The sequence below is a fragment of the Osmerus eperlanus genome, chromosome 9 (genome assembly GCF_963692335.1).
Source record: "Osmerus eperlanus chromosome 9, fOsmEpe2.1, whole genome shotgun sequence".
Taxonomy (NCBI): domain Eukaryota; kingdom Metazoa; phylum Chordata; class Actinopteri; order Osmeriformes; family Osmeridae; genus Osmerus; species Osmerus eperlanus.
Genome location: NC_085026.1, coordinates 3,480,574 through 3,594,362, shown reverse-complemented (window position 1 = coordinate 3,594,362; position 113,789 = coordinate 3,480,574). Strand labels below are relative to the sequence as shown.

At 41.8% G+C, this 113,789-nt stretch overlaps 3 protein-coding genes across 3 annotated transcripts; 1 reads left to right on the top strand and 2 right to left on the bottom strand.

The window, feature by feature from the left end:
* Nucleotides 1-6,698: 6,698 nt before the first annotated feature.
* tpo (thyroid peroxidase) lies at nucleotides 6,699-66,414 on the bottom strand. The gene is made up of 12 exons (XM_062470275.1): nucleotides 66,362-66,414; nucleotides 64,959-65,046; nucleotides 64,704-64,864; nucleotides 64,324-64,456; nucleotides 55,968-56,097; nucleotides 43,875-44,081; nucleotides 42,826-43,347; nucleotides 36,615-36,873; nucleotides 18,447-18,617; nucleotides 11,380-11,617; nucleotides 7,837-8,045; nucleotides 6,699-7,519 (listed from the first exon to the last, which is right to left on the bottom strand). Exons 2-12 carry the CDS (start codon nucleotides 64,991-64,993, stop codon nucleotides 7,338-7,340), a joined length of 2,247 nt encoding a protein of 748 aa, XP_062326259.1. The 5' UTR covers nucleotides 64,994-65,046; nucleotides 66,362-66,414; the 3' UTR covers nucleotides 6,699-7,337.
* Nucleotides 66,415-73,533: 7,119 nt separating this feature from the next.
* Nucleotides 73,534-76,693, top strand: LOC134026690 (programmed cell death protein 10). Its single transcript, XM_062469584.1, has 8 exons — nucleotides 73,534-73,690; nucleotides 74,214-74,435; nucleotides 74,557-74,610; nucleotides 74,894-75,011; nucleotides 75,111-75,237; nucleotides 75,391-75,469; nucleotides 75,553-75,635; nucleotides 75,881-76,693. The coding sequence occupies exons 2-8, from the start codon at nucleotides 74,346-74,348 to the stop codon at nucleotides 75,960-75,962; spliced, it is 633 nt and encodes a 210-aa protein (XP_062325568.1). The 5' UTR covers nucleotides 73,534-73,690; nucleotides 74,214-74,345; the 3' UTR covers nucleotides 75,963-76,693.
* Nucleotides 76,694-77,072: 379 nt separating this feature from the next.
* Nucleotides 77,073-89,834, bottom strand: LOC134026689 (glycosyltransferase family 92 protein C35A5.5-like). Its single transcript, XM_062469583.1, has 6 exons — nucleotides 89,587-89,834; nucleotides 79,402-79,492; nucleotides 78,596-79,222; nucleotides 78,176-78,503; nucleotides 77,904-78,091; nucleotides 77,073-77,702 (listed from the first exon to the last, which is right to left on the bottom strand). Exons 2-6 carry the CDS (start codon nucleotides 79,437-79,439, stop codon nucleotides 77,486-77,488), a joined length of 1,398 nt encoding a protein of 465 aa, XP_062325567.1. The 5' UTR covers nucleotides 79,440-79,492; nucleotides 89,587-89,834; the 3' UTR covers nucleotides 77,073-77,485.
* Nucleotides 89,835-113,789: the final 23,955 nt, after the last annotated feature.

Below are 113,789 nucleotides of genomic sequence, written 5' to 3'. Positions count from 1 at the left end.
CTGTACCTTTAGGTGTGTTCGACATGGACTGACTTCATGCAGCGGTGCAGCCGGTTGCAGGCGGCTGACTTGAAACATTGAATTCTGGTTAGACTTTTTGTCAGACTTGAGACTGCGCCGAGGCTTCGTCACTGTGACGTAGCCATCAAAGTACCGTGAGATCGATTCGAGAACTGCCGGCTGTGTAGCCGAGCGCATTTTTCTCAAGAGCAACTGCAAGGGTTCTAATGACGACACAGCTATTTCATGATTGGCCAGACTCACAGAGGACAACTCAGAGCCATAGAAAAAGAGAGTTGCGACACGCTTTGATCTCGCCGACACGTGATCACGTGGTTCATGTAGCTCGCTGTAGTTCCAAAAAACCCCACTGCTGTCAACCGGTTTGAATGGTTTTCAATGAAGCTGGCCAACGGAAGTCGCTTTCTCAGGCAAATGATGAATGAAACAGGCTCGGTTTAAGAAATCCGATATTCTGGCTATCTTCAGCAGACTCGTATCTACAAAAGGCAGTCCTCCCTGACGTGTTTGGTGTAGAATGGACTGAAATACAACATTGTGAACATTCACTGCCAGTGAAACACAGGAAAAAAGTTAGAGCTTTTTTGTCACGTGGTTCCGGTAGCTCCCTGTAGTTAAACAAAACCCCCACTGCTGTCAACCTGTTTGAATGGTTTTCGGCGGGACAGACGGCAGCGCCATCTCGATTCACGGACATTTTCGGTATATTAACACATAATGTCAATTGGTTACTGGTGTGTTGTATCATGTATGTCTGATACTTTAGTGAAATACAGGGTACAACGCTATGCTAGCTACCATACTGTACAAACGGTACTGTACCATACTGTACATACCAAACAGTAGCCTAATGAGGACTATATTGTTCCACTTAACGTTTAACCTTAGACGGTTGAAGTAAATGGGTCTTGTTAAACGTTTTTTTATTCATCAGCCCACTTACAATTTAGCCTACCACATTAACAACACTTACATTTGTAGTACTTGATGCAAGTTGAATCTAACCATTATCACCAGCAACTGCTCAATTTAAGACAAGAAAGGAGTTTGGTAAATAGAACAGAATAAACAAGGCAACCAACTTCATTCAATAAAACATTTTATTGTACAATATGTCCTGTGTTCTTCCACTCCTTGTTTGTAGTGATCCGGTGATCTTCTGGCTATGATACACGTACAGTTAGCTAGAGTAAGTGTTGCTTACGTAGACCTACAGTCTAGCTCCAACTGCATTTAGAATCTAACAAGCTTACGATAAACTTTAACTAAAGCTGGCTATATAAAATACTACTAATAACAATTGATATGTGGTGGTCAAAATATGAAAAAAATCAGGATTTTCGTGAATTTACCAGCTAACTTGCTTCTGACCACTTAATTAGCAATTGATTGTTGCTAGCTCTACTAACTACGCTAATAAGAGCTATATATAGAAGACCTACTTTGTATGCCAACGAACGCCAATAATTAGAACTAATTTGACAGACTATAGCCAACTGACTTCTGGTTATGATACACATGCTCTCTAGCTAGCTTCAGTAAAAGTGTTGCTTATGTTAGATACTAGCTAGACCTACAGTCTAGCTCTAACTGCGTTTCGAATTAAACAAGCTATAATCTTACGATAAACTTTATCTAAAGCTAGCTATATGAAATACTACTAATAACAATTGATATGTGGTGGTAAACATATGAAAAAATTAAGGATTTTCATCAATTTACCAGCTAACTTGCTTCGGAGACACTGAAAATGAATGGGGTTGAACGGTGGAAAATGCAATGTTTGGAACTACAGGTCGCATGTGACACGCTTTACTTCCGCATTCCTCGATAACAATGGGAGTCTATGGAAGTGTCGCAACTCTCTTTTTCTATGGCTCTGGGACAACTTTGACGCGTGTTTTGTAATTATTCTGACACCTTCAGTTTCGCCAACGCTCAAATCCGGACCAAACTGAGATCGATTCGAGAACTGCCGGCTGTGTAGCCGAGCGCATTTTTCTCAAGAGCAACTGCAAGGGTTCTAATGACGACACAGCTATTTCATGATTGGCCAGACTCACAGAGGACAACAACTTTGACGCGTGTTTTGTAATTATTCTGACACCTTCAGTTTCGCCAACGCTCAAATCCGGACCAAACTGTTTAATTGAACTAAAAATGTGTCGAAGAAAGGGTTTTAGTCCGCCTCTTCACTAACGGAAAGACCAAGTTTAATTATAAATAAAGTAAAGTAAGCAAACAGCGCTTGATCGGCCATGACTGACGTCAACGCAGCAAACCACGAGAAGCTGGAATGTCCGACTTTACAGAGCCGTTTTCAACTCCTCCCCGACTGCAAGCGGCTACTCTCGCCGGTCGTTTCCTGCAGCCGCAATCCTTGTCGAATGCACCTATTGTAAAGCAGGATTTGCTATGAAGCTGATGCTGAAAAGAGGTGCTGTTCCGACCTTAGGTTGATCACAACGGCAAGCTGTATGATGTTGTCGCTAACAGTCAATGCTAACGTATCCTGCCTGTATCTAGCATCGGTAGAAGTGATGATTTAGTTTAGTTTATTGGCAATGGGGCTAACGTTATTTCTTGTTCCTGACTGTGTTTCATTCAAATAAATAACCCGTGTTGTCATGTAAATCTACAATTCAAGATACATGTTTGTCCAGATCAATTTTTCAGCAAGATAGCTAGAGCTAACTGAAGCTGAGTTGAATCACGATAGTTTGCTTGGTAAGCTGTAGCTAGTGCTAACGTTACCCACTTAAGTCGATCCTGTTTGCTTGCACAGGGATCTTTTACGCTAGAGCTACGTTATACTAGTAGACAAACATCTGCCATGCCCGTCGAGTCAATTGTAGCTAGACTCTAGCTCATCTGCTTTTTATTAACGCTGATTTGCAAGGAATGCAAGAACAGCTAGATAGCGAAAACGCCTAGAGTAGGAATGTAAACTAGTTTAGCTTGCTAGCATTTACATTTAGTCATTTAGCAGACGCTCTTATCCAGAGCGTCTTACAGTAATTACAGGGACATTCCCCCGAGGCAAGTAGGGTGAAGTGCCTTGCCCAAGGACACAACGTCATTTGGCAGAGCATAGGTAATGTGTGATGATTTAGTTTATTGGCAATGGGGCTAACGCGTTATTTCATGTTCCTGACTGTGTTTCATTCGAATAAATAACCCGTACATGTAAATCTACAATTCACGGTGCATGTATGTCCAGATCTTTGGCAGGTTATTTTTTATCTAGCTAACTGAAGCTGAGTTGAATCACGATAATGGTTGCTAAGCTGTAACGTTCTACCCACCTAAGTCGATCCAGTTTGCTTCGACAACAGAAGTGGAAACAACTAACGTAATAATTTCAAATGATATCTAGTTAATCTGTTGAAAACAGTTTTGTGTAGACACAATAGATTTATTTGTACGTTTTTATTTCAAGTCTCCACCTTCGTTGTTTCAGTGAGTGTTGGCCGTGTTGCGTCTTTGCTCCGCAACTTCACTTGTTGTAAACCAACCAATCAGTGCGCAGCTTATGTATATATTCATGAGCATACCATAAAAGGAGAAAACCTACCGTTTTTCCCGGGAAAATTTCAGAGGATGTATCAGGGGGCATAGAACAGCACCATTTTCAACAGGGCCATTTTCAGCCCAACCAATGTTACATACCCTATTCAGAGACCTTAAGGAACAGTGTGAAATACCCCAAAAACCCAGTCAATCAGACCTTTAAATGTCATGCAATCGTCTTATAGGCGGTAACATATGTACTCTTACTTTAGTATAATTTCTGACTAATAGTAACACTTCTGGTCCCATGTTATGAAGCTAAAACCTTTATCATGTTATTGCAGGTCAACCTGCATATGAGATGATGGAGACTGACCCAGACTGGACACCCTCATTCTGGGACACACAGAAATCACTCGCACAAACACTGCACGCTCTGCAAGGCGAAGGAAGAGGAAGCAAAGAAAAAACACACTGCAGCCAGCTGAAGCCGGTGAGCAACACACTGTGGATGAGACACACAAGGCTGAAGGAGGCGGCGCAACACTTTAAAAAGTTGTGAAATTTGGCATGTTGAAACTGCATAGCATTAGTAACTACCATACAAAACATGGGCCACGTGAGACAATAGGTGGCGCTACAAGCCACGCCCCAATATGTCAATTTTCAAAGTGATGCTATTTGCAGGCCTTAAGTCCCAAAATTCTGAAATTTAGTACATATGCCTTACTCCTCATGAGGAACAAAAAAGCCTCAAGAACCTATAACGGCCGCCATATTGGATTCTTCTCTACAATAAAGATTTAGGAAAAACATTTTTTTGCTACTCTACTCCTCCTACAATTTTTGTCCAATCTTACCCAGAATTTGCATGTATCATCGTCAGAGCAACCCTCACTCAAATCCTCAATGGAATTTTGATTATCAAAACCGTAGGGCTGTCCCCGACTAAGATTTTCTTTGGTCGACCAAGACTCGACTAAAACGTCTGAAAATCGACTAATCGAAATTTGAAATGCTTTTTTTTTTCACAAAAAAAAAAAACGTACAAACATTTTCCCGATCTGACTCAATGGCTGCTGGACATTGCAGATTCAGCCGCTAATAGCCTACTAATAATAAGACTTGTATCACCAGTCCTGTTGTAACCGAATGTCGATGGTATTTAGTATCTCTTACAATGTACTACAAATTACAAATAATGTTTGTTTAACATGCAAATCATCAGAGCGCGCTTATCACTGCCTGAAAACTTTCAGCATGCAAACTTACGTAGAAGCTGAGTGGGGAACGGTGCAACAGAGAAAGATTGTGTTGTCTTGGCCGGAGAAGATAATGTCATTCGATTTGGATGTGATTCTTATAATAGGCATATTCATTTTTCAACCCAGCGCGTTAGCATGAGCGAAGTAGGGCTAGGCCAACTTACGTTTTTCAGATGGTAGGCTACATCATATTCAACGTCGAACTATGAAAAATAAACCGTTGTTGGCAGAGTTTTCATTCAACGTTTTTCGAGTCACCCGGTACTTTGTAAATGTACTTTAATGAAATGCTGCCATACCACAGATTTCTTTGCCATTTTGACTAGTAACACCGACAAAGTAGGCTATGGCAGAGTTCGGCAGCCAATTGTGCTCGTGCCGTGTGCAAAAAACCAAACCAAAACAAAGTGCAGATTAACGAAAGGGAAAACAGTAACACCTTTTCTTTTAAATTATATATTTTTAGAGTTGCTTTATTTGTCTTAAATAATATAATCTACAATTTCTGTAGAACATTTAGTTAATTCAGCAATGATGACACAAGCGGGAATCAGATCTCACACTGCCATACGGCAGCTTGACTAAAAAAATCTTAGTCGACCAAGAGCATATCGACCAGAAAATCGACTAGTTGACTGAGTGGGGACAGCCCTACAAAACCGTTTGTCCGGTACAGCCAATCACAATCGGCAACAAAGCAACCAAACAGGAAGTTGGGTCATATTTCATAAAATCTTTCAGAAATCAACACCAAACTTGGTATGTTGACTCGGAACCCTCTTCTGAGGATGTCCAAACTATTTGGTGTCATGTGATCACCGAGAGTGGCTGCAGGAAGCAAACATTTGTTTTGGCCAATAACTGTTCATTTATTTGCCTTTATTAAGTGATTCCTTTGTCTCATGATATCTTGGGAGATCCTGTGTGTGAAACATGATAACGTGTGATACCAGCCAATTCGATGCGGCCGCCATTTTGAAATAATGAAAAAAACGTTTTTTCTCTACTCCTCCTACAACTATTGTCCAATCTTCACCAACTTTGGCATCTTCAGACCAAGCCTCACAAAATTTTTCACGTTTTTTTGATTTTCGAAACCGTTTTTCCGGTACAGCTAATCGAAATGTGCAGCTAAGCCGCCAAACAGGAAGTTGGGTCGTATCTCAGCAAATCTTTGATGGATTCACACCAAACTTGCTGCATGTACCCTCTTCAGAGGATGTCTAAAATGTTTTCATGGACATTTGACCTTCTTGGCCACCTCATTGCTGCTTGCAGCTATATTTAAGTATCATTACTACTCGGAACCTTATTTAATTTAGACACAAGATTAACAACAACATTGGTTTTTGGTTGGGATCTCAGTTTCAGGGTGTTGCAGTTTTCAACAAGCAGGTTTCAAGGTCAATTAAAACATTTTGAACACCTTTTTGAAGACCATTATGATTGCAATTTAAGACCTAATTTATGTCCTTACTGGCAAACAAAGTATGAAAGATATAAAGTAAAAGTAAAGTAAAAAAGTCCCAGAATTCATGGGTGAAAATCTGATATCAATTTGGGGGGCACAATTACAAAAAAACCGTTTCTGAAACCGTCAACTTTCACAGCTCAGTCAGTCAACCCAGAGTAACGGTTTGAATTCAGAATAGGTTAACCCTGCTTCCTGAAATACCCCCATTACGTAGTGCAGGGGTCCCCAGGCCGAATACGGGCTGCCAACGCATTTGGACTGGCCCTCTGAACAATGCCAGAGACTTTTTTTATAAAAAAAAAATATATATATGTTTACACTGATTTATATGCATCAGTAAGTAAATGTTTTGATTTCAATAGCAATGAATATGAAAAAAAGTCATTACGATATTCATAATGCTCTTTTAATACAATATATATCCCTTGATATGTACGGATGTACGTGCATAACAAAATAATAAACTAATCTAGCATAATAAATACATTTAAAATCATAATAACATCTCCACAATAATACTGGTAGTCACTCCGGCCCATGTAATTTACTGTTACAGACCGACCGGGCCCCACATTAAAGAAAGGAAAAATTATCTGGCCCTCACAGAAAAAAGTTTGGGGACCCCTGATGTAGTGAATGGCACGTTGATTACAAAGAATGTATACAATCACAACAATCACAACAAACAAAATACAGATACAAAGTTGAATAATTAAAAATAATAGTTTATGGTACAACCCTTGATTATTTTGCTTCATTGAGATGTTATTCCACTAATACAGATATTATTGTTGTCACACTGTGTCTGGTAAAAGACAATCCCTTGGCACCGACCTCTGTAATGCTAATTGAGTAAGTGCAGCAGATAATCAAGGACAAAAAGTGCACAGGTCTCTAAACTATGAGTGTAATGTTTTCGATCAAAGTGTCTGCTAAATGTCTAAATGTTGATGAGATTTAATTTGATTATTTTTCTATGGTGAAGAATTCCTTTTGTAATCCTAAAGGTATTTTAAACAAGCTAACTTTTAGACACAAACATATACACTGGAGGCAATAAAACATGATTACTTGCCTGAGCATTGAGGTGGTTGGCCACTCCAACCGTTTTCTGTGCAGACAATTTCTACATTACCCTTTAAAGTATAACCATGGTAACAAGAATACAAAGCTACTAATTTGTTTGGAGTGGATGAAAGTATGTAATCGCCATGCTCTATCTTTCCTGGTATGCCACAGTGTACATGTGCTGAAATAAAACAAAATTACATACAGACCATATATATCTGAATATATTAATTGTGTATTTATTCACGTAGTTGGAGGGAGCTTCAATAGTTAAACAGTTCCAGTAGTTCCTAGTATTATAAAATCTCAGTCAACAATTATTACAATTGCTGTCAAATGTCAGACGTAAACTTAACTTAAATACAATATTTTGATTACAGTATTATTGGAGAAGATCAAACAAAATTATAGGTTCCTAAAAGTTGTATTTGTTGCTTACAACACATTGTGAGCAGCTTTAAAAATAGAAAATACATTATGAAAGGAGACTTGTCTTACCTTTACTAGGAACCTCTCTCCAGGCCTCCAAATTTGATGATGGAATGTCATTACATGAGAGAAAATTGTCTGGGTATTTCCTCATTCTAAAGGCATCAAGAGGAACCTCCCACACATCACTGTTATCACAGATTACTCTTGAGAGAGAGTGCTTTTGAAGCTCTGCCCTCTGACGCTCTGTAAACACATCTTCATTTTCCCACCAGAACCTGAAAAATATAAACAATTCATATCAGTCAGTCATGCTAGCTAATACAAATGGCCAATCACATACATTTTTGCTCTGGACCAGCAGATCCCATTCTGGTGAGGTGCGGCTTATATAAAATGCGGCTCATTTTCAGAAAAATATGGTACCTATATTAGCCTACTCAAATCCCAGATAGTATAACTGGTTCACGAACAGAGCAATTGCATCAACTTCAATTTGTTTTCATCTAACCCTCAAGTAAAGTGCCCTTCAAGAGGTTTCCCAATAGCTTTGTCAACATTCAGAGCACATCTTTAGTGTGTTCAGTTTACATTTCTGGCTGTCTGGTAAGTGGGGTATCCCATCCCCCCTCCTAAAGACCGCACCGATAATTTATTCATGTAATCAATTACATGAATGTTACGTTCCTCCAGAAGCTGCATGAAACAACACAGAAATTACATAGAACTAAATAAGACCTACACATTTTTACAGTGCACGTAGAAACATTAGCAACAGGATAATATAGACTGGACAACACACAGTGCAGTGCCAACCAGTAGCTTACACAATTCTAGTGATGAGCCACTTGCTTCAAAACCGGTTTGGAGCGTCTAACGGGCAGTCTGTATGCGGGGAAAAGCATAACAAATATGTGGTTTTTGTAGCCGAGATGGGGGCGGATTGAGCAGTTCGCTGATGGCCCTATTCACAGAGTGCTTCCTTAGCGTTTGCACTGGGGCAAATGTAGCCTGACAGGACAGTTGTAAATTCCAGTGGTAAATCAAAAACTATGAGTACATCTAAGGGTGTGTTCACACTTAGTTTGATTTGATGAAAACTAACTTTGATGCGACTGCTCTGTTAGCGAACCAGGACTGAATGTAGGCTATAGCCCCCCAAAAATGTGGGTTCCGGACCAAGTGATCCAAGACTCAAGAGAACCGAACTACAAGTCTGAACACGACGGTCATAAGCTCCACCAGCGATGAGCAGTAGCCGAATTAGAAATTAGTTTAGTTTAGAGTTTTTGCATTTTGTGTGGATGTAAACACACAAGCCACAGTACAATGTATTGTTCAGGGAGCAAACATTTGAGAGCAGGATAAACGGGAGAGAAAGCAGAGATAGTAGCTTCTAGCTTAGAAGTTCCCAACTAATACACTTCTCTCATTTTTGCAATACTTGGACCATGCACTGTCATTAAATAAAGAACAATAATTGTTTTGCCAGGATAACTGGATCTATCAGACCCTTGAATGTTTCTGATGTCCCTGTGTTTAAATATATGCTATTGGCAGGCTGACCCGCTAACCATAAACTCCCTGGGTCACTACACTACTTTTGACTGGAGACAACGAAGTGATCATTGTCAGCCGACAATATGTTGATAATGTCGGGCTACGCATTTATAGACCAACTGATTGAAGAGCTAGACAACAAACGCTCTAATGAAATAATCACCGATTAACAACACAGAAATAAATGACAGATTGACGAAGGCATGTTAATTTTAAGACCGTGCCTTTGCTCCATGCAACAAGCGCCATCTACCGATCATTACATGTCAGTAACAATGCCCCTGTCTGTAGACTCATGGGTCAATTAAACCCCTAACAGCGCTATAAGTAGGGAAAAGTGGCTCCGCACTTCTAATGTTAAACATAGGGGAATAGTTTTGGTTGTTTGACCAATAATTAAACCCCCTATGCCAGCCTGTATTATTGTTTCAGTCCACCCCTGGTAGGGGTGGAACAGTACATGTATTCGTACCGAACCGTACGTCACGGTTCGGTGCATGAAATTACACGGAGAATACACGGTATAAAAATAAATAAAACTTGCGTGCAAATTAATTAATGCAGAACTACTGTTAGATACTCGTGTTCATTAGGGACATCTAATCTGTAGCTCTGAAGCTCTGATTGGCGCCACCGTGAGTCAGAGATAGGCTAGCTAGCAGCACTAAGGACGAGTACGCCGAGTGGTGGCGACCCACGAGAGATAGAGGACCCGCCGGCCTTTTTAAGATTGCACGTTTGGGAAAACTTCGGTTTCCCATTCAGTTACAGTAGTACAGGCGAGAGAGTGGTGGATAAGACAAGCACTGTGTGTCTGCGTTGTTCAGCAGTTGTGGGCAGTGACGTGCAGTCTGGGTAGGCACTGCCTACCCTGCCAAAATTCAAACGTAAACATTTTTATGAAATCATTTTATTTAATAAACAATAATACAAAAAACTATTTGTATTTTTACTGTTTATTCTTGTGATTTATATATGCAATATGTGTGTTATTCCAATTGTTTAGACGTTACGATGATGAATGGAGCAGTTACGCATAATCAAATACAAAACATTTTTTAGAATGAGCAGTGCTTTTACTGTCCGTTCACTGCGGACGACAAGCGAAAAACTCACTTGCGCACTTCGATCCTGTATTCTTCAACATGTACACTACCAGTCAAAAGTTTGCCGGCGTTTGTGCTTTTAGGCTGGTTGCCATGGAGACCCTTACAAAAAAGAAGTATACTTCAAGTTTATTTTGTAAGTATACTTAGTATAAAAGTATACTATTATCATGGTACTTAAGAGTATACTAGCAGTGTTCTAAAAGTGTACTTATTTATATACAATTTTTGTACTAAGTAAACTGAATTGGCCCACTTTTTAGGTCATTTAGTACACTTTAAAGTACACTTATAGTGTATTTGAGGTTTACTTTTGAATACTGTAAAGTAGCCTGTGTAGTGCACTTTCAGTTCATAAAGTATATTTCCTAAAGTATTTCAAAGTATACTTTGGAATACTCTCAAGTAACCTGTGTAGTGCACTTTCAGTTCATGAAGTATACTTCCTAAAGTACCTCAAAGTATACTTTGCAATACTTTCAAGTGCACTTTCAATTAATGTAAGTACGTCAAGAAGTAAACTTAATAAATGTCAATTTACTCTGATTTACTAATATATTTAAATGTTTAGGGGCCCTTCACACGCCGCTCATAGAGGAACCTGGTTAGTTTTGCTTTTCCCTCTGTTGTACCGTGACTTCAGCGTACCGTTCCACCCCTAACCCCTGGTCACCTGGAAACTATTTTGTTTCTTTGGAGTATAAATTACTACTTAGATTTTGTAGTGGATCAGTGGTATAATTAAAAGGATAACAATAACCTATTAGCAACTTGGCTTCACAATATATACTTGTTCTAGTAATATCTCCTTCTTGTATTTACGTAACAGCTGTACATCGTCATTCATTACTACCATAATGCCAATGTGTGGAAAGAAGAACTGAATAACGACAATATGTTATATTTAGTTTTTTTATGTGTTAGTTTTATTTCCGAAATAGCCTACCTGTCCCCATCACGAAGCATCTTCATCTGCTTTGCAATTAAACATGAAAATAGTGGGCCAGTCCTAGAACCAGGTAATAAATCTTCGACGAGTCCTCCTAGCCACACGTCAATGTTGTCAGGGTGTCCATAAAGTTGCATTATCTTCTTTACAACACTTGTATCCCGTATAGCTTTTCTCAGATGGTCTAGAGTCTTTATTCTGCTAAGACCGCAGAATATCCTCCACTCATTATAACCTAGTGAAGAGAATTATACACAGTGGTGTGTGTTCTTAATAAGCAAGTGTGTGTCAAGACAGTATACAGGTGCCAAATGGTGTCTGAGTGATATAATAATGGTGTTCAAATGCAACCACCCGTTTTACAGAACCTGCTACTTCTGGGGGAGTTCAAAAGGCATTAATCACCTGTCCATGACACCTCAAACATTTGGAATGAAAAGTTATTCTGACCACGGACTCCTGACCAATTCTCTCATACTGAATTACAAATAGTACATGATGTCGCTCTTATTTAATAATACTAACTCAAAATATATTATTGTAATGTTACCTTGATTTTATGAGAGAAAATAGAAATGGGTTGCTGACTGAGCACCTACCTTGATCATTTACATTACCACTACCCTAGTTTGGCAGACCTTTGGCATTCTAGTTGTCAATTTGTTGAATTAATCTGAAGCACATCTAAAAAATTGGATTGGCTTGATGGGCACTTATTGCGCATAATATGGTAGAGATCCGGTGACTGTGCTGGCCACTCCATAGACAGAATACCAGCTGACTGTTTTTTCCCTAAATAGTTCTTGCATAGTTTGGACCTGTGCTTTGGGTCATTGTCCTGTTGTAAGAAGAAATTGGCTCCAAACAAACGCCGTCCACATGGTATGGCATGGCATTGCAAATTGGAACGATAGCCTTCCTTCGTCGAGATCCCTTTTACCTTGTACAAATCTCCCACTTTACCACCACCAAAGCACCCCCAGACTATCAAATTGCCTCCACCATGCTTTACAGATGGCTTTTTTTTTGCCTAGAATGCTAGCATCGCAGAGTTGCCTCTTCATAGTAGACGGTGAGACTGGTATTTTGTGGGTACTATTTAATGACACCGCCAGTTGAGGACCTGTTTCTCAAACTAGACACTCATGTACTTCTCCTCTTCCTCAGTTGTGCGCCTGGCTCTAACCAGATTTGAAAGAGGAATGGGACAGCCAGTTTGCTCTGTTCTGGGAAGGGAGTAGTAGACAGCAGTGTTCGAGATCTTCAGTTTCTTGGTAATTTCTCGCATTGAATAGCCTTTTTCTCAGAACAAGAATAGACTGATGAGTTTCAGAAGAAAGTTTATTTGTTTATGGCCATTTTGAGCCTGTAATTGAACCCCCATATGCTGATGCGCCAGATACTCAACTAGTCTAAAGAAGGCCAGTTTCATTGTTTCTTTAATCAGCAAAAAATTTTCAGATGTGCTAACATAATCCCAAAAGGTTTTTGTAATGATCAATTAGCCTTTTAAAATTATAAACATGGATTAGCTAACACAAAGTGCCATTGAAACACAGGAGTGATGGTTACTGAAATGGGCCTCTGGACACCTATGTAGATATTCCATCAACAATCTGACGTTTCCAGCTACAATAGTCATTTACAACCTTAACAATGTCTACTCTGTATTCCCAATAAATGTAATGTTAATTTCCATCCATCCATCCATCATCTGCCGCTTTTCCGGGGGTCGGGTCGCGGGGGCAGCAACCTAAGCAGGGAGGCCCAGACTTCCCTCTCCCCGGCCACTTCCACCAGCTCTTCCTGGGGGACCCCGAGGCGTTCCCAGGCCAGGCGAGAGACATAGTCCCTCCAGCGTGTCCTGGGTCTTCCCCGGGGCCTCTTCCCAGTGGGACGTGCCCAGAACACCTCACCAGGGAGGCGTCCAGGAGGCATCCTTATCAGATGCCCGAGCCACCTCAACTGGCCCCTCTCAACGCGGAGGAGCAGTGGTTCTACTCTGAGAAGAGTCTGCAGAGTCAATGCATATATTTGAATGCATTGACAGTCCATACATTGAACATTTAACCCCACTGTTAATATTACAGGAGAAAAAGTGGTGGACTTAATAAAATAGCATGTTCAATGTTATATTAAATATAAAGACAAACTACGAACAGGTAAGGCATATTTTGTTTAGGCTATACGCCTGTGATTATAGCCTCGACGTCACCTTGGTTTTAATCATATTCGACATGATACAAAGTAAATATCAATTGGTGCCTATTTCAACTTGTAGTAGCAGTTTCCCCCAACAGAATGCTTTTCATCAAAGGATGATGATTAAGATGATTAAGATGACGAAGAGACATTGACTGCTGCTGCAGAAATGGATGCAGAGAATTATGTATGGTAGCTACTGGTAGTTCTCTCCCCATGTACTTTTATTTACAGGCTTGAGTGAAATTGTCAGTTACACTGACATTATGAGAATAATTAATATAAAAAACAATTTGCACATTCTGACCCTGTTGAACAGAGCATGGATGCTGCATACAGTGAGATGTTCATTTAATGGCAGGTGAATTCTGCATGTGGAACTGTGAAATTAAATGTTATCTCATGTAGTCCCAGTTACAAGTAAATGAGTTGTACAAACTGCACCTCATGAAGAAAGTGCCAAAAACTGACCAAGAGATGGTGTAGGCTTACTTAGGGTAGACGAGTAAACACTAATCTTGAAAAAGATTTACTAGAACACCAGTTACAAGAGGATGCATGGTCACAGGTGATGTTAATTGTAGGAACAATAGCCTGTATGAATATTAATTGTTGAATTTGCTGAATTTCTATTTTGATCAAGAGATGGTGTAGCCTGGCTCTGCCCTTCTACGTACTTCCGCTCAATTTAGATTTTGCTTCTGTACTAGGTCTGGGCATGAGGTACGTAAGTCAGATGTCTCCGGTTAATTTTCTACCTGTCCAATCAGCGAACAGAGGGAGTGGCTGAGAACGATGACGATGATGTTGTGCACTAGTTTGTGTTGTAGTTCCGTAATGACGGCGGAGAAAGATGCGAGCGAAGCCATTCAGTCCGTTGTGGCAACACTGCCGAATATCCAGAAGTTAAAGCCGGAGCAAAAACAATCTTTGATCCCCACGGGGTTCGTTTGATTTTCCAGCTAGCTCCGTTAGTCTTGAAGGAGTTGGCTAAGGCGAACGCTAGCGATTGGTTATGGCAGATCAGAGTGGCTCTGGGCAGATCCAATTGTTTTAAACTTCAACAGAGTACCCGCCTTCAAGGAAGTTAACGCTTGTCAATGGAGCGAGCCCAGACTCTGTACAAATGAAATGTACGAGAGTCTGGTTAGGACCAGGCTAGAGATGGTGTACTTAGGGCAGAAGAATAAAGGCTGATCTTGTAAGGCTATCAACCTGCCCCCACCTCTCATATGATAAAATCTGGAGTTACTGGATGGAGTCTCAACTTGATGACTCTCACACATTGTGTAACTTACTGTAGCATTGCTAGTCATATGTTGATAAGGGTCAAGATTGTGGTGTGATTAGTTGTTCTTGGGTATAAAAGGAATTGTGAAGCATTGTTCTGTGGATTCTTGATCTCCTGAGACCTCATCAGCTCTGGCTTGTCCTACTCCTTCCTCACCTCTTGCTTTCTATCTCTGGTTTACAATAATCATGGTAGAGTAGGTAAGAGTTAACCTTTATTGATTTCATTCATTTGCAATATGATTAAATTATTATTTTATTTAACCTTACTTTGACCATTCTTGCTCTGATTTAACCCATAGTCAAATTACTGTAATTCCATTGGTATTGGCATTATTTGGTTAATATTAATACACTGTTCAGTTTCCCATCTTTCTTCAAACCATAGGCGAATTAGTTTTGGTTGTTTGGCCAATATTGACCCAATATATACCAATTGTTGGATTTCTATTTGTAGGCAATGAAGAAGACCAAATACAATTTCAAATATAGCTGCAAGCAGAGGTGCAGGTTCCTCCGCAAAATGGCAAAATATTATAAACATGTACACGAGAAGATCGAGAGTTGGACAACAAGAAAGCAAAACTACTTCATGTTTGGCCAACAACAATAGGCTGAATGGGGATTTGAACTCATGAGCATAAGGTTAATAGTCAGTCTCTCTATCCTCTCTGCTACACACCAACTGCTGAGATCGAATGAATAGAAAGGGCAGAGTATTAGCTTTGGTCAGCTTTGGGACAAAAGTTAAGAAACGGTTAACATTTCAAGGTGAAATTGCATGAAGCTAATTAAATTTAGTTCAAGATCAGTCGGCTGAACCAGGAAAGGATATCCCATGTCTGCCAACGCTATCAGGCTCAGAAAGTGGGAGGGGATAGGTAGAAACGCAGAGTTTGTCATGGAAAACCTGCTAGCAAGCAGGTTAGGTTCACAGAGTAAGTTACCATGGACACTAGGGATGTGCATCTCCATCACTGAGGACGATGCGATACACATCTCGATGCACTGGCAACGATCCCATACATTAAAGATACATAAAAGCAACTACTAATGCGATACGATTCGATTCACCCCTATTGCGATGCAGTGCGATTCGACACGATGTGATTCAATGAGATGCGATGCAAAAGAATATGATGCTATGCAATTTAATATGGTACATAATGATTTATTTTTCAGACAGCAAATCATCAATTAACTAAACAAGTGAAAGGTTTACTTCACATATTAAGCAGTCTCTGACAAAAGATAAAATAACATCAGGCCTGGACCTTGCCTTAAACCAGTCCTTCTTTCCTGTTGTGTTCTCTGAATGTAAAAAAGGGTAAACTATTACTGGCAGTCACAAGCTGCTGTAAACAGTCATAACATAAATTGCAACATAAATTGAACTCATACGTCCTACTTTAAGGTTTTTCTCAATGACTCAGCTATCTCTTGTCTTACTTTGTTGTACACAACAGGGATTTGTTTCTCGGAGAATAGCTTCCTATTCTTGCTAGGGGTACCGGTGGAGCTAGCCACTGACTGTAGCCATAGCTGAATCCGAGGGGGAGGCAGACGTCTCCACACAAATACCATGTAGCCTCTTCAGGTGACTACCTAAATTAGCCTTGCTCCCTGTGTACTTTATAGCAGCACGACATATCTTGACAATTGCATGGGTCTTGTCAAATTGCCCATCTTTCTTGTAAAATCCGAAGTGTTGCCAAACCTTGGATTTATTGCAATTGGTAGGAACGTGTAATTCACCTTGATAACACTCGCCCGAACACGCCTCCAACTCGCGCGAAACTTGGCCGAGAGACTTGACGAGAATCGTCCACTGACATCAGTGGAGATGAGAGCGCGAGAGGAGGAATCTATCTAAATATAAAATTATTGGTCATGAATCATTGGTCACATTTCTAAATACTAAATGGTGTTCGCCTACACACAATTCTATATAAATACATCGGATTATACCGATGCAAAAATGTTAGAAACGATGCATCGCGATTCATCCCACATTGTATCCGGTGCACACTTTTTTGATCCGGGCCATAGCATTGTGAGCTTTTATGCCGATGCATCGATGCGAACCGGTGAATCTTCCCATCCCTAATGGGCACTGACCAAAAGTTTTCGTTAACTCTCTTTCTGGAACGGAAAAGCCGAAGTATGCCTCTTTTCAGGGTTAAACAACTAAAAGTTTTCACTAAACCCGCTACCTGGAATACCCCCCCAGTAGTGTGATAATCATTAATAAACATAGTGGCTGTTTATCAATCCGAAGAACGTTAAGAACGTCTTGCAAGACCGCGAGGACGGAGAATGAATTGAGATGCGGGTTTTCTTGGCTATTGCGCAATACCCTGGACTCGCTAGCTAGGTTATCGAAAAGTCGGCGCAAATTTCCAAATTAGCCGTTTCATCAATAAAATAAGCACATTTTCAGCAACTACACTGCCCATTTTTTGTCACTTTTTAATTCAGACGCTGATTTTCGATTACCGTTTAGCTGAAATATGAATAGTAAAAACTTGGTTATGAAGTTTGTCCGCCTCTCCTGACATCTTGCAATGACTTCTGGGAAATCATATGCGTTCTCGCTGGCCAAATCACCATCCTATGCATCCTTGATAAAAGTGGTGGATCAAGAACACTTCCGGGTATTTTTGGCGTTCTTGGTTACTTGTGTTCTTTGGATTGGAACCATACTTGGCAATGAAAGATGACGTAAAAAGAGTTCGCAACAACGGAGAAAAACGTGGATTGATAAACAGCCAGTGTTGTGTATCAGGGTTAGGGTAACAGTAGTGTAATAGCTGCCCCTTTGTTACTTGTGGGGACTGGACATAGTGTTGGAATAAGGCTGAAGGTATCTGTTTAGGTATGCTTTTAGGAGTTGGCATGGAAGATGTTCTGGAGTAGTAGTCCATCTGTTTCCTTTGTACTATCAAGAATATTTTCTATTTTTATATCTTTGTTATCCCTTTTTTCTCATGCAGAACATTTTTATCAGATTACATACACAAATACCTTTCATCCAACACCCTCTCGAATTTACTACAATGCAGCCTACAATGAAGAATGTGAGTATCTCAAAGAAATGTACTTTGTGGTGTGAATGGAAACTAAAACTGAATTCATCATATTGTTTCGGATAAGTATCAAGTACGATTATTTCATTGTACATGTTCTCAGGTATGTGCATATTAATGGAAATAATGTCTGCCAACAAAGACCATATGTAGTGTTGAAACAAAAAGAGGATGAGCGCAATGCGTTGAGTGACAGAACGCCATAATAAATAGACCTAATTGTAAATCTTACAAATTTGGGACTAGAAATGATCTGGTTTAGTTTACCAATTATTTTATTACTTCCATTTATATTGCCATTTTGCTCTCCTGTTCGCCCATCTTCTCCCATCTTTCATCGTTTTCCTTTAAACACCCACTACCACATCACAGTACAATACTCACCAGTCTTGTCCAGGGGATGTATTGTGTTTCCTCATGTTATTGAACAAGGGCTTTCTACCTTATTGGCCAACATGGCATGGATATTTCATCCCTGTGTCTCACCTGGTAGTGCATGATCTCTGCCACGCTGTAGGTTGAGTGAGGCCAGGTCCAACTTCTCTGGTATGTTTATCACCACAAGTCGTTCTGTCACCTCGTCTGTCAGTAGCTTGTCTGTGTTCATTATCACAGCAGCCGTCCCCAACAGACCTCGTAACACCGGCTCTATTCCACCTTTTGGACAAGAGAAATGGCAGTTATTTTCACATTAACTCTTATATATTGTTTGATTGAACCAATCAAACAATATATTTGGGAAGGCTTTCATAAAGCATAATTAAACTTTGTACAATTAGACTTGTTGGCTTACTAACCATCTCAGTATACCAAGGACTCAGTTATCCTTTGTCATAGTTTAATTGAATGGTGTATTGCTTTGTCTTTCCCACATTATTTTCTTCTAGATTACAAACCAATGAATTATATTTCGTACCCACCTAGTATGCAAGTTTTTTTTTTTTTTAATAAATGTTTTCACCCCTCAAGACATGTTGCGTAAGTTTGTGAGGCCCTGACAGTTGCTTAACAACACAGACAGCCATGTGCCAGTGGAATGTCAATTTCTAATTTTAGAGGTTCCTGCTACTTTCCTGCCATTTGTGTTCCAGCAATCCTGTTCCCGCCAATCGCCTTTCGTGAGACTGGATTTCCTCCATTGGCTTATTTTGTGAAACCACTGTCTATCGACAGTCAATGATCTACTCGAGCTGAGGGAAAGCACTGAAGTTCAAATACAAATTGGGTGTGCTGTTTCTCATTTTTAAATTTATTTTATAATATTATCTATTGTAGATTCAACATTAAATGGTTGAGATAAAATAAAATAATTCGAATTACATATTCGTGCACGGGACTCCTTGCGGCATCTACTGATAGAAAAGCGAATCGCAGCATTGAAAGATCAGGGGAAAAATGCAAAATGCGCAGCCGGCAGCCATTGACGGAAACAGGAGGAAAATAGCTTTAAACTAGCTTTTTCCAGTGTGATTTTGAAAATAAAAATATATACTGGGTGATATAACACACAGGATAAGTCAACAAAGCAGGATCCTGGAATTTGATTGGGTGCGAAGATATATATTTTTTTCTCTTCACGGTGGTGAAGTGACCGGCGCTCTGCTCTTCTAATGATTAACACAAAAACAATCACCCCCTGTGAGGTCTAGAATCTTTCAAGAGGGATTTCTCTGCTAGAGCATTCCAGATTTACCAACATTCAGATACACTTATCTTCAACTATCTCCAGATTTCAGTGTATGACTGTGTAAATTGTAAGTGCAGCTTACAATCTGCACTTTCACTATCTGTAAAAAAATTGAGAAATGACCTTGGCCGACAATGGCCCCTTTTCAGCAGAGCATGTCACATATTATGACTTAATATTCCCCATCTGCTGACATTTTTTATAATTTACTCATTGTATTTCATTAATAAAGAAACTCATTTGTAAATATAGCTACAAGCAACAATGAGGAGGCCAAGTAGGTCAAATGACCCAGAAAACATTTTAGATATCCTCAGAAGAGGGTTCCGGGTACATGCAGCAAGTTTGGCGTGAATCCATCAAAGATTTGCTGAGATATGACCCAACTTCCTGTTAGGTTACTTTGTTGCCGATTTTGATTGGCTGTACCGGACAAACGGTTTTGAAAATCAAAACTCCTTTGAAAATTTGAGTGAGGGTTGCTCTGACGATGATCTGTGCCAATTCTGGGGAAGATTGGACAAAAATGTTAGGACTAGCGAAAAAAACGTTTTTCTTTCAAATTCAAAATGGCAAAATTGACGCCATTGAGTGTGTTGAACCAGACCCCCACCCCTCTGCATGAGGCAATGGCCTCGGTGGATATAGGTGGTATTGCATTTATGATTTGCTTCCCGACTCGTCCAGTCGTTTTTATTCTATTAACTCCAGTCAACATATCCAAAACTATCTCCCCCAATAATTTTTGTTTGATTCTCAAACCTGGCTCATTCTAGTACCTTTTTCATAGAATCATTTTTCCTGATTTTTGATAAGTTTGAAACCAATCTGAAATGGGGAAACTAGCACCCCATTTATTTGCTTACGTCAAGAAACGTTGCCTGGGCATGTGCTCGCGGATACGAACAGGGCACAAGCACAAAAGGGAACATTAGCCGATCTTTGTTTTACCTGAGCTGAATGAGCACAAGGAGAAAGGGCTTGATAATCTACAGTTTGCCTGCCTTGCTGTGGCCAGTTTAAAAATGGTTGCACACATACATGACGGTTGTTTATTGGGGGCCGAGCAGCGAAGCTGCGAAGCCACCTTAAGTGTTTGTACCTTTTCTTATTATTGGGTGTGCTCACGCCTTCGGCATTCACCAAATGTTCTTAAGAACTTATTTGTTTCTTAATCCCACTTACGCAGTTTTCATGAAGATTCTGGCATTCATCTATGTTTTTTTATTTGGGATTTGTTCTTAGGTAAGAACATAATTACTGCTTAAGAATAGGGTGCACGCGCAATTAGCTTGACTACTTAAATCTGACCCCGAGGCCGCTCAAATAAGTTGGATTTAAAGTCCCAAACCAGACTTGAATTAGCTTAACAAGTCAAGCGGGGCTAAAGCGGTTCCATGAAGGCCAATTTGAGCTCACGCAGTCCTACTAATTCAAGTCAGATTTAAGTAGTCAAGCTAATTGCGCGTGCACCCTATTCTTAAGCAGCCCGAGAGGTAAAACATGGATCATACAATCCACCACGGCAAAAGCAATGCACACGGCCACGTGACTTCTTCCAGAAAGAACGTTCCCTTTAAGCCTTGTACTATGACAGCTCCCTCATCCACCGCTTCATCAAAATGAAACGACACGCCATGATTGAAGTGAACGATAGGCTACGTAGGTCGAGGTCCTTTTTTAGACTTTTAGTTACTTTGTTGATTAAAAAACAGAAACCCTCTAAACACATGTAAATTTACTTTTTTGACATTGTTTTAAATAAATAGCATACTATTAATCAATACATTACCCAGTAGCCTAACTTTTTAACATGGTTGTGTTGGGAAAATGGAGGATATAGATGTAGCCTATGGATTTAGGCTTGTTTTGCAATTGTAGACTACTGTTAACAACTATATAGCTATGATAATTATACTCGCATAATTTAGATTGAGATAGGCCTATGCCTGATGCCTAAACATTTGAAATCACAAACTAGGCTAGCCATAGGCTACGTTTAACGTGCCGTGTATCAAATCATTGTTCATCATCGTTTAATGCATTAGGCTAAATGTTGTAGCCTATGTAGGCTATTTAAGTTGATTTTCTAATGTTGAACATATTGAACTGATGAGAGTAAGAAAATGAGAATAAATCATTGTTTTCCCGTTGGGTCAGTGTTACAGGAAGGTCTGGTTAAGCACCAAGTCACGCTAAGCCTGACAGTTAGCCTGCCCCGGACCAGACTAGTTTCGCAGCCTAAGTTGCCATAGTAACCGAGTTTGAACTACGTTGAGTTAGCTTTATGGAACCGAATGAACTAGAAATGAGTCCAACTAACTGACATAAGTCTGGCTTATTCGGTAAACTCGCTTTATGGAACAGGCCTCAGGATTATCTTAACTAACAAACAATAACATAACACACATTTAACTGAACACAACAACTGAAATCTCCCGCACCGCTTTTCTAACCGAACTATTTTCCACAACGCTTTCCCTTTTTTGGCATGCCACACTGCATGCTGGGTACCCAAGGACGCTGACAATACAATAGGTGTGTTCGACTTCATGCGGCGCTGACAGACGGCTGCAGCTGGCTGACTTGAAGCAGTGAATGCTAGTTAGATTTTTGTCCTACTTGAGACGGCGCCTAGGCTCGGTCACAGTGACGTATGCCATCAAAGTACCGTGAGATCGATTCGAAAACTGCCGGCTGTGTAGCCAAACACATTTTCTCGAGAGCAACTGCACGGGTTATAATGACGACACAGCTATATCATGATTGGCCAGACTCACACACGACTTTGACGCATGTTTTTTATTCTGAGTTTCATCAGTTTCGCCAATGCTCAAATTCGGACCAGAACGGTACAATTTAATTTAATATTTGCCTTTATTGACAGACTGCAATAGCTTACTATTGTTGAAGAAAGTGTTTTAGTCCGCCTCTTCATGAACGGAAAGATAAAGTTTCGTTGAGTTCTGGTTGTAATATCAATCTGCAGATTGGAGAGAGTTTAACATAACCCAATACATAGAACTAGAGAGGGTACAATTTCTGTGGACACTGTGGGGTGTGCTTGCGTCGGTTGCAGATGGGTATATTTCCAGGCTGTGAAAATCAACACCCTATATTTTTGGACGCCCTTCGACTGGTTAGCTCCTGCGATTCCCACACAGCAGAAGTCTAGTAGTTAGATAGCTCTACAATTTACCAGGGCTAGGTCTGAATCTAGGAGCAAAACGGAGCACAGTTGCCAGCAGGGTAAGTAGGGCTCGTGGGACTGCTCACCAAAAGAACGAAGGGGAACCCACTTGTCTAGCGGATTAAGACATGTTCGTAGGTACATAGCGAAAAGTAGCCTCAATTTTCCTAGAATTTTAGCTACGGTACTAATGCTGAGGCCTCGCTGGTATCGCTGTCTGTCTTACTAGAACTGTGTCGTTGCTTACGTGTGCTGACGTTGTGACGTTAGGCTAGCACTGAGGTCCCTTGGTGCACACAAGGCACTTTTTCTTTTTTCTCCTAAATTGAATCCATCTTTTAATGATAGTCAGGTCAATTATAGTTTCGGTCACAAATATGTATGTTGGCTATAGTTGTATTAAAAGCTGTGTTATGGTTGTTTGAGTTAAAGAACTTGCTAAATTAATTACATGTCTGTTAAATGTCAAATCCAACTATAAATGTATAGCCTAAAGTCTAATCAGATTTTTTTTTTTTACCTAGAGGTTTAAAAGGCTACCTCTGCCTAAACTGACATGCACCACCTCAGAGCACTGCATTTCAACATCCATTTACATATTTACTCTCTATTTTTTATTCTACTCTTAATGCATGACTATTAGTCAGGTTCATTATATTCAGATTTTAACCTTTGTGGGATTTTTTGGGGGCTTAGCTAAACTATACATTTTTGGGAAGGTTATTGTATAAGGAGTGAGAAAATCAATGTTTGCATTTGCCCAGATGTCTGTGGCGGCCATATTGAATTAAAACAAAATGGCCACCGTAAAACTTTAATTTATAATATCTCGGCTTCTGAAAAAGCTGGAATGTTGATTTTAACTGCTAAACTGTTAAACATTGTGCTTTACTAGAAAAATGTATTTAGTGCCATACATGGTCCACATGCAAATAAGGTGAACTGGCATACACACACATTGAGACACCAACACTACTACAGTGTTTTCTTTACATTCCTACAAGTATGGACCTCAACAGTAAGAAAATTACCATCACACTACATAGGTAAAATGAAAAATTGAACATTACAGACAAAACACAAATACAAAAAAGCATAAGGCCCAGTGCTAGAATCAGCCCTTTAATTATGATCATGCAGGATCCGAGCTATAGGTAGCTGTATTTGCAGCCTCTTTTTGTGCTCTCTCCTCCACAGCAACAGTTGGAGGGGGGGGGCAGGGATTCCCTTCATCTCTGCCAGGGGCGCGGCTGACCCACGAGCAGGTGAACTGTGTCTGCAGCATGGCGCTTCGGGTGGCTGAAGTCTCTGACTCGGACCGTCTCAGACTCCCTCCTATCTGAGTGAAATGGTTGTGAGGCTGCGGCCTTGTCGCGGAGGTCATTTTGACTGGTGTCTTTACATCTATCACTGATAACGTGAAAAAACTAGAACCAGCCTTAAAACCCGACGTGTAATATGCATGTCATTGTGGAATAACTCCCCCAAATTCGCTGAAATATTACCGATGACATGATGAGCTAGCTGCTGCAACAGCTAAGGATCCTGCTGCCGGTGTTTCAACCCCAGCTCCGATGTTAGCCGATGCTAGCTGGCAGTCCTCCTGCTGTGGATCTTGTCTTTGACTGGATGAAGATTCAGCAGCCTTAAGTATCCAGTCAATTTAGAGATTTGTTTCAGGATATCTTGGTCACGTTGTTCTTTTAACCTTTGTATTTGGCGTTTTTGTGCTCCACTCTACTTTCTTTCGGTCATTCTGCCTCTATGCCATCCAGCAATAGCAGTGAGTAATGACAATGATTGACATGATTTGGCCAGCAGCAGCTGATTGGACAGATGTGACCCAAATCACGTCTACCCAATCACCTGCTTATTTAAATTAAATAAAAAGTTTCTTATGGGCCAATAAGGGTCTTTATTTTGTTCGCGCTGAAGTACATTTAAATAATAAACAACAGTCCGGCCAATACAGGGCCCCTACACACGTGGGGCCCGTAGGCTTCAGCCTACGATGCAGGTAAAAAATGACCCTGTGTGGTTGTTTTCTTGCAATATCTTTGTAATGAAAAGTTATCATTTCATATTCCAGCTGTTCTTCTTCTTCAAAAAAAAATTATATCACTCATTAAAACATTTAATATTTATTGTGGGAATGATTACAAAGACATGCGTATTGCAAGCCTACTAGAATGGATGCTGAGAGTGACCCACACACAAAGTAGTTCCTGTTGAAAGATTTTATTTGCAGTGATGTTTCCAGCCAAATGGCTCTTCCTCAGACTTTCTATATCAGTAGAAAGTGTCATCCCTTAATAACAATGGGCCTCATTCTCGAACGCAGTTAAGAAGAATTTTAGAAGGAATTTCTTCTGAATTGGATTTAGGAAAAAATTTGGCATTCATGAAAGTTTTCTCATCTGGGATTTGTTCTGAACTTCAGAAGACTTTCCAAACTCTAAATAGCAGTCGTAAATCGGCCAGAGTTGTCTCAAATGCGGTTCCTTAAAAAACCACAAGGATCGATCAAAGGAATCGCATTTAAGAAAACTCCGTGTTAGAAATGTTAATGAAGTTGTGAGAAATCGTTGGTGATTGCGTTCACATCAACTCTACAGATTATGGCAAGCGGTTTTATCATTTAACCAATGAATTCTTGATATCCAAAATTCGAATTCTTGATATCCAAAATGCAATTCTTGATATCAAGAATTCGAATTTTGGATATCAAGAATTCATTGGTTAAATGATAAAACGGCTTGCCATAACAGACATCCTCGGATAATAATAATTTACCTTGCTTAGTGTGCACACTGTTAGATCCAGTGGAGAATAATTCCACTGCTCATCTTACTGGTAGGTGATGTTGCACCGATGCATCTGTGCACCGGTTGCTTTTTGCTTGGACATAACTTGCGTTCCTGTTGCTTTCCTAATTGTGTCGATTCTGACTGCACACGTCACTGCTGTTGCGTGCCCTTATAAGGAGCTGTCGGGGCGTGTATGTATGCAAATTCAGGAGCACGAGGACGCGCTTTCAACTTAAGAAAACTTCCCGGGGAGCACAGCTCAGAAAACTTCTGCTGCGTAGGAACACATTTTCAAGCGTTCATGAATTTGGCGGATGTCTTTTTCTTACGTTGTTTTTCCGAAGCCCGTAAGAAACATTTCTGAAGAAACTTCAGAAAATGTTTGAGAATGAGGCCCATTGTTTTACAGAGCATATAACACATGTATAGTACGTATTATTATCTTAATTTGACCTCAGAAAATGTTATACATTTCAACAACATATTTATACATATATGACTACAGCTAACTAAGCTAGCTAATATTACTGTATAGTGTGTGTCATATATGACTTTTGCTCCTCAGACTTCTGATATACTGGGATAGTTGTTGTGGAACACACAACATATTATATCAGCTGTGTCATCCATCAAGAACATTGTTTTACAGAGCATCTGGTGCATGTATAGTAAGTAGCCTATTATCTGAATTTTTACTTCAGAATGTTATATTTCAACAACATTTACATTTATGACTGCTGCTAACAGGTCTCTAACATTACTGTATAGTACCAGTGTCAGTGTTGTAAATGACGATTGTTTGAAAGAGTATTTTCATTAATAATTATTATGTTGAGAGCATGTGTTATCATGTATCATCAAATTACCCTTTGTAGTTAGATAACAACGCTAGCTATCTTGATAATATTTTATGTCTTTGCAGGTGCCAAGCACGAGGGACAAGTCACAAGGTAAAGAACGGGTATGTCAAGCTGAGGACTCCATTAACTGGAAGCATTTTCTGCCAGTCTGATGATAAAAAGAAGAGAGTCCTGGTCCAACACCCTAGATTAGAGTCCTATCGTCTCATTCTTCAGGTAGTTCAAGAGAGGGCCAGTTTAAATGATGGGGACTATGTCCAAGTACAAAGGCAACTGCAGAACTGCACACCAGAAACAATGTACACAGAGAAGGCAGTCTGGCATCGCTCCTGTCACTCAAGTGCAACTAAAAAGGTGGAAATATAACGTGCAAAAGACCACAATGCACATGCTTTAGCTACAGGACACTACACTGCCAAAAAGCGTGGACAGAAAAGAAGCACAGAAACGGCTGAGCCAGACCCCTCAACATCTGGTTCTTCATTGCCATTCACATGATCCTTTACAAATCCACTGGATAAGGAAGAGTGCTTCTTCTGCCAAAAGGACAATGGCCAGCCACTGTAACAATGGAAGAGGACATGTTTACTACCACAATGACAGCTGGCAAGGAGGAGGAGAACAGCATGAAGACAATTTACAAAGCAGCTCAGGTAATAAGGAAAAGTATTGCAACCTTTACCAAGACCAAGGAGAGAAATGTAATGAAGGTATCTAGTGACATTGGCGATGTTCCAGCTGAACTACACACCTTAATACATTGGATAATGGTTGGGCCTGCAGAAAAGCTGCAAACTGAAAAGAGAACCAGAGTTGTTGACCGAGCAACGCTGACGGTGATCCAGAATATCATGTATGGGTTCAAATCCTGTGCACAGGTAAAGTACATGCCGAGCAGTGAATCAGCATAATTCAGGTCACCCCAAGCACGAGAGAACCCACAGGTTCTGGGACTAGCACTGACTGTCCACCATGACACACGCAACAAGAAGCTAATGAATCTTCTCAATGCTCATGGCTACTCTGTTTCACATGGCCGTGCCCTTCTCATGGAAACTGCTTTCGCCAATGCTGTTGTAGAAAACATCAAAGCGCACCAAGGCCTCTATGTACCACCATTCCTGAAGAAGGGAACCTTCGTGTTTTTTGCAGTAGATAACACAGACTTTGCAGAGGACACTCCTGATAGAAAAGGAACCACTCACGGAATGATCACTGCAGTGTACCAGAAGGTTGATCCTTCTAAAGAACCTGTTGCAGAACCTCTGAACCTTATTCTTATTTTTATATATATTTTTATATATATATATTATTTTATATTTAAATTGTTGTATTCTTAGATTGTTTAGTTCTTAGAAATAGTTAAACTTTTGTACTTTTACTTAATTTAGTTCTTAGAAATAGTTAAACTTTTGTACTTTTACTTAATTTAAGATTCGTATATGTTTAGTGATTTGCACCTCCCAGCCACAGTAAATTCCGTATTTGTATAACATACATGGCGAATAAACAGAATTCTGATTCTGATCATAGGTGATGCAAAGAGTCTATCAGTCACTCCCTACCATGTAAAGATGCTTCACTGTGACAAGCCAAAACCACAGCTTACCAAGAGGTCAGAACAGTTTGCCATCATCCAGGGGATCTCAGAATCCTATCAGCTGACACAGCTAGGATGGGTTTTTGCATCTTTTTATCAAGAATGAAAGCAGAAGAAACTTCCAGCAACATTCCAGGTTGGGCAGCATACAACTCACTGCAGTCTGAAAGCCTTCCCTTGACACAGGTTGGAGCTTTGCCACTATTCCCAGAGGTGGCACACGAGTGGTCAACTTTGCTGACTCTGATCATGCAAGCAAATCAGCTGAGGAAGTTGGCTGTTGGGGAAGATCACCCCACGGTCATTACCTTTGACATGGCCCTCTATGAGAAAGTGCTGAAGCTCCTAGATGCCAGACCTGACTTGAAACAAATGGTTGTTCCCAGTCTGGGTGAGTTGCATGTTGTCATGGAGCCCTCAGAGCTCTTGGTGCCTCCATGGAGAACTCGGGAATAGATGATGCCTGGGTGGAAGATGATGTGTATGGTCCTGCCACAACAAGGAAAATCCTGAAATGCACACACTATAAGCAAGCTCTCCATGCCCATATCTACTCATATGTAGCACTCTCTGAAATGGCTCTGGAAGAGTTCTTCAAGGACAACTCACAACTGAAAGATGTGTGCCTGAAGGCTACAGAGGGAGTAGAAGCTGCCTGCTCTGAAGGGAAAGACACGAAGGCTGAATCCATGAAGCAAGCAAACAGCACCCTCTTGGAAGCCTTGGCTACTGCTGAGGTCATCACAGCATTCCAGAAATGGAAGGAACAGAAATCCCAGAATGCAATGTTCAAGGCCATGATGAATTACCTACATTGTGTGGAAACAATCCTGTCCTTTATAGCGGCAACTCGGAATGCTGACCTGGAACTCCATTTACAAGCTGGAGAAGCACTGAGCAAGCTGTTCTTTGCCATGGACCGCATCAAGTACAAGCGACTCTGGCCAAGATACATCGCAGACATGCATGACTTGAGGACAAATCACCCTCAGACATGGGAGGAACTACGAGCAGGCAATATATCAGTCACCAAGAGTGTCATTCCCTTTGTGTCTGTTGGGGCAGACCATGCATGCGAACACCTGAACAAGCTAATGAAGATTAGCTCTGGGATCATTGGCATCTCCAACAATGCCAATGCCAGACAGAGATTTTTCATGGTCACACCAGAACTTTCTCGTCTGTCGAAAGAGTTCAAGAGTTTGACATGGAAGCTGACAGAATCACAGAGCATCATGAGCTTGGGCCAAGTGCAGTCAAGAGGGCACATACTCAGCCATGGAAACCCCTTTACCACTAAAGGTGACAACCTGCACAATGTGATCACGCAAGCCTACATCCCAGATGAGTATGTACAACAGATCTTGAATGCTGATGTCACTGGCCAGAAGTTATATGAAGACTATGTGTCAGAGCGTATCAATGGAGATGTCAGCCTCTGGGCCCCTGTGAAGAAAGAGAACAACAAGATGTTCCTGTCTGGGAACAAGAAGATTATAGTGAAACTCAGAGACAATACTGTGGATCTGAAGGAGACCAAGGACCTTTTTGCAAGGCTGATGGTACTTGCCAGGTCAAACCGAGACATCAACCAGAAAGAAGCCATAGGAAACTATGAATTCACCCTGACACCAAGGGCACTGTTCGCTCCTGATGGAACAATTCTGCCATGCCATGACAAGTCCAAGTTAATCCATCTAATCCATCCATCTAATCCATCTTGAGAATCTGACAAAAGAAGACATGCCCCATGAAGACCAGCAGCCGCCTCAAGTTGGAAGTTCTACTCACCAAGATGCAATGGATACAGGACTCACAGACCTCACATCTTCTGATCAGCCGAATCGGAAGATAGCACTGGTGGACGGTATGGTGCTTGTGCAGAAGCTGAGCAAAAAAACAGCGACTGTATTGACAGTCAAGGATCTGAGTGGCTGCTTCAATGACAGACTGATGCAACTAACACAAGATTATGATGAAATCATCCTTGTGTTTGACACATATAGGGCAGATTCTCTGAAGAGTGCAACTAGAGACAAACGAAGACAAGGAAAAGCTTCTATTCAGTATGAAGTCAGATGGCACAAACATCAAACACATCCCAATGAGCAGGTTCCTCTCCCATGACAAGACTAAGAGTGATTTGACTGAATATCTTGCTGCCAAAACTCTGGAGTACAACAAGGGATCCTCCAAGCTGATCATCACATCTGCTTCTGGGCTCACTAGGAGCAACAAAGACCTTGTCTTTGAAGAAAACAACCACGAAGAAGCAGACACACTGCTGATCCACCAGGCTGTGCTGGCTTCACAGCGAAACCCACATGATGCACAATTGGTGTTTTTCTCACCAGATACAGATGTTTTAGTGCTAGTCACAGCAAACTATGATCTCATGTTGAAGAACACGTCCATTTCTATGGCCTCTGGTGTTGTGCAGATTGAACCACTGTTTCGAGCTCTAGGTAAAGAAAGAGCAAAGGCTTTGCCAGCCTTCCATGCATTCACTGGGGCTGACAACACAGGAAGGTTCTCCCGCATAGGCAAGGCAACCTGGCTGCAGGTCTACCTCAAAGCAGATGAAGATATTGTCAAAGCTCTGCAGATACTTTTGGATGAAGCAGATGTGACAGAAGGAATGCTGTCAGCCCTGGAATCCTTTACATGTGCCGCTTACACACCCAAGGGGATCAACATCAAGGCAATCCCTCAACTGCGATGGCATATCTTCTGCAAACATAGGGCAGAAAGTGACAAGCTCCCTCCAACACTTGGAGTTCTGAAGCAGCACATCTTGAGAGTCCATGTTCAAACAACAGTATGGGCACAGGCAGCCATTGCTCTGCAGGATCCACAACTGGATCCTCTGCAAAACGGATATTTCAAACACTCGGATGGCATGCTCAAACCAGTGACCACAGAGGTCCTCCCAGCCCCAAGGCCATCCTTGAGTTGGTTCAATGCAAATGTAAATCTGACTGCTCTTCTGGGAGGTACTCCTGCAGAGCTAAGGACTTACATGTGTCAGTGCAGCAGCCAGTGCCAGAACGATGATGCCAAGCCGTGATGTATGAAAGCGATGATGTATAGAAACTGTCTTATTAAAAAGGTTGCTTAATCATACTGTGGTCTAAATGTGCATGTCGATAGTTCGAGAACATCCATGTTTTACAAGGATGTTCTCCGAGTTATCTGACCAACTGCTTGTGATAACTGACAACTACACCGGGTCATTTTTGACCCACTTATGCATCTATGGGTTAATGTGGTAAAGTGTTGTAGCTTTGTAACTTGCACCATTGGATTCCTTGACCCTGAAAATGTGGGTTTAGCAGTTAAAATCAACATTCAAGCTTTTTCAGAAGCCGAGATATTATAAATTAAAGTTTTACGGTGGCCATTTTGTTTTTATTCAATATGGCCGCCACAGACATCTGGGCAAATGCAAACATTGATTTTCTGACTCCTTATACAATAACCTTTCCAAAAATGTATAGTTTAGCTAATCCCCCCAAAAATCCCACAAAAATATATCGTGAACCTGACTAATACATAGTTCTTAGAATTTCCCTTTCATTAACACTATAACACAAATGTTAACAGTGGTACTGTGGTGTTCAACCTTAGCGCTAGGTGGCGCTGTGCACAATTAATCCATTTTAGAGGATAAGTGAATGTAGTAGAGGAAGAATAAGGTGGCCCGGGAAGATACAAGTATGCAGACACTACCAATTCATGTAGGTGAAAATAAAGTAAAAGAATAAAACAATACAGAGTCGTTATTGTTACGACACAACATATTGGCGACGAGGATGCCGACTCTGAACCTGAGTCAGCCTACACATTTTCTACAAAATGTCGGGGGGCCGCCGATACCATTCAAGCTGTGGATACGCACTTTTGAGAATTATCTCCGGGCGATGCCTGATGAGGGATTGCCTGAGGCAAGAAAGCGCGCGCTGCTAATCCATAGTTTGGGCACGAAGGCCAGAGACTTTTCTACACACTGACGGTTGCTGATGAGAAGTACAATACGGCATTGGCTGCCATTCATACTTTCTTTACGCCGCAAGTGAACGTCATAACTGAAAGATACCGCTTCAGACAACGTGGCCAGCGCCCAGGCTGTTACGGCCACAGCCATGGCCTGATCCCTGTCCCTTTTACACCCCCTGCTGGTTCTCCTGTACCATCCTGCCTGTATCATCCTGCCTAGATCCTACACACCTGCCGCCCATTAACTCATCATCTTGCAATACTTCAACCCGGCTTTCCAACCACTCCTCGTCAGATTGTTGTCACAGCTACTGTGGTAGTATGCGCTTTTGACCCTCAAGCATTGCTTGATTTACTTGCCTTATATAAAACCTGTTTTATATTCTTTGAGCCCAGGATCGTCATCCGTTTACCCAGTACCTGTCTGCCTGCCGACCCGCTGGTTCACAACACAAGACTACAACTCAAGACTACACCCCAATAAATCACCTCATTCTATCTGTGCTGCGTTTGGGTCCACTCTGTACTACACCGTAACACAGGCGAGACTACGGACCAGTTTGTGGCTTCTTTAAAAGAGCTGGCTACAACATGTCAGTTTTGGACAATGGAAGCGGAGATGATTCGGGACCAAGTTGTTGAAAAGACGTCTTCACCATGCATTAGGGAGCGCCTACTGCTGGAGGTATGGCTGACTTTGCTCAAAGCTGTGACGATAGCGCGCCAGATTGAAACTGCTGTGGCGGAGGCCAAAGTCATGTGTGATGAAGCAGTAGACAACACCGTGCACGCAGTTCAACCACAGGAACAGCAGCGATACGACACGCATTTCAACCATTTCTCACGCTCTCACGCCACACATTGTATTTCTTACGCTGAAAAGGTAACGCCAAACAAGTAGCCAATAGTCATTTGAATCAGGTGTGTTGGAACAGGGAAATATCTAAAACATGCAGGGGGTACTTGAGGACCAGGGTTGAAAACCACTGAGCTAAAGCATGTAAGAGTGAAAATGCAGCTCTAGAGAAGGTTTTCTGTATTTTGTATGGCAACATGTACAGTGGGGTCAGTGTATACAAGTAACCTACTGCAAAATGAAATTTGCTGTTACAATCTAAGTGCACCACATTTTATTTGAAAATTAGTTGACATACATTGCATGCTTATTAAAAGCACAGACAGGATGGGCAGGGCAGAGGAGAGGATGGGCAGGACAAAGAAGACTTATAATCTGATGTGGAATACCATGCACCTCTAGTCGTCCGAGTGTCTGCTCCCATGTTTTTTTTCCATACGATAAGGTAAACTATGCAAGATGCCTTCTTACTGGCTGGAGATGAACAGTCTGAAGGACACATTTTACATATACCTACTGGTACAATCTGGGGATTTTGTTGCTCAGAGACAACAGGAGTATGGTTTTGCAAACACAGCCAACAGAGACTCCAAAACTAAAACTGGCTGCAAAGCGCTGCGTTTAGCTGCGAAGCGCCTGAAAGCACCGCCTTTTTTCTTTCGCCGCCCATGTTATCAAATTGGACCGGCCACACAGGCTGCAAAGGGCAGCTGGTCAATTTTTTTCGCAAGACGCTTCAGAAATCGACTGCAGGATGATAAAATACACCATATTAGTTGATATATTTTAATAAAAAAACATGTTAAGATTTTACTACATTAACTGTAGACTACGGTGAACATCTGTAAAGTTGTAGACTTTGTAGAAAAAATATGCATTTAACTTTTAAAATAAATAAATGTCCTTCCGGGGGAGCATGCCCCCGGACCCCCCAGAGGGTCGGGGGTTCGCCGTATCCTTCTCACCTTTTTTACCCCTGACCTGTTTGCATGCCTGTAACTTATGGTCTGCACCTCTCTTACCCCCTTTCCACCAAAGTGAACCGGGAGCTAGTTCGGAGCTGGTGCTAGAGCCGGTTCAATTTGCGAGCCTTCTAAGAACCGGTTTGCTTTTCCACGGGCTAGAGAGCCACCACAGAGCCACGTCATTACGTCACTGTATACGTCTCATCTTTCCCAGCAACGCCAAACACAAAGCAGAGCCCGTCTAAAGGCTGTTTATCAATCCGAAGAACGCGAGGTTGAGATGCGTGTTTTCTTGGCTATTGCGCAATACCCTGGACTCGCAGCAGTATGACAACACTGGCATTATCAGCGCAACATTTTATAAACTTTTGCTTTATAGTGCTTGTGTATTACATTTGTGTTAAATATAGGCTCAATAGCTCATAACATGTTTGTCATTTCACTCATTTGATAGGATTATGATAAAATACAGCAACTAGTGTCTGCACTGCACTGCTAGCTAGGTTATCGAAAAGTCGGAGCACATTTACAAATTAGCAGCTTTGTCAATAAATTAAGCACATTTTCAGCAACTACACTGCCCACTTCTCGTTACATTTTAATTAGTGGTAGGCCGTTATCGGCGTTAACGCGCTGCGACTCTTATCGGCGATAAAAAAAATATCGCCGTTAATCTATTGTCAAAGTTGGGTTGGGAGCTGGGTCTATACTACACAAGCTATGATGACTTTCACCTTGATATTTTAGCGCGGATGTATACCTAGCCGAATTGCACTGTAGGGGGCGAGAACGAGTCTTCGAACCTGTGTGTATGCCTTGTGTATGAAATTATCCCATCAAACGTGACGTGCTAACATGGATGCAGCTATGAAGCCGCCTGGTTTGCTTCAGGGAAAATTTATTTTTAACCCTTGTGTTATCTTCGGGTCATTCTGACCCATCAGTCATTGTGACCCACCGTCGTATTGCGACAAATTTACCGCATACAAAGACAAAGTGAAGCATTTTCTTTTAACAGCTAGGCTGTCTCAGACCCCCCACATTGAAAAGGTTAAAAGAAAATTATTTTAATTTGTTTTTGTATTGGGTAAAATTGGGTAAACACAACGATGGTTCGTTATGAACCTTTGGGTCATGTGACCCGAAGGCAGCACGAGGGTTAAGAAGCTTCCCAATGGAGACCTCGACAAGACTAAGGTTGTTTGCACCTTGTGCTATGCGGAATTAGTTTACTTTAGGAGGTCTTCCCGTCTCAAATACCACCTAAACGCAAAGCATCCCTTAGCTAATGCAGAAGATGCCGGGCCAAGCACTGATGTAGCGCAGGGGAAGAGTCGTCGTCAAACTACGATGTTTGAGTGCAACCGAGGCAAGCCCGTCAGCACAGCTCTATCAGCCAAACTAACTAATCTAATAAACAGTTAATGAACACAAGTACATCTTATTGAACATAATTTATTTTCATCACCAATTATCATAGTAGAACAGCTTTCTCAAGCAGTTTGTGATGCATTTTGGAAACAGGAGATGAGCTCCTGGTCTAATGCGCCACCTGGCTTGAGAAACCCGTTCTCAAAGACTTACTTTTAGTCATTATTTGGGTAGCACACATATTCTGAATGCCTTCGGCGGAATTCGCATGAGCCATTTTAATCTAGATTAACGCCAAGATTACAGTGAGATTAATCTAGATTTCTGGAGTGGGGGGTGGGGGCTTGGTCAGGGCAGCCTACTTCAACACCGCAGCCTAGTCTAAACTTTGTCAATCTGTTCACGAAAGCCTTGTCGACACGACTGTGAAGACGGCTAACATTTTCCATTTGAGATTTAAGAGATAATTTATTTTATGTCCGACGAGTGCCCTTACACATTTTGAACATTGACAAACTGCCATTCGTCCTATCTAATGTTGCGCTGGTAATGCCAGTGTTGTTATACCGCTGCTTAAATGAGTCCAGGGTATTGCGCAATAGCCAAGAACAGATAACGTTTATTTTCCAGCTACGGCAGCTAGCTCCGTTACAGTAGTGGTGAAGGAGTTGGCTAAGGCGAACGCTAGCGATTGGTTATGGCAGATCAGAGTGGCTCTGGGCAGATCCAATAGTTTTAAACTTCAACAGAGTACCCACCTTCAAGGAAGTTAACGCTTGTCAATGGAGTGATCCCTGACCCTCTGTACAAATGAAATGTACAAGGGTCTGGTTAGGACCAGGCTACATATTTGCTGCTGTAGGCTAAGAAAATAAAACCTTTGCAAGCTTGCATGAAGTGGGATTCGATCGCAGTAGAGCAATAACACATAATATCGTTAGTCCGCTGCTTTACAATGATATGACATCCTATATGACATAGATCAAATATTCTATGTCACATATTTATTAACTACCTTGGCATTCAGGCAACATTTTGTTTTGAGTTCATCGAAAACAACTGGTTACTGTGGGCACACCAGACAATACCCGAATGTAGGCTAATCACGTATTTGGGGTTGTCTCGAAACAACAGCGAAAAGATAGCTTTTTGTTAGCGTAGGTGGTAGTGGTCACGCTTGAAATATCAGAGGTGGTGGGTTCGATCCCGAGTTCGACTGAGTGTACATCCGATGGGGAAGCGGCCACGTCTGCTACGTATTTTTTAAATTCTTAAGTGAAATGGTAAAAAGTTTATAGGGGACAGACAGAAAGAACACCAACCTTCTTTAACTAATCTCCATGGGCTGAAGAAAGTCTTATGTAGACTCAAAGAGGAGAAGCACTCGTGTTCTTGGAAGCTTTCATTGAGTCTCCTGAGATCAGTGGAAATTGTGGCATGGCCAAAACGGAATGCGGCCGTAGCAAAGACATTGGAGGCTGAGGGGTCTGTTGTTGGATCATAACCCCTATAGGGACCAATGTAATGATCAAAAGCCTCACTGCCAATGATTTTTGGAACATAATCCCTAATGGTAATAATCTGTAAATGACAGAGGGCAATAGGAGACCTTTAGATTCATTGCATGAATAAAAAAAAAAGGACACACTGTTAACTGTTAAACAAATGACATAGCGTACAAATACAAAAGTCTGTCACCCATACACATGCACACATACAATACCTACAGTACATGCACATAATGCCATAAACCAACCAATTGCACACTGCTAATGTGCCACACCTGAAATCATGATGGCATACAAAAATGTGCGGGAACAGTAAAGCAGCCTCATCAACAAAAAGAACATCATAATGTGTACATATATGTACTGTTGTGAGGTCAACAAAACACAGTAGCAGGTTCTACAGGGCCTCTGGCTGACTTGCCATTTATGGCTTTGATGGACGGGGGGGGACAGGAGTTCTTAAAACGGTAGAGCTTGCACTGAGGGACTCTTAAGTGTCTGCCTGAAGGAAGAAGATTGTAAATTGTCATTATTTATAGTTTAATCAAAGACAGCCTGGAGTGCCGGATGCTGCCTGACTCCCAAGATTTTCATGACTCACGGTTTTGCACAAAATTGACCGGAAACAGGAGTGGTTACTTATTTACATTTTACATTTAGTCATTTAGCAGACGCTCTTATCCAGAGCGACTTACAGTAAGTACAGGGACATTCCCCCGAGGCAAGTAGGGTGAAGTGCCTTGCCCAAGGACACAACGTCAGTTGGCATGACCGGGAATCGAACTGGCAACCTTTGGATTACCAGCCCGATTCCCTCACCGCTCAGCCACCTGACTCCCTATTTATTCATTATATATTCATTTATTACTTTTTTGTATTTATTGTAACATTGTTTAAAACTGACTGGCTTGGCCAAGCTTTGTAGCATGGGAGTCACCAGCTGACAGCCAGTTTTCAGCACATTTAGAGGCATCAAACATTTCCAGGGAGGGCCCCACTCTACTGATCCGAATTAGGTCCTCGGTGGTGGATGGGTTCAAACTACCCATTAATGGGAAATTTCGTTTTTATGTAGTAGCTGTTCGCACTGGTGTTCATGTAGGGTCGCAACTGCACTCTTGGTTTTCAGCATGGCTTGCGGCAGGACAGAAGGGGACTCAGTTGGGGGGTTAATTTTGTTGATCATTGTTTAAGTTTCTATTGTTGAACTCGATTGATATGTGTAGTGTTGGATGTTAGTTTGGTTAGTTTGATTCTTCACACTGAGGGTGAAGGTTAGCTAGCTAGATCGCTAGCCAGGCTGTTACAACGCAGGAAAGATTCAGTAGGTTATCGCAGAACGCAGCCTATGAGGTTTATCTGAGTGAATTATTATTAGTTGAAATCTCAGAAAAAAATAATAAATGTTTCCCGTTACAAATAATGGTTTGAGCATTTTCGGGTTCTATCATTTCTTTTCACGTAACTAACAGCTGCAATATGTTAAAAACATAGTCTGTATGTCTATGGTTAAAACTCGCTCGCACCCATGCGCCCAAATACTTTTCCATGCTCGCACACATGGGCGCTCTGTAGAGCCCTGCCTTTGTGCTCTCAATGGACACAATATGCTTATTTTATTGGTGCAATGGTCACCCATCTGTTGATTATTATATATGTTTTCACTTTTTAATGATACAGCACAATTATACAATTTTTTAATTTATGGCAAATTATTTCGCAGACCCCCTGGCTATGGTTCGGGGACCCCACTTTGAGAACCACTTTTCTACACAATGTAGGCATGCGCGGCTTTTCCACTATAGGCTTTGTGTTTGACCTCCTTGTCTATTCTTTGTTTGTCTATGGCCGCACTGCAGTTACAATTCACTAAATCTCCCTTACTATTAAACACCGCCCTCAAATAAACGCTGCACCAAAAATGATCATTGTGTGATAAACGCTGCAGCGTTTAATCGAAGAAATACGGTACCTATTGGGACGCTTTAGGCCAGTGTTTATTAACTGGTGGGTCCCGACCCAAAACTGGGTCGCAGAGGTGTCCTGGATGGGTCGCGGAGGGATGGTGTCAACCGCGTAACGTTGACCCCATCAACAGAGACTAGGCTACCAAAACCTTTATTTTCATATCAGGTCCATGCATGTTGTAGTCATGGAAATAGAATGTTTTGTGACATATATCAAACATTTGAGCGGTAAAACGTTAGCGAGCTGTCATGGCAAAACAAAAATATGACCCAGAGTATTTGAAATATGGATGTAGCTATGTTGAGGACAAAGGCAACCCCAATGTGTGGTGTGCAGTGAATTGCTGGCACATGAAAGCATGAAACCCTCGAAACTGAAATGTCACTTGGAGACAAAACACCCGAGTGTCAAAGACAAACCAGTCGAGTATTTTGAGAGGTGACGCCAGGATTTAAGGACTTCAGCATGCTCCACACTGGTAAATACTTAAAGCAACAGACTACGGCCCGTATCCAGGCAAGCACTCATTACGCCTTGCAGATGGATGAGTCCACGGATATAGCCAACCATGCGATTTTACTTGTATATGTGAGGCACGTTTGCGAGGGAGATATACAAGAACAGTTTCTCTGCAGTAGAGATCTGCCTACCACTACAACGGCATGCAAGATTTTCAACTCTGTGGATTTGTACTTGGGTTTTGTGGGCCTGAGCTGGGACAATTGCGTTGGGATTACAACTGATGGTGCTGCCTGCATGACTGGCAGGCATTCGGGAGTGGTCAAAAGAATTCTTGAAAGGGCACGAATGCAATCTGGAACCATTGCTTTCTCCATCGGGAGGCGTTAGCCGCAAAAGACATGGTGCCAGTGCTTGATTGCACATTGAAAGATGTTGTAAAAGTGGTGAATCAAATTAAACGCAGTGCCAAGAATAGCCAGTGTTTCAAAACTCTCTGTAAAGACCTGGGTGCACAACACTTGCAGTTGTTATATCACTCAGAAGTTTGCTGGCTGTCTAGAGGAAAAATGTTGACTCGGTGTTACGAATTGAAAGAAGAAATAGCAGCTTTCCTCTCCGAGACTAACTCGCTTTATGCTGAGCTGTTTGACAGTAAGATTTGGCTGGCCCACGTTGCCTATCTTGTTGATGTGTTCGAGCACCTAAACACACTGAACTTATCTTTGCAAGGGAAGGGCCATAATAAGTTTGAGCAGTCCGATAAAGTGAATGTGTTCAAGAAGAAGATCGCACTGTGGCTAAACAGTGTCCAAAGACAGGCTGGACATGTTTCCCAACGGCCATCATGAAATACTTCAGCTGGACATTGTCGCGGACAAAAATGCCCTGAAGAGCAGCATTACGGCACACCTCGGGAAACTGCAATCGCGGTTTCATAATTACTTCCCAGAGACATCAAGTGAAGATGAACAGAGGGTGCGCGATCCCTTTGGAATCGACCTCAAAAGCGCCGCGTTGCCATGTAATGAAGAGAATCAGATGATTGAACTTTCATGCGACCAGACGCTGAAAAAGAAAGTTGGCAAAGTCAGCCTCTCTCACTTATGGTGCAGCAGTGTCACGGCTGAGTGTTCCTCCTTGGCTATCCGTGCAATTAAAATCTTACTGCCCTTCACCACTAGTTATCTCTGTGAAAGTGGATTCTCCACTCTGGTCCAGCTCAAGTCCAAGCAAAGAAACAGGTTGAACACTGAAGATGATTTACATGTAGCTCTGTCTACCATGGTGTCTGATTTTGAGTTTCTGATCAGATCTGCGCACCTTTCCTTTATAAATCACAACCAACGTGAGATTGACCGCACGTGAACGAGCCACTGACCCCGCCTTGCCTCCTCCCATAAATGAATATGCAGATGGACTATAAATGCGCTCCTGAGGTCATTTCTTTGTCTGAATTACCATATTTCTTCGAATAAACGCCGCCCTCGAATAAACGCTGCACCAAAAATGAACGTTATTTAATAAACGCCGCAGCGTTTATTCTAAGAAATACGGTGACTGTGAGATCGAGGTTCTGACAACAGAGGTGGAGGCGAGAAAATGTGTCCTGTTTGTCGGCCTGTCATCAGGTAGGCTATTAGCGACAAAAGAAAGTCGGTGGAGTGGAAAACTGTCACTATTTGCACTCTTTCTTGTTTTTAACCTGTAGCACTTTGAGATTTAGCTAAATGTAAAGTGCATTACAAATAAAATCATTATTATTATTATAGGGCCATAAATGATGTGGGTTCAGAGAACCGGACCATGGCAGAAATTAAGAAGAAATGGTCCGATGTAAAACTTTAAATGAAGAAACGTCGTAACAGCATGGCAGCTATAGGGTTAGCGTGACATGCATTTCCTGAGTGATTTTGTCGTTCGTTTGACACCCTCAAGTTTAACAGAAGTTATTAAGTGGTGGCGGATTAAACAGAAGGCTATATAGCATTTCCCGTTTTGGGTTTTGGCATTTTGATGTGATCCACATTAATGATCAAACTTTTATTGTTATGTTTTTTGAATAGTCAACGTCATAAACGTAGTAGTGGAAACTTTATTTTGTAATGTTTGGTGAGTTTCGGCACTTTTCAGTTAGAATTCGCCATGTTACAGAGCCAGACAAGACTTTGCGGACGGTCCGCACATTCTCACGTCTGCTCAAAACTTTCCGTGACGGCCCGCACATTCTCACGTCAAGTAAATCGTTATACATCACAAAGTGTGCGTGAACCAGCGTACGCAAGCTTTTTGTGCGTACGCAATGTTTATACATGAGGCCCCTGGTCTTTTCATTGTAATTCTGGTCAATGTAAAAGGCGGTAGGCCCACCTCATATTGTTTGCAGTGTTCACGTACAGTTCATACAGTGTGATGTCAAATCTAAATGGATGAAATGTTTGAGTATTTTGCCAATGATTGAATATTTTAATACAAATGCCAATGTAATTAGCCTGGTCCTAACCAGACTCTCGTACATTGCATTTGTACAGAGGGTCTGGCCTCGCTCCATTGACAAGCGTTGACTTCCTTGTAGGCGGGTACTTGTAGGCGGGTATTGTTGAAGTTTAAAACTATTGGATCTACCCAGAGCCACTCTGATCTGCCATAACCAATCGCTAGTGTTCGCCTTAGCCAATTCCTTCACCACTACTGTAACAGAGCTAGCTGCCGTAGCTGGAAAATCAAACTGTTCCCGAACCCTGTGGGGAGGAGGGCCACATCATGGCCACCAACAAAACACAGCAAAACTTGTTCTTGCTCCGGCTTTAGCTGTTGGATATTCGGCAGCGTTGCCACAACGGACCGAATGGTTTTGCTCGCATCTTTCTCCGCCGCCATTACGGAACTACAACACAAACTAGCGCACGACATCAACGTCATTGTTCTCAGCCACTCCCTCTGTTCGCTGATTCGCCGGTAAAAAATCAACCTGAAAAATCTGACTTACGTACCTCATGGCCAGACCTATGTACAGAAGCAAAAATAAAATTGAGCGGAAGTACGTAGGAGGGCATAGGTAAAACTTTGGTTATTTACATGCTGCGCATGTCATTGTATGTTCATATTAAGATAATGTGGTCTTTATTTTCTCGTTATACTGTGGGTTTAGTTCACGGTGGATTTGGAGAAGCTTCAAATAAACCTGTAGCAAGAAAGCCACTTGTGTCTGCCAGTGCTTCGAGGGAATTATAGTACACTTGTGATTTACTTGTGTAATAAATACTGTGTTTTAATTTAACCAATTAAATAACAACTTTCAGATTTTTTTGGTGCAGCGTTTAATCGAGGGCAGCGTTTATTACACAATGTTCATTTTTGGTGCAGCGTATATTCAAGGGCGGCGTTTATTTGAGGGTGGCGTTTAATCGAAGAGATACGGTATGTGTCCATTTGATTTTTATACATTTTTCATTTAGTCATAAGTTAGACATCAAGATACCAACAATGTTGTCTGACTCAGTTGCTTCACATTGCTTTCACAACATGAATTGGACAAGAATAGTACTTTATCGAGAACTGTACATTTAATAGTAAACTTGTTAAAGAAAATTACTACCTGATGCAGAGCTCCCACTATTTTGCGGGCTTCTTGGTATATATGTTCAGCACTCCAGTGGGCATTGAAACTCTTTAGAGTCTTTGCAATTCGGTTGTGTTCTCGCACCCATAGTGTGTGCAGAGCAGACAGGGTCAATATCTCATTCACTCTGCTGTCTCCAGCCTGGAAACAATCCACCCTTTCCTGTCCATGGGGGTTCTTAGGATCTTGAAAGCAAGCAGATGGGCCAGTGTGGACAAAAGGCAGGTATGATCGACCCCTTTGGTCATAAAATCTTCTATTGATGGCCAGTTGCCCCTCTGGACTAGAGAAGTTACGGATGAAACTCTGTAAATATGGGGTGCTGCCATATACAGAAGATGCGTCAATGAATGATGTGATAGAGTTCATTTGTTGGCGCTTTAACCCTTGTTTGATGCCCCCAATCACAGACTGCGTATTACCAGCGAAGCAGGCTGGCGAGGAGCGGAAAAAAGGCACACAACTTCTGTTTTCAGAAAACAAGTCATTGGGGACTTTCTGCAGCTGGGAGAAAATTATTGAAAAACATAAACTTCAGAAAACCTCATGACAAACCAGCCACATAACAGCAAAAAAAAAGTCATTATTTCTCATTGTTCAGTTTACTGTGGAAAGTGGGCATGATGGGTTCTATGTAGTCGATGTAGTGATTGTAGTAGTGAGTAGTCATGTTGTTTAATTGTAACTTGTTAAACTACATGCTCTTATGGTTCTTCCCTTTGGCACTTATTTTGGTTGTTTACAATATGTGCTTCATGTTTTGGCTACTCGCAATGTTTTTGGGGCTATCTTGTTGTTATTATCTGACCTATGCACTTTGTAAAGCTCTCTCTTGGAAGTCGCTTTGGATAAAAGCGTCTGCTAAATGAATAAATGTAAATGTAGTGAAAATAAATGAATGTTAAAATGAAAAACATAATTATAATTGTATTTTTCTATGCTTGTATATGGTTATGAAAATCACCCACATTCCTTCACAAATATAGGCATGTGACAATTGTACACTGTAATAGTTGAAGAATTACCTCAATTGGAAAGCATGGATTTATGTTCTCACATGTGATTAAACAGTCCAGTCCTCCCAGAAATGTGGCTTTGCTTGTGCTTTGAGGAGAGAAGGACATATCATGGTCTATGTACTGGCCCCAGTCCACAAGCATTTGAGAGTAGACCTCATCTTGTGCCATATGTTTGGAAGACCTCTGCATTATATTTTTGCTGACCTCATGCACCTGAAATACAATCGTAAAGTTAAACAATTAAAAAATCACAATGGTAATTCTGCATTAGTATTGATTAGGAAAGTGCTGACAGACTTTTGCAAAAAATGAAATAGAGAGTGGTTTCTTTTGTATTAGGTATCTTGGATTATACCTACATTATATCTGGATGGGTCCAATTTAGCACACACTAACCACATATTAATCGCTTTTAGCAACATATTGGCAATAACTGTTAGTAAAATAATTTACAAGACAAGATACATAGTAACTACTCTAGGACACACAGCAATATGTAGAGCCATTTTCACATTCTGCATTGGTGCATTAATACTAATCTATTTTGGTTTCAAACAAATGTATCTGAAGGTATTTGTGCATCACCCATAACAGTTTTAGAAAAATGCTTGTCCAAAAAACGGTCTCTTTGAACAACTCTTTGTGGTTCTGGGTCATCAATTGTATGGGTTATGTTGTGCCAATGGCTCACATTGACCTAGGCTACATGGTAAAATGTTACCTCAAAGCAACCATTTAACACTAGAAACGCCAAGCCATTTTACCCTACTTATAGCACCGTTGGACAGGGACGTTGTTACTGACACATAATGGTCGCTAGATGGCACTTTTTGCACGGAGCAAAGGCGCGGTCGGAAAATTTGTGTGCCTTCATCCATCTGTCACTGCAGTTGGTCTATAGCAGCCTGACATTACCAATATTTTATAAGAATATAAGATTGCGTTGTTGTCCTCAGTGAAAAGTATAAACACACAGGGACATCTTTCAATGTCCAGGTGAAGAAAATTGTTCATTATGCCTGCTAGGTGGTGCTCTTCGGTAGCAGATAATCCAGTTTTCAAAAGCGTACCAGGATGTACCAGGCTGTCTTAGCCAGCTACAGTAGCCAGAATTGTGGTGGGATTGATAGATTATTAAAGCAAGTAACCACGAGAGGGGTATCTAATGATGATCATAAGTCCTGTAGAGCAATCAATGCCATTCGATATCCAAACAATTGGAGTGGATAAGCGCCAGGCAGTTTTCCCCACATACAGCCGTTCACATGGCTCCATAGTCTTCAGACAGGGACGTTGTCACTGACAAATAATGATTACTTCTAGTAAACTTGTATTAGTCAGTTTTTCCAGAAATACATTTCAAGCTTACTAACATTTTGGGGGGCATATTTTCAGTTTGCAGATGGTACTGTTTCAATCACAATTCCAGCAAAGATCCTGCCAGTGACAAAGTTGTTGGAATCAGCTTGTTTCAAAAGGGGTTCCTTATCCAAATAAATCCAATATGAGTAAATGCTTTAAAATAGATTGGGGGGGGGGGGGATGAGGGGAAGTCATGATGTAGGTTAGGGCAAAACACAGGATTGCCCAAATTCTTCATTTTGATGGAACTGTTTCAACTATGTGAGGCTGCCACAAAGCCCATCACCATTTCCTCTTGCACTAAGGGAAATGAGGAGAACCCTGTTTATTCCGGCACCTGAGTGCGTAGCGAGGCGTCCATCACCAGATAGCTAAACACTATTAAATTAACCGGAGTAGCGCTAGGTAGCTCCAATTACGAAGAAGCGTAGTCCGTTATGAACGTTAACTTGTACGTTTGTTTATTGAAGTACAGCGTTTCCATAAATCATTTCCAAGAGTGTGAAAAAACTAAGCTTTACCAAGGCTTACACAGGCAGATCGAGCCAGATAAAAAGAAAATAACATTACCTAGCTTGCTTTACCGAGAGATGGTTACTAATGGTTACCAACAACAATGAGACTTTAAGCAGCCAATGGGAGAACAAACATTCAAATACACAAGAAAAGGCGAATGGGCTGAATACTACTTATTGCCCTTCGAGAACACTCAAACAGAATGAATGCATCTAACATTACACTCCCCGCCTGGTATTGAACACAATACCACTAAGAAAGACTAAACACCCGAGAGTTGAGAGAGAGTCTATGTCACCCTAATGGGATATGAGGACCACCACTTCAGTGATGGGCTGGAAGAAAGTCTTGGAAGTCCCACCTCTGGAAACCCTGAGCTCCAACTTCCTGATCTTGCAGTCGCTTGCAGGGTAGGTCTTCGTGACCAACGCCATGGGCCACTGGTTCCTCTTCAACTGAGTATCACGAAGAAGCACTAGGTCTCCTTCCTTGATGTTGGGATGGCTCTTTTGCCACTTGGAGCGACTCTGGAGTGTAGAGAGATACTCGCGCCTCCACCTCTCCCTAAAGGTGTTGGCCAAGTGCTGGACTCTTCTCCATTGCTGGCGGTGTAGATCGGCAACAAAGCACCCCGGAGGTTGTAGAGGACTGCAGATTTTCTGGGTAAGGATCATGGTAGGTGTAAGAAGTGATGGAGCATTTACATCTGTTGAGATGGTGGTCAGAGGTCTGGCGTTGATTACGGCGGACACCTCTGCCATGATTGTAGACTGAACTTCGTGGGTAAGATGAGAAGGTTGGATTTGGGATAGCATGGAATCCAGAATCCTCCTGGAGACCCCAATCATCCTCTCCCACACACCACCCATGTGAGAAGAATGGAGCGGATTAAAGATCCATGTACAGCCTTCTTCGTTGAGGAACCTGGAGACATTGGGCTCCTTGTCATCTTGCAGGAGTACTTTAAGTTCTGTGCAGGCTCCCTTGAAATTCGTGCCACAGTCGGATCGGATCAGCTTCACTGGACCCCGGATGGCAAGGAAACGACGAAGAGCATTTATGAAGCTTGATGTGTCCATGGCCTCGATTACGAGAACACTCAAATAGAATGAATGCATGTAACATTACACTGTTTCATTCTACACTTCACTCTTAGTATTTTGAAGTGTAAATGAGCAGCAACAAATGTATGCCCTTTAATCTATGCATAAATAACTTGAGAGGGTACAATTTCTGGGGAAATTGTGGGGTGTGCTTGCATTGGTTGCAGAAGGGTTACTGATATTTCTGTATATTTTATATAAAAATGCATACTTATTATTTATAAAGATTACATAGATTTAAAAGCATACATATAAAAGTGTGTATATGCACAACCAGAGCTGCGATTCCTGGGCCACATTGTGGACGCTAAAGGAATAAGAGTAGACCCAAGCAAAGTAAGTGCCATAAGGGAGCTACGGGCACCCACTAACGTGCAGGAATTAAAGCGTGCATTGGGCATGATTAATTACATGAGCAAGTACATTCCTGACATGGCAACCGTAGTAGGTCCCCTATATGATCTACTAAAGGGAAAGACGGCCTGGACATGGGACCAGCCACAGCAGCAAGCGTTTCAGAGGTTGAAGGAAGCTCTCATCACCTCACCTGTACTGGCCCACTATGACCCACAACGACAAACAGCTGTTTCAGCGGACGTAAGCAGCTATGGAATAGGAGGCGTTCTCCTCCAGTTGCATGAGGACAGCTGGAAGCCAATAGCATATGGTTCAAGAAGATTGTCAGACGCAGAAACCAGGTATGCGCAAATCGAAAAAGAATGCTTAGCGGGAGTGTGGGCTTGTGAAAGGTTCAAAAAATACCTGGTAGGCATGGACAAATTCAGACTCATAGCGGACCACAAACCATTGGTGCCGTTGATAAATAGCAAAGACCTGGACGCAGTATCTGTGAGGTGCCAAAGATTCTTGATGCGGCTTATGCGATTCAACGGCAAAGCTGAATATGCACCGGGCAAAACACTAGTCATAGCAGACACTTTGTCGCGCAGCCCAATTGATGAGATGGAGAGCACCACAGAGTCCATCATTGCAAGCCATGTGAATGCAGTGGTCCACAGCTGGCCTGTCTCACAGCGCAAGCAGGACATGATAAGATCAGCAACAGAGGAGGACGAACAGCTACAAAGAGTGCGAAAGCTGATCAGGGAAGGATGGCCTGAGCGAGTGAGTAGCGTCACAGACAGTATCAGAGACTATTACACACTGAAAGACTCACTATCAGAGTGCGAAGGCCTCATCACACCAGGCTGCCACATTGTGATACCCAGATCCATGAGGCAGGAGATGTTGGACCGCATACATGAGAGTCATCAAAGCCTGTCAAAATGCAGAGAACGTGCGCAGGAGACAGTGTGGTGGCCTGGAATATCAGCAGACATTAAGCACAAAGTGCAAACATGCCACTTTTGTCAGGCAAACAGTCGCACTCAGCGCAAAGAACCATTACGGCCAACACCTCTTCCAGAGAGGCCATGGCAAAAGATAGCCACTGACATCTGTGAGTATAATGGGAAACAATACTTAGTGATATCAGACTATTACTCACGCTACTTATAAAAATATTACACTCACCCACTACTACTGCAGAGCAGATAGTCAGGTTGATGAAAGCCACCTGTGCAAGATTTGGCATTCCGGAGCAAATTGTCAGCGACAATGGACCTCAATACACCAGCGAGGTCTGGAAAGACTTCTGCAGGCGGTTTGACATACTGCACACCACGTCCAGCCCGTACCATCCACAAGGAAATGGGCACGCTGAACGTGCTGTTCAAACAGCCAAACGCATACTCAAGCAGGAAGACCCCCTGCTGGCTCTGATGTGCTACCGGGCCACACCAACATCATCCACTGGAGTTAGCCCGGCGGAAATGCTCATGGGCCGCAAAATCCGGACAACACTGCCGTCCCTAGAGAAGAACCTCACTCCAAAGTGGCCAGACAGAGACCTTGTGCGCCGGGATGAGGAAGCCAAACGAAAACAGGCAGTCTACTTCAACAGGAGACACATGCATGCTGTTAATAAACGAACATCCAAAGGAGTTCAAATAGACTGTGTTCGCCAGCAGTTTCATTTGACAAAGCTGACCCCGGTGAACTGTACTATAAGCTAGCTAACTGTAGAATACTGCTGTGTGGAATCACAGGAGCTAACCAGTCAAAGGGCGGACACAAATACAGCGTGTTGATATCACAGCCTGGAAACATACCTAGCTACATTTTTGGCACCATGTGCATACATTGACAGTTTTAGGGGTGGGGAAATAGGTAGGCTAAGTAGAGCTACCACAGCCTACTAGTTTTGCATTTCAACCACGTTTCCTGCGAAATGTTCTTACATTTGGCTTCCTAGGTTAAATAAAAAGGTGGATTTATTTTTTCTTAATGTGTCTCACGTACAGCGTTGCAGTGAGCTACACTGTTTTAAAGGGGTCATTGACTGCAAAACCGAGTTTACCTTGTCCTAGTTGAATAACGACAGTTTGGTTGGTAAAATGGACATACAGTGAACCTCAAAGTCCATTGACACCATAGACTTATATACAGTAGACACAGCAAGTCTGCTCTTTCAAGATGGCGTCCCCATTCATTTCTATGAAAAGTGCTCAGTGGCGCAGTGAGGCAAGCGAGAGTGCTGAACGGACCGCACCATCTTTCGAGACCGACTCGTCCGGTCTTTAGCAGAACAGTGGCTCGCCTTGATCCTAGCTCCGAAACTCGTGCACGCTTGCAACTAACTCATACTTTGCGACATCTGGTCGCGAGCGTGTGAGCTTGTAGTCAGAACTTGTAGAATGGAGTTATGTTGTCCTCACTGCAGTGTAGCAACTGTAGCTATACAACCAGGTAACTGATGCAAAATGACGACAAGTCGTAGTGAGCGTTTACTTTCTGTTTGGATAAGAGCATCTGCTAAATGACTAAATGTAAATCTTACCTGACAGAGTGAAAACTGTAACAAAGGAATAAAGTTTGACTGTTTTAGCACAAATCTCGTAATGGAATATACCTGTAAATATATGTAAATAAAACCTAACTATGTGTAGTCTTTCCTTTTTAAACAGTATTTGAACATTAACTTATTAACATAACAATGAATTTGACATTGCCTCTAGTGCTAACAATCGATGGATTTGACGTGCATACATTCGGTCTATTTTCTTTCCACTCTACAGGAAAATGTCAGATTCTAACCCCAAAACTCCCGGGACAGCTTGTCAAATTAAAAGTCCCTTAAACATTTTGCCTTAATGGCAACACAGGGGTAAAAGTCTGATTAAGAATCAGATACATGATGCAAACAATGCTATCACTGTATACTATAGTATTCCGTTCACTTGGTTCTTAGTAATATTATATAGTGCTGTCAAATGATTAAAATATTTAATCGCGATTAATCGCATTAATGTCATAGTTAACTTGCGATTAATCGCAATTAATCGCACATTTTTATCTATTCTAAATGTCCCTTGATTTCTTTTTGTCCCATTATTTTTTCTAATTTTAATGCTTTTGTCAACATGGAAAAGTGGTATTTCAGACTGGACGTGCTGCGATGATAGCTCAGTTCACAACGACAAAACACACAGATCAATTTGGTCTTGTCAATGGAACCATTTGGCAACTTTTTTAAAGTAACCTTTCCATTCAGAATCTTATTGGCATCCATTTCGGCGTCTCGCGCTCGCTATCCACTCAAAACGTAACGTTAGCCTACTACTCTTTAGCTGGCTCGCAAGCCCAAACAAGTGTGTGCGGCGTGCCTGTTGTTTTGTTTCCGGTCTAACGTCAGTAGTCGTTGCAACAGCATGTGAAAAAAACTACAAAGTTTGCTAGGCCAAAAAGAACATTAATCGTGTGATAAAAAAATGTACGCCGTTAAAATGGGTTTGCGTTAACGCTGTTAACTGACAGCACTAATATTATATAAGCCTATTCTAGATGGAATATATGTTCCACATGCGACTCAGACTCACCACATATATGTTGTTCTTTTTGCTTCATGTTTTTAGTATGACTGCTTAAGTATTGTCGGATTAAAGAAACTGTAAACTTGAATATCTGGCTCCTTCGTTGTTCTAGCTCGGCAAAAAAAGCTAAGTTAAATAGGCATATTATGATGATGATGTGTTGCTTTACTATTGCTAGCTTACTGTTATTGTTAATGCCTTGTGGTGTTAACTGACATGATGTTGCATAACCATAACAATAGTGTGGTAATCAGAAATGATTTATTCATCTTCGTCTTTGCTCCAGAAGAACATGTCAACAATCTATAATGACGCCTTAAGGTGCCACTGAACATGCCATGAACATAATAACGTTCATTACAAAATTGTTAAATCTGCTTAAAGATAACCGAAATAAACTCTATAAACAACCGTCATGTATGTGTGCAACCATTTGTAAAACTGGCAAGGCAGGCAGGCTGGCAAGGCAGGCGAACTGTAGATTACCAAGCCCTTTCTCCTTGTGCTCATTCAGCTGAGGTAAAACAAAGATCGGCTTTTGTGCTCGTGCCCTGTTCGTATCCGCAGTTTCTTGACGTAAGCAAATACATGGGGTGCTAGTTTACCCATTTCGGATTGGTTTCAAACTTAGCAAAAATCTGGAAAAATTATTCTATGAAAAAGCTATGTATATAGTATGAGCCAGGTTCAAGAATCGAACAAAAATTATTGGGGGAGATCGTTTTGGATATGTTGACTGGAGTTAATAGAATAAAAACGATCGGACGATTCGGGTAGCAAATCAGACATGCAATACCACCTACATTTACATTTAGCAGACGCTCTTATCCAGAGCGACTTAAAGTAAGTACAGGGACATTCTCCCCGTGGCAAGTAGGGTGAAGTGCCTTGCCCAAGGACACAACGTAATTTGGCACGGCCGGCAATCGAACCAACAACCTTCTGATTAATAGCCCAACTCCCTAACCGCTCAACCATCTGACCCCCTACATCCACCGGGGCCGCTGCCTCAAGCCGAGGGGTCTGATTGACACCTCTTTCCTAGGCAACTCTCACAATTTGAAACTGCTGCTGTAAAACGGTCGGTTTCAACAAAAGCCATCTTTGTGACGTCACAATGGTGGCTCCACCTTTTTTGGCTCTAGTCTGTACCTTTGTCACGCCCCAAAATGTAGATCTCAGACACTAGTTTAGCGTATGACAACGTCAGGCTACAGAGTTTCTAGAGGGCGCATAGAACAGCACCCGGGCCATTTTCAGCCATTTTCCATATGTGAGGAATGTTTATTTTAGCGATTGAAAACAGATGTATCACAGACCGCTGTCGTATGTATTGGGAAACAGGTGCTAATGGATGCTAATGCTTCAGCCTTTTGTTTCCGAAAGTAGATGTACTAGCTTAATAATATCAGTGTATATCATATTGTACATTACATTTCACAATTGTGTTTTTTATCACAATGTTTAATGAGTAAATACTTATCACCCTGCCTCTTTGCCTGTGGTGTTTTTGCAGCTGTCTTGCTGTTTTAGGTAGTTAGCCTAGCTATCTCCCAGAAGTTAATGAGCTGTTAACCCTCGTGCTGCCTTCGGGTCACATGACCCAAAGGTTCATAACGAACCATCATTGTGTTTACCCAATTTTACCCAATACAAAAACAAATAAAAATACTTTTCTTTTAACCATCGCAATGTGGGGGGTCTGAGACAGCCCGACGGTTAAAAGAAAATGCTTCACTTTGTTTTTGTATGCGGTAAAGTTGTCGCAATACGACGGTGGGTCACAATGACTGATGGGTCAGAACGACCCGAGGAGAACACAAGGGTTAAACTAATGTTTTACTACAGGTAGTCACGCGTGTGTTCGTGACGTTAGTGAGACGCTAGAGACTGTGGCTAGCTAGTTAGCCACCGTTAGCTTCACTTTCCGCCACAAAAACTTAAATCAAGCCTAAACCGTCAAACGGAACGTGTGAGCGAATACAAGCAATGCAATCGGGACCAAGACAAACACTACTACATGGGGTGGGAAAATAATAATACTAGATAGAGTGTGTATTTTTGTACGCCCTTCAACTAGTTAGCTCCTACAATTCCCACACCGCAGAAGTGTAGTTAGCTAGCTGTACAATTTACCGGGGCTAGGTCTGAATCTAGGAGCAAATGATGATGATTTTTTTTAAATAATAAATATATATGAGAGAGAACAATGGTTGTGCTCGCCAAAAGGCGTGAGCACACCCAATAATAGATATTTATGTGAGATTACAATAGGTTGTGCTCTTGGAAAAGGCAAGCACACCTAATAAGTATGCATACTTAAATATACAGAAACATTAGTCAAATTTAAGTAAATTATTTTTCTTTTTTCAAATTCATATATTGTCAGGACACGCTCCATGTATTGCTAAAATCTAAAATGTGTTCGAAAATGATAGGCTATAGACTTACTTGATGTTAGTCTACATGTTGATGCTTCGCCTAATTTAACAACTTTTGGAAAGACAAGACAGGCAGTGTAGCCTATAATAGGCAGTGGATAATCATACTGCTTGAGAATGTGTATTTTGGTTTTATGTGGGCTATTCGGCTACTGTAAAATTGGGACTCCAGTTGTAAGTGTGGATGGTGGGCTACGCAAGGGCAGTAGCACGTATCAAAACGAAAGTTGCATTTGACAGGACACGTACTTGATTTATCTATTACAACTAGCCTGACAGAATTTAGAATAGCCTACGTTTTGTTCCCTTTACATCTATGGACTAAACAGAATTATCTCGGGTATTGCATTGTGCACAGGAATTCTTTTTTTGTTGTTGCTGGTGAACCATGCTGTTTAAGGCTGTCAAGGTGCAATCGATTTTGCCAAGTAAAGGCTTTGTTTCATTAGAACCCTGTCTCTGCCTTTGAGTCCTCTTGTCTAGTAGTAGCCCCTACTCTGTGGAATAAACTGCCCATTTTTATCAGGTCATCCCCCATCACTGAGACATTTAAGTCTTGTCTTAAAACATTTTTTTTTATTCTTTGGCTTTCGAGTCAGTTTAGGGTCACTCGTGCTTACTGTAATTGTGTTGTTTGTATGTTGTTCCTACTTATTGTTGTTTTGCCCTATTTGATGATTTCGTACAGCACTTTGGTCGGCATTGGCTGTTTTTAAATGTGCTCTATAAATAAAATGACTTGACTAGTATAGGCCGTTATATGGCCTAACTTCTCTAAAATAATAGATTGTAGCAACTGTGGATATCTTTAACTGGGATTTCAGCTACTTTTTCTAGATATTATGTAACCAAAGAATTGTTGGAGAGGCTGGTTGAAGGGATTTTCTTTCAGAATCTCAATAGAAATAATTAAACAAATAGATTATTAGTAAATTAATTAAATACACTTAAAAAATATTTCGGAGTCAAATAATAAGTGGGCAAAATTACAATTCTTTCATTAAAAAAAATATTGTACTTACCTGGAGATAGCATTAAAGTGTTACAAAATCTGAAATGCTAATATTAAATCAAACATGCATCACTGATATGATAAAATATGAACATTATGTTTGTATCCTATAAATATGAATTATATAAAACATGTAACAGATGAATACATACTTTTATTCTAGTATTATGAAAAATTATATTCTATATGTAACAGGGTCATATATATATCATATGAATTTCACCAAAATATTCCCTTTCCATTTGTTATTTCCTGCCTGTGTGTTTTGGGGTTTGTGGGTGTGAACACAGTCTGCGTTGCTACGCAGTTATGTGTGTGCATGTGCGGGTTAGAGACTTTTCCATCTGACCTGATGTAAATTGCATTGAAATGATCTCCGCCTGACAGATATTGATTAAAGTTGTAATTTGTGATTTGACAGTTATCTAATTTAATCTTGTTGTATATATTACCTGATTAATTCTGTGTAAATAATAGAGTAGTGTCTGGTTGGTCTCACTCAGCACAGGGGATTCACTTAGCCCAACAGAGTACCCTTGTTGTACAATACAGTGCCAGTAAAGACAAGAGTGACAGTAAAACCAACTAATCAAAATGCCTTGTGAGGGGACGGGGTATGCTGGATATTCTGTAGCGGACCCTGTGATGATGTGAGAGATTGGCCTCTGATTGGTGGTTAAGTTGTTTGCTAGCAGGTTACCATCATTTAAAAAACAATGGCTGATGGAGATGTTGTAGAAACGGCAACAGAAACTGATTTTGTCAATAGTGTGTTAAGTGTACCATTTTCTCAGAGAAATTTTGCTGAGAAGCTTGAAATTGTTAACAGGGGGAGATTTTTGTAACTTTGTTGTAGCTTCATGCCGTCACTATCATTCTAATGAAACCCAGTCCAGTTGTGAATCTAGCTAGGTGTAGCCTACCGAGGTGGCAGTTTGGCTGTTTTTGTTTTCGGCCAGGGTGCTTGTGCGTGTTTGGGGGGAGGGCGGATTTCGGAAATTGAAGGTCCACGGTGAGAGGGCACGGTCTGCTACCGATCGTACGTATTCTATTTAGTCAGGTGAGTCAACTGGTGGTTCACCCAAACCAGGGATAAATGTGTTTTATGTGTTCGTCACAGGTATGTTCATCATAGCTTTGGTTCGGTCACACAAGTAAGCTATACAAGTTGAGTCCAGCTTGTGTGGTTGCTATGGTAACCAGGCTGCGTTACTTGTTGGTGTGGGTTTTGCACACGTAAATAGAAAATTATGTTAATACTTGATACCCACATTCAATTTTCTTCATTTGTAATTAAATAAGTGTTTTCTGGTCATCTAATTGAATCTAATTGCTCATCCTAGAATTGTTTAATTTGTTATTTTTCATAGTGTCCTATCCCATATGTGTTTTCTGATGTGTTCAAAAGAGAGGCTTTTCCATCTGACCCAAGGGAAGTCCACTGGTGGTTCACCTAAATCAGGGATACATTTGTTTTGTGTGTCACAGGATTGAATAAAGACCCAGAGACCCAGTTTCACCTCCTGCCTAATATCTGAGCACGCCAGAACACAATGCACTACAACATCACAGGCGTGAAACACAGCGGGTTACATATAAAATAAGTATTTTAATTCATGTTTACTGACTAAATAATAATAATTCCTTTTGTCTCCTATAGAAGAAAAGATGTAACAGAAAAATTATTCATTGGATCACATATTTCTGATAAAGTATTACAGTGCGTGTATTACCAGGGGTAGTTGGAAGCCATTATAAAGTCGTCCACGGTTCCAGCCCTTGGGTTGTCTTTCTCCATCTTCATATTCTGCTGGTAGCCATCTGGCCAATGCAGTGTTGGCTGCTCCCCAGAGAGGGTTTTGTCTGGGAAAAAAAGCAAATCACATATTTAGAGGCCAAGCAGCGAAACTGCAAATGCCCCTATTGCTGCTTTGGTTTGTTTTATTATTGGGGGCCAAGCAGAGAAGCTGCGAAGCCATCTATTGTGTCTATTGTTATACATTTTTATTGGGTGTGCTTGCTTTTGACAAAGCGTCAATCATCTGCCTTTTCCGGGGGTCGGGTCGCGGGGGCAGCAACCTAAGCAGGGAGGCCCAGACTTCCCTCTCCCCGGCCACTTCCACCAGCTCTTCCTGGGGGACCCCGAGGCGTTCCCAGGCCAGCCGAGAGACATAGCCCCTCCAGCGTGTCCTGGGTCTTCCCCGGGGCCTCTTCCCAGTGGAACGTGCCCAGAACACCTCACCAGGGAGGCGTCCAGGAGGCATCCTTATCAGATGCCCGTGCCACCTCAACTGGCCCCTCTCGACGCGGAGGAGCAGCGGTTCTACTCTGAGCCCCTCCCGGATGACCGAGCTTCTCACCCTATCTCTAAGGGAGAGCCGGGACACCCTGCGGAGAAACTAATTTTGGCCGCTTGTGTTCGCGATCTCGTTCTTTCGGTCACTACCCACAGTTCGTGACCATAGGTGAGGGTAGGAACGTAGATCAACTGGTAAATACAGAGCTTCGCCTTTCGACTCAGCTCCTTCTTCACCACGACGGACCGATGCAGAGCCTGCATCACTGCGGACGTCGCACCGATCCGCCTGTCGATCTTGCGCTCCATCCTTCCCTCACTCGTGAACAAGACCCCGAGATACTTGAACTACTCCGTTTGGGACAAGATCTCCTCCCCGACCCGGAGATTGCACTCCACCCTTTTCCGGTCGATAACCATGGCCTCAGATTTGGAGGTGCTGATTCCCATCCCAGCCGCTTCGCATTCGGTTGCGAACCGCTCCAGTGAGAGCTGAAGGTTACGGCCCGATGAAGCCAACAGGACCACATCATCTGCAAAAAGCAGCGACCCGATCCTGAGGTCACCAAACCGGACCCCCTCAACACCCTGGCTGCGCCTAGAAATTCTGTCCATATAAGTTATGAACAGAATCGGTGACAAAGGGCAGCCCTGGCGGAGTCCAACCCTCACCGGGAACAAGTTCGACTTACTGTCGGCAATGTGGACCAAACTCTGGCACTGGTCGTACAGGGACCGAACAGCCCCGATCAGGGAATACGGTACCCCGTACTCCCGGAGCACCCCCCACATGAGCCCCCGAGGGACACTGTCGAACGCCTTTTCCAAATCCACAAAACATGTGTAGACTGGTTGGGCGAACTCCCATGCACCCTCCAGGACCCTGCCGAGGGTGTAGAGCTGGTCCACAGTTACACGGCCAGGACAAAAACCACATTGCTCCTCCTGAATCCGAGGTTCGACAATCCGACGGACCCTCCTCTCCAGGACCCCTGAATAGACTTTCCCAGGGAGGCTGAGGAGTGTGATCCCCCTAAAGTTGGAGCACACCCTCCGGTCCCCCTTTTTAAAGAGGGGAACCACCACCCCGGTCTGCCAGTCCAGAGACACTGTCCCCGATGTCCACGTGACTGAAGTAAGACCTGTAAACTGTATTTCAGACTATTCAAACTCAGACCAACAAACCAATGTAAACACATGTTCTTTCAATCTCAGTTCTAAACAGAAAACCAATGACAAATGCCAAACAATAAAGGACAATCAAGTGAAAAGTGAAAAATGGCATCCACCAGTGGATTTGTCACATTTGACCGAGGATGAACAATACACCGTAAAGAACATGCTGTTTGAGGAGTCAGATGTTTTTGCTAAAAGTGACTCAGACGTTGGCTATATCCCGAGTCTGCAACTCAAAATCAATCTCACAGACAATGTGCCTGTACAAACGCCTACAACTCGATTCCAAAACCCTTGTACAAGGAAGTGAAAGACTATGTTCAAAAGCTGCTTGACCATGGCTGTATTAGGAAATCCACTTCTCCTTATTCCTCACCAGTGGTCTGCGTGAGAAAAAAGGACATGTCACTTCGCTTGTGTGTTGATTTTCGGGGGTTAAATCGCAAAACTATCCCTGATCGGCATCCACTTGCACGCATTCAAGACCTGCTTGATAACCTGGGGGGCTACTCATGGTTTTCAGTACTAGACCAAGGGAGTGCCTACCACCAAGTATTTGTGGAGGAGAACTCTAGACACCTGACTTCTTTTAGCACACCTTGGGAGTTTTATGAGTGGAACCGCCTCCCATTTGGCCTCACCAACGCCCTAGCGGCCTTTCAGAGATGTATGGAAAGGGTTCTTGAAGGTTTAAGGGTTGAGTGTTGTTCCCCTTACTTAGATGACGTGTTATGTTATTCTAAGACTTTCACTGACCATGTAAATGACTTAACCCTTGTGTTATCTTCGGGTCATTCTGACCCATCAGTCATTGTGACCCACCGTCGTATTGCGACAACTTTACCGCATACAAAAACAAAGTGAAGCATTTTCTTTTAACCGTTGGGCTGTCTCAGACCCCCCACACAGCTTGAGTTTCTTGCATTCAAGTGGGCGATCTGTGACAAATTCAGGAATTACATTTATTACGCTCCCACTTTTACAGTATTCACGGACAATAATCCCCTCACATATGTTTTGAGCACAGCCAAGTTAAATGCAGTTGGGCATCGCTGGGTGGGTGAGCTAGCGGATTTTCACTTTACCATCAAGTATCGCCCTGGCAAATCAAATGCCGATGCTGACACACTGTCCAGATATCCTGTTAAACTGCTAGATCACTTGCCAGAGTATACAGAGACAATGCCACCTGAAGTCATTTCTGCCATTTGGCAAGGCGACAAAGCAATGAGAGACAGTGAAGTGCCATGGGTTGCTGCTTTACAGTTAAACTCAGATGCCAATGACACAAACACTGAAGGTACTCCTGTAATCTCACCTGAAGATCTTCGAACTGCTCAAAAAGAAGACAGGTCAATCAAATAATTGGGGGGAGTCAGGTGGCTGAGCGGTGAGGGAGTCGGGCTAGTAATCTGAAGGTTGCCGGTTCGATTCCACGGCCGTGCAAAATGACGTTGTGTCCTTGGGCAAGGCACTTCACCCTACTTGCTTCGGGGGGAATGTCCCTGTACTTACTGTAAGTCGCTCTGGATAAGAGCGTCTGCTAAATGACTAAATGTAAATATAAATTAAGTGATACAGTTGAAAAAAAAGTAGATGGAATCCAAATGATAAGGATAAGAGACAAATGACACGTGAAACAACGAGACTAGTACACGAATGGAACAGACTAAAGCTTGACAAAGGACTGCTGTACAGATATACTGGAAAAAGAAAACAGTTAGTTGTACCAGACACACTGAAAAAGACTGTTTTGAGACATTTGCAGGATGATATGGGTCATGTAAGCGCAGACAAAGTCATTCACTTAGCAAGAGAACGCTTTTATTGGACATTCATGCAGCGCGACAGAGGATTATGTCATTCGCCAATGCACTTGTCTAAAACAAAAACGACCATGTGTTCCAGACAAAGCTCCAATGGGTTCAATCACTACTAGTGCCCCATTTGAACTTGTATCAGTTGACTACCTTCACCTCGAACCAAGTAAAGGCGGCTACGAGTATATATTAGTCCTGGTAGACCACTTCACGCGTTTTGCGCAAGCTTATCCAACGAAAAGGAGTCAGATGGCTGAGCTGTTAGGGAATTGGACTAGTAATCCGAAGGTTGCTGGTTCGATTCCTGGCCGTGACAAATTACGTTGTGTCCTTGGGCAACAAATGCACAGGAGGAAACAGTTCGCAGATCATCCAGAACAATCAGACCAAGAGAATTGTTCACTTACAACCAATTTGGACAACCCTCTTACAGAGAATGGAGACCCGGAGCGAACATGATGTTTGCCTGTGTTCCTCAGCCAATGCCCTATTACCAACCTGACATGTACTATTACCCTACTTCCGTATGGACATGTTAGACATTGAAAGACTTGCGTAACCATTCGGATTATCTGACCAAGTAATATGACACTTTAAGACTGTATGTGACCTGACTTGAGACACTTAGTATAATATACCAGGGTCATCTTAAAGCAGGGGAGAGTGTAGTAGGTTGAGAAACGCTACATCTATAGTTTCTCCGTCTCTCCGCAGGTATGAATCGTAAAAAGTTATTTTATTAACTCCAACTTGGTCGAAACTTGTCAAAATTATATGTGAAGGTTTTGAACTAAATGTAAATGTTTCAGAAAGTTTAGTTTAGGCGTAAAATGTATTTTTGGTTGTACTGCTTCATGTAGCCTCTTTTGTATTACGAGTATACCATGTTCAGTATCAAGTAAATCGTAAAAACTTATTTTAAAGCCTTATTCAAGCAAGCAAACTTGCTCAAGTGCTTTGAAACATGTTAGTAACATGTCAGTTTATATTTTTTGATCGTAAATATTCCTCGAATTCAAGTTTAAGGCAGCCGCCATGCAGACTGTTCATAAAGTTTACGGAGACAGTTTTGCCACCATTCGGAGGCACCTGTTCTTTTATGTTGCCGACCGCTTGTGTGTGTATGTGATCGAAGTGTAGGAGAAATGTAGGAATGTGAAGAGTATGTAAAATAGTGTAATTAATGCACTTCTGTAGCATTAGATCTGGTCAAAAGTGAACGAATGTATTAATGTTTATTACTTTATTATATTTATATGTATTTTTATTTGCATTTAATGGTTTATTTTATGGTCTATTATTGGTTAGTCGATTTTTGAAACACAAATATGTGTTTATTTATTTATTGTCCTGTAATTTTATTGAATATTGATTTTTGTGAGAATTAGATCATTGAATGATTGTAAGAATTAAATGAGCTGTGGCAAGACTAACGTCTCCTCCGTCTCTCCGCAGCGTCACCACACCTTTAGGCTACACAGTCAATCCTTAGCTGTGTGCCACTTGTTACCGCCCATCTTCCCCTAGGGCTGGTGCCGGTAATAGGACCGCCATTTTTTATTTTAAGGAAAATTATTTTATTTGCTGCTCCTACAAATGTAGTCCAATCTTAGCCAAATTTGGCACAGATTATCTTCAGACCAAGCCTCCCAAAAGATATCCCATGGTTTTCAGCTTTTTCAGCCGTTTCTCCGGTACAGCCAATCAAAATGGGCAGCATCATCTTCAGACCAAGTCTCACAAAAGTTGACCACAACACAATGACAAACTCATCAACCCAGTTCTTCCACGATAGGCTGCTGAGTTGGAGAACCGACTTGGCATTTTACGAAACATCATATAATGCCCTTATCTTTCGAGAGGAGCCTCAAAGGCTTTTACCAGACTTGTTGTCTTCCCCTTCAGACGGGGGGGTCAACCTCTCCAGCCCAGAGGAGCAATGCCAGACCTAACCTCTCTCGCTCCGCAAGGGGAGGGTAGAGAGATGGCCAAACCGTGCCAGTATTCTGCTTGCCAGAACAAAGGAATTGACCAATAACGGACAGTTATGATGGTACAAAACATTTCTCAAGGACTACACTGCTGAAGGACACTTAAGGGATGATAATGATTAATATGTGATATTGTGTGCTACCCTTCTATCTTTTCTGTATGATGTATTTTATGTTTTAATGTAGGGATGCACAGAATCCAGATTTTGGGGGTTCGGCCGAATACCGAATCCACTGGTTAAGATTCGGCCAAATCCGAAACTGAATACCGAATCCTACTCCCATCTTCAGTCCATTAACACAGTAGACACATTAATGAAGTAAACAATGTCCACAGCAGTGTATTTTATTTTTACTGTAAAAAAAAAAAAAGAATATGCAACATTATGCCAGGAAGACAAGTGGGAAAAAATATTTTGACAATTACTATATGCCTATCTCAAGATCCAATCAATATCCAAAATATTAGCCTTTTAGATTTCTTTAATTTCTTTCGGATGTTTCATACGCAAATGTTTTAACAGCGGATATGTTGTGTATTGTTTAGGGTCCTTGCCACCACGAGACAAATCGGCATTGCAAATTGAACATATAGCTCGACTTGAATTGCCTTCTTTTAACTGAAATTACTGCCAAACAAAACTTTTTCTGCTCACGAGTTCCATTTTCACTTTCTCTCAGCCTACTGAATTGAACAGTCCACCTACGTAAACACCTTCCCGTAATCAACGGTGGCGTCATTATGTCAACCAGCGTAGCGCGCGTAGTGCAAGCGTAGGGTTCGGTTTCGGTGAAAAACAATTCTAAGGTTTGGACGAAACCGAACCCCGTCAAAAAGCCCAATATTCAGCCGAAACCGAATCCTGGATTCGGTGCATCTCTAACTAAAAGTAGTGCTCACTGTAATTTGGGTTGTGTATGATAATTAGCCATGCTAATGTTTCACTGTGGGCTTTGAGGAAGACCCAATTGAATATTCATGAAAATCCCTCCAACTTTTCACTAGAAAGCATTCTTTTATCTGAAGAGGTGGGTTAAGGCTGTAATTTGGGCATGTAGTTGTTCTTTAAAATTGCAACATTAGCAAATGTGTGAATGAATCTCAGTCGACCTATAACTGTTAGAAAGGTTAAGAGTTTTGTATACCCTGATACTAGCAGAAGCAACTACTATTTTCATGTAGCTACTTTATACCATTAAAGATCCTGTAAAGTAAATTCCATGTTTTGCCTTTAAGTACATTATATACGTGTGAAATGAGTTCCTGAAAGCATGTGCAAAGCGCTAAAACTTTGTCACACTGAAATGTGGAGTTAAACCGAAGAACAGTTTCTCTTCCGTTTTCAGATCAGGTTTTAATGGGCGGGGCCAAAAAATGCCCTATCTACGTCATTTCGCCCCATCTACGTCAGATCACTGAATGGCTTCTCCTGCTGTACTGTTATTGTAGCCTACATCAGCTAGCTAGCTAGCTTCAGGATGTCTCCTACCACCCGCAACTGCATCTTCCCTGGATGCAAGAACTCCAGCTGCGCTGCAACGCCTTTTAAGTTCACTATTGATAATGAAAGGAAAAAAAGGGGTAGATAGATTTTGTGAAGAGCCACGCTCATGGAAAGCTTCGGATAAACACCAACAGCCGCCTCTGCACTGACCATTTCACGGCGGACAGTTTTAACATGGACCAGAGACAGACGGGGTTCACCAACACACGGCTTCTCTTGCAGCGCGGAGCCGTACCGAGCATCGCCCCTCCGGCCGTTCATCCTCCGGTCTCACCTGGACCATCCACCGCCGCCAGTAGTTCATCACTCAGTTCTGTGTGCTTGTTATAATTATACTAGATAACATTTCCAGAGGTATCTCTGCTATGAGTTAGTCCAAACCACTAAATTGATATTAGGCTACTCAGTGTATAATGATGGTATTTTGGTGAAATGGTAGCTAATGTGTTAGAAGTAGCCTAGTTGGAGAGCTCACTGTCTGCTGTCTCTGGTGTCCATTTTTACTGTTACAGCTCAGGGGAACATTTAATTTATATGCATCTGTATGTTTCACTCATTGAACAAATACATTCTAATTCTATACGGTTTTGTTCGGCTTGACATACTGTCCATTATCTGGGTCGGAGGTAGGCACTAGGCAGCGAGGGGCGGAGCTTCAGCTACTTCAGGCGACACGCCCCCCCCCAGTCTCAAACAGAGAAGACTGCAGATTTTTTCACGATTTCAAAGCCTAATTTAACATACTTGTCGGTGTTATTTTTTCATTTGAATTTGGATGGGTAGTTAATAACACATTATTCTGTGGTGTGGCGAACTTAAAAATCGTTTCCAGGTCCACTTTACAGGATCTTTAACTTCGTTGATTGTTGATGCAATAGTTGCTTCTCAAAATATATAAAATCAGTTCATTTTCATGAGATACTGTTTCAATACTTACAGGTATTGTAATATCATAGTTAATCTTTATTAGTACTCATTTTATACTAGTATTCATATTTCAGTATTAATAATAGTTTTTTTTCATTATCCTTATGAAATTGTAGTTCTTCTCTGTGTACATAGGACTGTGTCACTGCTGAACTAAAAAGCAGGGCACAAGTGAAGGGAGGTAACAATAATGAATGAATAACTATAGCTGCTGACTGTATTCTATATTATCTAATTGGTCTGTGATTGTTGGATACTTGAAAGGTTACAAGGAAAAAATTTGCAAATTCAAGAAGACACTGTTCTGCTTATCTGTCTCAATGTACTGTATTAACAGACATATTACTCATATAGGTAAATATAACTTTGAATACTTATTATTGCAAACGCCAGATATGGTCCGGTACTTGTCGAATAGGTGGTCCTGACGACAGATGACTGAGGACATAGGTGGAGGACATCCTGACATGTCTCCAATCAGGTCCGTATCCTGCCATGAAAGGATTTCTGGAAAAGTGGCAGCATCAAGTTCAATAATGCAATTATGCAATGCAATTATGTTTCTAAAGTGTGTTCACTGCAAAGAACATGCATGCATAAATAATGTGCACATGCATTTTACCTGAAATATGAGCAAACAACTCACAAAAAATGTTCATGACAATTTTTCAGAAGAATGTCTAATTGCAAGATTGGTTCAGACTGGTTTTGTCCTATTTTTTTTGATAGCTCCGGAATATAAATGTGACTTTACCTGTTAAAGTGAGATCCCTTTTATCTCTCTGACTGGCTCTGTCCTTTAAAATATGAAGAGTAGTTTCAAAGACCTCTGCAGCTGTGGAAATCTTTTGGGTTTGAGACTCGGCTTGCCGGAGAAAAGTATACATCTGCAATGGTGACTGGTGCATGCTTTGCCTGTAACTCAGAGGAATGGGTAGAATTTAATGGACTTTTTCTATTTGTTTATCACATTTGCAGCATACAAAGATTATAAGAAAAAGTTGATTACCGTATCATGGTCTGAAATAATGCGCTGTTTACCATTTCAAGGCCTTCTTGAAATGAGGAAATAATCAATTCCGTTTTGTTGAGTACACCTAAAATAAATTATGGAATTAGAAAAAAGACAATAAGCAAATAATTTCTCCCTCTAGAAGTCTAGAACTGGCAAACAAATGAATCAGATTGATTGATGACAGTTTGGACCAAATTAAGCTACTGTAGAGCAACAATATTATTTTCCCATATCGATTTGAAAAGGTTTTTATGAAATTATTCAAACAAACAATTGAAGAAAGTTATGGTTAGAAGTTAAAGTTGATCAAGGATTACTATGCAGCAATTACTCAAACTATTGATATACTGGTACCCTTTGGTGCTATGGAACAAATTTATGTCAGTACTAGTACCGTATTTTCCGGACTATAAGTCACACTTTTTTTCATAGTTTGGCTGGTCCTGCGACTTATAGTCAGGTGCAACTTATATTTCAAAATATATATAATTTAACATGTTTTTGAATGTTAATTTATACTGACTGACATGAACCAACAAGTTGAACAGATTGCCTTGATGTGGAATGAGATGGGGAGTTTGGTGAACTAGCTTACCGGTAACTTGCTTGTTGGACTCGCTAGCTTGTTATGTTAATTTAGCCTATTCAGCCTACCAGGTATGTTCTTTATGCTATTGTGTAGCTGAATAACTGTTAATGTGTAACGTTAAAATTCCGGACACCAATTGAGCCTGTTGTAATGTGTGCTATTGTGTAGTTGAATAACTTGACTTTCCAGATTAAATGTCTGTTCTTGGTCTTGGATTTTGTGAAATACATTTCTAAATAAATGCGATTTATAGTCCAGTGCCATTTATATGTTTTTTTTCCTCTTCATTACAATTTTTTTGACTGATGCAATTTATACTCCTGAGCGACTTATAGTCCAGAAAATACGATATATTTTATTGCTAGGCATTAATAAAGCAGAAATTCGGTGGGAGTAAGGACATTTAAAAAGAGCCATTATGTTACTCTAACTGTGATGTCCCAACACTTGAATTGATCCCATCGCTACATCTGCTGATGTATTTTAATAACTAAAAATTCCAATCAATGCTGTCTTTATTTTTTGTTAATTATAGTTTGCAGGAACGAGAATAATCTGTTACATTCTTTTAACTGGATTATCATAAGTATTTACCAATACACTTTGAGAGACATTAGGATGTAACTCTCTCTACTGCTAAAGCCTTTTTTTCTATTGTATTTTCAATATTGTCCAAAGATGCATTTGCCTTAATAGTTGTTTTTATTTTCATTATTTCATAACATAGTTTCTATTTGCGTTGTATTATATTGCATTATATGGTCCATCTAATACTTTTTTTGAAAAAACAGCATATTGTTGTACTTACCATTAGTATTCCATGTAGCATTACTTGGAGAACAAATTTTAGCAATACAACAGAATAAAACTGCACAACTAATTAATTTTAAAGATACTGCCATCTTTTGTTAATACTTCAACATACGCTATAGCAACCTGCCTGCAAAGAAAGTACTATCCTCAATAAATGTTTTCACAGTCGTTTTTGTGTCAGCAATTATTAAAGAGTCCTTTATAACTGGTTGAGTTCTCAAGTTGAGAGGACCCTTGAACTTTTTGTTGTTGTCTTTTGCTCTTGTTTTCATAGATATCTACATAAAGTCCTTCTCAAAATCATATAATCTTATCATGAGCCATATTTAGTTGACAATAATATAATTTGGGTAACAAAACTAATCACATGACTATAAGTAAAATGTTTTTTTTTACAAACGCCATGTCCTAGATAAGAAAGAGATCTTATGATTCAATGATGATGATTCAACTTTGTCATTGCACAGGGTACAAGTACCGAGACAACGAAATGCAGTTTTGCATCTAGCCAGGAGTGCAAAAAAGCAGAAAAGCGCAGTGTATGTGTATATATCTAGTGTTAATATATAAATAAATAAGATATATTATCAACCGTATTGACAGTAAAGCAGTGGTAAGACTATGAACATGAGCAGCAATAGCAGTATTAGTATACAGAATAAGGTAAGAGGCATCATATGATATAATTTGGACAAGATATGTATATAAATAGATATAAATATGAATACACTATAGGTGAGAACTGTATTGTAGTTATAAAAAGTCTAGTGCAACTGTTCAGTGGCTGGAAGAAGGTGTGTGGCGGTCCAGGCTAGTGCAAATGTTCAGTGGTTGGAGGAAGGTGTGTGGCAGTCCAGGCCAGGCTGGAGGGGTCAAGATTTGGGGAGAAGGAACAAAGAGAAGTGGTCAGACTGTCCTAGGTGGGGGAGGGGGACGGCTTTGTTAGCATCAGCCATGTTGGTGTAAACACGGTCCAAAGTCTTGTCTCCTCTCGAGGAGCAGGAGACATGCTGGTGGAATTTGGAGAGTACAGTCTTCAGGTTGAAGTGATTAAAGTCACCCGCAACAATAAAGGCTGCCTTCGGATGTAACAGGGTTTCCTGCAGCACTTTGCAGCTAAGGCGGCCACCTAAGCAACACATGCCTGCCGTCTTAACTACGTTGTATTTTTTTTTACCCCACCCTACCACCTTAACTAACACATTTTCTGCGGGAAACCCTGTGCAATGTCTGTTGTTTGCAAATGGCAGCATGCAGTTCTTTCATTGCAAGCTTAGCATTAGAATTTGAATCTGGGCGGATATAAGCTGCCGTTACAGCAGTAGATCTCTGGGCAGATAGAAAGGTCTACGCTTAAGCATGAGATACTCAAGGTTAGCAGAGCAGTGACTCTCGATGATAGCAGTGACTTCTACTTGCTACTTGAGATCCTATGCCGATCATGTGACTCTAGGTCTGTGTTCCATCACGTCTGTGGATATACTCAATGGGCCTCATTCACCAATATCTTCCTAATTTATTTCTTACGTCTGTTCTTAAGAAAGTTCCTAAGAAAAGTCTACGTATGATTCTCGACCCGGTAACCTGAATGACTACCGCCCCATTGCCCTTACATCTGTGGTAATGAAACGTTTTGAGAAACTGGTCAAAACTTTCATCACCTCCTCCCTACCTGTCACCCTGGATCCGCTGCAATTTGCATACCGCCCAGACAGATCTACAGACGATGCAATAGCCTTCATGCTCCACAAAACACTCTCCCACGTGGACACTGGGAAAGGGAACTATGTGAGAATACTGTTTATTGATTATAGCTCATCTTTCAACACCATAGTCCCCTCCAGGCTGGTCACTAAGCTGTGTGACCTTGGTTTGAACTCCCACCTGTGTAGGTGGGTTCACAGCTTCGTAACCGGCAGACAACAAGTTGTCCGCATGGGCACCCACACATCATCCCCTCTCACCCTCAACACCGTATCCCCTCAAGGCTGTGTGCTGAGCCCTCTGCTGTACTCTCTGTACAACCATGACTGTGTGTCAACATCTGTAAATAACACCATCATTAAGTTTGCCGACGACACAGCAATTGTGGGGTTGATCACCGACAGGAACGAAGAAGCCTACAGGATAGAGGTCTTTCACCTGGAGAGCTGGTGTCGGGAGAATAACCTCCTGCTGAACGTTGAAAAAATGAAAGAACTGGTTGTGGACTTCAGGAGGAAACAGCAGGGTGATATCCACCCACTATGGATCAACGGGTCTGAGGTGGAGAGAGTGGACAGTTTTAAATACCTCGGTGTGACCATCACACAGAACCTATCTTGTTCACTTCATGTCCGGAGAACTGTGAAGAAGGTCAGGCAGCGTCTCTTCCACCTCAGACGCTTGAGAGACGTAAGCTCCCCCTCAAGGTGCTCAGGAACTTTTACACCTGCACCATCGAGAGCATCTTGAGTGGGAGTATCACTACCTGGATGGGCAGCTGCACCAAGCAGGACTTCTCAGCCCTGAAAAGGGTGGTCCGTTCAGCCGAGCGGGCCATCAGAACCACCCTCTTCGACCTGCAGGACATCTACCAGAAAAGATGCAGGTTGAGGGCTGAGAAAATCCTCAAACAGCCCAACCACCCTGGATACTCACTCTTCTCTCTGCTGCCGTCAGGCCGGAGGTTCCGCTTCCTGAGAGCCAACACGGAGAGGATGAGGAGTTTCTTCTTCCAGGCCATCCGTCTGCTCAACTTAAAACATTGACATACTGCTGTGTGCTATTTATTCTATTTTATTTATTGTAATTTATTTATTTATATTTTAATATCCATTTATGTCTTATGTCTTAGAATGGTATGTCTCTCTTAGTATCCTTTTTATTTAATTAAATGGTTGCAGGTACACAAACACATTTCACTGCATATTGTACCATGTATAATCATGTATGTGGCAAATAATAAAATCTTGAATCTTTATTCATGATGTGTTCCTAAACAGCAAAATTGTTCGTAGGTGTGGTCTTAGAATGATGAATCCCAATGTTGTAAATTGAAAACTCGTGCCCCAGTGCTCCTATTTAGCATAGGTAAACGCCCCGTTAATTCCCATAAAAGGACATGAGATGGTGTTCTCCGATTTGTAACTCGTGTTCTCCGATTTGTAACTCGTGTTCGTCAGGTTGCAAACAAATGTAATGGGGTCATTTATTTGTGAATTGCGTTTTGGGTTTTGTCAACATTTTAAAGTTTAAATGGTGGCTGTAGCTGAAAGATTGAGGAAGAAGAAGGATTTGAAAGTTTAAGAAGTTTAAGAGGATTGAGAGGATAAAAAAAAAACTCACCATGTCAAAAATATTATGAATATTGATTTATATTAATTCAAGCATAAGAGGTACAAAGCTGAAAAGTCATATCAGTCATAGCCTGAAACTGCTGAATTGTTTGATAGCTGAACGGTTTTAATAGCTGAAGATTTGAAGGCGCTGAAAGGTGTCGTGGAAGAAATAGAAGAATATGAATATGATACAATAAAGATTCAAAGAACAATACTCGGAATGCTGAATCATTCCAACAATAAAGATTCAAAGAACAATACTTGGAATGCTGAAGCAGAATTCCAACAATAAAGATTCGAAGAAGCAGAATTCCAACAATAATGTTGTAAAATGCCAGGCATAAGTTTAGTAGTTAGATAGCTCTACAATTTACCGGGGCAAGGTCTGAATCTAGGAGCAAAACGAAGCTAGGTAGCGTTATATGGTAGCAAAATGGTGTTCACTTCACTTATGTACTGAACCAGACCAGATTTTACTTACTGTATAATCAGGGCTGCCAACTTTTCCCAAAACCTTGGCCCCCAACACCCGCCAACCTGCCAAATGCGGGTTAAAATTCATTTTGGCGGGTGTTAATAAAAACTCACTAGCCAGTTTGGCCGGTGATACATGTTCTCGGCATTGTTCTCGGTCATTTATCCCCCTGTAGTGATGGGTCGTTCGCGAACGATCCGGCTCTAAGAGCCGGTTCTTGAAGGTGAACGTCGGGAGCTGGCTCGCATATCTGAAGAGCCGACTCTATTTTTAATAGATTAATACAGCCTATAAAAACTAAATGATTATGAAATAATTAATTTTAATTGTATTTAAAATAATTGACTGATTCAAAGAACAACAAAAACATACTTGTAGGCTTAAAGGCGCACACGATCATCCTCACATTCTGTTCCTGTCAATCCTGCATGAGGGAGGGCCGAGCCAACTCACACACAGTCAGAGAGTAGTCAAAACTCGGAGGAGAGCCATGACAAATCAATGCATTTTTAAAGATATGTGGTTACGGTCGAGTATGATTTCATTTAATAATTTAATTCAAATTGTTTTCACACCTATCATAGTCAAATTCATAGTTAAAACATGTATTTTTTAAAGAGCCGTTGGAGAGCCAAAAGAGCCGGCTCTTTTTAGTGAGCTGAGCCATACGAGCCGGCTCACGAAAAAGAGCCGGAATGCCCATCACTATCCCCCTGGCAGTACTTCCTAAGTTTCCCATGAACACTGTGCCGTAATGCTACGTGACAACGTTTTATACGCCCATTGGCTGCGCACAGTTGAAATGAAACCAGCGCGAGAAACTGTGGAAATGAACGGAGCATCCACCAGAAAACACAAGGAAGAAGTAAAACGAAGCATAGCGGATCATAGGAGGTAAGAGCCAGCTAGAGTAGTAAAGTAAAGTAAAAAGTTAACTTAATGCGGCGGTGGTTAGGACAAACTTCTGGGGGCGAGAAGAGGAACGAGGCAGGGGATGAAGATATTGATAGCACTAGAGAAACGAAGAAAAGAAAATGTAATGCAAAATGGCTGGCGGGTCGGGAATGGCTTGTGTTTGACAATGAAAATGTTGTCATGTTTTGTAAGGATTGCCGCATGTAGTCTACGCATAAGAAAAATTATGTTGCTTACTGACACAGTCTTCTGTAATGTAAATACACTGTTCTTAATAAAGAGTATATTAGGTCAGTTTAATTACTGCCTGCTTAGGACAAAACGTTACTGTAAATGCATGGGCAGGAGTCAATCTCATGACGCGAATGGACGTTTTAGCCATTTACAATAAATCGTGTCCTTACTTTGTCACCTGTTGGTGATTTCACATTCCCTTGCATCATACTTCTGTGCTTCATTTTACTTCATTTTCTGTGTTTTTCATGCCAACAATGTTAATAAAATTATCAAATGCATTCAGAGAAACTCATAATTGTTCTTATTTTCACCGGAAAGAATTGGTGGAAATTCTGATTGACGTAGTGGTGACGTGGTGACTTAGGTTAGCACTGAGTTCCCTTCGTTGACACAGTGGCACTTTTTGCACATTGGCTGGTGATCAAAAAAGTTCATTTAGAACCCTGTATACAATGTGTGGCGTGAGAGCGTGAGAAATGTTTGAAATGCGTGTGTCACACGGCGAAACCGTGAGAGTTGGCAGCTCTGGTATAATCCTAAACCTAAAACGCTGCAACGATACAGCGACGCATCACACAAGCTTGAGTTCAAATACATTATTTAATGTGACAGTACTGTACATGCAAGTCTTAAATAACTATTTAGCTTGTCGGCTCCGTGACGCCGGGTAAATTGGGCTCGGTACTTCAGAATGATGTCATCTTGAAGGCAGTAAGGTTTGAAAAACCATCAGTCAAAATTATATTTGATTTATTAACACAAAGATATTGTGGCAATGTGGACATTTACATTACACTTCTTTCAGCCATTTTGTATTTCATTCCTTATTCAATTAGACCCTATAGAAAGACATGTATTCTACAAATCTGTAACAGATGTCAAGTCGATTGGATCTATGGTTCATGAGGAGAAGAGTTTTGAAGGTACAACCTTCAGCAAAATCTATCATGGCGGACCTTATGGGTTCTTGAGGCTTTTTTGTTCCCCATGAGAAATAAGGCATGCATACAAATTTTCAGGCATTTTGGAATAATGGGGCGCTGGGGAAATCACGTAGACTTTGGGCGTGTTTTATAGCACCACCTATGGGCGTACATGGGCCATTAGCGGTCTGGGAGTGGTGAGTGATCTGTTGTATCATTGGGCCAAATTTGAAAAAAATCAGGTCCAGGACTTTTTGAGCTATTGGGCAATTTAGCGGAGAAATATAATAATAATAATAGGAATACTAACAAAAACAATAGGTTCCCTCCTCATGGAGGAACCCTAATAAGAATACTAACAAAAACAAGGCTTTGAAATCGTTAGAAAATCAGCACTCTTCTCTGCTTGAGACTGGGGGGGTGTGTCGCCTGAAGGAGCTGAAGCTCCGCCCCTCGCTGCCTACTTAAGACCCAGATAATGGACGTGGATTTGTTTTGGATTTTTCCTTTACTCATCAATAGGGAAATTAAATAGCGTTGCAGCTGAAGTTCTGGCATCCAGGGAATTTGCAGTTGCGGGTAGAGGCACATCCTGAAGCTAGTTAGCTAGCTGATGTAGGCTACAATAACAGTACAGCAGGAGGAGCCATTCAGTGATCTGACGTAGATGGGTCAAAATGACTTCGATAGGTCATTTTTTGTCTCCGCCCATTAAAACCTAATCTTAAAACGAAAGAGAAACTGTTCTTCGGTCTAACTCCACATTTCAGTGCAACAAAGTTTTCGCGCTTTGCACATGCTTTCAGGAACTCATTTCACACGTAGGTATAGTGTAATGAGAAGCAAATTATGGAATTTGCTTTACAGGATCTTTAAAGGGAGCTTGACAGCCTCTCGGTGCCACAAAACTGAAGGCTTAAGGCGGTGGAACGTTTAAAAAAATTACCTAAAACCACACCTAAAAAGCTAAGTTACCTTAGGTTACATACGGTATGGAAAGAAAAACTGATAACTGATAGGACATTTTTGGTCTGTCCACCCTAGTACATGATGAACGCGAAACCTCAGAATCTTCGAACTGGGTCTGAAAAAATGCAGAGAAATAATGTCGTTGATGTGCAAGCTTGTGCTGTCTGGACAGTTTCGAAAAATATTGTTAACGCGCGAATTAATCGCACGAAAAAAACGGACATCATGTGTGGACATCTGCCAAATGGCGAAAACATTTACTGCTCAGGGGCTATAAATTGGTCAGAAGGACACACACACAAAAAAAACTTTGGACGATGAGTGGCTATGCCATTACAAGCAAGCTGATTGGATCGTAGACGGAAGCCGTCTCATGGCTGTAACTGAAAAACTTCCGCCTTGTTGAGTTGTGAAGAAACCATTGCAGCTAGCGACTATTCACCAATCGCCGAACGAACTTGCCGATTGAAGAACTCACAAGAAAGGTAGACTAGTTGCATATGGAACGATAATCATAACTATTTACATATATTGTCACGTACCCATAGAGTAATTTGTCACTCACTAATTTGTCAATAGTCTAGCTTGGTAGTTTATACGCGCTAGCTTTCCAGCCATCTAGCTAGAGCTAACTACTGTACAGTAATCTCACCAAAGCCATTGCAGAGCAGACGAGGCCTCGGCTTGCTAACTTTCTAGCTAGCTAGTCAAACCGTAGCAGTCATGTGTGTTAACGCTGTATTGATTTAATAATATTGTCAGAATCGTTGTCATACAATTATATATATTATCCACTCTATCAATTAATACAGCAAACGTCTAAGTTGTTAGATCTGAAGCATATCAAAGTAGCATTGGCTCATCAATCTATGTACCTAGCTAGACAGCTACTTCTAAGTATCCCTGTAGCTGTGGTAGTGGTAGTAGCTAGTGGTAGTGTTCTCATGAACAGTACTCAACCAAAAAGGAGATCCTGAAAATGAATACTATTCTTCTCTATTTGTCCAGGTTCCTAACGCTCTGGGGCCTGTTGGATTCACGTTGTGTGTCTGTGTGGGTGGGTGAGTGTATGTTTGAGTGTGTGTGAGTTGCTGCCTGCTTGTGCTGCACCTGTTTACTGAGCGCAGTTCCTCCTGGAGGATGACAATGGAGGAGATGAAGAACGAAGCGGAGACAAGCTCCATGGTTTCCATGACACTATATGCTGTGATGTACCCAGTGTTCAATGAGGTGAACTTTATGTTCTGTGTGCCTGTATGTGTGTTTGACGGTGAGAGCCAGAGATTCACTGCTGAGTCTTTACTAATGGTTAGGTTGTATGGTTTGCTTTTTTTTTTTTTTTTTTTATCAGTTGGAGAGAATCAACCTATCAGCTGCTCAGACATTGCGGGCAGCCTTCATCAAGGTAGAACAGTCATGGCGTGAAACATAACCTCAAAAACAATCACAAACAGTTTTTTCCACACTGCTGGATTTTAGACACTGCTTTATTTAGTATATCTGTAATGCATAACAAACTCTACACAGATGTTGGGAGATTTGTCTGTTTGGCCATTTGTTATGAGTAATATTTAAATGGACTCTGGGTCTTTGACTAGTAGCCTATTACCAGGCTAATCTTGTTTGAGTTTGTTTGAGTGTGAGGTTTAGGGATGATTTACAATGGGATTGTTGTGTTCTTTCAATAGGCCGAGAGGGAGAACCCAGGTTTGACCCAGGATATTATCATGAAGATTCTGGAGAAGAAGAATGTCCAGATCAACTTCACTGAATCCTTACTGCGCATGGCTGCGGACGATGTGGAAGGTGAGTGAGCACGCATGAGATATGCCTGGTGTAAGTAGATTATTGAAACACTCTTTCTCTCTTCATTCTTTTCAGTGCACTTATTCTTTTTATTCACAGAGTTTATGATCGACCGTCCCGAAAAGGAGTTTCAAGACCTGAACGAGAAGGCCAGAGCTCTGAAACACATCCTCAGCAAGATTCCAGATGAGATCAATGACAGAGTACGCTTCTTACAGACCATTAAGTAAGGCTGAACCCTAAACAAACTCAGAACATACAGGACGCAATAAATCTCTCATACTCAAATGATGTTATATTATTACTACTACAGATTCTTGGCCCACACACATCATTATTAAATAATTATTCATTCTTATTTGGTGTTTATTTCCTGCAGAGACATTGCCAGTGCCATAAAGGAATTACTGGACACAGTCAACAACGTCTTTAAAAAATACCAGTACCAGAATCGCAGAGTGAGACACACAAACACATGTTAATCTTGCTAGTCAGCCGCATTCTCTTTGTCAATGCTCTTCAATTTTCTGACCTTACCCAGGCCTTGGAGCATCAGAAGAAAGAGTTTGTGAAATACTCTAAAAGCTTCAGCGACACCCTCAAAACATACTTCAAAGACGGGAAGTGAGTAGGCAGAACTTGGTTCAATCCCATGTGAAATAGTTTTGTTTAACATGCACAACATCGAGATCCTCATCTTCAGTATGTTTGTGTGTCAAGCCATGTCTACTAATGTTGTTGTGGGGAGACAAGAAAAACATTTTTCATCTGTTAAAAGACTGTTAATTACACTGCTCCCTACTGAGAATTGTTGCATTATCGATTGCAAGTGTTTAGTGTTAGTCCAATTGTTACTCCCTGTCTTCCAGGGCGATAAATGTGTTCATCAGTGCAAACCGGCTCATCCACCAAACCAACCTCATACTGCAGACCTTCAAAACTGTGGCCTAGCCCAGGAGACCACATCCCAGCTTCCCAGAAGGCAAACATACAAAATGGTGGCCTGTTGAAGCGTACATGTATATGTAATATAGAAGAGTTGATTTTAGGGCAGGGGTTAGTTTTTATTCCATTCATTCAAATTCCAGAGACTAAAAAGTGCAATTTGTTTTTGGCAAGGCTTTTTCAAGTCTTGAGATGGAATTTAACTGCTCCTGTCTGGTTGATTTTAATTTATAACCCTGGTATAGTTGGGAAATAGGCGAGGTGTTTAATTAAATACCAATTGCCTTTTTTCTAATATATTCATGTGATTATTTTACTTTGTGTTTCAATTGTGATTTCAAAGTCACACAACCGTGGGAGAATTTTTGGTCCAAAGTGATATCCTCCACTCGGCCCCCTCCTTCCATTACACTGATCTGTTAACACAAGATAGGCAAAAGTAACGGGCTAAGTGGCCACTTGTTACGCTGTGTCCCGTGACTGTAGTGCAGATGAAGGACAGGAGAACAGGAGAGGATAAAACAGTAGGCTCAACAGATTAAATTGCTTCCCTTCATCCAACAACAGAAAGCCTATATACTTCAGCACAGCGTGCGCCTTACCAAGTCCTGTAGCATTCCCTTCTCTCAGGAGAGGGCAATCAGTCCCTGCTGTTCAAAGACAGCAAGAGAAATTCAAGTCCTGTATTTAATTGATATCTGATTGCAAATATTCAATAAATAGTTTCCAAATGGTTATTGAATTGTGTTTTTTGGAGTTATGTTTTGGGGAAAGCCATGGAGGGAGTTTGCAGAGTGTATATTTTCATATTAGTTGAGAGCACATTGTTAATAAGGAAAATAATTCCTGATGGGTGTAGCAGGATAGGATATAGCTTTGGTCATGAACTCAGAGACATTGAGTGTTATAATGATGTTCAGGAATGAATATGGCATGACTAGAAATTTGTCAAATTTCCTTTTTCTTTGTTATTTTCTTGAAATATCTGAATCATCACTTCTATGTACAAGAGATACCACCTTTATCCAACATGGATCTACAAGATCAAGTTGCTCAGGTACAGTGCAAGCAAATAAATACAGATTTTACAGTGAAGGGATGAAGCAGCACTTTTCCATCTTAGTAAGTTTATTGGCATGCACAAAGGCATCAAGAATGTATAGACTTGTTGGTTTCATATTGGACAAAAGGAAAACTGCCAATGTACTTAACCATACTGGACAACATGAAGCTGTAAAATAAACTGCTTGTAAACCTAATCTGGAATATTGTTCCAAGAACTAAAAGAGAATAAAAAAGAATCACAGAACTTCATAGCAATGAATTTGAATTACATATAACTAAATTATACAAACAATGAAAAGTAACAAGCAGTGAGCAAATACATTTATTTTCTTTGGATCAATTTATAGAACTTGGATGTTTATACAAAATATATATATATATATATATTGTCCTATGATTCCATATGAGTTATTTCATTGTATAAAAAAGTTACAATGGATACCGCCAGGTATCCACCAACCCTTTCACGTCAGGAGCCCTGCCCTCCTGAGGGCCTTGTCCACGTTGGGGACCAGTTGTCTGTGGTAGTCCCATAATCTGGTGTCCTGATGTAGTTCATTCTTTGTCAGTGCCTTTTGCAGGGCAACTCTGACATGGATGATCCGACACACCTCTGGGGGTACCTCCACCACATCCTTGAAGCTGTGCAGTACGCTGTGCACTGATGTCTGCTCCACCACTCTGGAGACACACAAGAAGGTGTAAGCACATCGATAGTGAATGAGTGATTACTAATGAATGCTATAGTCCATGGGAAAAAAGAGTAACTAAAATTACACATTGGAAGTCAGAGACCAGGAAGTTTGCTTTGCAGATTGGATGAACATTCTTGTATGATTTCATACAATGTGTACATAAAATTACACTGGCCCCAACACCTGCCTTGGCTGCACTACCATCTTGAATGGGTGTGATTTATTTGATGTTTGCTTCCAGTTTGGCTCCTCTCTGTAGATGTGCTCCAAAATGTTGACACCTGGCACCCCCTCCCAGTAGGGTACATGGTACCTTCCACTCAGATCAAACTGGGTGTTAGGGAATATATGGTTCTGGATCATGAAAACTCCTGCCTGTGCAAATGGATGGATGGAGACAGTTTACAGAAAATGTTATAAAAATTACATTCCCACAAGCATTTTCACATATACACTCACCTGTGGGTACTGTCTTTGCAGCATGTCGAAAGCAGAATTGAGGCTGGTGTGTTGATACGGTACTATGATCTCGTCTATATCATTAAGTAAGACGTAATGCGAGAGATACATGTATCTGTACACACAATCGTTGAGTGTTGCCAGCTGGCCGTAGTAATGTAATTCACCTCCTTGGTCTGGTTTCCAGCCAGGGGATGGAGTGAGGTAAAGTTCAATGGGCCAGGGCAGCACCTCCACAAAGCCCTCCTGACTGTAGCTCTTCAGCAGCATGTCTAACTCTGGTCCACAGCTAGTGTTATACACCACCACCCTGCCAACACCCAGCAATCTGGGAGACAAAGAGCATGGAGGTCCTGTATTGAGGGTGCATTATGCTGCCGGACACTTGCAGACACACAGTGCTTCCATGTAGACACTCACCTGTACATCTCTAGGCTCTGGGTAAATTGAAGTACATTGTTGTAGTTCTCAAAGAGGTTGGAGATGCAGACGGTGAAGTTAAACTGATAGTGATAGTCCTCCTCCTTTTTCTGTCCACTCTGCAGGTTTTTGATGGGGAGGAAGGTCTGCTTCAGCGTACTATTGACATTGGCATGTGGCATCAACGTGACATATTGCACAATGCTGCAGTAAGCAGGAATCTTACAGAGGATGTCGGTGGTAACAAAGGGGAAGCCAAAGTGATCAGAGTGCATCAGCACCTGAGCGGGCAAGGTAGTCGACATATTACCCATGCAACAGAAAACACAGAAGAGATCCCGGACCGAGTCTCTTTTGAACACACTGATAATTCGCACCACGTTCTCCTCCAACCTGCACTCCAAGTAGGCGGACACCAGTAGATGTCTGGTGCCAGTTAGAGGGGTGAGGGTCTCATTTGACACGTGAAGTGAAAGACAAAGATCTTCTGATTTGGTTGGAACAGCATAATAAGACTTCATACGAGTTATGAATCCAAAAAGGACCATACATGCAACTGCATATATGAGAATGAGAATAACCTTCCATTGTAGTTTTATTCGTTGCATTTGGGTAGGATGGTCGAACCTGAGACAGAGTTTAATCTAAGTTTATTAACAAAGGGGATACATCTTGAAAACTGTACAGGTATGCACTTTCTATTAAAAACATTCATGAGAGACAAGACTAGACAAACTACAATATGATTAATTTGATACAAATGAATTCATACAGTTTAGGCCTGTTTCGAATTTACAAGAACTCACCTAATTACTGAATTATTCTTATAATTGGAGGCAATCATGTCCAATTCATAGTTATGTGAACAGTCTTGTCTTGTCACACATTGGCTGCACCCTGCACACAGAAATCATTTCACAATTAACTTAGGAGCATGGGCGGAAATCCCGGGGGGGACAGGGGGGACACAACCCCCCCAATCCTGGGAAAAATATGATTTGTCCCCCCCAATAAATCACTGTAAACATAACAATGTAATTTCAACAACATTGATAATATGCAATGAAAGCGCTTTGCTGATTATGGACACAATGGCGCTTTTTGAAGTTTAAAAAGATTTCTAACCCCGCCCTTGGTCCCACAATGGTTTGATCCACAGCCCCTGCCCTCAGCAGTGATGCAGGTGCGTGTGTGAAAATCGGACAGTATCTGTTTGTGTCGTTGGTGGCTGATGTCCAGTAAGTAGTTGTAATATCTGAAAAGGTGACTTGAGTGTCTACCATTTGAAATGCACGTGGCTAACGTGAAATTAATCCAGTTAATCGCACCATAGCGATTTCACTATGTTGGCTGGGTTCACACACACTAAACTAGCGGCATTTGCATAACTAGCAAACAAACCGATAGAGAAAACATTAGCTAGCACTATTCCATTTGGCGGCGTCAAAAGATGGAAACTTTGCTATCGTCAATGTAATCCAAGATCAGCACGGATATTGTAGTTCTTCTAAATCCATTTGCCATGCTTAGCGATACTGAACAGAACTATACTATATTCCCACCATTGTCATAATTATCTTAAATGGTCTTGTTGCAAAAGCTAAATCGTCTCTAGGGACTTTGAAGCACCTGTGTGCCGATCTGGAGTAAACTGGCTATAACAAAGATGATGGCAAATACCACACAAACGGAATTGGGGCTCGCTAGCTGCATATTCAGCTATTCTGGGAAGCCAGACAAATATAAAACCAAAACATGAATTATATTAAAATGACAAAAGGTTGCAGTTTGCGTTGTGTAAAGGGTGAACTCATACAGCTGTCAATCCAGCTGTCAATGCAATCCGTTTCACCTTTCCTAACTGACTGTCTAGCTACCTGGTAGATCGAAGCCTATTCTAGAAGAATGGTAATAAATGATAAAAGCCCATCTCCTACTGTAAATAACCTGTACATTGTGTGTGCGGCCAGCATGGTAGAAAAATTGCAGAAAAAAGAAAGACGGACATCAGAGCATTTCAGGACACCAAAACGCAAAGAAAGAACCCTAGTGGCCTAATTTCAAAGACTATTTGATAAAATGTTCATAAAAATGATGTGAAATGTGCTAAAATAAGTTTGTTGAGTCTCTTGTTTGGCAACATGACGGGTTCCTCTTCTCTAGACTTGTAAAATAGGGACATAATTGGACAATGCCATGGATACCCCCACTCTCTACTTAAACTGGTGACTGAACCAAGATTAATTTGAGGCAATGGTATTGTTGTTGTGATTAATTGTGTAGTATTGGGTACTGGTAGTTAGGAGGATGGCAAACATCTTATTTCTTTTCTAGGAGACAGACTGTGTGTCAGTGAGGGTGGTGAAAGGGAAAGAGCCAGGGAGAGACTTCAGATGATAGTGTCACAGCCATGGCAGGACTGGGGGTCAACCTTTTTGCCAGCAGCACCAGTATAGGAGAGAGTGGCACAGCACTGTCTAGTCACCTCAGTGGTGGCACAGAACCATATCAGCCACACCCACAATTTATAGAACCGCAGGCTTTTGCCAACAAAGTGTTGACATTTCAAGAGAAATGGTTTTGCGATTTCCCCCGACTTTATGATGGTTCAATTGAGATTATTTTAGATGAGACTGCACCATGCCCATTGTAATTACATAAACTGCACCCATACAGTGTACAGTACATACTGGCCTTTCTTGGTATTGCTGGTTGTAAATACTGTACACCTGGATTCATACTTGACTGATAAGAAACACTACTATAACTACATTTGAACAAGTTGAGACAACCCTTCAGTTACTAACTATAAATGATCTGGGAGTATTAATTATGGTTCCTCAATATACATTTAACATATTACAATGTAGGCTGTGTTACAACAGTCATTTTGGTGTCCCCCTCAGAAATTGCTCTTGAGAAAATGTCATATAATTGTCCCCCCCAAAGTTGATAGCAGATTTTCGCCACTGCTTAGGAGTAAACAATATCAAGGTTCTAGAGTGCGACCAATTTGGTCGCATATGCGACCAAAATGTGTACGGGTGCGACAAAATGTTTTACTAGGTCGCACCGGTGCACCTAACCTCCTTGCATCCGCTGCCTCTCCAGGAACGAAGCGTTTGTTTCTTCTTTGACGGAACTCGCACTCATGGTTGTATCATATCGTGGTCTAAACTAATCAGAGACAGAGATGGGGCGGGTCTTTGCCTCTGATATTCAGATATTCCTGTAGGCCTATACTGCTCCGTGCTGTGTGATTGAAATTACGACCTGAGCACCAGAGAATCAGTTATGGCAGACCTGGGCATTGTACGGCCCGCAGGGCCACAACCGGCCCACAGGCTGTTCCAATCCAGCCCGCGTGAGGTAAATCTAAAATTTAAAATAAATAAATGTGTTGAGCGGTTGTAAATATGTAGTCCTGAAACACTAGTGATCAGGCAATTTACATATGTGCGCTTGCGCAACCTCACCGACAGGAGAGTTAGGTGGTTAGCCCTCGAAAATGAAAAACGAAAGGTTGATACAGAATGTAGAGTTTTTAACAAGACATGGACTTCTAAGTATACGTTTACTGAGGTCAAAGTCAAAGCTGTGTTCTTAGTTTTGGAGAACAGGTCGCTGTGTTGAAGGATTAAAATTTGAATCGGCACTAAGGGACTCAAGAAAAAATAAGACATAATAAGAACTTCTGATTCAGTGGGAGCGGGCTGATGGTTTGCTAGTTAAATTGCACACTCGGATCATCACCTGTCAGCTGTCCTTCGCATATCCACCTCAGACATTCAGCCAGATTTCGATGCACTTGTTCAAGCCCACTGGATTCCTCTCACATAACAAAATGAACTGCAAAAAAGTATTGCTTTTTGTATAAAGTTGATCAATTGCATACCTTTAACATACTGCAAAACAACTTTTCAGTGTTGGTGAAGATTAACTAGTTACAAATAAAATGAAACACTGATGTAATGATTATTTTAGTTTTTACTGTTACTTCGATAGTCTTTTCCTAGTTGACCAACATGTAAAATATTTATATAAATATTTACATTTACATTTAGTCATTTAGCAGACGCTCTTATCCAGAGCGACTTACAGTAAGTACAGGGACATTCTCCCCGTGAAGTGCCTTGCCCAAGGACACAACGTCATTTGGCACAGCCGGGAATCGAACTGGCAACCTTCAGATTACTAGCCCGATTCCCTCACCGCTCAGCCATCTGACTCCCTGGGTTAGGGGTTAATATTTAGAATATCCTCATTCTTCTTAATCAAAATATATACTTTACTGCTTTTTACAATGGGCTTCCTTGTGCGTGATTCCAGCAGACTACATAGTCTAGGCCTACCTACATAGACTGCAGTCTACTACCCTCCTTTCTACTATTATAGTCTACTCTCCTTTCTATTACTTTCTACAAAGGATGGTAGGCTGCTCTTATGTGTTCATTGCCATCCTTAAGAGTTGCTAAAGTGTTATTTCATATATATATATATATATATATATTTATGTATTTATTTTTTTAAGAATGACAATTAAATTTATCTAGATAAACTATGATGGGCCTGCTGAACCTATACTTCTTCCACAGATACTGGTCAGGGAAGCATTACTTCTGTCTCTGAAGACCCTTGGGGCTGGTGGGATAAACGCTCTTTGTAAAATCTGAGCACCTTCATCCACCACAGGGTTGTCAAAGAACGGATACGCCATAATTGATTGTAACTTGTCTAGACGCTCTGCTTAGTTTCTAAGTCCTTATTTTATGTCAATTAACCAATGGCTTTTGAAAACAGTTAAAGTGACATTATTTCTTAACTTGTTTATTTAAATTTATATATTTTTTGGAGATGAAGTAAACATGTAGCTAAATCATTAATGTCTGTGTGACGGTGGTCAAACAGGGGACTGACGAACACTTTTGACGAAGATTGCTTGGTTCTTTAATTCCTGTTCATGCAAAAACAGTTGGCATACGCAGCATCGTTGACAGGCAAATTTCTTCTGTCTAGTTACGGCAACAGTACACGCATACAAGCTGCATATCTGCAGTACGCCACAGCTCCAAAGGGGGCTCCAAAACACCCAAATTATTAACAACTGTAGAATTATGGCGAAACTCATCATATAGTTAAACTGATTTTTCAACTCTGTTACATCTGCACTTCAAAAAATGTCTGAATTTACGTTTCCGAACACGGACTAAAGTGGTTTGCGCGCAGGAATTTACTCGACGGAACTGTCTTTTGAGATTCTGTTTCCGCCTGTTTGAAATTATTTGCAACACATTTTAGTTTAGCTTGACTTTTAGCCTGACACGGATCAGGCTAGTTCCGAAGTATAAGTTACCTTGGTTACGTAGCTAGAACTAAAATAAGCTACCTTAATGGAACGGAATTCTCGCTAAAGTAAGTGAGACTTGGCGAAATAAGTCTTGCTTTTCCTTAATCGACGTTGATGGAACACCCCTCAGGACAGAGCAACCACACACAGAGAGACACAGAGACCACAAAATGAAGACCTCGAATGAGACAGTGGCACAGATATACAGCTGAGGGGACGATGGGATTGTATAACGGACAACAAGAACCAGATGGACAATGGGTAACGGGAGGGAGAAGTCGATGAGTGGTAATGAGGGCGATTGGCGCCACCTGTACAGAAAGGAGACAGAGCAAAACAAACACACAGAACACATGACAGGACTGGGGACGTAACACGCCCCCCCCCCCGCCCAAAAGACACAAACCCTGAGGTTTGGTGTTGTGACAACACACACGGACCCCTGTCATCGCATAGCTGCTAAAGTTACCAGACGCGTGACAAGGCATCCGCAACTACATTACTAGACCCCTTTATATGCTGGATCTGTAAATGGTACCCCTGTACAATCAACGCCCACCGCATTAGGCGACGGTTGTGGTTGTACATTCTATTGAGGAATACCAAGGGATTATGGTCAGTAAAGACCACTACCGGCAACGCACTGGACCCAACGTACACCTCAAAAAACTGTAAAGCGAGTAACAAGGCCAAAGTTTCTTGCTCAACTGTAATCTAGTCTGGCATGGATTAAACTTCTTTGAGAAGAAACACACCGGACGGTCTACTCCACCATCGTCTTCCTGAAGAAGAACTGCCCCAGCTTCTGTACTACTGGCATCAACCTCCAATTTAAATGGCTTGTTGAAGTTTAGAGCTGCTAGAACGGGAGTAGTGCAGAACAGCCTCTACTTTCCTGGCCACTGGGCGCACTTCGCCACGGCCTACCTCTTTCCCCAAATAGGTAACAGTAGCCTTGCCAAACTCACATTTGGCTAAATTCAATGTCAGCGATGCAGTCTGCAATCTTTGGAATTGCACCTTTTAATGTGGAAACATGCTTTGCCCATGTGGACGAGTGAACCACAACATCATCGAGGTAAGCGGTACAATGTGGCACATCAGCCAGTACTACGTTCACCAGCTGCTGAAACGTAGCAGGCGCATTGCGCATCGCGCATCCCAAAAGCCATTACAGTGTATTGCAAAGGCTGGCGTTACAAAGGCTGAAATGTCTGAAGCACGGGAGGTCAGCGGAACCTGCCAATAACCTTTCAACATGTCAAGCTTACTGACGTATACTGCAAAGCCGATGGCATCCACACAATCGTCTATGCGTGGCATTGGATACGAGTCGGGTACAGTGACAGCGTTTACGCGTCTGTAGTCAGTGCATAGCCTAGAAGTGCCGTCTGGCTTGGGCACAAGGATGCATGGCGAACTCCAAGGACTACTACTTGGTGTAGCCATACCGTGTTCGACCAAGTAATCTGCTTCCTTTCGCATTACCTCTCGTTTGTGGGCATTGATGCGGTATGGATGCTGTCTGATAGGCGCGGCATCTCCTACATCAACGTCGTGTTCCAACACTGATGTGCAGCTCGGAACGTCTTGGAAGAGGCTGGGAAAAGCACGGATTAGATGGACAAGATCAGCTTGTTTCTTCCTATCTAAGTGTAACATTACCGTAGGTAGCACCTTCAGTGTTTCAGAGTTACACAGACGTTCGCACTTCACATGAGCTTTGCGCTCTTCTAACCCATCATCGGCATCGTCCTCAGGTTCAGCATCAGCTACCAGCATTCCAGCCACCCGACATGACCCTTTGGGCTGGGCGGACCTGTTCGACCTGGGAGGAGAGTCCCTTCTAAGGTACTCTTTCAACATGTTGACATGGCAAAGACGTGAGGAACGCCTGCGCTCTGGGGTTTTAACCATGTAGTTGGTGTCACTAATGCGCTTCTCCACAGTGTACGGACCGGAAAACTGGGCTGACAAGGATGAACCAGGCAGCAGCAACAAAACTAACACCTGATCACCAGGCACAAACCCCCGGCTTACAGTCTTCTTATCATACCTTGTTTTCATCAGTTTCTGGGCAACTGAGAGAGACTCCCCTGCCAACGCGCACGCGTCATGCAGTCTCTCACGGGTCTTGGACACGTAATCCAACACGTTTCTCATAGTACAGACTGAGTTATGACCCAACTTTTGCTCTTTCACTACTTTTAGAGGACCTCTCACTGTATGTCCGAAAACAAGGTCAGCTGGACTGAACCCCAACGACTCTTGTGCTGTTTCTCTTATAGCGAACAAACAAACGGAACCCCTTCATCCCAGTCTGATTTTGTTGCTAAGCAGTATCTCCTAAGCATCCCCTTCAAAGTTTGGTGCCATCTCTCTAATGCACCCTGGCTCTCGGGATGGTACGCACTGAAAGTCTGATGTGTGATGGCAAGTGTCTGCATCACAGAGGCAAACAGTTTGGACGTGAAGTTGGATCCTTGATCAGATTGTAACGTCCTCGATAGGCCAAACATAGTGAAAAACTTAATCAATACCGTAATCACTGTTTTCGCTGTGATTGCACGGAGAGGGATTGCCTCTGGGTACTTCGTAGTACAGCACATTATGGTTAGTAAAAACTGGTTGCCTGACTTCGTTTTTGGGAGTGGGCCAACACAGTCTATTATCACCCTTTCAAAAGGCTCACCCACCACCGGTATCGGGTAGAGAGGAGCTTGGGGAATCGTCTGATTTGGCTTTCCCGTCAGTTGACACACATGACATGTTTTGCAGTACTTCACTACATCAGTTTTTAGGCCAGGCCAGAAGAAATGCCTAAGGACACGATCGTACGTCTTTGTGATCCCCAAGTGTCCTGACCATGCAAAGTCATGTGCTAGCGCCAACACCTGCTGTCGAAACTGAGTAGGTAGGACTACCTGACAGACGGAATCCAATCCTTTCTCTTTGCCATGGGCGTTCCATTCCCTCATCAAAACCCCTTTCTCTAAAAAGTAGGTGGTTTTCGCTTCGCTGGCTGTACCTGCTGAATCCACTGAAGCGAAACACTTCTGAAGGCTTTCGTCTTTTTGCTGGCACTCCATCACCCTCACAGGTGTGATGGTGTCCAACAAACTGCTTAACTCCTCATCGCAGGCACTTGGTTTGAGATCCGTTCTAGGTGGCTTGAGCGACTCCGCCTGAGACACAGGGGGCGCGACTGGACTGTTGTCGGATGTGTATAACGGAGAAAGATCGATGATCTCTCCCCTCTTACCCACTTGGGCGCGAGTCACTGCGCAAGCCGGAAACACTGGAAGGTTTACGTTAGGATCAGAATCAGAATCGTTAGGATCAGAATCCAAGTAAGTGGGATCAGGGTTGTCCAACACCTCCATTACGGGGACAACTCTACCCCCAGCAAGATTGTTACCTAATAACAGAGCCACACCTTTGACTGGCAATTTGGGCACCACCCCAACACGGAAACGGCCAGACACCAAACCTGATGACCGATAAACCCAATGCAGAGGCACTGAAACTGTCCCAATTTCGATTTCCGGTAACAAAACATGCGACCCACAATAGGATTCGGAAGACCAGGGCAGAACGTCAGACATAATTATAGTTTGTGCTGCTCCTGTGTCACGTAGTACCTGTACTGGCTGGCGGTTGGCGGTTTCTTCACTCAGGGAAACCCACCCACTAGAAATGAACGGACTATACCCACAATCAAGCTCCTCGGAGCGCACAAAGCCAACACTTATGTGTTTCTTCTTTTGAGGAGGCGACATGGGTGGCCTAGGCTTGTTCTTTAGAGTAGGACAGTTAGCGACTAAGTGGCCTTCACGATGGCAGTAAAAGCATTCCCTCATGTCCTTACCCAGTGCAGAGGGAGGGTCAGCTGAATAGCGAGACGGTCTAGCCACTTGCGAAGTGTTTGACCTATTCTCGGAAGGTGGTCCTTAAAATCCTCCAGTAATATTAGTTCACGTATACCTGCGTAATCAGTCGTTTTACTGTTTACTTTTTCTGCAAAGCACAACAACCTTAAGCCTTAAGCTTTCCTAAAAACGATGGGGGATCATGGGTCATTTGTGGACTGTAATTCTAAGTTTTTAATTATAATAAGTAGGCTACTTGAGTATTGTCTGCTGTTTTATACTTGTAGTCCACTGTATCTTGGACACAATTATTGTACTTTGAATTTTCATTTTGCTTTTTATACTTTTACTTTTTAAAAGATGCACAGTTTTGTTTTGTTTTGTTTGAACACATGGGCTCAGGCCCGAAGTGGCCATCGGAAGAATTCCTGGTGGGCTGCTCTGCCCGCTTATAAATTGGGCCAGCAGATCGCCTGCTTTCCATTTGTTTTTTTCACACACCGAATAAAACGATGTGTTAAGTTACTGTGTGACTGATAAGTAAGCTAATAGGCTACACTAGGTTTTAATTTAAATAAGCGCATTATCAGACTGTGCATTAAAAAGTGCTGTTTTCAGTTGTTGTGCATGCTCTCTTTCTCAAACCCAAGTGCGTGTACCAAGGTTGTTGACATGGAGACAACCCTAAACCATTTATTGTTGTGGAGGGAGTTAGCAAGATTAAGCTGATGCGAAAAGAATAACATGGATGGGAAAGAGATGCCAGGGGGAACTGAAAAAGCCAGGTAAAAAAAGAAAGATCTGTCACTTCATAAATCTAGGTTCCTGCAAGGGTGGGAAAAATATGTTTTCTCAAAAGCCCTGAATCTTTCAGGTAAAAATTTGGGCTGTAATTTCCGGAAAATATAACAATATGAGTCCAACGTAATGATTATATTACATAAAGCTCAAAAAATCTCGCTTGCACGCTCGCATTAGTGTGAAGTTCCAATTTCACCTCACATCAACACCTTGACTAGGTTCGGGTTAAGCCCCGAATGTTCAATGTATGGCTCAGCCCCTGGTGGGGATGGGCTGGTTTTGGCCATTACACTCCCGGGCTGAAAATGGGTCCCACTCCAGCCCTGACTGGGCTTATTCCGGCCCTGACTGGGCTTATTCCTGTTGTGAATTATCTTCATGATCAAACACTAACTACCGTAGTTCAAAAGTATTTTTGTGTTTGTTAAAGCTATTCACATATAGGGATTCCCACGTACCGTTTACCCATGCCACCCTGCCAAGACCTCTTGCCACCCCATGTAACATTTTCTAGATCCGCCACTGAGTACATGAGTGAATACTACATGTTCAATAATGTGCAGTATAGTTTGAGCACCAGGAAATGGAGCTTCACCCCCATCCCCCAGGTAATAGGCCAGCTTCCAGGTAATAGGGTTATACATTGTTTCTTCAGTCTTCTTTTTCCTTCTTTCTTCTACCTTTAGTCAGATCTATATTCCATTCTTTCTGTATCAAATCTCCAGAAGGGCCTTCTTTTGCTTAAAAATGTCATTGTGTTACATTTTTCACAACCAGCACAGAGAACAAGTGAGTTTGTAGGGAGTATGAGAGACAAATAAAGAGAGTTGGTCTGTTTCTAATGGGACACAATAATATAATACTCTGGCCAAATACCCTGACAGCAACTCACAATATGACAAACACGTTGAGGCTACTGGTGATAAATATATTATATGCCCTGTATTCATCCTAACTATAGTCATTTCACTTACCTCCAGTCTGGGATGTGACTAAAGCCTTTTTACTTTCTTCTATGTTTTGGTTTTGCACTCTTCTTCTTACTCCTCTTTCAGTGTTATGGACCTGTTCAAATAACTAGAACTTAAGTTTAACCAGAGTCTATTGAAGTTTATTGATTCCACACAGTCCACACTGGAACTTATTCAGCTACAATTTTAGCTCTCTAGTTTAGCCAGATATCAGCCTACTGAGCCAACATTTAAGAATGAGCAGACAGCAACAGTGTTGTGTGTATAGATGTGTGCAAGTGTATGGCACTACCAACAAGGAACAATTGAAATAAAAAAACCAGTCAGGCAGGATATCTATTTCCTATTGTGTGTGTGTTAAGGGTATGTCTAACAGCAGCCAAATAGCAGCTGCAATATGATGAGTAAAAGCCACAGGGTTATATTTGTTTGGGTGTATTACGTGTTTGTTTCGCAGCTTTGTTGAATACTTTAATCTGATTGGTCAATTATGGCATTATATAGTCTTTTATTTCTGAAAAGCAGGCCACCACATTCAATAAAAAACCATTGCTGTGGAAGCAGTTCCGACCAAAGACTCTGGAGGACCACGTACAATCATATCAATCCACCGGAAGAAATTGGATACATTTTGTTCTAGGTGTATCAACTGCAAAGCCCCAGCAAGAATTCCTACTGTACTGTTATAAACGTCGTAATTAATATTCCTAAAAGAAGTCCCTTTCACTTCTCCATAAATGGAAATGTAAAATGTAATGTGAATTAGGCTAATCCCCAGATTGGCCTCACATGTTACTGTAATAATTGTTTTGTGTGGTTTCTGATTCTTAATGTTTGAACCTTGATGAGGTTTGTTACATTTACATTTGGTCATTTAGCAGACGCTCTTATCCAGAGCGACTTGTTACTTTGCTATGTAGTTATTTGGTTGGCACTGTTTTGATAGTTTAATGAACAGTTGGATTCAAGAATTTGACTTTGCCTCTGACTCATTTGGAAACATTACACGTGTCAGAAGTAAGATTAGGTCAAAGGAATACAATTCTGTCAATGGCTGGCCTAACGTGATGTCAGTGAGTTAGCCGGTTAGCTAGCTACTTATCATGAACTATTGTGGTGGGACAAGAGTAAAGAAGGAGGAGGTGAGACAGGATGAAGGAAAGAGCATGTGGTTGGTCAGAGGACGTGGCCAGGCGCAGGGAGTTTGGTGTTCACCAGAAGCAAAGGGTAGCCTAAGGGAGCTGAAGTGTGCATAACTCCTTCATATGTGTTTTGCTCTGTTTTTCCTTATGTGGGATGTTGGTGTTATGATAATTTCTTCATCAAGTAATGCACAGAGTCGTCGGATTCAAAGAAAGTACAATAGTTTAATGCTTGCCAGCAAGGAGACAAAATCTGATCGCAATACAAAGTTTGTCCACTAGCATGTTGCGCTAGCTACCTATTTAAACAGACCCGATCTTTACAGTCATTAGCTAAAACAAAGGCATGCAAATGTCCCATGGCTCTTCCTTCATTGGCTCCCTTGCATAGACCTGGCGCGCGTGTGTGCGTGCATGTTTGAGTGTGTGAGTGTGTGTGTGCGCTCTCTGACCCCTCTAACCTTGACCACATTATTAACTCTTTTATGGCTGCTCCAGTAAGATAGTGGTCAGCCCAGGTCCCCTTGTTTATGTAAGCCTAGTGTTATCCAGAGTTCAGATTTGGGGGACCTCTTTTTGCACACAAAGCTAAACACAGTATCATTTTATACAGAATACAAGGTTACATCTTCAATTTTTCCGACACATCCCTCCTGTTTATCCTGAATAAAATGTGTTATTCCAAAACCACACTAACACAGTCAATAAAATCAAAAATACATTAAAAAATCTTGGGAGTCAGGTGGCTGAGCGGTTAGGGTATCGGGCTAGTAATCAGAAGTTTGCCAGTTCGATTCCCGGCCGTGCAAAATGACGTTGTGTCCTTGGGCAAGGCACTTCACCCTACTTGCCTCGGGGGAATGTCACTGTACTTACTGTAAGTCGCTCTGGATAAGAGCATCTGCTAAATGACTAAATGTAAATCAAAATAATTCATAAAAATGAACCGATGTGTAATAATCAATAAGACTATACAGCATTATAGTTTAGTAGTGTGAGTGCTTGGACATAACGGGGAAACCCATGGTATTGTGATAAAAACCCTTCATCACTCAGCAGAGTCGTCATTTGATGTCTGATGCATCCACCGGCAGACCTGGACAAAATCTCAGGTCTCCTTCATGACACAAAGTCTAATAGAAACAAAGATTGCAACAAATAAATCAATACAGAAATTATCAGGATATAAGAACATGCATACTTGTTGTCTACATGGTCATCACTAAAACAATCAACCATTCAGTAAACGTCAGTCTCTTCTAAAACAGTCTAAACCAGGCCCTGATTATGCTCTTCCTCTCCAGGTTTGGTGATAAGCAGTTCTCTCCAGGTCAGGGAGTCATAAACTTAACCTAACAAAAACCTGTTTAACCCTTAAGTCACCCCAGATTGTCTCCAGATGTACTCCCCTGCAAACTTATCTCCATTTTATAGATGACAAAAGAAGCTCCCCCTCCCCCGAAGGTGATCTCTTACAGAGCAAACAGGACCTCAGGTCAACAGACATTTCTCTCCAGCCTGCTGCTAATACTTTACAACCTCTGCATGATAAACAGGCCCAAACGGAATACGCGGGTGCAGAATTCCGACGAAAACCTGCGGATTTTCAAGTAGAACGCATTGGTCTGAGGCAAAATCTAAATAAACTTTCAACTCATATTACGTCTCTATTATTAAAACGTTAGCTAAAAATGCTAAGAATTGAAAAGGAAACACTTATCGACCAGAATTACAGCAAGAGACAGGGCCAGGGAGTTTTCAGCTGATCTTTATGAGGATGGATCAATACTTTTTTGCAAAGTCTGTCAACAGTCAATCGACCATATTCGCCATCAAACTGTTGTGGAACATCTTCGGTCGCTCCGACATAAGAACAGGAAGGCTAGCGGAATTCCACGGATTATCCGCTGATTTTCAGTCTGAATAACCGCAGAAAATGTGAAAAAAAATCTGCGTATTACGTTTGGGCCTGATGATAAAATACTACTTTAGCACGCATCCTGAAATCTCATTACATGTTCTCAATGTCGTTTTCTTTTCAAATGAATATCAACTTTCAGTAGTACAAACTGGTTTCTCAAAAACAAAACATTAAGCTTTAATGCAACTCCCAATAACTACTTCATCAAGTCACATAAATGAAACAGTATTGTTTCATTTGAATTTCTAACTTATATCGAGATTAAAACTTCACTTCTGAATATATTTAACATTTGCATTGTTACCAATGAAACAGTTAAATCATTACATCCATAATTATAGCACCATTTAGAATTGTTCATACGTTTTTCAACATACAAGACGGAACGTCATTCCCAATTCCATTGTTTCTCTATCACAAAGTCCAATTTGCTAAAATGGATGCCATGATTGTGTGTGCATGGTGATTGTATAATCTTCTCATAGGCAATGTAGTCTAGTTGATTAAAACAGCAACTTCAACGGACTGTACTATAGGTACAGCGCAGAGTTTCCTTGATTTGACGCTATCAAACAAAATGCACGCTTTGTAATGACTCACGTGCAATGTAGTCAGACTACTTTTGTTAGGTAACGAGTAACTTAACGCATTACTTATTTAATTTAATGAATCTGTTACTAGTTCCTTGTTCAAACAAGTAACATGTTACTCAATTTAGTCTTTTGGTTGCAAGCCCTCAGCATGTAGCTAAAAGTCTAGGAAAGTTGAGGCTACTTTTTGCTAGGTACCTAAGAAAATGTCTTAATCTGCTAGACAAGTGGGTTCCCCTTCGTTCTTTTGGTGAGCAGTCTCACAAGCCCAACTGTAACTGTCTTGGAGAGACAGGTTTCAGTTTTCAAGAATTATTTAATGTAAAGTCATCTGTTTTAATTTAACAAAGGATAATAAGGTTTACTAAATAAGAAATATGTTTTATTTTCCGGTTTAATGCTTTTATTTGATCGAGTCATGTGACCAGAGGGCATTGTGGGTCAGAGAAGAGGTAATGGCTGCAGAAGAAACTAACAAGTCACAACGAAAATCTGCACATGGTTCAACAAAGGCGTACACAGTATTTTATTTCATTTATTTTGCCATCAATGTGTTTTATATTTGATTGGAGCCATGATGTAATGTAATTAAGTTTGTAAAGTGATTAAGTTTGTGCATGTTTCAATGTGTGCTGCGCCATTTAGCCCACCTAAGATGGCAGATCAATAATTCAAACTTTTGTCTTTTATTTTCTTAGTTTTCACGTTGTTAGTTGAAGAGAGAGAGAGATATAAAATAAACTTCAAGGAACATCTGTATGATTCGTGGACTTCATTAATTGAACCGATGTAGCTACACCAACAAACCCGGCGTCATAGAGCCGACCAGCTAAATAGTTATTTAAGACTTGCATGTACAGTAGGCCTACGTAATAGCGGTTTAGGTTTATATAGGGTGACCAGACGTCCTGTAGCAAACCAGGGAAATCAGACCAACCAATCCAGCACAAAAGGCGGGTCCATAGACTTAAATTAGGGGAGGTGATAGAAGGAGTCTATCTGCCTGTCGAAATGCTGCAGCACTTGGCACATGTCACACCTGCAGCCCATCAGCTGATCAGGGGAGGGCATAAAGGGAGCCAACCCAAGGCCGCAGGGGGAGAGAAGGGACCAGAGACAACCCTGGAGGAGCGTTGTGCAGACAAGAGACGACTGACCTCTCGCTCTGCTTTTACCCCCCACAGGACCACACCCCATGAAGGCAAACAGACCCCGGACGGGAAGAATCCTGATTTGAAGTTTGTCCCAGTACCCTTACCCTGAGATCCGTTATTGAAAGGACAATTTATGTTAACGCCGCATGTCTGAGTCCTATTTCATTGTGAATCGGGCCTTCAAGGCCCCTGGGTTGCTACAGTCCTCTTTTAACCGGACAGGTCCTCTTTTTGAGACCTAAAAAATGCGTCCGGCAGGGATTCCATAATTGTCCAGGATTTTTTCTCGTCCGATGTTTGTGTTTCTCTGGGTCTTTCACAAACTATTACGCCCTTACAAGTGTTGGAAAGGGTATCTCCCTTATGTTCCACCTTCTTGCACGAGCTCTGACTGTAAAGACACCTGTCATTTTGCAATACACGACCAGCACCCCCCAACGTCGATGCAAGGTTCTTTTTCACAAACCCAAATCTGGTCACCCTAGTTTATATTACAGTTAGTGAAATAGTCTGGTTCAGTACATAAGTGAAGTGAACACCATTTTGCTACCATATACCTAGCAATAGCTTAGCTTCGTTTTGCTCCTAGATTCAGACATAGCCCTGGTAAATTGTAGAGCTAGCTAACTACTAGACTTCTGCCTGCATTTTACAAAATTCTTTATTGATTAAAGAGTTTCTTGATTCAAGAACTTCATGCAAATATTTCTTTTCCTCATGGTGGATTATTACCTTAATCCATCATGCTGTATAATGAGGATTGATCATGTTATATGCGAGTGACACTGAATATTCAGTACAATATGTGCCATTCCTGAGGTCAACCCATTAAATGTGCCTTCTGGGCATAAGAGTGACCAAGGTGAATTGTCTTAGAAATAAAAGACTTTTCTAAATGTAACGCAAAAGTAACTTAACGCTTACTCTCTACAGCAAGTAACTAAGTAACGTAACTAGTTACTTTACAAGAAATGTAACTAGTAACTGTAATTAGTTACTTTAAAAAGTAACGTTACCCAACTCTGCTCACGTGTACCATGCTATCTCCTTGATCACCTCTGATACTAGCCAGGAATGACCCCATCCACCTCGGGTCATTTCCAGGACTTTACGTTTCAAATCCGTCACCACAATCCAGTCTCCTGATCTTAGGTCCTCGGACCTCTCACTGGGTTGAGACAGCATCTCCCGCCTGTCTGTGAATTTCGGAACGAAGTAGACTACACACACAGTAATAAGGGTTTCTCTGGTAGGAGAACCCTATTGTTATTGGTGGCCAAGCAGCGAAGCTGGGAAGCCACCTAGAGGGTTTCTACGTATTTAGGGGCCAAGCTATTGTTTTTGTTAGTATTATTATTAGGGTTCCTCCGGTAGGAGGGAACCTATTGGTATTGTTGGTATTATTAGGATTCCTCTGTCAGGAGGAACCCTATTGTAATTGTTGGTATTATTAGGGTTCCTCCGGTAGGAGGGAACCTATTGTTTTTGTTAGTATTCCTAATATTAGGGTTCCTCTGGTAGGAAGAAAGCTATTGTTTTTGTTAGTATTCTTATTATTAGGGTTCTTCCGGTAGGAGGGAACATGTTGTTTTTGTTAGTATTCTTATTATTATTTTTCCTCTTCTGCGCTAAATGACTCAATAGCTCAAAAAGTCCTCGACCCGATTGTTTCAAATTTGGCCCAATGATACAACAGGTCACTCACGACCCCCAGACAGCTAGTGGCCTACCTACGCCCATAGGTGGCGCTATAAGTCACGCTCAAAGTGTACGTGATTTCCCCAGCGCCCCATTACTCCAAAATGCCTGAAAATTGTATACTTGCCTTATTTCTCATGGGGAACAAAAAAGCCTCAAGGACCCATAAGGTCCGCCATGATGGATTTTCCTGTACAGCGACATTTTGCAAAAACCTTCAAAATCGATCTCCTCTTTAAGAAAAGGTCAAATTGACTTGAATTTTTTTACAGATATGTATCATTGATGTATTTAAAAACGTTACTTAAGACAGTGAATCGTTTTTTTCTTAAAACATTTTCGTTTGTTGGCACATCCAATTCTTGCAATTTATTTCTGTAGCTTAGTTCAAAGTTAGCAACTTTATCAGGCAATCGCCTCCCCTAAAACTCTTTGGCACCCCCCCAGAGGAGGCGGGCCTCACACTCTGAAAACCCTTGCCTTAGCACATCCTAATGCCTCCGCTTTCACTTTTGCAACCATAGGGTCAAACTGGACACAGGGGGCTAAAGTGACTTGACCGTCTGTTATCTGCATTTTAAATGCATAAAATAAGTCTCCGCCTAACACTGCAGACCCATGCTTTACGATGTAGAGGTCTGTGTCAGTATTGCGGCTCCCAAATGCTACATTAGCTTTTAAGCATCCCTGCACAGGAATATCACTTCCCCCATAGTGGGTGGTGGGCCGAGCCCGCATATCTGCTTTAGTTTTTGAAATTACCTGTCTCGTCGATGGAGGAGCTGGATTTTTGATATTATCAACATCGTTTTTTTCTTAAAACATTTTCGTTTGTTGGAATATCCAGTTCTTGCAAATTTTTTCTGTTCAAAGTTAACAACTTTCAGGCAACTACCTAACTCTCCAACCAACCAGAACTTGTGTATCATCTTGTTAGCTAATCGAATGGTTTGTAACAGGATCAGCTGATAGTAAAAACAACCTAAGTGACCATGTGTCTACAATGGTAGCTCGGTTGAGCTTTAATTAAATACTTGCTTTCCGTGTCACTGTCTGTCTTTAATTTACCTTATTTTCTTCATTTTTTGGCGGTGATTAAAACTTTTGGGCACTCACTGACACTGGAGATTTAGCTGGCTGTGCTCAGGATAGCAAAAAAAACACAAAGAAATATGAGAACATTATTGAGACGTTTTTATACAACGAATACCATAATATAGCATGTTGAAAGTGTTTGTGTAATCTTGGCTCTTCCTCTTGTTGTGTTTAGTGGAGACTTAAAATCGACACTGGCTGACCCTGAATGGGGTAGCCCTTGCAAGTTCCAAAAACCCTGTAAAAAGTAATACACAACATCCGATTTGGACTGTTTTTAAACATCTGATGCTATAATGTGTTCCAGGTAGAGGGTGTTCCAGGTAGAGGGTGTAAGCTGTCTTGTGTCTACCTCTTGTTGAGTGTACTGTAGACTGAGCTGGCTGGTGAAGGGACCCTGAGCTGGCTGGTGATGGGACCCTGAGCTGACTGGAGATGGTAGACTGAGCTGGCTGGTGATGGGACCCTGAGCTGACTGGAGATGGTAGACTGAGCTGGCTGGTGATGGGACCCTGAGCTGACTGGAGATGGTAGACTGAGCTGGCTGGTGATGGGACCCTGAGCTGACTGAAGATGGGAGACTGAGCTGTGTCAACATAATCAAACAAGCGATAGGTCTCGGTCTGTTATTTCCCGACCTTTAACTTTCGTCATTGTCTTTCTTGCTCTGTCCTTAAACATCTAGGCCCAGTTTCCCAGACATGGATTTAACCTAGTCCTAGACTAAAAACATTTTCAATGGAGATCTTCATTGAAATATTCTCTTTCTCTACGACTAGGCATAATCCATGTCTGGGAAACTGGGCCCTAAAGAGAAGTTTTTTAATCTCTTCACTCTATAGCCTTTATTGTACAAACTCTACAAAGGCATTGTCTCCTCTCTCTTCAGCCTCAAAAAGGTCACTGACAACAGCATCTGAAGCTAGTTTTCATGATGTTATGTGACTTTCTCCCTCTAATGTTTGGTCAAATGGGTTGATCATACATTGTTGACATGTTTTGAATATCCTTTTTATCTTTTCATGATTCATGCAGTTCACTGTGTTGGAGTGATGTGGTGCATCCAGTGGCGAAAATCTGCTATCAACTTTGGGGGGGACATTTATATGACATTTTCTCAAGAGCAATTTCTGAGGGGGACACCAAAATGACTGTTGTAACACAGCCTACATTGTAATATGTTAAATGTATATTGAGGAACCATAATTAATACTCCCGGATCATTTATAGTTAGTAACTGAAGGGTTGTCTCAACTTGTTCAAATGTAGTTATAGTAGTGTTTCTTATCAGTCAAGTATGAATCCAGGTGTACAGTATTTACAACCAGCAATACCAAGAAAGGCCAGTATGTACTGTACACTGTATGGGTGCAGTTTATGTAATTACAATGGGCATGGTGCAGTCTCATCTAAAATAATCTCAATTGAACCATCATAAAGTCGGGGGAAATCGCAAAACCATTTCTCTTGAAATGTCAACACTTTGTTGGCAAAAGTCTGCGGTTCTATAAATTGTGGGTGTGGCTGATATGGTTCTGTGCCACCGCTGAGGTGACTAGACAGTGCTGTGCCACTCTCTCCTATACTGGTGCTGCTGGCAAAAAGGTTGACCCCCGGTCCTGCCATGGCTGTGACACTATCATCTGAAGTCTCTCCCTGGCTCTTTCCCTTTCACCACCCTCACTGACACACAGTCTGTCTCCTAGAAAAGAAATAAGATGTTTGCCATCCTCCTAACTACCAGTACCCAATACTACACAATTAATCACAACAACAATACCATTGCCTCAAATTAATCTTGGTTCAGTCACCAGTTTAAGTAGAGAGTGGGGGTATCCATGGCATTGTCCAATTATGTCCCTATTTTACAAGTCTAGAGAAGAGGAACCCGTCATGTTGCCAAACAAGAGACTCAACAAACTTATTTTAGCACATTTCACATCATTTTTATGAAAATTTTATCAAATAGTCTTTGAAATTAGGCCACTAGGGTTCTTTCTTTGCGTTTTGGTGTCCTGAAATGCTCTGATGTCCGTCTTTCTTTTTTCTGCAATTTTTCTACCATGCTGGCCGCACACACAATGTACAGGTTATTTACAGTAGGAGTTGGGCTTTTATCATTTATTACCATTCTTCTAGAATAGGCTTCGATCTACCAGGTAGCTAGACAGTCAGTTAGGAAAGGTGAAACGGATTGCATTGACAGCTGGATTGACAGCTGTATGAGTTCACCCTTTACACAACGCAAACTGCAACCTTTTGTCATTTTAATATAATTCATGTTTTGGTTTTATATTTGGCTGGCTTCCCAGAATAGCTGAATATGCAGCTAGCGAGCCCCAATTCCGTTTGTGTGGTATTTGCCATCATCTTTGTTATAGCCAGTTTACTCCAGATCGGCACACAGGTGCTTCAAAGTCCCTAGAGACGATTTAGCTTTTGCAACAAGACCATTTAAGATAATTATGACAATGGTGGGAATATAGTATAGTTCTGTTCAGTATCGCTAAGCATGGCAAATGGATTTAGAAGAACTACAATATCCGTGCTGATCTTGGATTACATTGACGATAGCAAAGTTTCCATCTTTTGACGACGCCAAATGGAATAGTGCTAGCTAATGTTTTCTCTATCGGTTTGTTTGCTAGCTATGCAAATGCAGCTAGTTTAGTGTGTGTGAACCCAGCCAACATAGTGAAATCGCTATGGTGCGATTAACTGGATTAATTTCACGTTAGCCACGTGCATTTCAAATGGTAGACACTCAAGTCACCTTTTCAGATATTACAACTACTTACTGGACATCAGCCACCAACGACACAAACAGATACTGTCCGATTTTCACACACGCACCTGCATCACTGCTGAGGGCTGGGGCTGTGGATCAAACCATTGTGGGACCAAGGGCGGGGTTCGAAATCTTTTTAAACTTCAAAAAGCGCTATTGTGTCCATAATCAGCAAAGCGCTTTCATTGCATATTATCAATGTTGTTGAAATTACATAGTTATGTTTACAGTGATTTATTGGGGGGGACAAATCATATTTTTCCCAGGATTGGGGGGGTTGTGTCCCCCCTGTCCCCCCCGGGATTTCCGCCCATGGGTGCATCTATGCACTGCATCTTTGTTTCGGGAGAATCCAGTCAGTCCAATTTTAGTTTTGGAGTCTCTGTTGGCTGTGTTTGCAAAACCATACTCCTGTTGTCTCTGAGCAACAAAATCCCCAAATTGTACCTGTAGGTATATGCAAAATGTATGTCCTACAGACTGTTCATCTCCAGACAGTAAGAAGAAAGGCATCTTGCATAGTTTACCTTATCGTATGGAAAGAAAACATGGGAGCAGACACTCGGACAACTAGAGGTGCATGGTATTCCACATCAGATTATAAGTCTTCTTTGTCCTGCCCATCCTCTCCTCTGCCCTGCCCATCCTGTCTGTGCTTTTAATAAGCATGCAATGTATGTCAACTAATTTTCAAATAAAATGTGGTGCACTTAGATTGTAACAGCAAAATTGATTGTGCAGTAGGTTATTTGTATACACTGACCCCACTGTACATGTTGCCATACAAAATACAGAAAAACTTCTCCAGAGCTACATTTTCACTCTTAAGGCCGATTTATACTTCTGCGTTTTTACGGAGACGGAGACAGGGAACGCCCTCTCCGTCAAGGAACGCCCTCTCCATGCCCTCTCCGAGCCCCTCGGAGAGCTCTACGTGCACCTCCTGATTTTCCTGACTATCCGTCTGTCCGTCCGTCATTTTACGGATACCCCTTGGCTGTGATTGGTCCGTATTAAGAACCGTATGTTTTTACAATTCATATTTCAGCTAAACAGTACATGTAAATCAGCATCTGAATTAAAATGTGACGATAAATGGGCAGTGTAGTTGCTGAAAATGTGCGTATTTTATTGATGAAACGGCTAATTTGTACATTTGGTCCGACTTCTCGAAAACCTAGGTAAATAAACACTCGACGTCGACTTACAAAAAAACGTTGCGCCACCTAACTACTCTTCTGGCGGTGAATTGTTTTCAGCACCCACAGCCTTCGGAGTACTATAAATTCAACCAATCCGTCCGACTCCGTCCGTCTGTCCGTAACGGAGTCGGAGAAGTATAATTCGGCCTTTACATGCTTACATGCTCTACAGCCTGCTAACGACCATTCATTTGAATGGTCGTTAGCAGGCTTCTGCATAACTAGATAACGATCCATTCATTTGAATCAGGTGTGTTGGAGCAGGGAAACATCTAAAACATGCAGGACAGGGGTGCCCTGAGGACCAGGGTTGAGCAACACTGCTTTAGCTATATGTGTTGGTGAAATTACTGTAACACCCCTGTGAAATCCAGCATTACTTAGCACATTACATTTAGCACATTACATTTGACCAGATGTCTGTGGCTGCCATATTGAATTAAAACAAAATGGCCGCCGTAAAACATTAATTTATAATATCTCGGCTTCTGAAAAAGCTGGAATATTGATTTTAACTGCTAAACCCATATTTTCAGGGTCAAGGAATCCAATGGTGCTAGTTACAAAGCTACAAGACTTTACCACATTAACCCATAGATGCATAAGTGGGTAAAAAATGACCCGGTGTAGTCACTTGTTACTGCTTGTTATCACAAGCAGTTGGTCAGATAACTCGGAGTTCCTTTTATTGAAGAGTTTAAAATTAGCTAATGTAAAACATGGATGTTCTCGAACTATCGACATGCACATTTAGACCACAGTATGATTAAGCAACCTTTTTAATAAGACAGTTTCTATACATCATCATCGCTTTCATACATCACGGCTTGGGAATCGTTATCGTTCTGGCACTGGCTGCTGCAGGGTAAGTCCTTAGCTCTGCAGGAGCACCTCCCAGAAGAGCAGTCAGATTTACATTTGCATTGAACCAACTCAAGGATGGCCTTGGGGCTGGGAGGACCTCTGTGGTCACTGGTTTGAGCATGCCATCCGAGTGTTTGAAATATCCGTTTTGCAGAGGATCCAGTTGTGGATCCTGCAGAGCAATGGCTGCATGTGCCCATACTGTTGTTTGAACATGGACTCTCAAGATGTGCTGCTTCAGAACTCCAAGTGTTGGAGGGAGCTTGTCACTTTCTGCCGTGTTTGCAGAAGATATGCCATCGCAGTTGAGGGATTGCCTTGATGTTGATCCCCTTGGGTGTGTAAGCTGCACATGTAAAGGATTCCAGGGCTGACAGCATTCCTTCTGTCACATCTGCTTCATCCAAATGCATCTGCAGAGCTTTGACAATATCTTCATCTGCTTTGAGGTAGACCTGCAGCCAGGTTGCCTTGCCTATGCGGGAGAACCTTCATGTGTTGTCAGCCCCAGTGAATGCATGGAAGGCTGGCAAAGCCTTTGCTCTTTCTTTACCTAGAGCTCGCCACAGTGGTTCAATCTGCACAACACCAGAGGCCATAGAAATGGACGTGTTCTTCAACATGAGATCATAGTTTGCTGTGACTACCACTAAAACATCTGTATCTGGTGAGAAAAACACCAACTGTGCATCATGTGGGTTTCGCTGTGAAGCCAGCACAGCCTGGTGGATCAGCAGTGTGTCTGCTTCTTCATGGTTGTTTTCTTCAAAGACAAGGTCTTTGTTGCTCCTAGTGAGCCCAGAAGCAGATGTGATGATCAGCTTGGAGGATCCCTTGTTGTACTCCAGAGTTTTGGCAGCAAGATATTCAGTCAAATCACTCTTAGTCTTGTCATGGGAGAGGAACCTGCTCATTGGGATGTGTTTGATGTTTGTGTCATCTCTGACTTGATACTGAATAGAAGCTTTTCCTTGTCTTCGTTTAGCTCTAGTTGCACTCTTCAGAGAATCTGCCCTATATGTGTCAAACACAAGGATGATTTCATCATAATCTTGTGTTATTTGCATCAGTCTGTCATTGAAGCAGCCACTCAGATCCTTGACTGTCAATACAGTCGCTGTTTTTTTGCTCAGCTTCTGCACAAGCACCATACCGTCCACCAGTGCTATCTTCCAACTTGGCTGATCAGAAGATGTGAGGTCTGTGAGTCCTGGATCCATTGTATCTTGGTGAGTAGAACTTCCAACTTGAGGCAGCTGCTGGTCTTCATGGGGCATGTCTTCTTTTGTCAGCTTCTCAAGTAGATGGATTAACTTGGACTTGTCATGGCATGGCAGAATTGTTCCATCAGGAGCGAACAGTGCCCTTGGTGTCAGGGTGAATTCATAGTTTCCTATGGCCTCTTTCTGGTTGATGTCTCGGTGTGACCTGGCAAGTAGCATCAGCCTTGCAAAAAGGTCCTTGGTCTCCTTCAGATCCACAGTATTGTCTCTGAGTTTCACTATAATCTTCTTGTTCCCAGACAGGAACATCTTGTTGTTCTCTTTCTTCACAGGGGCCCAGAGGCTGACATCTCCAATGATACGCTCTGACACATAGTCTTCGTATAACTTCTGGCCAGTGACATCAGCATTCAAGATCTGTTGAACATACTCATCTGGGATGTAGGCTTGCGTGATCACATTGTGCAGGTTGTCAGCTTTAGTGGTAAAGGGGTTTCCATGGCTGAGTATGGCTGCCTTGATCTTGTCGATTGTATCATGTGCCCTCTTGACTGCACTTGGCCCAAGCTCATGATGCTCTGTGATTCTGTCAGCTTCCATGTCAAACTCTTGAACTCTTTCGACAGACGAGAAAGTTCTGGTGTGACCATGAAAAATCTCTGCCTGGCATTGGCATTGAGATGCCAATGATCCCAGAGCTAATCTTCATGTTCATAGCTTGTTCAGGTGTTGACTTGGTGACTGACATATTGCCTGCTCGTAGTTCCTCCCATGTCTGAGGGTGATTGGTCCTCAAGTCATGCATGTCTGCAATGTATCTTGGCCAGAGTCGCTTGTACTTGATGCGGTCCATGGCAAAGAACAGCTTGCTCAGTGCTTCTCCAGCTTGTAAATGGAGTTCCAAGTCAGCATTCCGAGTTGCCGCTATAAAGGACAGGATTGTTTCCACACAATGTAGGTAATTCATCATGACCTTGAACATTGCATTCTGGGTGTAGAGGCCAAAGTACAATTCATAGTAATGTGAATAAGACTTAATGTTAAAATGGTAAGTAATTTCATTTGGAAGTTCATGTAATGGTTAACCTGTTAAATGATTCATAAAATGTTAAAAGCATACTAGAATTCACGTTTTTATAGGATTTTGTACATATTGGTAAAATAATGTACTGCCTCTTTAAGAACCAGCCTACGTTACGTTGATTTTCATTTTGTGTGATTCAGATCTTGAGAGCTGTGGAAGCGAACGGTTTTCTTACCTGTTAACTGCTAACTTCTAGCTATTTCTATTAAGAATTTCTTTTTATCTCATTAGCAACTATAATAAGTGTATTAGTAGGCTCACATTCTCTCTTGTAAATCGGAAACCAAGGAATAAAAACCAGAGATTATTATCTTTTATTTCAACAACGTTGCGGAGGCGGATTTATTGGACTGTGTTGCTGGGTTTTCAAATGGGATTAGCTGCTTGGAATAATGTTAGATAGTTACAGCGTAAGCCATTGCATATCTTAAGATTTCAAACCTCTACATTAGTAAGAAAACCTGCTTGACATTGGACAACGAGCCTTTGTGGAAAATGGAACATAGGGACTGATCATGTGCTGTGCTCGTGGCTGGTGAGCGATGAGTGGATTGCTAACGGTCTCAACAAGCTCGTCGTTGCTGCTGCGTGACTGTTGCAAGTGGAACCTGTAAAAAAAATGGACTGACTATCAAAGCAATCATGACGGAGACAGGAACAGAAGCCACGGTAAGTCTAACTGAGGAAACGCGAGTGGTTAAACCAACACTTAAAGCACTGGAACACGATCTGCAAACAAAAATAAGCTCCAGAAGAGCCATACTAGGACAATTTACTGAGAAAAAGAACGACTTGTATGCTTTAATGGATGATGATGCAAATGTGGAAATCATAGCAAAGGGATTGTTGGCCAAGTATGGACCAACAGGTTCAATTGTAACTTGTTTAACTGCATGCTCTTATGGTTCTTCCCTTTGGCACTTATTTGGTTTTCCACAATGTATGCTTCATGTTTTGGCTGCTTGCAATGTTTGGGGCTATCTCGTTGTTATGATCAGTGACCTATGCTCTTTTGTAAAGCTCTCTCTTGGAAGTCGCTTTGGATAAAAGCATCTGCTAAATGCATAAATGTAAATGTAAGTATGAAACACTGATAAAGGAATTCAGTTAAATAAATGCTGACGTTAAAGACAAACTCCGCCAGATTGAATGCGTAGAGAATTTGAACGCAGATCAAAGGGATTGGTTTGAGCCAAGAAATAATGAGCACAAAGAATTTGTGCAAGAAGTGGATGCATGGATACATAATGCAATACTACGCAGAGAAGAAGCTAACAAGGTTAGTGAGCAGATATATCCTGAAGATGGTGTGTCAGTCACATCCAGGAACTCTAGAAAATCTAAGTCTGTTTCTGCTACTTCTGCAACATCCTCAGCTCCTGCTGAGCGCTTAAAGGTTGAATTGGAGAGAGCTGCTCTGTTAGCCAAATCAGCCACGTTGAAAAAAAGACAGACTTTAGAGGAGCACGAGCTACAGTTCAAGGTTGAAAAAGAACAGTTGGAGCTGCAAGCAGGGCTCGCTGCAACTGATGCCCGATTAGCCGTATTAAGAAAATATTAAAGTTCAGATGTGTCACGTAGAACCAAAGGCAGTAGAGTGGAAATATTGATGTCCGAGCCAAGGAAACGTGATGTCAGCCACAGTAAGAGAAGTGTAGCTAGCGGTGGAACTTGGCATAGCCACACTAGTGGAAGAGGCATAGATGTGATACGAGCTCCTGTCACTTCAGATAATCACACAGATAACCTGGTTACCGTCATGCAACGGCAAAACGACATCACTGAAAGCCTAATAAAGCAGCAAAGGCTATCTACATTGCCATCACCGAACATTACAGTTTTTAAGGGAGATCCATTAGAATATCGTCTCTTCATGAGAGCCTTTGAGCACCACATAGAAAGCAAGACTGAAAACAGCAAAGATCGGCTTTACTATCTAGAACAGCACACAAATGGGCAGGCTAATGACTTAGTGCGCAGTTGTTTTCATATGGATCCAGATCAGGGTTACCCTGAAGTCAAGAGACTGCTAAAGGAACGCTTTGGTGATAAATATAAGATATCCATGGCATATCTGACAAGGCTTTAAACTGGCCTGCCATTAAAGCAGATGACACCAAAGCACTTGAAGCATACGCCCTCTTTATGACAAACTGCAATAATGCAATGTCAGATCTGGAGTACTTAGAGGAGATGGAAAATGCTGCTAACATGCGCACCATCATCTCAAAGCTCCCATACAGGCTTAGAGAGAGATTTAGGAGTGTCGCCATAGACATTCAGAAAAAACAAGATCGGCGGACAAAGTTCAAAGACGTAGTGTCATTTATCAACGCACAGGCTGAAATGGCAGCACACCCTGTATTTGGTGAAATCTCAGGACAAACAAATCACCAGACTGAAAGGTCGAGTGGAAAGAAAAACATCACAACACTAGCCACTGAAGTAAAAGAACAGAAAGCTGAGAAAGATGCCGCTGGTGCCGGAAACAAGAAAGTTCAGGAGAAGGGAACAAACAAGGACAAAGCCTTCATGAAACCTTGTATCTTCTGTCAGGGAGATCATATGGAACAGTGCAACAAACTCCAAAAAAGGCTGCACAAAGAAAAGCTTGAATTCCTTAAGAGCAAAGGACTTTGTTTCAGTTGTCTTATAGGAGGACACATGAGTAACGCCTGTGAAGAAAAGAAGAGCTGTCAGATATGTTCAGCGACACACCCTACGTTCTTACACATAAAGCAGAAATTTAAAGACTTACCAAAGGAAGAGGCTTCACAGGGGCCAAAAAGGAGTCTCCAAAGGAAGAGCAAACTATTGTCAGTGGATTCGTGGATGCAGGGGAAGCATGCTCTCAGACTGGGGTCGGGGGTACAGGTAATGTCCTCGCCATCATTCCTGTGAAAGTAAAGGCAAAGTAAGGCAACAAGGTGCTGACTTGTTATGCATTCATGGATCCAGGGAGTAATGCCTCTTTCTGCACTAACAAGCTGGCGAACGACCTTCACCTGCAAGGAAAAAATCCTACTCACCACTATGGGAGACCAAAAGACAGTCTCATGCAAAGCTGTATCAGACCTAGAAGTGAGTAGCCTAGAAGGTGATGACTTCATCGAGCTTCCAGGTGTTTTCGCACAAAAGGTTATCCCCGCAAGTAAAGAAAACATTCCAACACAAAAAGATGTTGATAAGTGGCCACATCTGCGAGGTGTACAAATTCCATCGATCAACGCGGATATCGGTCTTCTGATTGGAACTGATGTGGCAAAGGCTTTGGAGCCAAAAGAGGTAATACACGGTGTCAAGGATGGGCCGTATGCAGTACGCACAGCTTTGGGATGGACAGTAAACGGACCGCTGCGTGAGAACATCAGAAGCTGGACAAAGAATAGACACCCGCATATCCAGATGAATCGTATCTCAGTGGCTCGACTCGAAGACTTGTGGACTCAGCAGTTCAAGTATGATTTTCCTGAGAATGCTCAAGGAGAGCAGTTAGAAATGTCTAAGGAAGACCAACTGTTTATGGACAGTACCAAATCGGCAAAGCTGGTCAACGGCCACTACTCTATTGGTCTGCCGTTGAAGAACAAAGAGGTGAAAATGCCCAACAACAGAGCAATGACAGAGCAACGAGCGCCCAACATGAAAAAGAAGCTTCAGAGAAATCAGACGTTCAAAGAAGACTATGTCAGCTTCATGAATGATATGATAAAAAAGGGCTACGCTGTAAAGGTCCCAGATGAAAAACTAAAACGGAGTGATGGAAAATTGTGGTTTATCCCGCATCACGGTGTATACCACCCTAAGAAGCATAAAATGTGAGTGGTATTTGACTGTGGTGCTTCATATCAAGGAACCACACTCAATGAACAATTACTGCAAGGGCCTGACATGACAAGCAGTCTGATTGGTGTCTTAACTAGATTCCGTCAAGAGCGAGTCGCAGTCATGGCGGATGTGGAAGCGATGTTCCACCAGGTCAAAGTCCCACCAGAAGATGCTGACCTCCTCAGGTTTTTGTGGTGGCCGGACAGCGACACCTCAAAAGAGCTGCAAGAGTACGGAATGGTGGTACACTTATTCGGAGCCACCTCCTCACCAAGCTGCGCGAGTTATGAGTTGAGGAGGTGTGCGGAGGACAACAAGAATACGTTTGGTGCAACAGTAGTGGATACAGTCTTACATAATTTTTACGTAGACGATTGCTTGAGACTAGTTGCCACTGAACAAGAAGCAGTCAGACTACTCCAGGATTTGAAGGCCATCTGTCAAACAGGAGGTTTTAGACTGACAAAATGGACAACGAACAATCAAAATGTGTTGTTAAACATTCCATTTGAGGACCGGGCAACAGAAGTCAAAGATCTCGATCTTGACCAGGATTCACTCGCCATCAAGAGAGCTTCGGGAGTACAGTGGTGTATCCGGTCAGATCAGTTCAAGTTCCACGTTCACATAGAGCAAAAGCCTCTCACCAGGAGAGGTATCCTGTCCACGATGAGTTCAGTCTACGACCCACTGGGAATGTTGTCGCCAGTCATACTGCTTGATAGAAACATCCTGCAAGAATTGTGTAGACTAAGAACAGGCTGGGATGACACTGTGCCAGAACATTTCGCACAACAGTGGACTGAGGAACTTCAACAGCTCACTGACTTTGGAGTGGATCGGTGCTTTAAGACACCTGAGATTGGGAAAACAGTGCAAGCTCGGCTGCATCACTTTTGTGACGTGTGCGAAACAGGCTATGGTACTGTTACTTACTTAGTCCAGAAGAACAGTAGCAACCAAATTTTCTGCTCATTTGTCTTGGGAAAGGCAAGGGTTGCCCCTCTCAAACCACCAACTATCCCGCGGATGGAGCTGACGGCGGCTGCCTTAGCTGTGAATGTCATGCTGAAGAAAGAACTACAGCTGCCACTGTCTGATTCAAGGTTTTGGACGGACAGTACTGCCGTACTCAAGTACTTAGCAAATGAGAACATTAGATTTAAGACATTTGTGGCGAACAAGATTGCCATAATTTTGCAAGCATCGAAAGTGCAGCAATGGAGCTACGTCAGCACTCAGTTGAATCCTGCTGATTGCGCCTCTAGGGGACAAAAGGTGAGCGTCTTCATGGAGAACGAAGTTTGGATTGCTGGGCCTGTCTTCCTCAGTAAACCTGAAAGGAAATGGCCAGACAAGCATGATCACTTAGAAGAGCTCACGGCCGAAGATCCTGAGGTCAAGAAAGGCACATTTGTCAATGCTACAACAGCAGAAGAAAGCACTGATGCAATGCAACAACTAATTCGATACTATTCCTCATGGATGCGCCTTAAGAAGGCTGTGGCGTGGCTCACATTACTCAAGGGAACCCTGGTAAACCTGTCAAGGAAGAGAAAGGAGATTAATGGATTGTACATTGATCAACGGGTGAACAGGGAGATGTTGAGCTACAAAAAAGGTCTCAAACAGACTTACCCGACTGTGGACAATCTGCGACAAGCTGAGATGGATATCATCAGCCATTGTCAGAAATGTATGTTCCAGGAAGAGATATCTGCTCTTCGGAGAAAGGACTGCATCAAGAAGAGTAGTCGAATCTTCAGACTGAATCCACAACTTGGAGGGAATTCTTTGTGTTGGAGGGAGGCTCAGTCGAGCATCTATGCCAGCCGAAGCCAAGCACCCGATGATTCTGCCTAAGAACCATCGTGTGGCTGACCTAATTCTCCAGGATTCACATGAGCAGCTGGGACACAGTGGACGTAATCATGTCTTGTCTCATGAACGTCAAAAGTACTGTATTATCGATGCTCCCTCGTCAATTAGAAGAATGCTGTCACAGTGTACTATCTGTCGAAGACAACATGGTGCATCAGGCACACAAATGATGGCGGATTTACCAAGAAACAGAGTTATACCAAACAAGCCACCCTTCACCAGAACTGGAGTGGATCTTTTCGGTCCATTCAACATTAAACGTGGAATATCATCTGTAAAAAGATAAAGGGTGATATTTACCTGCCTTGCTTGTCGTGCGGTCCACATAGAAATGGCAACATCATTGGAAACAGACTCCTTTATTCAAGTTCTGCGTCGCTCCATTGCTAGAAGAGGTCAGGTGAAGGAGATGAGATCTGATAATGGGAACAACTTTGTTGGAGCTGATCATGAGCTCAGAAAGGCAATAAAGGAGTGGAATACTTCACAAATCGAGTACAGCTTTCTCCAACGTGACATCAGATGGTTATTCAATCCACCATCCGGATCCCATCATGGAGGGGTGTGGGAAAGAATCATCCGCTCCATCAGGAAAATCATGGGTGCTACACTGAGAGAACAAAACTTGGATGAGTAAGGTCTTCAGACGTTCTTCTGAGAATGTGAAGCCATTCTAAATAGTAGGCCTATTACCATGCCTTCCAATGATATTAATGATCTGGAAGCTCTTACCCCACAGCACTTACTCCTGTTAAAGACTAACCCCAACTTACCACCAGGACTCTTCCATAAGGATGATACTTATGCGCGTAAAAGATGGAGGCAAGTCCAGTATATGAGCGATCTGTTCTGGAGGCGCTGGACCAAGGAATATCTGCCTCAACTCCAGAAGAGACAAAAATGGAACCATCCATCACGGAACTTCATCCCGGGAGACGTAGTCTTGATTGTCGACGAATCAGCCCCCAGGGGATCATGGCTGATGGGAAGAATCGTTAAGACTATGGAGGACGAGCATGGAGTGGTCCTCAAGGTTCGAGTCAAGACAAAGACGAATGAACTTGAGAGGCCGATAAATAAACTCTGCTTACTTCAGGAAGCAGTATGAGAAGGACTGTTATTGAGTTTTACTCAAAAGAAAGACATTTAAAGTTGTAATTGCTTCTAGGTTAGAAGGCAATTCAGGGCCGGGTATGTAGAGGCCAAAGTACAATTCATAGTAATGTGAATAAGACTTAATTTTAAAAGGGTAAGTAATTTCATTTGGAAGTTCATGTAATGGTTAACCTGTTAAATAATTCATAAAAGGTTAAAAGCATACTAGAATTCACGTTTTTATAGGATTTTGTACATATTGGTAAAATAATGTACTGCTTCTTTAACCCTTTGACACCTAAGTTCTACATTTCTTGACTGCCCCCACAGCGTGAATTATTTTGGCGCGTGAGTTTGTTATTAATTTCAACGTTCCAGAGGTTGATTATGACGCATTAAAACGAATTTCCAGGCAATTTCAGCACTTCTCGGTTCGCATTTGAAATTGACCTAGTTTGCACCCCGTATTAGTGACGACTACTCAATTCATTGGTTATTTTGTTTATCCCACCTTCTCGTGACGTATTTCTCTTTCAGTTTTTGCCAAACTAGCTAGCTCATAGTGTAGTAAAGTGTCAATCAACAAGTTAGCTGTTGCTAATTATTTAGGCTATGTTACGTTGTTTGTGTGGTCGGACTATAACGAATACACAATCATTCATATTCATCCAGTCAGTCTAACTTGATTGCTATGCATCGTTTTGTTTTCTCTAGATGGCTTCCATCTCGTAAACCTACTGAGTTGGCAACACAGCCCGTGTTTACAAAATAAGTAAGGAAAATAAAACGATGCATCCTAGCAAGTTCTGACTGGATGCACCTGCATTATTTTGTACTCGTTTTAATCTGATCACACAAACAACGTAACATAGCCTAGTAAATTATCAACAACTGTTGATTGTCAACCAAGTTGAGCCATAGGCTCTGGAAAATAACTCCCAGACCCCTCGACCAAAGACGATCAAGCAAGCTCATGCTGCTTGGATACCTTCAACCCTTTTTGGTTGGCTTCTACTTTTCTGGGCAAAGCTTTCTGGTAAGTATATTATTTATACACACAAGTTATACACATACCTGTGGCATGATATTGAGATGAAAGCATGACCTGTTGTTGATTTCCACGATCTGATGTCTTTGCTAGCTAGCTCGTAGTAACTTGCTATGTTTAGTCTAATTAGAGCAAACACAATAATGCAGACATCCATTCTAAATTGATGGCTGTTTTGTGATCTCTTGCTACCATCTACTGCCATTCATTTCCGTGTTGATGGAACATTTATTATTCCTCGTTCCAAAAGACAGAAAATGTTGGAGGATTGCATTGCTGTACAAGTTGTCCATGTATAGTACTACATGACCTTCTCTCAGGTGTGCAGAGCAAGTAAGGTCAGCACAAAGCAACCCATCCCTGCTGAACATCAACTAAACCGTTGAGCACCTAATTCCTTGGTGTACCAGCAGTGGCTAAAAGCCCATCTCCCATCCCACATCTTCACCACATTGCATAGAGGGACTATAGAGAGCATCCCGAGGAGCTGCATCCCGGCCTGGTTTGGGAACTGCACCGTTTCAAACCGCAACTCTGCAGAGGATAGTGAGGACAGCCGGGAAGATAGTCGGGGTCTCTCTTCCCTCCCTCACAAACATCTATACCTAACACTGCCTCCGCAAAGCCACACGCATTGTGGACAAACCCATGCACCCCACATGCTCCTGTACATCATCAGACTCCACTCAATATTTTTGCATATGGATGCTACCTTAATAACTGATGCTCACATATGGTATTAGTATGTTATGTTTACATTCACATATTGTATATTATCTGTATATTTAGGAGGTTCCCTACATTTTAGCTTATCATAGATGTAATCTATGTTCTGTGTACTTATGTTATGCCAGGTTGTCTTGCGTTGTCTTGTCCTAAGAATTTCAGTGCCCAGTCTGAACTTGTGGTGTTCTGTGCACCTGACAATAAAAGACTTGAACTTGAAGTATCCCCACCTCTTTGTGTCTTGGGGAATTTGTCACAATTTCATCTTGTCTTGTTGGACCAATTTTATTTACCTAATTCTACTTAGTTGTTGTAGTTGTCTAGGTTATGTCTAGGTCCTGGAAGAATGTTGTTTTGTTTCATTGTGTAATGTAAGTGTATGATGACAATAAATGCCAGTTGACTTGTCAAGACAAGGACCCAGATATCCCAAGCCCATCATGATCCTGGATGTCCATAGTGGATCCTGTGTAAAGGTCCTAAATATAGCCAGTATATCACACAACTCATACATGCTGTACATGTTTGAGTTGTGATATGTTTTATGGCTCAATGTCTGTGCTAATGATATTCCTTGATATGTAACGTGAGAGTGATGTGATTGTACCCTTTCCTGGACATGTACCTGAAAACAGGCTCTGCCTGAAACGAATTCAAGGTAATACTGTGGTAAAAATTAAGAAACGTGTTTGTGTGGGTTTTTTATAGGTTGTTGCGAATTAGGGTTATAACTTATTACTGTCATTACTGTTCCGAATTTGAAATATTCATATAAGTGAATCCACAGTGATCGGATATGGTATACGATCGTATGTTGCTGTCGACAAGCTAACTTGGCTATAACCGATCATGTGGGCTGCCATGTTT

Coding starts and splice junctions, on each gene's coding strand:
- tpo (XM_062470275.1), bottom strand. CDS start 64,993: ATGGTAAACAGCGCATTATTTCAGACCATGATACG. Junction 11,618..18,446: donor CAGAGATCATGCACTACCAG/GTGAGACACAGG, acceptor TCTCTTCACTAG/GTTATAATGAGTGGAGGATA. Junction 7,520..7,836: donor GAGAGAGGTTCCTAGTAAAG/GTAAGACAAGTC, acceptor GTTTTATTTCAG/CACATGTACACTGTGGCATA.
- LOC134026690 (XM_062469584.1), top strand. CDS start 74,346: ATGACAATGGAGGAGATGAAGAACGAAGCGGAGACAAGCTCCATGGTT. Junction 74,611..74,893: donor TGCGGGCAGCCTTCATCAAG/GTAGAACAGTCA, acceptor TTCTTTCAATAG/GCCGAGAGGGAGAACCCAGG. Junction 75,012..75,110: donor GGCTGCGGACGATGTGGAAG/GTGAGTGAGCAC, acceptor TTTTATTCACAG/AGTTTATGATCGACCGTCCC.
- LOC134026689 (XM_062469583.1), bottom strand. CDS start 79,439: ATGATTGCCTCCAATTATAAGAATAATTCAGTAATTAG. Junction 78,504..78,595: donor CAGAGCCTAGAGATGTACAG/GTGAGTGTCTAC, acceptor TTTGTCTCCCAG/ATTGCTGGGTGTTGGCAGGG. Junction 77,703..77,903: donor AAGATGGTAGTGCAGCCAAG/GCAGGTGTTGGG, acceptor GTGTGTCTCCAG/AGTGGTGGAGCAGACATCAG.